A 121896-nucleotide genomic window follows, 5' to 3' on the forward strand; every position below is an offset into this window, starting at 1 on the left:
GTCCCCAGTGAAGCACACTCCTGAATTCACACTGTTGCCTGGTCCCTTTCCACATTATATCTGGGCTGGTCTTGTGATGTGCTTGGTTCAGTACAATGTGACAGAAATTCCAGTCCTGGGCATTAAAAGCCTTGCAGCAGCCACTTTCACTGTCTTGCTGTCCTGAGAACCCATGATGCCCAGGCTAGCCTCCTTGAGGATGAGAGGCCTTGTGGAGAAGGAGGATGAAAGAGCTTGAGGGGTGCGGCCAGTCCACAGCCATTCCAACCATTTCAGTTAAGGCGACAGAGGCGTGAGTGAAGCAATCACGGCCCTTCCAACCCCCGTCAACCTGCCAGTGGGCTGCGAATGCATCAGTGAGCCCAGGCCATGACACTGCACCACATGGGGAAGAGAAAATCTCTCCAACCCAGGTTGCAGAATTGCGAGCAAAAATGAATGGCTATTGTTGGTTTAAGACACTCAGTTTTACGTGTGGTTTATAGACAGTGATAGATGACACATTATAGTTATTATCCTATCAGGCCCCTCCATGTCTTCTCTTGTCCGAGTTAAGCTTTCCCAGATCTCTGGCTGGGCTCCATCCACCGCTCCTGGGATGGACACGCTGCTGGCTCCCAGTGCTCTGACCGAGCAGAGGCTGGGCCGCCTGCTCTCTGCTCTGGATCTTAGATAATCATCGCAGCCGGAGGGTGAGCCAGAGCTCCTGGCACTTGCAGTTCACTCTGTGAGCTCATTCTTAGCCTTTGCGGTCAACTCAAACCCCCAGGCTGTGAAACTACGCTCTCCTATCCTGACATCTTTTTAAGTACAAGGTTTATAGTCATCACCATTAAACTGTTTCACTTTCGACATTGTTACTTCAGCCTTTCAAAATCTGGACTCCAGTTTGATTTTAAATTTTGCCACGACTATAGCATTTCCTTCCATGCACACATTCACCCGCCACACCCAAACACACATATATCCAGACGCACGCAGAGAGAATACACACGAACACACGTGCACGTAACAAAAGACAGAAACTCATTTCAGTGTTCACAGCAGCTGCCAGGTCTTCCTAACAGTCACGACCCTTCACGGACAGCCTTCTGCCCTCTTCCCAGTCTCATCTCCTCGTCACTACCTGTTTCAGTAGCAGAATCCATGGCTCTAACTGTGATGTAACCAAGTAGGGATTATTTTTCTCAGGTGACAAGAAAGGCAGAGGTAGGGCCTCCAGGACTAGATCAGAGGCCCCTTGGTGTCATCGGAGATCAGGCTTCTTCTGTGCTCCTATTCTGCCATCTTCACGACATTCTCGTGGTCTCCAGATGGCTGTTCCATGCCTCAGTGTTGCATACGGGATCCAGGCAGGAATGAGACAGGAAGGGGGAGAGGCAAAAGGCAAAAGGCAAGGCACACAGAGCCTGTTCCCTTTTACCAAGAAAACAACAGCTCTCCTGGAGGCCCTACCCCGGGGGATTTCTAGTTACATTCATGGGCCGGAACTGGGTCACGTGGTCACCCCAGCTATGAGGGAATCTGGGAAGGCAAATATTTGTACCTGGGCACATGGTCACCCTGAAAAAAAGACCTGGGGTTCTGTCAATAAGAGAGAAAGGGAGAATGAATAATGAGTGGGGAAATAGCAGGCTTTGCACATTCTCCCACACATACTGTGAGTTGTCATCTTTGTGTGCCACACACAGGCCAAGTTTACTAAAAAAAGGTTATAGAAAATGAGGAGATGTGGTAGATTGCAAAAAATAGCCCCAAAATCCTCCCTTCCTGTGTAGATAACTCTTTTCAATGAGTCTAGCTGGTCTTGTGACTTGCTTTGGCCAGTAGGACGCGGCAAAGTGATGTTACGCGACTCCCTGGCTCACCCCTCGAGGTCTTTTAGCTTTTATTCTCACCCCCTTAGAACTCAGTGCTACAGATGAAGTCTCAGAGCTCCTAGGAGGAGGAGCCAGGTACAGAGAGAGGCCCAGCCAGCAGCCTGCACCGATCACCAGCCATGGGTGCGAGGTCGTCTTAGGTCAGACTGTCTAGCACCTCCCACCGCAACCCCCGCCAAGTATCTCGATGGCAGCTGCAAAAGAAACCCCAGGAGAAGCCCCTTGCTGAGCTCAGCCCCAACGGCTGACCCACCGAATCATGAGCAAATAAGCTGGTTGTTACTTAAGACACTAAGTTTTGGTGGGTAATGAAATAGATCATGCGTTTGTGGCATGCAGGTAGAACGGATATCGGTGGTGGTGTTGGATTCCTGGATGGATTCGGATCTGGTTTTCAAACTTTGTTCTTAGGAGCCCTGCATCGAGGGCAACGGGGCGGCTGATCTAACCACTCCCCATCCCCACCCTCACTTCATCCAGGGCGCCTTGCCTTTGTCTGTTTTGCAGATTTGGATTCTGTGTAATATTTTTTTTTTTTGCGGGAGGCGGGGTGTGGTGGCCACACAGCGTGGCACGTGGGATCTTAGTTCCCCAACCAGGGATCGAACCTCTGTCCCCGACAGTGGAAGCGCAGAGTCTTAACCACTGGACCGCCAAGGAAGTCCCAAGATTTTATTTGTTTAAGGAAGTTTGAATAAGCCCTCAATTGGATCATCTCTAAGTTTCCTTTAACTCGAAAATGTTAAAGAATGTTTAACAGGCAAAGAGTTTTATCTATTTTGAAGTTGTGCTCCCACCGCCTTTCTGTTCCTTCTTCTTTCATAGCATCTCATTTATCACCCATCACATTTCATCATGAGGACACTTGGTATTCCTTCGCTCACTTGCACCAAGTCCCCCCAGCCCCAGCACACAACCCTCTCTCTGCCCTTTGCAAGCATCCTTAACAGGGACAGGGTCTCATGTCTTAGCCTGAGAAACCAAAGCTAAACTAGGGGAGGTGGCAGGGTCTGTGTAAGTCTCAGAGAGACACACTAGATGTGGTCGAAAGTGAGAGCAGAGCACTCTGAATGACACTTGCCCATGAGAGCCAGGGTGAGAATTAGCTCTTTAATGGCCAACATTTTCTAGAGCCTTCCACGTGCCATGAGCCATGTTAGATGGTTGCTTATCTCATCAAAGCCTGACAACCTTGGAAGACAGGCCTTACCTCCCCAATTTACAGATGAAGAAACTGAGATTAAGAAAGGTTAGGTAACTTGTATGGGGTCTCTCAACTGAAAAGTGGAGTTATAAGAGCTCAGAGCATGTAAAGAGTGATTATGAAAGTTTTAAGCCTTTTTTGTGTTATTGACTTTGAGCTATTTCTGTTTATCTTTTATTGTTTAGTTAATTGAATCTATAATTCTTTTTTTTTTTTCAAAAGAGACCCTGAGTCAGAATATCCCTCTCAGGGTCCATTTCACAACTCAGACAATAGTAGAGAGCAGGAAGACAGGCAGGTGCTGTAACCAGGACTGCTCTAGATGCCCCTGAGGTGGTCATACGTTACCACTGTCTACCTGAACCACGCCTCCCCCCAGTAGATGTGGTACGGGGGGCTGTCAGTCATAGTACCCACCCTCCATACCCACCAAATATGAGCCACCAGCAGTCTCCCAGCCACCTGACAACAGCAATTGGCTCAGGGGACATGCTGGCCTTTCTTGCTGCCTATGTGGATCACGCTCTGTGTAACTCCAGGATTTGCTCCCCTTGAGTTGTGCAGTGAAAACGTGCACAGCCATAGCATGGGGTACAGCCATAGCGTGGGTGTACACACATAGCATGGGGTATAACCATAGCTTGAGGGTATAACAATAGCATGGGGGTACAAGTATGGACTCTGGAGCCAAACTGCCTTGTTTCAAATTCTGGTTCTACCAATTAATAGCTGTGTGGCCTTGGGAAAGCGCTTAACTTATCTGTACCTCAGTTTCTTCATTTGCATCGGAGGTATTAATGGAACCTAAATCATAGGCTTTTTTTTTTTTAAACAGGGATAAGTTACTGTTTGTGACCTGCTTAGAACAATGACCAGTTACTTAAGTGCTGGATTCAAAAGAAAACATCTTGCATCTTTAAAACACACAACCGGGGCTTCCCTGATGGCGCAGTGGTTGAGAATCCGCCTGCCAATGCAGGGGACACGGGTTCGAGCCCTGGTCTGGGAAGATCCCACATGCCGCGGAGCAACTGGGCCCGTGAGCCACAACTACTGAGCCTGCGCGTCTGGAGCCTGTGCTCCGCAACAAGAGAGGCCACGATAGTGAGAGGCCCGTGCATCGCGATGAAGAGTGGCCCCCGCTTGCCACAACTAGAGAAAGCCCTCGCACAGAAACGAAGACCCAACACAGCCATAAATAAATAAATAAATAAATAAATTTACAAAAAAAAAAAAAAAGAGACTAGGGTGGCAGATACTGGGGATAATATTCAAAAAAAAAACACACAACCCACGTGAGGCCAGCATTCTTTCCTGGGATTGATTTTCAGAAGTAGAGAAAAGAAGCTCTTTTTTCTACTGGGATTTCTAAATTGGGGCTTCTGGTGGCCATGATCCTCACCACGTGGCAAAGGATGTCTGCTGAAAGAGAATGAGGGCAACAGGCAAGGATACGGGGAGACCAGCAGCAAGGGGAGCAGGGGAGAGTCCTGCAGGCTGGAACAGCCGTTCCCGTGGCTCCTACAGTCCTTAGGTGCCTTAGGTCAGGGGCTCCAAATTCAAATGCCAGCAGGAGCCTGGCGGTCCAGCGTGGAAAAATCACTTTTAATGGCAAAGGGAACATTGAGAAATCTTCCTCGACTGTGAGAATAACAGCAGTGCAAGTTCAGGGTCAGTAGCCCCTGGCTGCATGTGAGGGACGTCTCGGGCGTGGAGGGGAGAGTGAAGAACTGTCAGGCCTGCGCTCTGTGTAACCAGCATAGACCATTTTGCCACAAGAGCCCAGTATAGAATATCCTTGATTTTTTTCTTTTCTCTAAAAGAAGCCATAAATCTGTGACTCTCCGAGTCCATAAACGTTGGATCAGTTTTGTTTTGTTTTGTTTTTTACAATATTGTGCAACACATCTGCAAGCGAACGTGTCCCCAGGGTTGCGAGTTATCACCATAGCAGTCCAGTTCCAGGGTCTCCCCATGGAATCTAAATAGAACCAATGTCCTGGGGCTCCAGGTCTGGGGTTCCACCTCTGGCAAAGCGTTCCCTGCTCCACCCACACGTCAAAGCTGGCTCTGTGTAAAGGGATTCCCATAGTCCTATGGATCAATCCATTCCTCACCACTGTCCTAACCTCCTCCCTTTGGCTTCTTGCCCCCAGGCTGTATTTTTTTCTGTATGGGGGCAGGGGGTGTGGTACTGATGGAGGAGGTCTGCCAGCCAAAGGTAAACCCACAGCAGTTGGATGCTCCAGTGTTACTTGGGTTTTCATAGCTCCTGGAGCTGGAACCTGGGTGCCCAGGGCCTATAGCAAGAACATTCAGGGCCAACCTGGCAAGTGACAGAGAGAAGCTTTTCTGGAAGTCTCTGAGGGCAGGTCCATGGCGGCAGCCATCCAAGACCTCTACTTCTGTCTAGCTGAATCATCAGCCCTGCTCCACTGAAACATCACCACTTAGAACAGGACAGGGTAACGGAAATGGCTGCTTTAATGTGGGAAAAGCAAGTAGGGATTTGGGGCTCTCCTTGGAAGACTCTTTTCCCGCACTCTTCTTCTGGAAATTAGGAGGAGAAGCCTCTTGTACGCTCTAGCTCTTGTTGGTGCAGACAAAAAGAGCCAAGAGGTAATTCTCAAGAAACACTCCAAGGGTTTTTAGAGACAGGGATTGTTTCTATGTGAAAATGAGAAGAGATCCTCAGACTCCTTTCAGAATAAAATTAGATGAGAGAGGAAGCAAAGGAGATGAGCAGTGAATGCCCCGCCACGCCATGTGGAGAATCTAGAGGGGCTTTCTTGGATGCAGCCTCCAGAGGCTTCCCTTGACGACCCAGCAGCTGCTCTGTCCAGGGCACACACATTTAACTTCATTCACCTGGTGACTCTGGGGGAGGTGTGGCTCGCTACCTGATAGGCCAGATATTCTTGACTGGTCTCACCAAGGCAGACCTCCTCTCATTTATCAGGCTAAAGAATTTCTGGGATTTGCAAATGCTGAGCCCAGAAGAGAGAGATTAAGGCAGCATTTGGAACCCTCTAAGGTTTTACCCTAATCTAGAATCAGCAAGGATATTAGCACCTGGGCAGCAGGCTGCTGCTCTGCTCCCTTCTCTCATCTTGATCTGTCTAAACCCCTCACACAGGGCGTGGCTTCAATAAATGCTTCACGAAGGCTGCTGAACCGAACTGGAGTAAGAGGCACAGGAAATGCATTCATTCATTCATCTGTTTGTTCATTAAGTGCTTCTGCACGCTGAGCCCTGTGCTGTTGGAGCGGTTTCAGGCCCCCGGTGGGAGTTCCGCGTGAAGGGCACACCTGGAGTGGTGCCATTCAGCACAGCACTGGATTTATGCCCCTCCTTTACTGGAGCAGGAACACTGAGCTCATGGCAAACTGGAAAACTGCAGATGGGCCCCAGGGATACAAACACTGTTGCTGCTGAGGACACAGCTTCACAGGGGATGCAGACACGAGTCAGGGAAGTTCAGCCCACCTCCTGCCATGATTTGGGGGCATGTCAGAGTCTAGGTGGAGCCAGCCAACAATCTAGATTCTTAATTCCTTGACATTCCAGCAAAGTTCCTGTAATTCCAGCAATATTCACCTGCTCTGTATCATGGTCACCTTTTCCCAGGGTCTCAGCCTGCTTTCTCCTTGAACTTCACCATCTCACCCCCTGAGTGTTGCCTTCTGCCCTGCCAGCTTTCCCTGCTTTTTGAGACTATACCAGTCCCTCTTCCTGGTCCTTTTGCTTCTGCTCTATAACTTCCCCACCCCCTCTAACTTCACCCGATAGTGGTGTGAGGAGAGTTAGACCATTGGAACTATGCTTTCCAGCATGTTCAATTCTTTGCACCCCATGTCTTACCCTTACCCCTACCAGGGAAATCTCACACCCAGTTTCCTGGTTTCCAACTTCAGCTGAGTCCTCAGATCCTTTAAAATAACTAGTGACACTTGGAAGGAGGGACCTAGGATGAGGGGTGAAGTGGTGGGAATGGATGAGCTCAGCCAGACACAGAAGAAGGGAGAAAGGGGTGCATGCTCGGTAATGTCAAAGGCTGCAGAAGGGCTGGCTAGAATGAGAACTGAGGAACTGAGGAAAGGTTACTGGGATTGACTGTTACGTGTCAGATGATCTTTGTAGGGCCTGTTTCTGCAGAGGGTGAATGCAGAAAGCAGACTGCTGGCAAGCTGAGGAGTGAATGGGAGAGGAGGAAGTAGACACAGGAAAAGGAACTTCTTTACAGGAATTTGGCTGGGAAGGGGAGGAGAGTTTTCAACAGCCTGAGTACAAGTGAGGTTCAGAGTATTAGAGGCAGATGAACCTGGAGTGAGCCCTAGTTTCATCACTTGGCAATTGCTTGAGCTTGGGAATGAATGTCGCTGAATTCCCTGAAGCCTCAGTTTCCTCATCTATAAATGGAAAGGATATCTCCTACTTCACTGGGTTGGTGTGAGGATTAACCAAGATAAGGCAGGTAAATCACCATGCACCTGGCACATAGTAGGTACCCGGATCACCGTCTTTCTCACATTTGCAGGCTCATGGGAAGCAGCCAGTGGAAAAGGAAAAATTAAAGATTCTGGCAGGGTATGTCCTAGTGGAGATGGGAGAGGATGAGGTCAACCTCCAAAATGGAGGAGGAACAGTTCTTCTGAGACAGGAGAGAATGAAAGGATGGAGGAAGATGCAGATCAAAAATTGATGTGAAGGGGCTGGAAGTGGTGATCTGAAGAAGCTGTAGCCTTTCTTCAGTTCTCCAGGCTCCCTTTCCACCTGACCAATCAACTGTTTGACGGTTTTCGAGTCCATAAATCAAGTCCATAAATAGACTGAACATCAATGGTTTCTCACATGGTGTGGTTTCACACAAATACCATCCTCCTGAGAGATCCTTCCAATATGTTTAAGTGTCTCTTAAAGTATGGACCCAGAACTGAGCCTAAGCATTTCAGATATGGCCCTGCCCTGTGACAGGGCTCCCGCCTCCCTCTCTAGACACTGTGACTCTGCCAACCCTGTCAACGGTTGTTCAGGCTTCCAGCTGCTAGATCAGACCTTGGTTTACACTGAGCTTGCAGTCAAACAAAATCTCTAGGCAGTTTCACATACAACACCATCGAGACGGAATTCCTTCTTCTTTCGTCATTTTTTTCCTTTTAACCACTAAGTACAACACTTTACTTTGATTCCCTTAAAATCTTATCTTCATTTTGACCCATTCTTCTAGTCTTTCAGATTCAGTTCCCCTGGCCCCAGAGGAGGAAGTTATATTTCAGACCTGTCAGGTGACTCAGCCGCATCTACACAAAGAGTCCTTGTTAGTTGCAGCCAAGCAGCTCTGATTTCCCTGGGGACAACCCGGGACTGTGCAAAGATAACTCTGGGTCTCCTGAATGCCCAGGAGGCTGTGCAGGGAGACAGGGGTTCACCTGAGCCAGGATGCGTAAGACTTCTTTGGAGAAGTGGGCCCCTCCCTGAGAACTTGAGACATAGCTTTCAGAAAAGGTTGTGAGTAACATCTACTTTCAAGTTCAAAACCACTCTTGGGAAATGAAACTAATTGTACAGAAAGGTCAGTACGAATACATACTCTTCCTGGTAGCAAATGGAGGCAAGATTTCCAGACAGCACCTACTGGTGCTCAGTAAATGCCGAATAAACAGAGAATGAATAAATGAGCCAATGAATGAATCAAATATAAATGTGGATGATTTTGAAGCCCCTGTTGATGTAGGCTATGGTTTGCCGGGCACACACACTCGCTGTGCAGTGGGGACGAACGTGGCCCCAGGGTAGGGATAGTACTGCCCAACGTAAAGACCGGGAGGACATGGTGCCCAGAGATCAAAGAGCTGTCTGGTGGCAGAGGAATGGGCTCTGGGAATCGCTGGTCTTTCCCCACGTCTTCTGGCATCTTGTTTTCCTCTCCCATGGGCATTTTATGCTGCCCTCTGTCCCCTCCCTTATCATGTCAGCTGGGAAGAGCTCGTGTAAAGATTAATGCGAAATGAAACAGCCATTTTTTTTGTTTGTTTGTTTTTTTAAGTTATACAATTTTTATTTATTTATTTATTTATTTATGGCTGTGTTGGGTCTTCGTTTCTGTGCGAGGGCTTTCTCTAGTTGCCGCAAGTGGGGGCCACTCTTCATCGCGGTGCGCGGACCTCTCATTATTGCGGCCTCTCTTTTTGCGGAGCACAGGCTCCAGACGCGCAGGCTCAGTAACTGTGGCTCACGGGCCTAGTTGCTCCGCGGCATGTGGGATCTTCCCAGACCAGGGCTCGAACCCGTGTCCCCTGTGGCTCCAAACACGACCACCAGTTTCTTGTCTGCCATGAGGCCGGGCGCCGGAAATGCAGTCCGGAGAGGTCTCCTAGCCGCTGAAACGGCCATTTTGAAAAGCCAGCTGTTTCACGCCTACATTCCCAAGAAAGGTTTGATGTCAAACCAGCTCTTGGGAAGCTCCACATGCTTCACAGCTATCACTGCTCTCATCAGCACAGAGTGCAAGGGATGGAGGGAGCTGGGAGGAAACACATGTAGTTGTTCTCAACTTGGAAAGGGGTAAACTGAGGCAGAGGCTCAGCTAGGGAGTGGGAGGTGACGGGGCAAACAGAAGACACCATTGCTGCTGTTTCCGAGTGTCTACCTGCAACTCCCCAAGCCCTGACCCACGTGAAGTACATTGAATCCTCACCATCTCTTCCAGGAGACAGAGGTGGGGATTTAGAAACCAGCTTCTTCAAAGACACTTACAATTACAAATGCAGGAAGCAGGACCCCAGCTTCTTTTGATTATTTTTTATTTTGTTTTTGGTAATTGACATGAAATAAACAGTCATGAAATAAAACACAATTCTTTTTTTTTTTAACATCTTTATTGGAGTATATTTGCGTTACAATGGTAGTGTTAGTTTCTGCTTTATAACAAAGTGAATCAGCTATACGTATACATATATCCCCATATCCCCTCCCTCTTGCGTCTCCCTCCCACCCTCCCTATCCCACCCCTCTAGGTGGTCACAAAGCACCGAGCTGATCTCCCTGAAAACGCAATTCTTATCTTCCCTATTAGACAGTAAACTCCTTGAGGGCAAGGATGGCATCTTTTTCATCTCTGTGACTCTCCATGGCTCTTAGAGCTGTCCCTTATACATAATAGATGTGTAATAAATATTTTAAAAAATAGTAATGATGACGATAATAAGTGCTTTTCTCACCCAGAAGTACTCAGGCCCATATTCTATTAATATTTACTGAGCCTCTACCAAGTGCCAACCAGCATTTTAAGCACTTTGCAAATGTTAAGCAGTGAATGAGGAGGTTGGGTTTCTTCCCTGAGATAGTTAGTTGCCTGGTTGTGAATGACCTGCCAGTGTGGCCATAGCTCTCCTAAGGTGCAGAAGGAGCTCTGGGATCCAACAGCCTTGCGTGGAATTCCACAGTTCACTTATTCATATCAAATGGTAGTGAAATACATCAAGAAATTCTTTCCACTTATTTTTTTTCACTAAGAAAGCTGCTATTGTGTAATCTCAGCTGAGATGGGGTCAAGTAGGGACACAGCTCCTTTGCCTGTTCTCTGGCTCCCTGGAAATTTCCTGAGATGTTTCTGTGGATCTAATACCATTATAAGTCCAGCTGTGCTTGAGAAACTGAGATGGGATTTGAGTCGTTATTCCCTAAGGACAGTGACCCCTGAATAGTCAAGACACATAATGATGGGGAAGGTTTCCCCAGGTGGTCCCAGGCCATTCCTTAGCATATGTAACAGGAGGCTGTTACACACACAACTGATGCAAATGGAATGAATTATTCTTTTTCCCAGCGGCCCTTGTTACCAAACTGAACTTGAGTCTGCTTGCCAAGCAGAAAAGCCAATTTACTGACACCAGGTTGTGGTGAAGGAAAGTACGTCATTTATTGCAGGCACCAAGCAAGGAGAAAGGGCAGCTCATGCTCAAAAGACCCTAACTCCCCAATGGCTTTCAGGGAAGGGTTTTTTAGGTAACGTCTGTGGGGAGGACTGCCGTGTACATGACTTTCTTCTGATTGGTTGGTGGTGAGGTAACAGGGTGGTGTTCCAGGAATCTCCATCATCAACCTTCTGGTTCCAACCAGTCTGGGGTTTCAGTGGTAGTTACCATCTTCCACCTGGGTGGGGGGTCTTAGTTTCTGTAAAACAACTCAAAGGTATGTGTCAGATTGTTATGTATGTCCCCTGAGGAGGAACTAGGACTCTGTTTTACTTTTCTTGCTTGACTACTTTTCCTTTGTTTCTGCATTCCCTCACTCCTTATGCCTGCTTTTTGGAGCCCAGGGAAGGCCTAGGAGACTATAAATCCTTTTTCTAAAAATAAGACATGGGGAACATGGAGGGGCTTTTGTACCTGGGAAGGCCCCACAGGGTCCTGCTCTCTTCCAATCCTCCCATTTTCTTTGATACTCCTCAACCCTGAGGGGAACAGGGGAGGTGTTGCAGGAAGGGGGACTCCTTCCAGAGCCTAAGAGTGGGCTCTTGTCTAACACTTGGAAATGAATTGTCCGAGGAGACACATGTACTGACAAAGCAAGAGATTTTACTGGAAATTGTTGCCCAGGCAGAGGGCAGCAGGGTAAGGGAACCCAGGAGAACTGCTCTGCCACGTGGCTCCCAGTCTCAGGTTTTATGGTAACAGGGTTAGTTTCCAGGTTGTCTCTGGCCAGTCATCTTGTTTGGCCCAAGTGTGACTCAGGGTCCTTCCTGGTGGTGTACGCATCTCTCAGCCAAGATGGATTCCAGCGAGAAGGACTCTGGGAGGTTGGTGGTCTCCTCCCTCTTTTGGCCCCTCCCGAATTCTCCCGGTTAGTTTTTGGCAGCTGCGCCATGCTCCTTACTGGGACCTGCTGTTGTGAGACAACTCAGGCAAGCAGGCCTGGTGAAGGCAGGTGGTTTCAGTCAACAGTTCCCTGACAGAGGGACAGGAAAGAAAATAAAGTTTTGGAGAGACAGGTTAATTAGAAACTCAGCAGGGGAACTTGGTTTTAGGGACACTCGGTTTCACCCTCATTGGCATCCCGAGAAGTGGAGCAGTTCCTGTAAGGGGTTTTGCTCTGTCCCATCATAGGGTAACCTGTACGGCAGAGACTCCTAGTGTCCCCCAGTATCCATTTTACCTTTCTTCCTCAGGAGTGGACCCCCCAGTATTTAGCAGGCACACAGAGTAAAGGGTGTCCTTCAGCCTCCCCTGTTGGGCACGTCTCTGGGCAATGATGTAAGTGAACGTGATGTGTTGGGGTGGGAGGGAAAGGGGGAGCAGGGGAAGGATAATGGGAGGAATAGGCCGAATGCTGAGGATGGTGAGAAGGCGCCATAAATAGATACTGGGTTCTTGACAACTTCCTGAAGCCGAAGTCCAGACTTCCTTTACACAAGAAAGAAATAGATTTGTCTGGTTTTAACCGTTCGGGGGGTGGAGGGTGGGGTCATTACAAACTGAATCTAAGTCTCACTGGCACTGGGTTAGGGCATGAGGCTGCTTGTCCCGCTGAAGGTTTGAAGACTTCTGGAATTCGAAAACTTACTCCAAGAATTATTTTCCAAGTCATAAGGGGGATCCAGATCTCCATTCCCCCCCTGGCCGCTGCCATCAGCTCAAAACAATCTCAGGAAGGATTCATATAAGGGATCCTTGGGGAGAAAACCTCACTAGGGTCCAAAAATTCTGCATGACCAGAGCAAGTCTCTCAGAGTCTCCTTTGCAAGAGTGTGTTGCGAAAAGCACAGTAGAGACAGATTACATGGTTATGAGGGAGGGAGGGGAAGGGTTTTAATAAGCAGTGAGTAAAAGGCAGCATTTTACAGACTCCCGCCTCTCCACCCGGGTTTCTGTTATTCCTTCCCCCTGCTTCTTTTTTCCTCTCCTTTACCTAAAGAAACACATCATCTCCAATTGCTAGAAATCAGTTTACACATCAGCCAGCCAGCAGTCAGGTCTCTTTAAACTGAGAGTGAAATAAATTCCAATTCAAAAGGACCTAAACACAAAGTAATTAATAATTTATCAGCTCATCTAACTAGAAAGTCCAGGGGCTCCACACGCAGCTGGATTCGGGGTTTTTTTTGGTTTTGTTATTATTTATTTATTTATGTGGCTGTGTTGGGTCTTCGTTTCTGTGCGAGGGCTTTCTCTAGTTGTGGCAAGGCGGGGCCACTCTTCATCGCGGTGCGCGGGCCTCTCACTATCGCGGCCTCTCGTTGCGGAGCACAGGCTCCAGTCGCGCAGGCTCAGTAGTTGTGGCTCACGGGCTTAGTTGCTCCGCAGCATGTGGGATCTTCCCAGACCAGGGCTCGAACCCGTGTCCCCTGCATTGGCAGGCAGATTCTCAACCACTGCGCCACCAGGGAAGCCCCTCAGGGGGTTAAACTGCGTCCTAAGGACTCTCTCAGCTTTGCTCTCCTCTACAAGGATTCCCCCACCCCAGGCGGTGGCAAGAAGGCCACCAGGAGCCATAGGGTCACCTAGTTCCAGCCTAGTCAGCCCTGCGGAAAGCCACATCCTCCTTTCCAATGGTTTCAGTAAAAATCCTGGGACTAACTCTATGACTGACTTGCGCCTGGGCCTATCGCCAAACGCACTGCTGATTGACGGGCCGGACCGCCTATGCTGTGCGGTCCCGCCTGTGTCACGTGTCAGTCCTGAGCCTGGCTGGGGTCAGCCTCCCAGTGAGGGGCGGAGGGGCAATGCTACAAGAAAAGAATCTCAACGCGGCCGAGGAGCCAAAGCGCAGTTTTTAAATCTGTTACATGCAGGGGCACCTCCTACCCAGGCGGCCGACCTGGCTTACTCATTTCGGTGCTCTTCATTAGGGAGAGACCCAGGACGGGAAACTGAGGAGGAGTGGGGTGGGGCGTGGAGCTTGTATGGGTAGGAATTTGGTTTTTTCCAAGCCAAAAGCTAGGAGGGTGGGTCAGCGGCCTTGGAACAAGGTATAAGCCTGTCTTCTGAATCCTAATTGCTTGTTTTGAATGACGGCCGATCTCCGTGGACCCAAGAGCGGGATGTAAAGAGCAGTTCGGTGGGGTGAGGATCCTGTGCTGATGTGTCCAGGGGGGACCCCAGCTCCCCGCAGAGCCGGCCCAGCAAGATGGGCAAGTAGGTCTCACCGCACTAGCTACGCAGGGAGCGCAGCTGTCAACATCACAACCACCGCCTCCCCCAACCCTGCCCGGGGACTGGAAGCTTCAGGGAAATACCTAGATCCCCCACGTCGAGGAAAGCGCTGTGGCCTCCACCGCCAGAAGTGCGCTGTCTGCTTCGGAAAGTCTCCCCTGCCCACATTTACGGATGTAAGGATCAGAAAGGCAACCGCTGCCCCCCATCCCTAACATCATTCTCTGTCACTGTCGCCTTCTGAAACAGGCATTCTCTTGGCTGGCCTAGCCGAGGAGCAAGCCGAGACTCAGACCTGCCCTTTAGGGGACGTGCACAGGGTTGCAGGGACTTTTCATCATTGTGACCACCCACCGCCCCCCAATAAAATGACCAAATCTGCCCTTAGGTCACCAGCACAGAAGCTGGTCCTCGTGGGAGAGTGGCAAATGGCCAGGGCGGCAGCACCACTGCCTCTGCAGACCTCTGTGCTCCAGAACACGGGCTGGTTCACTTACCCACATGCTCCTGCCCCAAGGCTGCCCCTCTCACCTGCCAGCTTGGGCCTGGCTGAGTGTGACCCGCAGGGAGAGCAGGGGCTGAGCCAAGCCTGCGAGGCCCATCCCTAGAAAAAGTCACCTCCTTTTCCCTTCTCCCTGCCATCTTAGGTGCTTGGACACCTGCACTTAGAAACTAGATCGGGAATTTAAGTTTTTCTGCAGTTTGGGGCTAAGAATTGAGGATCAGGTCTATGAGCTCACAGCACAACCTTTTCTTACAACATTTCCTAAAGTCAGTTAAAATTATGGTCATCTCTCAGAACAATTAAGACTGTGGACCCTCCCAGGTCCAACCTAGAGGAGAGAAGCTATGTTCTCATGGAATAAATTAGAAATAATCCTGATTTTTAAAAATCAAGACCAGAAGCCTCTCAACATTTAAACTTTACAGACTAATAGCATCTAAGCTGCAGGGTTAAGCATAACAAACAGCGCATGGTAACAAATATTAATGATATAACACAAAAGCATCAGAAGCAGCACTAGAAATTTGCTGAGGCCACCATTTAATTAATCCAAGTTGAATGTATGGCTTTGCTTACATGTGGTTCCAGGCCAGAGGCATGAAAGCCAGCATTTGTGGGAAAGCCAGGAGGAAAAGCGGCCAGTACAGACCATGTAGCAAAGGAGTAGCCTTCCTCACCCCAACCTTGACGCCCCAGCTTCCAGTGCCCCCACCTTGGGAGGCATGTAGCACCCTTCCTTCTCTTTACCACTGCACTGACCCCACTTATAACGCTGTACTTGCAAGATTGTGAGCTCCTTCAAAGCATGGATGTTGCCCTGTTCGTTTTAGAATCCATGTGTGCTTGTGGAGAGAATGAATGACTGAATGAATAACCCAGCACAAATAAATGGAGAGAGGCAGAGGGGAAGGGCAGCTCTAAGCAGGGAACCTTGCTCTTTCCTAGAAAATCCTTGATGAATCTGGAGAGAGTTGGCTGAACAAAAGATAATAAAGAGTCTGCATTATTATTTAACTTATTAAGTTATTCGAAAAGGTGAGAAAGTGAGTCATGTCTTAGATTGGAAGGAACAGAGATCCACTAAGTTCCCTTAAACATTATAGGGTTTATTTTAAGGCCACACGTAGGGCTTCCCTGGTGGCGCAGTGGTTAAGAATCCTCCTGCCAATGCAGGGGACACAGGTTCGAGCCCTGGCCTGGGAAGATCCCACGTGCCGTGGAGCAACTAAGCCAGCGAGCCACAACTACTGAGCCCGAGTGCCACAACTACGGAAGCCTGTGCGCCTAGAGCCCGTGCACCGCAATGAAGAGTAGGCCCCGCTCGCCACAACTCGAGAAAGCCTGCGTGCAGCAACAAAGACCCAATGAAGCCAAAAGTAAATAAAATAAATAAATTTAAGGCCACCCATAGATAAGGAAGTAAGGGCCATAGACCAAACGACAGGTCTAATGGTGACCCAGGACAAACCACACAGAACCTGCGTGGAGTCCAACAGAGCCCCAGATGTAGTTCAGGAACCAAGAGGTCTTTCAAGATCAAACACAGCCCTAAAAAACTGACACTCTGTCATCTTGCCAGCTGAGCGGCAGGCTCCATCCATCCTTGCCTTCATGCTTTGTCAGTGGGGCAACTCTGGGACTCCTTCTCTGCCCCTGTTCTACCTGTTGCTTATTTACATGATTACTGCTTCAGGACCTCAAACGCCTGCTTTGTCTCTGTCTCCTTTACTAGCAAGTGTTCCCTCTAAGTCTCCTTGTAAAGTTTGCCAAGACAGAGGATCTCATTGGTCACTGGGCTGAGCCTTCACTGGCTGGCCAACCAGAAGCGGGCGGCTGCTTGGACCAGGTGCAGGGCCCAGGGTGGCGGGTTCATGGGTATGACTCTGTGTGTGGGCAGAAGTTCTTTGCAGGGACTGTAGGTGTAGCAGGTGTCCTGAGGGCTGGAGCCTCCAGCCCCTGATCATAGACACGGTATGATTAAAGTGTGAGAGGAGAAGGGCAGAGACTACTTGGAGTAACGTGTCGAGTTTGTGTACTTTTGACAATTCTGGTGTGTTTCCGACAATCATAGAGATTTCTTTTACTCTGCAGAGTTGGTGAACACATATCCCTAGGTCCCCCTGATGCCATGTGTGTGCCCCACTTGGGTCAAAGAATCAACCCTGGGTGTTCAGTGTGCCTTTCAAGCGGATCGTGGATTGGTGGGGACTATAGCGGAAGAGGAACATGAGCCTTGACAGAGATGGTGAACATGTGCCCATGATTTCATTTATGTTAGTAGAGAATGTAGAGGGGTGACAAAGCTGGTTTTTAGAGGATATAGGAACAAAGATTTTGTGCACTCGGAGAACAAAAAGGAATGCTGAAGTAAGAATGGAAAGTTAGATACAAAACTGTTTGTTTAATGTCCTACAGGGGCAACGAAACTATAACCTTTGGGGTTATTTTTTCCTACCAGATAGAAATCATTTGCATCTCTACTAAAAAGTCATTTACATTTTAACAGTTGCTACATAGCCTCATCTAATTTTACAGTAGTATGCATGTCTGGACTCTAATTAATAGTAAATAGTCCAAGTTACCTTCCCCTGGAGAGCCAGATGACCCTCAGATGGGCTCATTAAAACATTGCTTTCATTGAATATGGAAGGTTCTTTTGCCCCTCCCCTTCCCCTCTGCAAGTTTTTTTTTTTTAAATTGGTGTCTAACATATAATTTATTTATTTATTTATTTATTTTTGGCTGTGTTGGGTCTTCGTTTCTGTGCGAGGGCTTTCTCTAGTTGTGGCAAGCGGGGACCACTCTTCATCGCGGTGCGCGGGCCTCTCACTATCGTGGCCTCTCTTGTCGCGGAGCACAGGCTCCAGACGCGCAGGCTCAGTAGTTGTGGCTCATGGGCCCAGTTGCTCCGCGGCATGTGGGATCTTCCCAGACCAGGGCTCGAACCCGTGTCCCCTGCATTGGCAGGCGGACTCTCAACCACTGCGCCACCAGGGAAGCCCCCCCTCTGCAAGTTTTAATCATTATTTTTAACAGGGAGAAACATCAACCACATTTTGCTTCAATGGGTATTAAAGAGGGGAAAATGATAGAGAATTGGGAGGCCAAATGCTCAAGGTGCGGGGCACCAGGGTTCTCTACCTGGCTGGGCAGCTCGCCAGCAGGGTGACCTTAAATTTGATTGCACTGGTTCTCGGTGTCCTCGTCTATAAAATGGGGCTTTTGGACCGTACACTTGGCAGGACTTTGCGCTAAAGGTCGTTTTTTAAATTAAAAAAAAAAGAAAGACACAAAAAACCCCCGATCCCGGCCCCCTCCCTTATCACCCACAGTAATTCTGAGAGAGAAAGAGGAAGGGGAGAACAGGCCCAGAAGCCATTTACTGGGAGAGGATCGTTGTGACTGCTCCAGAAAACACCAGCCAATCATGCATATTTACAGACGGATGAGGGGAGCAGAAATGGGGCTTGTCCTCAAGGAGCGAATTTACAGGCGTTGCTTCTTTCGTTGTGTGTAGCACAGGAGGAGGACGGCGATCACACTTCTCTATCACAAGTCAGATTGCTTGCGGGTCTCCTCTCCTGCTCGCTCCAGCGGCGGCAAAGCCTGCGCGGCTCCCGGGCGCCGCCGCCGCCCCGCGACTCCACCCCGCGGGGGCAGCGGGTGCCGGAAACGCCCCAGCGCGGCAGAGCTCCGCCGGCCGACCCCAGGGACGACCTGCCGCCTCGCGGGCACGGGGCCAGACTCTCCCTGGGGGACTATCAATGAGCCACCCTTGTTTTGTGAAACACACACTCTGCGGTTTCAGGCAACACCAGCCGGTTGCCACGGGCGTTTTCTGTTTTGACAGGAGCGGGGACAGACCGAATCCCCCGACTCTGAGTTGCAGATTGTGGACGTTGGTGTCTCCTTTACCCCGGAAGGATGGAGGGCTGCACCCGCCCTTCTCACATTCCTTTTCAAGTCACCTGACCTTGGCTAAGCGCCAGGTGTTTCCGCTCAGGCTTGAGGCACGGGGGCACCCTTTTCCCTGGCAGGTGAGGTGAGGCGAAAGGATTTTCAGGAAGGCGAGCCTCTTCCTCTTTATCCCCCAGGGATAAACCCCCTTGAACACCCTTTTTTCCTCTCCAGAGTAGATGGAACTGTGGAGCCCTGCACTCCGCTTGCTTCTGCCAGACTCACGAAAGGCCAAGAGTGAACTCTCTCCAGGAACGCCATGCAGGCATCCCAACAAGACGAAGCAAGGAACCAGGGGCCCAAGCAGATAGCCCGGAGGGCTTTGAACCTGCAGAGGGGGTTTGAAAGCTCAGGGCTGAGCACTTGTCCAACAGGGCTGTTCTTGGCTTAGTGAGGCTGGCGCTGCACGGCAGGAAGTGTAGCATCACACACACGCACACGCACACACACACGCGCACACACACACAAATGCATTAATGCTGAAGCACCTCCCTCTCTTTGTAACAACTCAAAATGCCACCGCCTGTGTCCAAATACTCCTTAGAGATTATGCATCATTAGGTTGAAAACCAGTTAAATCATTTCCTAAACTATATTCCAAAGGACATTAATTAGTTCCTTGAGATGTCAGTAGGAATGATATGAAAGGAGTCCATGGTCAATATCAGGATGAGTTTGGGAAATGGCGGGTTAAAAAAATAGGCAACAGAGTTTCTGAGAAAAGGACTTCTCAGAAACCTTAATATAAAAATAGGTGTTTTGAATGGTCAAGATGCCCCAATCTAATTGACAGTGGAATTCTTTCTCTGTGGGTCTCCCTTTGGGTGGACACACCTCGGACAACTCTTAGCCACCCCCAGGGACTTTTGTATCCTCTGCAGTGTGAAGCACAGAGCTGAGTGCTCAGAAGGCCCTTACGTTTTGACTGAATTGAACACCTTCAGAACTCTGGCAAACCAGAACGTGTGAAGCTACCAGGAAGGAGGCCAGAGTGTCTGGAAACCACTGCAAAGATGACCTCACAAAGAAACCAGCGTGGCGGGGCTCCCAGAGTGCTCAAGGGGGTGCGTCCTGCCTGAGAGAGAGAAGGTTGCCAGCGCCTTTGGCTGGCGTGGTTCAAGGAAGCTGAAATAGCCCCGGTGATTGGAAGAGAAGTACGTGTGCACGAAATTATTCAAATGCTGACAGGTGGGCTGGAGGTCTCCTCTCCTGCTGGCCTGGCAGCCTCTGCGTGGAAAGCCTTGCCTGGGAGGTGGGTCCCAGCCACTCTGGTGAGATGCTGGAAATACAAGCCCAGCAGATACAATGGCTGTGAGTCACAGTAAAGCACCAGCTGTCAAGTACTCAGGAGAGAAGCTGAAGCCAGGAGACTCACTGAGCTGTGAGTGCAAAAGACAAAGAGCTGAGTGTCAGTCCAAGGTCGGGGGGGCAAAACCCTGCCTCTTCCGTTCCAGGAGGATGCCACCCAAGCACGCCCATTCCTCCCAGGCCAGGGCCAGCGGGGATCTGCCTCCGCCCGTGAACAATTGGGTGAGCAGCCCAGCACCTGTCAGGGTCCCAGCACTTCAGCTGCAGCCTCCCAGGCTTGGAAATCTGGGTTCTGTTTCCCGAGGGTGCTCTGTGCTAGCAAACCTCTCCGAGCAGCTACAAGCTCTTGGCTCCTAAATGTTTCCAGTTTAACTGGCCTGGCCCGTGCCTGAGGCCTTGTATTCAAGATCCCAGCTCTAAAGAAAGAAAAGAAATGAAAAGGTAGGTGGCCTGCACTTCTCCAGGGCTGGTGGGCTCCAAGCCTCCTGACTCTCAGTGTGCTGGACCGCACAGAGCAGCTAGGGTGTTTTTTGGCCTGGGCGACTTTTTTTGCTCACAGGTCACAGTCAAGCTTCTTAAACTTGGATGACAGTAAAGCAATGACTAACTGGGTAATTAAAGCCACAAGTCAGGAGGCCTGAGCAGGCCCCTCCTCTGGAACCTCCTCCAGTGGCCTGTTCCACAGGCGATGCCCCTTGCTCTTCCCCACAGCAGAAACGTTTCTGTGAATGTAAAGCCCTCTGCGGTGACCTTCACCTCCTCTCAAGGTCACTTGTCCATTGCTCCATCCCCCCTCCCCACCCCACCATCCCTGTCCACTGCAAGGAAGGAGGAAATCTAACCACACTCCCCGCCCGCTGCCCCAACGGGAACATGACAGAAGGTTTCCAACTAAAACCAAAGTTACTCCACAGCGCTTCCTGCCAGGCTGACATGCTGGAGGGCATGGCGTGCTTCCCTCGGCTCTTTCTGTTCTACAGAACTTCTCTGCTTCAGGCACTCGAGAGCCTCCCCACTTCCTGGGGAGAGTGGATGAGAACCTCAACGCTGACAAGGCCGCAGCTGAGAAGAGCTGGCTTGCTTCAAAGGCCCTGTCTGCTCCGGGTCTGGAGCTCTTGGTGAAAGTCTCTCCCTGCTTCTGAAACAAAATGAATAGCTGCTGAAGTTTACGAGGTCCCCAGAGACATTTCTGTGTGCCTCCCTCTAACAGCGGGCCCCTGGGCCTGCACAGCAAAGCCCCTAAGCTCCCCTCGGCAGGGATGCTCTCTGTGGTTTACGCCTCTTTGATGCCTCTGCCCTCTTTCTGGCTGGCCCTCTGGCTGCCACTGCGTCCTCCCTCTTCTCCACCTGCCGTCTATCCCTCCTGCATCCCTGTCTTAAGCAGCAGCCCCTTTTCCACTGAGGAGACATGGGTGGAAGAGGAGTTACAGTTGGGGATGGGAGGGCTATATGATTTTTGTATGCTATTCCAGAATAGGTCTGTGGTTATTTTAATTTAAAAAAAATAATTTATGTTCCCTCCAAATCTTTGAGGATCTTTGATTGCAGGAAGTTGTGGACCATGCTAATCCCATGGCTCTGTGATGGTTACCCGCCTTGGCAGGCTGCTGCTTACGCTGGGATATAACAACCAGGACATGAGAAGCAAGAGTAATTTGGGTTATTACTTTTTAGCAAGAATCTCTTTCCACTGAAACTGTAAAACTCTAGAAGGCAGAGCCTCTCTCACATTGAACCTCATAGTCTTGAGATAATGCCTGGAAAACAGTAACTGTTCTCAGAAGATGTGTGTTTGTTAGGTTACTGTCATTCCTTAAAAAAAAAAAAAAGATTAAAGAAGTCACTCTCTGTTCTCAAGATGCTGCACGTGTAAGTGTGTAGGCCACATACATGTTGAGAAATTGCACATATATCGTCTTCATCTCGTATCGCCAAGAACTGATGTTACCAAACCTCTTGTCTCATCCACTGTCATCTGTGCTTAGCAGACTAAGACATAGCAAACCAGAAGAACTTTCGGGAAACCTGCAGACATTTGAGGGCATTTGAGACAAAGAAATCCAATGGAGTTCTAAACGTAAATGAGAAGCAGAAAGATGGTCCTGTTGTGAAGTGACCCCAAGCCTCAGACCTGCCCTGGATGTCACCAAGTGCCTCTGGCCTTCGGGGCCGTTGAAGATGCTCAGCTCGGCGTCTCTGCTGTGGCTGGACTTCCTGGCCAGCCAGGCCCGAGGGCGGCAGAGGAGGGAGTGCTGTGGGTGTGCTGGGTGAGGTGGGCGGAGCACAGTGACTGCAGGGGTGACTGCAGGGAGGAGACTTAGGACAGAGGAAACCACAGGACGGATGACCCCCTCTGCAGAAGCGACTTTCTGGCCCCCTCGTCCCCCAAACATGCTCTCCAACTAAAAAATATTAATTGTGCATAATTCTGAAGGCCCACACGTGTGTGTATGTCTATACCTGTGTGCATGTGCTACCATATTTCTTTGTTCCTGGGGAGAAACATAAGCTACAAGCCTCACATGCCTCTTCATTGTTGAGTTACTACTGCTTAAAAAGTCAGAGAAAAAAAGCTCAGTCCAACCGTCTATGAACAGACAAATTTAAGCAAGAATGGCTCGAGTTCCCGCCAGTTGCTGATGAGGCAGTTATTAAGTGTGATGACAACCACCAATTTAGTGAAGGGTCACTAGTTTGTTTGTTTGTTTATTTTTAAATATTGAAACCCTCTCAGGTATACTTGGATCCCTTACTTGAAATCATAGCAAATAGTAGCATTATGGTGACAGAAAGAATTCAACCACTTCCTGGCAAGTAATGAGTATTTCATTTTATTCTACTTTTCTAGAGTTAGTTTAGAAGTCACATCAAAGTAAACTTTTCGCTGATCATCCTTGAGTTTGCTGATCCCAAGAAGGGATTCAAGGGCAGGATCCCCTGGGATCCACTCTGAGCAATGGGGAGTCCCTGTCCCCCAGGCCATCTGCTGTCAACAAGCCAGGGGACTGGACCTGGAGGGCTGCGTTTTGGTCATAATGAGCCATCTGGCTGCCTGGCAGAAGGAGCCCATGGGAGTAGGTGTCTGAGATGTTACTGACATTACCACTGACCTTTGCCAAGGAGTGGGTTTGGTTTTATCCAGAATGGCTCAGCCTGGTGGTAAGAATACATCATCTTGGTCCAGGACACTTTCAGGGATTAGGCTCAAAATCCTCAGCCTCCAAACTGAATATCTTCTTATAATTACTTTTTTAATTGAAGTATAGTTGATTTATGGTATCGTGTTAGTTTCAGGTATACAACAAAGTGATTGAGTTTGTTTTTTTTGCAGATTATATTCCATTATAGGTTATTACAGGATATTGGGTATAATTCCCTGTGCTATATAGTAAACCCTTGTTGCTTATCTATTTTATGTATAGTAGTTTGTATCTGTTAATCCCATACTGCTAATTTGTCCCTCCCTCCCTCCTTCACTCTCCCCTTTGGTAAACCATAAGTTTGTTTTCTGTGCTTTAGTCTGTTTCTGTTTTGTACATAAATTCATTTGTTTTATTTTTTATATTCCACATGTAAATGATATCATATAGTATTTTTCTTGGTCTAACTTACTTCACTAAGAATGATATTCTCTAGGTCCATCCATGTTGCTGCAAATGGCAATATTTCATTCTTTTTTATGGCTACTTGAGTAATATTCCACTGTGTATATATACCACATCTTAAGCCAATCTTCTGTTGATGGGCACTTGAGTTGCTTCCATGTATTGGCTATTGTAAATAGCGCTGCTTTGCATGTCGGGGTGCATGTATCTTTTTGAATTAGAGTTTTTGTTTTTTCCAGGTATATACCCAGGAGTGAAATTGTTGGATCATGTGGTAGTTTCTTAAGGAACCATACTGTTTTCCACAGTGGCTGCACCAATTTACATTCCCACCAACAGTGTACGAGGGTTCCCTTTTCTCCACATCCTCTCCAGCATTTATTATTTGTAGGCTTTTTGGTGATGGCCACAAGTTGAATATTTTGTTGAGCGCTAGGGGCGTATGCTGCACCTGGGTTGTTCTGGGACTTCGTCCTGCCCATCCCTCTACCTATCAAGGAGGGGTGTCTCTACCTACATTGTTGCTCTTGCATGTGTCCTGACCAGCCACAATGGCAGGGCCAAAGCCTGGCTTCTGGAGGTTTCCTTTGTTTTTTAGATAAATGTGCAATTTAAGGATAAAGAGAGTTTGATATATAATGTAGCTTTAGAAGAAATCCTTTAGCTATTCCTTGCTCCCAACAAAATGCCACCCCCAAGATTTTCCCACGTAGAAATTCTGGAGCCACTACTCATCTACTGGGACGTGTGTCATGAATAAATTGTTTCTGCTAGAGTAACAAAGTGCATAAGTGATTAACCTTTTAAAAACTAAATGAAACGTCGAGGTTGTCCATATCGTAAGTTACTCCCATGTTACTTGGGTTTGGATGTTTTTCTAGGTGGGAGAGGAGATGGTGTTACAGTCTGTATAATGGGTGTCACACCCAAGGAAGTCCAGGGAGTGGGCTATGTTATTAGGGGTTGTTGGGAGCAGGGGCAGACAGAGGCGGAGGGCAGGTGAGCACTGCCGATCCCTGGCCCTGGAGCAGGGTGTTACACAGCAGTAAAGAAAGGGGATTTCGAGGGTCTTAGAAAGCCAGAGAACTTCCTTCCCCTCCAACCAAGGAAATCACCAAGGAGATGGATTTAGCTCTTAAGACTTAATAGCCTCCTTTGGGGGTTCTGCTTTTTTGGGAATAGAATATTGGAGCACAGCCAGACCAGTCCTCTGAGCCAGGTTTTCTACTCAGAGTCTCGGACTGTGGCTAGAAGTTGTGATTTGCTTGGTCTGAGGAATTTTGTAAATTCAAGGTGTCGTCGTGTTAAAATTGGGAGAATTCGGGTAACATGGAGACTTCTGACTTCTCTAAAGAAGCAGAAGTGTTGGCAACATTAGGCTGTCATTGGTGCATGGCAACAGCAGGCGAGAGCAGGTGCTGGCCGACCCCGTTAGCTGAGGCACACCCGCTCCCCCCTACACACGTACCCGTGCATCCCCCCTCCTGCTTGGGTGCCCTGCAGGCAGGGAGGGTCCTGCCATGGACCACCGCACCCCTGTTCTCCCTGCCACTCAGAAGCAGTCTAGACACACACTTCTGGATCAAAGTCGGCCCCCAGAGCCACGATGTATTCCTGCCCCTGCCCTCACACAAACACAAAAGGCGCCTCCCCATTTACTAAAGCCAAAGAATGTCAGGATTAACCCACGATTGAAACTTGTGAAAGAAGAGCTCAAGGCAGCTTTAGCCTTAGCATTCCACAGCTCCTCATTAGAACAGGGACTTTTTGTGACTCTGGGACAGCTGGAGACACATGACTGCTTTCAAAATCTCACATGAAGGGTGCCGGCCTCAAGGACGCAAGGCAGGCTTGTGGGGTTCCTGACGTGCTCCTCGGACTTGGGGCAGGCATGTTGGGTGTTCCACACCACAGCACAATGGCGAGAAGGACCGGGCCATCAGGAGAAAGGTGGTGGACAGTCACAGTCTGGGCCAAGGTCCCGGGGGCCCCAGGCGAGGCCAATTCACTGACTCCGAAGCAGAACCAGCTAAGAAACAGGCACGGCCCCGGGGCCCTCTCCCACATGCCACGCAAGCCGCACGCTCTGCGGGCTGTCTGCTCCCCCGGGTACACGCCGACTCGATCACGGGGCTTCACGGGGAGGGCCGCCGTCTCCTCTGGGCTGAGTTGTGTGGAACTGCGCAGAGTATGCTTAAGGGGGCTTTGGAGTCAGAAAACACAGGAGCCCCGCGAGGCATCTTGGATAGCATCTGCTCCAGGGTTCCCAACGGTGACTGATCTTCAGAATCACCTAGAACACAAACCCCAGATTCTGAGGCTCCAGATCCCACCTCCGCAGCCTACCCTCCAAAACACACACAGTGATTCTGCGGACCAGTCAGGTTTGGGAAACCACTGGTATCGTCCAAACCCTTCACTTCTGTTTCTGAAGTACAATCCTGGGTTAAGTAACTTTTCTAAGGTCACACAGCTGGTTTGGCAGGATTGGGCTTAGAGTACGGGTCTCTTGAATATAATCCAGGGCTTTTTCTACAACACACCACCTCCTGGAGGTACCCATGAAGGGAACGCCAGACGACCCCAGAGGGTTTGGGTAAGGAAAAGGCTAAGAAGCATAGTCTTTGTGCATGTGAAGTAACCCCAGATAGTTTCCCAAATATTGGCTCCCACTGTGGTTTATGACTCAGATGCCACAGTCTCATGTCATCTGGGTAGGAGATTCTGCTTCTGGCTCTATAATTACCACAGTTTCACTTGTCCTTTGAGAGGTCAGGGAAAGAACTGTGCATGTGTGTATAGACTTCTCTGTGCCTCAGTTTACCTCTATAGAAAATGGAGAGAATGGCGGCACCCTTACGTCTGCCTCGTTGGAGCTCTGCAGACCTATTGCATGACCACACAAAGGCACCCTGTGATCCCCTAGGCAGAGAAAGAAGCCTTCCGTACCCACACAGAGCTAGTCTTAAAGTCAAGGACACTCTTGCCACATTTTAAATAGTTCTATGTCAGAATACCACTGTGACTCCTCTAGCTACCCGGCATGCCCTCCAGGAAGGGCTGCTCGTCTTCTCCTGGTCTCTGGAGGGCTGGTGAAATATTTCCTGTGGGTGATCTTGGGAGGATCCCCAGTTTTGAAGGACTAAACAAGATTAAAAAAATTAGATACTGCTACTAGTAGTAAATAGCTGGCATTGAGTTGTTATTAAGTGCCAGGCACTCTGCCAAACACTTGACATGCATTTAATCCTCACTACAGCCCTATAAGTGAAGTGTCATGAGTATTCCCGTTTTACAGACGTGGAAAATGAGGCTCAGAAAAGTTAACTTGCCCAAGATCACGTAGCTGCTAAGTGACGGAGCCGTGATTCAAACCCACATACTCCAGTCTCCAGGGGCAAAGCTCTGATAAAGGGGCTGGATGACAGGTCACTGTCATCATGAGGTTAACCCTCCACGTGACACTGCCTTGTACTTGCTAGTGGGATGTCACGCCCTGATGCAGCTCAAGCCAAGGGCAGCTTGGGCGCTGCAGCTGTGACTGTCTGCTGGGATGTTCACAGCTCCGTCAGTTCAGGGACTGCCTGACCCAGCCTGACCAAATTAGAGCAGCTAATGGGCGTGACATAATTTGACATGTACATTGTTAGCTGAACCCCTTGGGAGATGATTTTAAATAGAGACAATACCATGCTGTGAACTATTTTGGGTTACGGAGCCCTTATTCTCTAACTCTTGCAGGAAAAAAGAATTGTGTCGTGATAAACTGAAAACCCCCAAGAAGCTGTTCCAGGGTCAGGAGAGCAGCAGCCTAGCTGGATTGGCAGAGATTCTTCCTGGGAGTTTCAGGGATTTCACCCTCATTTCCTAGCACTTTATCCCCCAAACATTCCCAAAACCCTAGTTAAGAACCGCTAACTCTATCCATCCTCCTCCCAGAGACTCCCTAACCAGGAGGATTCAGAACCCCAGTCAAAATCCAGCACTGGTAAGACTGCAAAACAGGCACAGCATGAAGCCCGCATATGCACCCCGCATCCTGCTTTTACCTCTCTCAGGCGCACAGAACTAGCAATCTACCCAGGGCCGTGCTGAGGGACCACGCAAGTCCACTCTCTCTGGGCGTCACCCAATGCCCAACTCCTAGTTACAGCCAGTCTTCCCCATCCTATTTCCCATGCCCTCATACTTGCTTCCTGACCTTCCTAAAGAGTCTGCCTCCCTGTGTGCTTGTGCCACGATCCTCATGGCTTAATATGTGCTCATCCTCTCAGGCAAGGCCTACTGACTCTATGACACGTAACCAGCACCCAAGAAATGTTTAGTGTTGAATTAATGAATGAAAGTAAGAATAACAGTTTCTCTGGTAATCCCATGCCTTACTCCCAACCATTAAGTCCAATACTGGCTTTCAGGCTAATAAAAATGAATTTGGAAGCAAAAGACCTTTGCCTTTTAAAAAACTGAAGCCCTTGAAATAACACTACTTGAGAAGGATAACCAGGAGAGATATAGAGCACATGGTGGCCTTCCCATATGCATTTCTTTTTTCCCCTTCCTAGCAGGGCCCCATACTTCCCAGCCATGCATTTGGGAGGGATTAACCTAATTGCAGTTCTCTGGGTGGACCTCGGACTGTTCAAGCCATCCAGTCGGTTCCATTGTCCTAGCTACCCTAGCCACAGTGATTGGCTTGGGGATGGCCACCTGGTCCAGATATAAGGAGATTTTGCTTTTGTGATCATTAGGTGGGACAGTCTAAGAATAAAACCATGGCAGACTAAGAAGAAATGGAAAGACACTGGGTCCTCATTGGCTTGTCCATCTACTACATCTGGCCTTACCTAAGCCCACCCAACCTCTGGTCTTCTCAATTACATAAGCAAACAAAGCCTCTTTTTGTTTAAGCCAAATGAATACATAATACAATAATATATAACCCCTTGATTCCTTTTATGATTGAGCTCAGAGACTATTTTGTCAAGTTATATCACCTTTATTTTACAGCTAATTTAACTTAAAAAAATAAACATACCGAAAAACAAACAAATAAAATCCCTAATTCTTCACTTTCTGCTCAAAGCCTTCCAAAGATTCCCTAGGCTTGTGATGTCCCAAGTGAAGGAGGAAATAACAGTGGTTTCAATCAGATAGAAGCTTATTTCTCTCTCATACAAAATAAGGCTGGATTCTGGCTGGTATGGGAGCTACAGTGTCATCAAAGTTCCAGGTTTCCTCTATCTTTTTGTTCTGCCATACTTAGCATATGGCTTCCATCTTGAATTCACTTCATGGTCCAATGTGGCAGCTAGAGCTCCAGCCATCACATTGATCGTCCTGTTCCAGGAAGGAGAAGGGAAAAAAAAAAAAGATTACGTCAGTAGTCTAGCCCCTCTTAAGACGTCTTCACAGAAGATCAACCCAACAACTTCTGCTTGTATTTCAATGGCCAACCCAGCTGCAAATGTGGCTGACAAATGTAACCTTCCAGCTGGGCACATTGTCATCCAGTTTAAAATCTTGGTTGTGTTATGAAGGGAAAAGGGGAGAGTAGATACTGGGTAGGCAACTAGCAGTTTCTGCCCCACCCCACTTAACAACCAAGCCTGGCTTCGGTGTTCAGTTCTTTTTTTTTGAATTTTATTTTATTTTATTTTTAATACAGCGGGTTCTTACTAGTTATCTGTTTTATACATATTAGTGTATATATGTCAATCCCAATCTCCCAGTTCATCCCACCACCACCACCTCCGGTGTTCAGTTCTGTCGGTCGGTACCTGCTCCTCCAAAGAGACCCCCTGGTTCAAGCTGCAATTACTCTCTCTGCAGACCCTTAACATCCCAAGTTGGTCCCCCCTCCACCCTGCCCTCCACCTGCCAAGGATCTTCTGACCAGCATCTTCTGATTTATCCAGTTGAGAAGCACTTTTTGAGCCAATAAATAAATAAATGAGAACACTTTAGTCTTTCATTAGAATCTTGGCTTCAGTTTAACTCATAGCACACTTGACCTTCTTCTCTGTCATGCTCTATCTAGTCAGACCCCATTCGTACTTACCCTTCTTCATTCACCAGTCTCCCTTGAACTATGTTCTTTCCAACACAGGTCTGCTCTTCAATATCAGTTTCTAACTTCTTTCTGACATTAACGTTCTCGGTCCCATGGGTAGGAGCCTAGGGCAGCAAGGACTATGGTCAAAAATAGCAGCTGAGTGGGGGCTGGTTTGCAAATCTTCATGGATGACAGGGTGTGATTTTGTCTGGGGACAGGTGACTGAGGCCAGGGCAATGACTTCTTTTTCACTTCTCCCAAGGCCTTCTGACCCGTTCTTGTACATTTCACATCCCACGGACAGCATTGCAGGCCTCAGTTAGCAACGAACAGCACACACAAGGCAAATCAAACAATAATAATGAAGTGAATTATTGCCTTGCTAGAGGCAACACATCTGCTCCTCCGTACATCACCTGCACAAAAGCAGAGAAAAATAAGAAAAAATAAATCAATGTCTGATAATGCTAAAAAAATGTGTTACCTTGAGTCCTCATATAAAATTAAATTTTCCCATTTTGATTTTAATTATAAACTGAAAGCTATTGTAACTCAAAAATGTACATTCTCATGTCTTTTCAAATAGCAACATCATTAGGCAGATGTGAACAATTATCCCCAACTGGATTTTTTTTAAGTTAAATTCTACAGAGGAACAGATAGGTTACGCTTTAAATCCTTGGTTTAAAACTAAACCTATGAGACACAATATTGTAGGTTTAGCCAAAAGGGCTTGACTTTGGATTTAGAAAGTTTAATTGATCCAGTCATCCCTTTTATTAAAGCTATCCATGTATTTTTAAACCAAAGAATTGTAATAATGCATATTTTAGGGCCAGAAGCATTCATCATCTTGACGACCAAGTGATAAACGGTGAAAAGATTTGAGATCTAAGATACTCTGTTACTATATTGAACGGTCAGGTAAAGAAATTCCAAGGGAAGGTGTTGGCATATGTCCCCTCTGCTTTTTAATTTCCAATGACAGCCAGTGACATCACCATTCCAAATATTTCCCATTTGGATTAAACAGAACTTGATTCTCCAGGGAAAACTGGCAGCATAAACTAAAAAGAAATGCATCTTGCTGAAAAGCCAGTCTGTACTCAGGTGTCATACCACCATCAGCGTGACAGGATCTCCACGGAAAAACAATGCTGGGAGTGACTTCACTCCCCTAGAAGCGCGGTCACCAGTACCCAAGGATGTCAGGGGAACTGGTTGGATCTCAGAGGACTGTCCTTTTGGTGCAGGAGAGGACATACTGAGGAAGGCAGATGCTGAAATGGATAGGGCTTATCTCACAAAGGTCATTTGAAGGAAAATTTACCAAGGAATGACATTCTCCTCTATCTTGGAGTAGAAGACCAGCCAGATACCGGCAGCCCTACAGCCTGGGCTTCTTTCCAGGGCTGCAGCTCCCCTACAGGTGGTTGAGCAATGTCACCCTGGCAGCACCGAAACCCCGGACAGGCCTCTGAGACTGGGGAGTCTGACCAATAGCTCACTGATGAGAAACTGCACTGTCCTTGGAGACATTGCCTTGCCTAGACTTTAAGAACCTCCCTTGTTTTTTCCCCTCCAGTATACCACAGCCAGATTTCCTCTCCCCTTCCTGCTGTAGTATTTTGCTCCGAGGACCTTGAGCCACAAAGCTGGGGTGGGGGGGCGGGTGTGCATATCATTTTACACAAGAGGCATAGGTCCTGTACAACTAGCTGTGTGACGTTGGGCAAGTCACTTAACTTCTCTGTGCTTCAGTTGCCACAACAGTGAAGTGGGGATTATGACTGCGTTCACATGAAATGGCTGTTAACCAGCATTCAGCGAAATCCTACTGGAAAGTGCTGAGGAACAGTGCCTGGCTCATAGAGCTCCACAAAGGCTGGCTGTCACTGCAACTGACAGGGGAGAAGTTTCTCCCTGGGTTTCCACTCCAACACACGTTTGCCTCTCCCAACATGGGACAAAGATGATAAGAGAGTGAAATGTCTCACGTGGCCTAGGAATCCTTTCATTCCGTCAGTGGTTCCTGAGATATCAAAAGATATCTATGTGTGTGTATGTAGATTCTTTTAATTTCCTAAAGACTATGCTGATTTGGTTACTTTTTTATCTAATGGTGAAAGGCTATGTATTCAACTGTTAGTGCAGGCTTCAGGAACATGTGGATAAAATGTAACCAGCGTTATCTTGGTTCAAATTCCTTTTTTGTGACCAACTGTTGTCTCAATGAACCTTCGCAGGGTTTTTGTTGGTTTTTTTCTTAGTTACAGCAGAGAATAAAATAAACACATCCAGACCTTCTCACACAGATGTAGGCTGATGCCAGATTAGGTCTGTGGAGGCCTCATTTTGGCTCCCCTGGTCACCATGCCGAACAGATTTCATGCACGTTGAAGACAGTCCATTAGTTCTTGGCAAGGAGAATGAAGTTTTCAAAGCTGCTTTCTCTAACAAGCTCCACTCCCCACCCCCGCTTCTCATACACAAAACCCTGCTGAAGGGGAGAGGCTCTCCCCCGTTTGTGGAGAAGAGAGGTCAACCCCATCTGAGATCACCCCGCCAGAGCCTTGACAGTCATCATCTGCAGGACGGCCCTGGACGGTTCTCCATCATTAGATTCCCAGGGTACCACCCAGAGTAAAAGCTCTCCTTCCCGCTCAGGAAAGAAGCATTTTTATTTCACAATCATACAATGAGAGATTTGAAAAGTAGTTTGCAAACTTCTCTGCCTCTAGGGAAGGCGTGTCCATTCACGACCGAAATTTTCTCTCAGTGCATTAGGCGTTGCATTGACTGAGCTTCTGAGCTCTCACAGTGCAGCCGAAAAGGAAACAAAGAAGTTTTGCCTCATTTGTTACAATGGAAATGTAAGCCATGATGATATGGGTTGAGCTAGGGTTCTCAATGGAATCTTTAGACTGGTTCCTGGGAGGAAAAGCCAGTAGGTTTCTGTTATAGTACCAACTGCCACTGGGCGTGGGTTCCTTGACCTAAATGTGCTGTGAGCAAGGCTTCCCTTCCCATAAGGGAGTGAGCACTGTAGTGAAAGGTGCTGAGGTGCTGAGGATCAATATTCACCAGCAACCAGCATCGCGGAGTGTGGTTACCATGGTAACACTGTCAGCCCCAAATGACTGTCATGAGGTGAAAAAATTCTCTTAAAATAAATGAAACCAGAAAAGGTATATTTATCAACCTCTTACCAAACACCTATCTGTGTGCAAAGTAGAACCTGTTCCTTAAGCTACAGATACTAGAAGATTCGGAGAAATTTCATGACATAAACATTTTCTTAAAAGAATTGTTATTCTCACCCCCTAAAAATGGTCGGTAAAAATAACGAATACAGATTTTTTGTTTAAACAGGGAGAGTTCTAAGGAGTGATTGGCCTATACACTTAGATATTATGCAGTTATGACATTAAAATTCTGCACTAAACTACCAATAGTTTGTTTGAAATTCGCAGAATGGTACTTGACTGGGAGTTTTCTTCTAAGTTGTACAAATTATTTCCGGCAGGACCAATAAATGAAGTGTCATAAAATGTTTCCCATATACAATGGGAAAAAGATATTGGTCACACAACTAAAAACACGCGGGCACGGTTTTTGCCCTGCTCTTGCGAAGCTCCATCTGCGCTTGCCTTTCCTTATGAACAGAACCACCATTTTATTTAGAGCAGCAGTGTGTCCAGCCAGAAGACCCAGTTTCACAGCCTCCCTAGTAGTCAGAGGTGGCCAGGTGATACGGTTCTGGGCAGTAACGATAGGCAGAAGTCTCTGGGGCGGATATTGTTGGGAGACAGTTCTCTGTGGTCTCTCTCATTTCTGTATACCTTGCAAGCAGGGACACTTACTGATAGCAACAGAGTATCTTCCCAAGGATGCTTGCATAGCATACAGCCTTGGAAGATAGAGATGCCGTCTCTCCAGAGCGAAGGGGAGGCTTGCTTAGAACCTTGGAAGACAGGGATGGTGTTTCACTCCAGAGCAAAGGGCAGGCCTGCCTACTGCCAATTGTGTAAGATTTGGGGTCCCTGGGTTCAAGGTTCCTCTCCCGTGAGGCAACCCACTGAGTGCACCGGCATTCCTGTGGGCCTATCTGTATCACCCCTATGGGACTTGAGGGTGAGGAGAACTACCGCAAATCGTGCTGCTTGCTGTGTACTGAGTAATAGTGCTGGCTGCCTCTGACCTAGGAGTCTCGTGACTTCTGCCAGCAACCATGAAACCATGGCAGGCTAACTTCTTAGCTTGCAAACAGGATGAAACCTCAGGCCCTTCATTTTTCTTGGTTGGATAAAAAAGAAAAGTAGGAGAAAGCTCTTGCCCCATGGCCCTTCTCCTTTCTTCCTGCCCTGAGGTACAGCAACCATTTGGGAACCACGTGGTGACAGCATGAGGACACAGGTCTGCATGCTAAGGATGGCAGGGCAGAAAGATGATGAACCTGGGTCCTGATAGAGAATTACTGTGCCAGCCCTGGGTTGCATAACTTCAGGCTTGTTATATGAGATGAATGAGCCTCTACTTATCGAAGTCAATGTTGTTTTTCTCCAAGCAAATGCATCCCTACGAGTTTGTATCAAACATAGTAATTACATAATAGTAATTGTGTCAGACATATGCAACTTAGGGCATGTATGTTGCTACCTTCCTTACTTCTTGATCTGGATTCTACCTTTCTGTATATTAAAATTATTACATGTATCTTTTATAAGCTAACTCAAATCCTTTTGGGAAAATCAGGTAAAAGTCAATTCAGTAAGTACAACTTAGTCCTGGGCCACATTTATCCCTTAATTATGAGCTATCCCTTAAGTTATTTGTCAAGAAGGCAGTAAAAACAATAGGACTATCTCTTTCTGGAAACATCTACCACATGCCATGAGGTCTGTTTAGTCACCAGTATGTATCCAGCACCCAGCAAAATGGCTGGCTCATAGCAGGCCCTCAAATTCGTATTAACCAAGTATTCATGAAAGGTCTCTCTTTAGCAGATGTGTTGGTTATGCCCCCCCAAAATCAAGATTTAACACAGAGTATTTCAATACATTAGGTCTGTCGTTTGACTATAATAAGCGTTTTAAGAAAAGACCACAGGTCAACTTCAAAGAAACAGCTTCTTATCTTTGTTCCTTATGACTATAAAATGCTGCATAACTTAACAATGGAATCCAGAGAATCTGTTCAACCTTGAAAACTGGTGCAATAGGATACCAGAAGTAATAACAATCATCATCAGAGATTAACACATCTTTGAATGTCATGTACACAAATTATTTTTAGAACATTAGACAAAATTTGAAACTTGTGTCAGGGGACTTCCCTGGTGGTGCAGTGGTTAAGAATCCGCCTGCCAATGCAGGGGACACGGGTTCGAGCCCTGGTCCGGGAAGATCCCCCATGCTGCGGAGCAACTAAGCCCCTGCGCCACAACTACTGAGCCTGCGCTCTAGAGCTCGCGAGCCACAACTACTGAGCCTGCGTGCCTTAGAGCCTGTGCTCCGCAACAAGAGAAGCCACCGCTATGAGAAGCCTGCACACCGCAACGAAGAGTAGCCTCCGCTCGCTGCAACTAAAGAAAGTCCATGCGCAGCAACGAAGACCCAATGCAGCCAAAAATAAATAAAATTTTAAAACAACTTACCAGAAAAGAAGAAAGAAACTTGTGTCAGGAAGAAAAATCAAGCAGTGCATAAGATGAGACTATAGGAGGGCAATTTAGAACTTACACCAAAAATAGAATAAACCAAAAGATACTGTGCACGATAAGATGAGTTACAAATATCCTAAGTATTATTTTCAGTATATGTTATGATTCTTAGTTTCGGTTCCAAACCTAAATTATATGAAATTATATATAATATGTGTCCTCGGTATGATTTCTGTTTAAATATCTCTCCAAACCAAATGAAATACCATTTCACACCCATTAGGATGGCTATTATTTTTGAAAAAAACGGAAATCAGCAAGTGCTGGCAGGATGTGGAAAAAATGGAACCCTTGTGTGTGCTGGTGCGACTGTAAAACGGTGAGGCTGCTATGGAGAACAGTTTGTGGTTCCTCAGAAATTAAACACAGAATTACCATATGATTCAGCAATTCCATTCCTAAAGAACTGAAAATAGGGACTGAACCAGATATTGCACACAAGCGCTCATAGCAGCATTATTTACAAGGGCCAAAGGTGGAACAACCCAACTGTCCCCCAGCCTATGAAGGGATAAACAAAATGTAGTAAATGTATACAATGAAATGTTATTCAGCCATAAAGATGAAGAAAATTCTGATACATGCTACAACATGAGAGAATCTTGAACATATTATGCTAAGTGAAAAAGGACAAGTACTGTATTATTTTTGTCCCAAACGACAAATATTGTATTATTCCCTTTATATGAGGTCCCTGGAATAGGCAAATTTATAGAGACGGAAAGTAAAATGATGGTTACCAAGGACTGGGGAAGTGGGGATGGGATGTTGTTGCTTATTGGGTACAGAGTTTCTGTTCGGGTTGATGAAAAAGTTCTGGAAATAGTGGTGACGGCGGCACAACATTGTGAAGGTACTTAATGCCACTGAATCGTACACTTAAACACAGTTAAAATGGTAATTTTTATGTTGTGTGTATTTTACCACAAGGAAAAGAAAAATCTATGAAACAAATTAAACCAAAAAGATGGGTTTTGTTTGTTTTAGGAAGAGCAAATAGAACAGTTTTTTTCTTTTTAACACTATTTTTATTTATTTATTTTATTCATTTATGGCTGTGTTGGGTCTTCGTTTCTGTGCGAGGGCTTCCTCTAGTTGTAGCAAGTGGGGGCCACTCCTCATCGCGGTGCGCGGGCCTCTCACTATCGTGGCCTCTCTTGTTGCGGAGCACAGGCTCCAGACGCTCAGGCTCAGTAATCGTGGCTCACGGGCCTAGTTGCTCCGCGGCATGTGGGATCTTCCCAGACCAGGGCTCGAACCCGCGTCCCCTGCATTGGCAGGCAGATTCTCAACCACTGCGCCACCAGGGAAGCCCCCAGAACAGATTTTTAAATTCCGTGTGAGTTTCGTCTTTGCTTTCTTTACGCCCTGCCTGCCTGTGCTAAGAAGCAGAGTGACGAAGATGCCCCCAAGACATTGCCGTGGCCTCTCAGGCTGTGGGTTTGAGTGATCATGTGCCTCAGAAGGTCTTATGTCGTTTGGAACGCTATCTAGTTCGGCAATTTTACTTCAGTGCTTCAACGCTCAGGAGTGCATATCATTGCAGCTCCCCTCCACTGACCCCTCAGGTGTATGTTGAGCCAGAATTTGTTTGTGAAAATATTATTTTAGGATTCCTTCCATTCCTATCATCTGCTTAGTTTCCTTCCTGCATATTTCATAATGTAGCATAGAGATTTCTGATTCAGCAGTTAAAACAGTCTGTGCATTAGTTATCACTTCCTTGGTGACCCACTTTATACACAATTACTCATTCTAGAATTGAAAGTCCAGATTTAAAAAAAAAAAAATTCCTGCGACTAAAGTACATATCTGTGGGAATAAAAAGGAGGGGGAAAGATATTGACTGAATATCTACCAGTATCATTCAAAGCACCCCAAAGTGGGCTTCCCAACTCAGCCCGGAGAGTTCCTGTCCCACTTACTCTCCTGCAAAAGCTCTCAAATTACAACCTCTTCAGTTATTCCACACCCACAGTCCCACTTTTTCTACCTCCCCTACTTTCATTTCCTTCCGAAAAAATACATCTCTATGCCAAATCCACCAAACCTTGGTACACAATTAAAATTCAATACATAAGAGCTAATGTTATTCTTATCGTTCTAGTTTTTTCTTTAGGATAAATTCCTAGAAGTGGGATTACTGGAACAGGAGTGTACGTGTTACTAAATGGGACATATAGAAACGATGTGTACAACTTTCCAGTTTTATAAAAGTGTCTAAATTTGACTGCTAGAGATAAGGATGTTTATTCATATCTGTAACACTAGGTGCTTGGGAGGATATATACCAAGATATTAGCAGTGGTCATCTCTGGGTATTCTCTGTGTTCTTGCTGCATTGATAAATGGCAGCCACTCTCTTCCTTCTCCTTGTCATCTCCTTCTTCTCTCTCCTTCCCATCACACACACACACACACACACACACACACACACACACACACACACACACACACACACACACACACACACACACACACACACACACACACACACACACACACACACACACACACACACACACACACACACACACACACACACACCAGCAGCAGCAGCAGCAGCAGCAGCAGCTTGTTTTAACGCCTGGAAGTTAACACTTTTTCTCCCAGGAGACTCCTATTAAAATGCAAATATATTACCTGGGAAAAGCACCAGCAGCACACCCTTCCCCCAGGTGACTGATCCTGGCCCGGAAGGAGGACAGAAGGAAGGACTGGGGCAGGGCTACCATCCCCCAAGGACAAGCCCACAATAAGAGTGATGGCAGTGGGGGTCCCAAGAGCTAGAAGGCACAGCAAAAAAGATCAGATGCTCAAGGAAAGGAAACCAAAAACCAAAGCCATGAGCAGGTTTCTAGAGGAGTGCTTGAGAGGGAACGGCTGCCTGCTCTCTGAGATGGCGGATGTTCAGTCTGGGGGCAGAGGAATGAACCAATGGACCTTTTGATACCTCCTGCACAGTTCTATGAAAAGCCAATTACTGGGTGAAAAGAAAGATCATGAGACTAGAGATTGCTTACTTGCACACACCTGTGCTTCTTGGCATATATTTTAGAGCAGAAGGTTATCGTTTATACAAGTGAGTTCCAAAGGGCTGGTAAGTAAATCACTCTGAAAGCAATTCTGAGATCTCCGAGTAGATTGATGCTACGAGAGTTGGCATGAAACTGACTCATTAAAATGTTTTCTGTATGAAAACTTTCCTTTTTTGATTATCTTATTTCATAGCTGTATTACTTTTGACCATAGGGTTGCTTCTTTTTTATTTTATTTTTTATTTTTTTAATGAGAGCCTCTGGGAACTACAGTGTTGTCTTTTTTTTTTTACTTTTTATTTATTATTTATGGTTGTGTTGGGTCTTCGTTTCTGTGCGAGGGCTTTCTCTAGTTGTGGCAAGCGAGGGCCACTCTTCATCGCGGTGCGCGGGCCTCTCATTATCGCGGCCTCTCTTGTTGCGGAGCACAGGCTCCAGACGCGCGGGCTCAGTAGTTGTGGCTCACGGGCCTAGTTGCTCCGCGGCATGTGGGATCTTCCCAGACCTGGGCTCGAACCCGTGTCCCCTGCATTGGTAGGCAGATTCTCAACCACTGCGCCACCAGGGAAGCCCGGGTTGCTTTTAGAAAAGCAAAACCCTCTACATTCCCTCCAATATACTTTCATACCGCAATTGAAATCTATGTTTTTGGAGAAATGCTTTGCGAGACTGATATTTCTGAAATGCAACTTTGTTTCTTTGACTTTTCCAAAATTCTCTTAATTCCAATTTAAGACAGAAACACCTTTTTTCCTACAGCTCAGAGCCACCCCTGCCCCAATCAGAATCTAAACTTCAAATCGAAATTCAAATTGTAAGAAACAGAGATTTCCAGTTCTAAAAGACAGGGGCTGGGTAGAAAAGAGGATGCTTAGGTTGTCAATGGGGACAAACAAAGGCTGACACTGTCTTGCGTTGATCATAACAGAAACTAAAGGGAGAGGGGAGACTGAAGGGAAGGGGCCGACTAGTCTGTAGCCCGTCTTATATACTCTTCCTCCACCAGGCCCCTACTTCCGAGGAGGCTCCGGGATCGGCTCTTTCTGGGCTCTGTCCTTGAAGGAGACGGGTCCAGGGGGTGGCTGGGCCTTCTGCTGCCTGGGTGAGAATCTCAATCCAGATCTGGTTGTGGAAGGAGCCTTTCTCTCTGGCCCTTTTAATAATTCTGGAGGGAAAGGAAAGCGATCCCCCAGGCAGGCAAACGTGAACAGCAAGTAGAGAATGGGATGCGCCGGGGAAGGAAGGGTGGGGCCGCCCAGGGGGAGGCCAAAGAGGGGGACCCGCCAGAGTATCTGGTGGGCGTGGGGTGGTTCTTTCTGCTTACCAGAGGGGATGGTGAGGGCGTGTCTGCGGAGCTGGGAACCGCTGGAGCTTCCCTTTCTCTGGCTGCGGGGCTGCTTCGCTCATCTGTCCTGGATCCTCTTTGCTACTCTCCTACTAGCCCCCCATCAGGGTAGCTCACCTACCTCTCCAGCTCCAATCTGCCTTAGTGCTGGGGTCTCCCAGATCTCTCCCCTGGGGCCCAGACTCATGCGTCCACCCTCCACCAGGACATCCCACAGGCATCTCAAACCCGACCTGTCCTGAGCGAACTCTTCACCTTTCCATCTAAAGATGCCCTCCACCTGGATCCTCTTATCTCAGCCGGTGGGGGTGGGGTCTCTGCTCGCTCACACCAGAAACCTTGCCCACCCAGCCACCCTCCCCCATCTTGTCAATTACCAAGCCCTCATTGCCAGCTTGACTCCTAAGCCACCCTAACTACCACCTGAGGCTACAGGCCACCTTCCACCTTCCAGGGGATGGGAGCAGCAGCCTCCTCCTTGGCCTCCTTGTCTCAACTCTTGTCCTCCTCAAATCCGGCCTGGATGATTTTTCAAACAAGCAAATCTGATTCCATTTCAAGCCTCTTTCTACGTTCCCCACTCCCATGCAATATGTTCACAACCTAAACTTGGCATTGGCGGCTCACAATTCTGTTCAGAATGGCAGCTTTTTTAAAAGTTACATTACGAACTATTTAAAACCCACAAAGAGGCATAAAGAATAGAACAACACCCATATCCACCCCCTAACTTTAGAGATACAGCCTTATCTCTAAAACAGCCAAAGCTCCCCACGGACCCCTCCTCTACTTCCTTTCCTGCAGAGGTAACTGCCATTATTCCTATGATGTCTTTGTAATTTTCCTTAACATGGCTTCTTTATTTCATTATAACTTGTCATTCTTCCTTATGAGCCTCTCTTGCTGGTTAGATTTCAGTGAAGCCCAGAAAATGCTATGAAGAGACTGTTTAAAAAGTTGTCCCTGGGGCTTCCTTGGTGGCGCAGTGGTTGAGAATCCGCCTGCCAGTGCAGGGAACACGGGTTCGATTCCTGGTCCGGGAAGATCCCACATGCCGCGCAGCAACTAAGCTCCTGCTGCCACAACTACTGAGCCTGTGCTCTAGAGCCCGTGAGCCACAACTACTGAGACCACATGCTGCAACTACTGAAGCCCACGCGCCTAGAGCCCGTGCTCTGCAGCAAGAGAAGCCACCGCAATGAGAAGCCCGCGCACTGCAATGAAGAGTAGCCCCCGCTTGCCGCAATTAGAGAAAGCCCGCGCGCAGCAACACAGACCCAACACAGCCAAAATAAATAAATAAAATAAACAAATTTAAAAAAAAAAAAAAAAAGTTGTCCCTTCGGGCACATTCTCAGGCTCTCAGGTCATCTCTCCTTCTCCTTGCTGCTCTCCGATGCGATGCCTGAGTAATTCACTGGGTGGGAGGGGTGTTGTCTTTTGTGACCCTATGGGTGGGGATTGGGAGGGTAGAAGGCAACGTGCTCAAATCCATACCACGTCCTCCAGATCCTCACTGATTCCCGCTGTGGGGTGGCTGGACTCAGCCTGTTCAGCTTCCCCTGCAACCCTGACTCCAGGGGTGCTATGCCATCCTCCCCTCCAGCCCATGGCCTGCGAGGTCCAGGCTTTGCTGTGGGCTCCCCCTGCCCTTCACCACTGCAGACCCCAGAGTAGGCTCTCTGATTCTCAACTCGACCATCTCGCATAAGATATGGGAACTGAAGGGGGTTTCAAGAAGCCAAGCTCCATCCCTTCCTCTGCCTAATCACACTACTCTGTCTGTTTCACTCTGATAAGTTGGGGCAGTTTGAGAGGTGTTTTCCTTTCTGATCCCAAATATGAAGCAGGGCAAACCCCCCAGGTCTGGTGTTCACATCAACCTCCCTGAGAAGCAGACAAGGTTGTTCCACATCTGTACCCTTCTAACCTCTGTGGTAGGTAGTCTCCAAAGAGGACCACTATTAATTCATCTCTCCCTGTATGTGCAAACTGCTCCTCCCATCAAGAAGTACAAGCTATTTCCTCTCCCTGACTCAGGGCTGGTCTTGTGACTTGCTTTGATCAACAGAGTGCAGTGGAAGTAATGTTCTGGTACTTCTGAACCCAGACCCTAAATGCGCTGGAAGCTTCCTCTTCCTCGCAATTGGAAGCCATCTGCCACGTACCCTGAGATCATCATGCTGTGAGGAAGACCTGGCTAGCCACATGAAGAGGCCAGGGAGGGAGAGAGGGAGAGAGAGGCCCAGCCAGCCCTAGCTCTTCCATTTACTCCAGCCAGGCACCAAACTTGGAAGTTGAGAAGTTTTCTTGGATAGTCCAACCCCAACAGATACTCCATGAACAGAAGAACCACACAGCTGAACTCAGCTCAGACTGAAGAATTATGAGAAATGATGAAATGTAGTTTTAAGCCACTAAGTTTTGGGGGTGGCTTATTATGCAGCAATAGCAAAATGAAACACCCCTCCAGCTGCATTTCTCACCACTGCCTGCCTCATACTTTGAACTCCAACAACTCAAAGCAGCTTGTGGCTCCCTGCGTATGCTACGCTGCGTCTCACTTCCATACCTTTTATTCAAGCTGTAATCTCTTTTCCCACCTCTATCCTTTGCCTGGCTAACTCCTGTTCCACATCTGACTCTCTCTCTCTCTCTTTTTTTTTTTTTTTGTAGGTGTCCATGATACCCTAGGCAAATCACATCATTACACTAATGGCATTATACTATAATTATTTATGTATCTGCCTCCCAAACTAGGCTTGAATTCTTTAAGGCTGGGTACTATGTCTCATTCAGCTTTAAGACACCACTTTATATGGAAATGTGAGCAAGTCCCTTAAACTTCTTTAGCTCAGTTTCCCCTGTCAGTTGGGGATAGAATTCAGTTGTCTGTAGCAGAAACCCAACCTCATTGGGTTAACCAAATAATGGTTAATTTTTTCACACAACAAGTCTGAAAGTAGGTCTTCTGGGGCAGAGAGAGTGGCTTTACAATGTCAGAATATCCCAGTTTCCTTCTATAGTCCTCCTTCACCACCCTTAGGATATGGCTGTCCTCCTTATGGTTGCCTCAAGGTCACAACATGGCTGCTCCACCACCAGCCTCATACCCACGTTCCAAGCAGGGAGAAGGAAGGAACAAGGAGAAAGGGGCAATGTCCATATAAGGACAGCAACACTTTCCCAGAGATCCCCGGAAGACTTCTACTCAAGTCTCACTAGCCAGAAGCAATCACGTGGCCATCCACAGCTGCAGGAGTGACATGATAAAATGTTTGCAAAATGATAAATGTCTGTAGTAATTGCCCATGGATCATAAACTTTGAAGTAGAAGCAGTAACTGCTTGGGGTTACCTTTCTGTAAGGAACAAGGAGAGGATGGATGTTGGGTAGCAACTGGTAGTTTCTGTCTCATTCCCCACTTATAGAACAGGATTAGGACCTACCTCATAGAGTTGATGAAATTGAGAGAGAATGTAGGCAAAATACCGTTCTTCGTACCAAGGACATAGGAAGCACTCAATAGAAGCAAGTATCTTTCTGCATTTCCAGATGTCCTGAAGGGGCAGAGATTTAGTTGGCTCAAGGCAATTGTCCCACTCTGTCTGCAATGCTGCTATGGTGAATTTGCTTCTGATGATTAACAAATCTTTTCTCAATAGTCTATTCAACTGTTAATAAATCCAAACAGGATTATCATTATGACTCTTCACTTACAACGTGTGACCCAGAAAAAACAAAGCTTTTTGTTTGGAGAGACACGAAAGGCAAATGAGCTGTTTTCATTGCTTTGTGGCTACAGTGCTGCATATTTCATTTCTGATTCATGGAAAAATATCTAGCACACAGGAGTCAGTCAGATTGGTGAGCAGTCTCAGACCAGGGGGGTTAAGAATAAAGTCTCCAAATTCTTAGTCACTGGGACCTGGAAATGTTAGCAACAGGAAGATTTCTTTTTGCTAGGAAACTGCTCTGTGAATCTGCAACTCCCCTTGCTCCACTGGGGTTTTTTGTTTGTTTGTTTAAGCAGTCTATCTAAAATTTTCTGTATTGGTTAGGACATTTTTGTTTGCAAGAGAAAAGCACAAAATGGCTTATTAAAAAGTGAATTTATTGCCTTGAGTGACTAAAAAGTCCAAAGTAGAGTTTCAGGCACAGCTGGCTCCAGGTGCTCAGGAATCTCTCCATTTCTCAGGTTCTCCCTCTGTGGTAACAAAACAGGCCCCTTGCAGCTCCTAAATACCAACCCACCAGCTCAGCAACCCGAGCAGAAAGAGGATGGCTTTTCCTCAGTGGTTCCTGAAAAAGCTCCAGGACTGGACCAACTTGGGTCACATGCTCACCCCTGAACCAATGACTGTGCTAAGGGAATGTGGTTCTCTTATTGGCTAGTCTGGGTCACATACCAAGAGCCAGGAGGTGGGGTCAGCCCCATTCAAACCACTTAGGTTGAGAACGGGAGAGAGATGGTCCTCCAGAGGATAGTTGGGGTGCTACTGCCAGCAGAACAGTGTGCCCAGACCGGGCCTCACAAAATCTTCTGGAGTTCTGAACAGATTCAGCTTCATTTAGATATTATTGAACGTTAATACCATAATAATACCAGTGACACTCTTTGCCATCTGTCAAAATCCTCATTTTTCAGGCTCATTTCAAATGTCACCACAAACAAATCTCCTTAATGAGATTAATTTTCCATCAGCACTTTATTTTCCTCTCACGGCATGTATCATTTCTTGCCATGGATTACGGTGAGTTACACAGCCATTTGTCTCCACTCTAGAGCTGAGCAAGGCATACCTCTCATTCACCACCGACAGCCTGAGGATAAGGGCTTCAGTCTGGCTGTGACCAGGCCTTGGAACGAAGAGAATGCAGCATGGTGAGGAGAGGAGAGACCACATGGCCCCCTCCAGGAAGAAAACACATCCAGGGGGCAAAATTGGATTTTAGAAGTCAGGCTGGCTTTTCTTTCTTAAGTTGTATTGGAACCATCTTTTTTTTTTAAATATACATGTGTGGTGAAACCTGGAGTGAAACTGAAAACAGATTCAAACCCTGAGATGGCAGCAGTCTTGGAAATATATCATGTCCTGAATGAATTAGAGCGGCAGAGAGTTGTGAGATGCTTTCCTCCCTTCAGTAAACAAAAATGCAAATATCCCAGATGCCTTTTACACCCTCCCCAGGGCTAGCAGCTTATTAATCAGTTCAGAACCTTTCCACGCTGCTCCAATTTTTTACAAGCTGTCTGTTTCCTCTCCTGTCGTTGGTGGCTTAATTCCAGGGACACTCACCTTGGGAGAGAAGGCACCGACATACCAAGATCCTTCCAGAGTCACCCTTGCTTGCAGGCACCTGCAGATTTCCCTTGGACGTTTCCTGTTCAACTCAACAGGTTTTAATTATGTGAACAAATATTTGCTCACTATTAAACCATGTTTACCCTCATAAAAGGCAAACTCCAAAGGACCGGGATTAGGCAAGCCCAGAAGGAGCTGAACATTTATGTAAACGTGCTCATGTTTCCTACCACCTCGCCTTTCCTTCCTGCTCCATCCTTCTGGTAGTTCGGCACGTTGGTCTCATTTGAAGCAAATGATCACAAGTTCTCTTTTTTCAATTTCCACCTACTCCTCGTGTAAGCAGGACTACGTTCTCCTCCTACAGGCACCTCATCTTTCTGTGCAGAAATATCCTCTGTTGGTTCCTTAATAAAGACTAACTCTTTGTGACCCTAATGGTGCTACAAAGGTGCTTCCCTTTCTGTGGCTTCTGGGTCATATTTCTGAACGAAAGGAAGACTGCCTCAGAAAATCTGAGATGTATTGTTTCTCAGTTCTTGTCAAGCATGTCTCATAGTTTGTTCCACTGCCAATTTCTTCCTCATAATTCTGACGTGTTGATCCTGAAACACATTCATTTCCCATAACCGAAAGAGCCCGAGTGGCAGGGGTGAGGGAGGGGACTTTACAATTCAAGAGAGAGAAAAATGGAAGCTAGTTATATGAGACTTCATTTATTACAACAGTGAACACAAGAGTTTCCAATGTATTGTTTTGGGTGGTTGTTAGAGTCCAATGTTCTTATTTAGAGCTGAGAGATTATGTCAAGGTCCTTTCTCCCCTCCCCCCGATACATGCACACCAGGCTGCTCACATGCGGGGTTGGGGGGGACCATCTCAGGAAAGGAAGCAAGAATCAAGTCACACATCTATCAACCAATGGAAAGTGAGCCATTTTATCCACGAAGTAGCTGAAGCAAGAGCGTGTAAGCACCCTTTCATCTACAACAGAGCCTGTGCTTGGATCATGAGAAGTCTGACCCACACCAGAAACTCTCAGTACAGTAGATATTTAACAAGGCAAAACACATGCCCTTCCTCTTCTCTAAATTAGTTCTGTGATGCTGGTGGAATGAAAGTCTTCAGCTTTCAATACACATCACTCTGATATAAATAACCACCTCTGAGGGCCTCACACTTGACTTCCTCAGAGCTCAGGTCTTCACTTCCCCCAATGGGTGGTCAAATACACCTGTTCCTCCAAAAAATAGCACACTGACTTCTTCTAAGTAAATTATCCTCAGATATTTCCAAGGCAAGGTCCTCTACCTAGGGGATCAGTTGCACGCACATGCAACATGCTCCATCGCATTTCTCCAAAGACACTAACCTACAAATCCAGATAGGCGATTCTGGAAATCAAAGAAAACCTGCCATACACTGTGATCTTTAATCACTGCCTGTGTGTAGGTATAAATAGTTCAGCTGAAAACATACTTGTTCAGACAAGCCTGTGCACACTGCACATGCGCACACGCATGCACGCATAATGCCATGTGTCACAAACAGTAGAAAATTCCATGCTTTCAGGATAGGCACCAGCCAAATCCTTACACTGTGAAGCTGAGAATGCAAGTGGCAAAATGAATGATTTCAGGCCACTTTTGATTATATTTTTGGAGCTTGGCCAGCAGAGCAGATTCCAAGCAAACCAGCTCAGGTGGTTCACCGTGGAATGTGCAGTTCACCAGCCTGAAACCAAGCTCTTTGTCAAGCTAGGGGGATGTTTCTTCTCCTCATCCCAGCTCAAGCTCCAGCTCTATAACATGTTAACTAAATCCCAAGTAATCAGCCTTCCCAAACATGTGTAAGGAAAAAGGTTTCAAAGAGGAGTGGCAAACAGAACAAAACCGGCTTACATCATGAGCAGCTGGAAGGTCTGCGAACAACCAGACAAGCCCATGCTGAGCACCACTAGTTAACAGACACGACAAGGAGCCGATGCGCCGTGTCAGGCCAAGGGGGAGAACAGACTGAGCTCAAACACACTTCTCCCCTATGTGACCCTACACCCATCATCCAGCTGGTCAAGAAAATAGTTTCCCTTAAGCGGGCAGCCTTGCTTGAGGAAGTCATGTCGAAAAACAAAAGCTGACCCTGGGGATGTGTGATAAAGTTCAAACTGGACCCCTTTCTGTACTGAGGATGGACTCAGAGCACATAACCTATTTGGGGGCGTCTACTCAGATTGAGAGGAGCTGGGGCTTTAGGAGGGAAGAAGCAGCTGTGGTTTTCCTGGCCCGAGAACCCAGATTCAGTGTGCATCAGGCTAGCTTGAAGATTCCAGAGTGGAGTCTTCCTCCTTATTAGCTACAAAAGTCCATGAGAACCACACTTTTAAGTTACATAAATGCACAGTAAATGAATAACTAGTTATTGACCATTTATATGCATGGCATTTTGGGTGGCAACCACTGATACAGAACATTTGTCCCATTTAAGATCTAACTGAGGTGTAAATTAGGGGAAGCTATTCCAAAGTAAAAAAAAAAAAATTTTTTTAATTTTTGACAGTTTCTTAGCTCTTTGATGTTATCACCTGTCTTGAAATTCAAAAAAAATAAATAAATATTTAAAAATCTAGGCAGCAAATGGTATAATTTTATTCATGCCCTAAGTGTTGGATAATAAATTAGCCTCTGTCTCTCACCCTCATAAATTCCAGACTGATTAAAAAGCCTAATGTGAAAATCAAAATGAGTATTAAAAGGAAACATGAGAGAATATTTTACAATCTTGAGATAGGGAAGGACTTTCTAAGCAAGATATAAAACTCAGAAACCATAAAGAAAAAGATTTATAGCATTGACTGAATAAAAATGTTAAACTTTGTGAACTAAAAGTCAATATAAATAAAGACCAGGAAAAAATATTTACAATAGCTGTAACAAAGAATTAACATCCAGAATAAACAGAACACATACAAACCACCTAATAATTAACATACAAGGAACAGTCATAGGAAATTCACAATTAGCGAGTTTGATAATACTACTCATGACCCCAAAATTTCATTCCTAGATATATACACAACAGAAATGTATGCACATGTATTTTTTTTTTTTTAATTTTATTTATTTATTTATTTATTTATGGCTGTGTTGGGTCTTCGTTTCTGTGCGAGGGCTTTCTCCAGTTGCGGCAAGCGGGGGCCACTCTTCATCGCAGTGCGCGGGCCTCTCACTATCGCGGCCTCTCTTTTTGCGGAGCACAGGTTCCAGACGCGCGGGCTCAGTAATTGTGGCTCACGGGCCTAGTCCCTCCGCGGCATGTGGGATCTTCCCAGACCAGGGCTCGAACCCGTGTCCCCTGCATTGGCAGGCAGACTCTCAACCACTGCGCCACCAGGGAAGCCCCTGCACATGTATTCTAAAAGACATGCACAAGAATGTTCATAGCATCAATATTTGCTAATAGCTGAAAGGTAGAAAGAACCCAAATGTCCATCAATCAATAAATTGTGGTATATTCACATAGTGGAATATAATAAGCAATGTAAATTAATATATTACAGCTACGAGCAAGTACATGAATGACTCATAATGTTGAATGAAGGAAGCTAGACATAAGAATGCATGTTGTATGATTCCATTTTATGAAGTTCAAAAACAAGCACAACTAATCTATAGGAGGTATATTACAGGATAGTGATTTCTTTGGGGGAGGTGGGAAAAGGTCTGATAATATTCAATTTCTCGACCTGGGTGGTGGTTACAAGAAGAGCTCAGGCTGTGTTAATTCTTTCAGTAGTACACTTATGACTTGTGTACTTTTATACTACAAGAAAATGCTCCCCCAAATCCAAATGGTCAACAGGCATATGAAAAGATGCACAATAAAACTGGTAAATCAGATAAATGCAATTTTAAATGACACGAATTCTTCTGCATGTAATGTTAGCGATTTTTTTTTTTTTAAATTGATAATGTTCAGTGTTGATGGGTATTTTGGTGTCTTTGTAAATCAGAACAGAATTTTCGGGGAGAAGCTTTTGTATTATTTACCCCAAATTCAAATGTGCATGCCTTTTGGTCCAGAAATTCTACTTCTAGGAATATATCCTTCACAATATTTATGCATAAGCACACAGATTTGGGTCCAAGTATGTTTGCTGTAATATTGTTTGTGATGCTGAAAAATGGCAAACACCTATGTACCCACAATCAGGAAAGAATGCAGCTGTTAAAGAAAATGAGGGAAGCCTCTATGTACTAACACAGAAAGAACTCCAGGGTACATTGTTAAGTTAAAAAAAAAAAAAAAAAAAAAGTAAGCCACAGGACAGAACATATTATATGATCTTGTTTATGTATAAATGACCTGAATGTAAACTTTTAAAACAAACAAAATTTAAAACAAGAAAACAAAACTGAAATCTGACGTGGCTCATTTATCTAAATATCTTACAAATCCTATCACAAAAGAAACTTAACTTCTCTCTGGAGATAGAATGCACCGTATAAGAATTCCCTGGAACCGTCTGTCTGTTTCCTGGGACAGATCCTGAGAAGCCTGCACCACGACAGCGAAGAACTGTTTCTTGTTCCACAGACTCCCGGCGGAGCCTCAGTGTCTCAGAAATGCCAGCTCCCACACAGGCCTCAGCAACAGCACATGGACTCTCTCCAGCCCTTTGTGCTTCCCAAGCACTTCTCAATAATTAACTGATCTGCCTAAAGGGCGGGGTGGGTGTGGCTCCCACAGACTCTGCATTCCCGTCAGACGCAGTCCTCTGGAACGCAAAGGCATCCCTTAGCAACGGCTGTTCCTCGGCCCCTGCCCTTCCTCAGCCCCCAAACTCAGGGAGGCGAGGCAGGGGCGGGGGGGCCTTCAAGGGCAAGTGGGGGGGCCAGAAGGCAACCCTTCTCCGGGAAGAGTTATACTATTCTCTACCCTCCCGGCCCCATGTCCACCTATGGAGGAAGAACATTGCAACACGCAGCAGGAGAAATAACATCTTAGTACTGTCAGTTTCAACTCTGCCATTTTTTGCTCAAGGAGCCTACGAACAACAGAAAAATGTATAGATCCTTTCAATTTCTTATTGTACAAATAAATAGCAGGAGCAGTCTCTGTTACCATATTTTCAAACGGCTAGCATCTGGAGCGAAGTTTTCCAGCCTCTGGAATTTAACAAACCATTAAAATTTCACAGTTTGGGGGGGAACACAACAAAGAATTGCTCATTTTTATTTTACCCAAGTACAGATATTTTAAAAAACAACCTGACTCTTGCCACCATAAATGAGTGGGCACCTCAATACCAAAACAATGTGATCATGACAATCTCAGATTTTAAAAGCAGCATTTTAAGTTTAATACATTTAGATCCATGAAAAACACGTATTCCTCATAGACTGGTGAACATTTCCTCACAGAATGGCATCAGTCCCCTTGGAAAGAGTTGACAGAGATTAAATCCTAAATTCCCAACCTGTCTATGCCTGAGAAAGACAAGAAGGCATTTAAAAGAAAATACAGATTCCAGCTTCCCACCCCATATTTACCACATCAGCCTCTCAGTTCTTCAAGAATGGGGCCCTGGTATGTGTATTTTCTTAAAAAAGGGTTTTTTTAAGCTATGATAAAATATTCATAATATAAAATTTACCACTTAAACCATTTTTATATGTACAATTTAGTGGCACTAATACACTCACAGCGTTGTGCCATCATCACTACTATCCATTCCCGAAACATTTTTATCATCCCAAACAGAAACTCTGCAAGGGTTTAAAAATAACTCTCCATTTCTCCCTCCCCCTGCCCCGCCCAGCTCTTGGTAATCTCTATTCTACTTTCCAGGTACCGCATATAAATTGAATCATATGATATTTGTCCTTTTGTTATTTTACTTAGCATAATGTTTTCAAGGTTCATTTACGTTATAACATGTATTAGAATTTCATTCCTCTTTATGGCTAAACAATATCCATTGTATGTATAAAGGACATTTTCTTTATCCATTCATCTCTTGGTAAAACAGTTGGGTTGTTTGTACTTTTCGGCTACTGTGAATAATGTTGCTACAAACATTGGCATACAAGTTTCTGGTTCAGTGCCTGCTTTCAGTTATTTTCGGTATATACCAAGGAGTGGAATTGCTGGGTCACATGTAATGCTATGTTTAACTTTTTGAAGAACCATTAAACTGGTTTCCACAACAGCACACCTTTTTACATTCCCGTCAGCAATGCACGAGAGTTCCAATTTTTCTACAATTATGTCAACACTTGTTATTTTGTTTGTTTTTTCATTTTGAGTTTTTGTTTGTTTTTTGTTGTTTTATTTTGTTTTGGGTAATAGCCATCCTAAGGGGTGTGGAGTGATATCTCTTTGTGGTTTTGACTTGCATTTTCCTCATGACTAATGATCTTCATGTATCTTTTCATGTGCTTATTGGCCACATGTATATCTTCTTTGGAGAAATGTCTGTTCAAGTCCTTTGCCCATTTTTTTTTTTTAATTTTTTAAAAATTTTATCTATTTATTTATTTTTGGCTGTGTTGGGTCTTCGTTTCTGTGCGAGGGCTTTCTCTAGTTGCGGCAAGTGGGGGCCACTCTTCATCGCAGTGCGCGGGCCTCTCACCATTGTGGCCTCTCCTGTTGTGGAGCACAGGCTCCAGACGCGCAGGCTCAGTAATTGTGGCTCATGGGCCCAGTTGCTCTGCGGCATGTGGGATCTTCCCAGACCAGGGCTCGAACCCATGTCCCCTGCATCAGCAGGCAGATTCTCAACCACTGCGCCACCAGGGAAGCCCCCATTTTATTTTTTTATTTTTTATTTTTTAATTTTTTATTTCTTAAAATACAGACACCATTTAATGCACCCATTTTAAAATTAGGTTTTGTTTTATTTTTTTGCTGCTGAGTTATAAGAGTTTTTAATATACTCTGAATATTAACTAACTCCTTATCAGACTTGCAAATATTTTTCCCATGCTGTGGGTTGTCTTTTTACTCTCTTCAGAGTGTCCTTCGATGCAATAAAGTTTTTAATTTTGTTGAAGTCCAGTCTGTCTATTTTTTCTTTTCTTGCCTGTGCTTTTGGTGTCATATCCAAGAAATCATAACCAAGTCCAATGTTATGAAGATTTTCTCCTGTGTTTTCTTCTAAGAGTTTTATAGTTTAGCTCTTAAGTTTAGGTCTTTGTTCCTAAACAAAATGGATTTTTGTATATAGTATAAGGAAAGTGTCCAATTTCTTTCTTTTGCATGTGGATATCTAGTTTTCCCAGTACCATTTGTTGAAAAAATTGTCCTTTCCCTATCGCATGGTCTTGGCACCCTTGTCAAAAATCATTTGATCACATATACAAGGGTTTGTTTCTAGGATCTCTATTCTATCCCACTGGTCTATATATCCATCCTTATGCCAATACCACACTGCTTTGATTACTGTAGCTTTGTAGTAAGTTTCAAAATCAGAAAGCGTGAGACCTCCAACTCTGTTCTTCTTTTGAAACGTTGTTTTGACTATTCCAGGTCCTTTGAGATTCCATATGAATTTTAAAATAGATTTTTCTATTCTGAAAAAAAAAACTGCTGTTGGGATTTTGAAAGAGATTGCATTGAATGTGTAGAGCAATTTGGGTAGTATTTTCCTCTTAACAATATAAAGTCTTCCAGTACGTGAACTCAGGATATCTTTCCATTTATTTAAGTGTTCTTTAATTTCTTTCAGCAATGTTTTGTAATTTTCAATGTTCAAGTATTTAGCCTCCTTGATTAAAAATGTATTCCTGTGTACTATATTCTTTTTGACACCCTGATAAATGGAATGATTTTCTTAATTTCCCTTTCAGATTTTTCATTGCTAGTGTATAGAAATGTAACTGATTTTTTGTGTTATTTTATACCCTGCAACTGCTACATTTTGTTAATTAACTCTAGCTGTTTTGTGTGTGTGTGTGTGTGTGTGTGTGTAATCCTTAGGATTTTTTACATAAAAGATTCTGTCATCTGTGAACAGAGATAATTTTACTCTTTTCTTTCCAATTTGGATGCCTTTTTCCCTATTGCCCAATTTCTCTGGCTAGAACTTCCAATATTATGTTGAAGGAAGCGGACACCCTTCTTTTTTTCCTAATCTTAAGAGAAAACCTCTCAGTCTTTCACCATTGATTATGATATTAGCTGAGGATTTTTCATATATGGCCTTTATAATGTTGAGGAAGTTTCCTTCTGTTTCTAGTTTTGTCATTGAGTGTTGAATTTGTCAAATGGTTTTCTGCACCAATTGAAATGATTCTGTGGGGTTTTTTCTTTATTGTATTAATGTGGTGTATTATAGTGATTGATTTTTTTAAATTAATTAATTTATTTTGAAAATTTGAATTTTATTTATTTTTTATACAGTAGGTTCTTATTAGTTATGTTTTATACATATTAGTGTATATATGTCAATCCCAATCTCCCAATTCATCCCACCACCAACACACCCCCACCCCCCACCCCACCCCCACCCCCACCCCAGCCACTTCCCCTCTTGGTGTCCATACGTTTGTTCTTATAGTGATTGATTTTTTTTTTAAATTTACTTATTTTATTTTATTTATTTTTGGCTATGTTGGGTCTTCGTTGCTGTGCGTGGGCTTTCTCTAGTTGCGGGGAGCAGGGGCTACTCTTCGTTGCAGTGCGCAGTCTCCTCATTGCGTTGTCTTCTCTTGTTGCAGAGCACAGGCTCTAGGCATGTGGGCTTCAGTAGTTGTGGCTCGCGGACTCAGAAGTTGTGGCTCGCAGGCTCTAGAGAACAGGCTCAGTAGTTGTGGCGCATGGGCTTAGTTGCTCCATGGCATGTGGGATTTTCCCAGACCAGGGCTCAAACCCATGACCCCTGCATTGGCAGATGGATTCTTAACCACTGCGCCACCAGGGAAGTCCCTAGTGATTGATTTTTAAGTACTGAACTATCCTTGCATTCCATGAGTAAATTCTATTTGGTCATGGTATATAATCCTTTTAATATGAAGCTGAATTTGATTTGTTAGTATTTTTTTTTAAATCTGTATTCTTAATGGGTCCTGGTCTATAGTTTTCTTTCCTTGTTGTGTCTTTTCCTGGCTTTGGTATCAGGGTAATGCTGGCCTCATAGAATGAGTTAAGAAGTGTTCCCTTCTGTTCAATTTTTGGGAAGATTTTGAGAAAGAGTAATGTTAATTCTTTAAATTTTTGGTAGAATTCTCCAATAAAACTATCTAGTCCTGGAATGTGTGTTTCTTTTTTTTTAAATTTTATTGAAGTATAGTTGATTTACAATGTTGTGTTAATTTCTGCTGAACAGCAAAGTGATTCAGTTATACACACATACATTCTTTTTCATATTCTTTTCCATTATGGTTTATCACAGGACATTGAATATAGTTCCCTGTGCTATACAGTAGGACTTTGTTGTTTTGGAATGTGTATTTCTAAACCAACTTCTCCCTCTTCCCTGCTCCCATGCTTCTGATATACAGTTGGGTTTGGGACTAACTACCCCAAATACCTGATTTGAACGCTCTTGGATATAACTCTTGATAAACTAGTCACATTATATTTTTTAAAAGAGAGAAAAAGCTTTGGGTAAGAAATGTACTCAAGCTACTCAGCTCCGGAAGTGCCCACAGGAGGGAAAGAGAAGGACACAGGGGTGAGTGAGCCTCTGAGAACAAGGAGAGCATTGACAGCCTCAGGAGGAACCAGGTGCCTGGTGTACAGCTTCCACCCTTCACCTGAGTGCAGCTGTCTCCACCCAGATAGCTTCTCCCCACAGCTGTACCTGGCCTGTAACCACTAGAGTTCTGGGCAACTACTTAGACTGAGAGATGGTGAAGGGAGGAGGTATTATGTACAAAATGCGACTCACAGGAGTCAGACCACCAGGGGTCAGGTCCCTCTCTGAGCTCTAATGGGCCAAGAGGATGGTGCTGCAGCAGGAAGAGGAAGCTTCCTGGCACAAATTGATTAACGTGAGGTTATTCTCACTAAATGTTTTCTTAATCTTGTGCACAAAGATTATGGACAATGGAAAAGTGTCATAAAACTTGTAATCAGACAGAAAAGCTATTTTCTGCAGGTCCCTTTGCCTTTTAACCTCAATCTCTCTTCTCCCCACCCCCATCTTTCCTCAGGCACCAGGCTAAATTTCCAGTAAAATCTTGCTTGGCCACTTGTGTAGAAAGAGGAGTTAATATTTGAATACTCAACGGACTGGTTCTCCTTGGGAGCAAGTAGCCAAATAAATATCCAAGCGAGAACAAGGGAAGGAACAAAATGGCACCAAGCCCAAATGAGAAGTGCCTCAGTCACCCTGCATCACCCTGGATGCGCCCAGAGAACAACATCCTCTCTCCAGGTGAGTCATGGCCTCCACACCCAGCAGGGTGTAGACACACTGCACTGAAATAAAATAGTAAGACTAAGTCAAGCAGATAAAACACTCCCTTGCTATCAATTTGATAAAATGCTCAACCCTGCTTCAAGAATGGAAGACAGAAGGAGGGTTTTCAACAATACCAGGTTTTATATAATCCCACTAAAACTAGGGATCTGCAGTAAGGCTTGAAAATGTGTAGTCCCACAGATATTTCCATCTATAAACACAAAAGTGCATGGAAGCTCTGAAAAAAGTTTTTGTCTTGTTTTAAGGGGAGGGGAACTTCTATAGTACTCTAGACCTTGAATAGATGATAAAAGACAATTTGGAAGATCTGAGTTTCCTCTTCGAAATCCAAGATGTAAATGCACACTTAAACTATTCCTATTTCTACTTTTTTTCCCCCTTACACCTCATACCCTTGAAATAGAGAAGAGAAAGTGATAATAGCATCCCAGCTATGCAGAACTGGCTCAAGAGACCAAAGGCCTAAAAGAGATTGTAACGTTAGCAAGAAAGCCTGTGATTAAAAGTCACTTAAGACCTAATGCTCAAATATTCTAAGCTACTATTACATCAGAAACATTATTTCTCAAGATGGAAGGACTAGTGAAAAACATTATGGGCCTGCAAAGGTGTAAACTTACCCACAAGGCTGAAGTAGCCTAAGCTCTGATCTTGATGAGCATAGAAGTTCCTCTGCCCTTTTTTATAGGTAGAAAACATCCCAAATAAACTTGCATCAGGTCATTTTATCACTATCATGATGATTATTGTCAATAAACACTTATTAGGCATCCAGTTGCCAGCACTAACCTGACCAGACCAATTTCAACTTCCTTGAATCATTACTTGGTGAACATATTCAAGGGCATTTCTTCATCACTGTTCTGGACTTACACTCTTTGCAATTTCTATATAGATATGTGCTGCTTTTGACACAAGCTTTCGTTGTAAGTAGGCACTAAAATACAGGCTTATAATTAGCTCTCTAGGGAGGCAAAAGTGTGTGGTAGAGCAGAGCTCAGCAGGAGAGAAGTCAAGGCAGGTATTGAAGAAACACGGCACGGAAGACGCGTAATACAAAGGTTATTTGAAGTGTGGGCAATACCACTAAAGTAGGGGAAGAAAACAGAGTCCTATCACTGCAGACTTTTCTAGTTATTATTTCCACACATATTAGCATGTGGTTCTGAAAGTGTACTTGTGCTTTATCCAACCCCATCCAATCTTGGAAACCTACAGTGGGATGGAAAGTAAGACACATAATCCTGGACAGACCACAGCTCCATGTGGGCAGCATTGTGTCTAATCAAGCCCATGTCTCCAGTCCTGGGGCCAACACCTTTCCCCATGATGGGCTCTTAGTTCCTGTTTCTTTTTTTTTTTTCTTTTTCTTTCCTTTCCTTCTTTCCTTCCTCCCTTCCTTCCTTCTTTCCTCCCTCCCTCCCTCTCCCTCTCCCTCCCTTCCTCCCTCCCTCTTCCTTCTTGAAGTGTGTATTTTATTCATCCCTTGGCATCTTGAAATTGCCATCTCTCCCCACTACCCCACCATTGATTTCAAGGTGACAAAGGAACTGGTGATATGTCAGAACTGTTTTACCTGTTAAATACATCACAAACCATAGCTGCCAAATCATCTATTGAAGAAAATGTAGGTCACATCATTCACTGTCTGGTGATCACTCTTCTCCAGGTAGATGGTTTGCTGCCGTCATCACGACAGGAAGCAGTCCTGTGCAGGTGCTAAGTCGTCCCCCCCAGACTCTCCCCTGGGAACGCTCTTTCAGCCCATGAGGCATTTTGACGGGTGTCTCTCCTCCGTGCTCAGTGCCGTTACCAGGCGTCAGATACTTGAACATCAACCCCCAGTTCTTTCGAACCATGGCAGTACCAACCCAGTGCCCATGATGATGGGATCCCCTCTGGTTACGGCTCATGAGATCATTTCTTTAAGAACTGCTCTTTGGAGACGTCTGCCTTAAACGATGGGGTTCCCAAATGTGCAGTTCTCCTCAATAGCAAGGTTGTAATCGGTATCCTTCCCATCTTTGTAGGTGATGGTCACTATCATCCAGCCTCGCTCGCCCCATGGTTCGCCCCATGAATCCTGGACAAGTCAATGCTCCATCCCATCGCTGACACCCCACCCGGCCACGGAAATGATGTGGTTTATGTAGGCCTTGTCATGGTATTCAGCATAGATGCCTCCAGTGTAGTTAGACATCTTTTCTGTCGCCATCGTACCGCCCCTGATGGGACCGTTTGTGTAGATTTCCGCCATCACCTTTTCCCTCCCGGAGACGGAGCCGTAGTCGCCAACTTTCCAAAGGATGTAGTTCTGGATGACACGGCGCTCTTTGAATTCGGTGCATGTTCCGCACTGGTTAAACTTGTCACACTCTTGGTCCTTGGTCTGGTCGTTGCTGCGGGTCTCGTCGGGGATGCGGCGCGGGCGGGCGTGCTCCCACCCCTGCAGGTGGTCGCCCGCCTCCCAGGAGCCGGCGTTGCCGCCGTCGATGACGTGCTGCGCTGAAGGCTGCACCCCCTTGTGCTTGTTGGGGCTCCGGTCGGCCGGGGCGCTGGTGCCGCCGCCCTGGGGGATGTGCTGGCTCCTGGTGACCCTGGCGTAGTTGACCCCATCCGCGTTGCGCCAGTCCCAGCTCTTGGGCAGATCAGAAGGGGACAGGTGCTCATGAGGCCGGGGGTATGTCTTGCGCCCCAACTGGGTGAGCTGGTTCCCGCGCAGGGGCCGGCAGCCCGGCGGAAGTGGAAGCCGGCCTGCGCCGCTCCACCAGCAGCAAGAGCTGCAAGAGCAGCGACGGCGGCCTGAACGACGCCATGGCTCCCGCGCCGGTGCGATCGGACCCCCAGTTCTTGTTTCTTGAATCTCATCCTTCCAGACCTCCCCAGTTGTTACTTTCTTAGCCATTTGACATCTAAATCTAAGACTAGAAGTGAACTCTAAACCCTCATGTCTCTAAATTTCAAGCGCGCTGCCGTGGTACATAGAACCAGCCTCGATGCAGGAGTAGAAAGGATGCTTGTCGACTTCTGCTGTGCCTGGTCTAAGCTGGGCTTAACCTCAGATAGAGTTCTGGCTGCCTTATTTCCAAAAGGTTCCTGCCTTTCCTGAGAACTCAGAGAGGTAACATCCACACCAGGACTTAGGCACTGGGCCCTACCACCGTCCACCCTTTGTAACTGGTTTTCTCATTTTGTACCAACTCTTCTTGCTGCTCTCCTTCATGTATTTGGAAACTGTCTCTCGCCAGTTTCACTCAGATGACCTACTAAACTGTTTTCTCTGCTCAGGTTATTAAAATAGAAGTTACAGTGGACTTGAGTCTTGGTTAAGCTTTAAGTTTGTTGCCATCCGTTACAGTCTACGCTGGTCTAAGTGATGAACACGGATGTGCCCCTGGAGTAGCTAAAGGCTATGCCGAGAAAATAATATGCTCTCCAGGAGCATATCTTCTTCCCCTAAAATGCATGAGGTTGTGTGTGCACCAAAGATAGAGCAAGGTTTTCAGGGCACGGATCTGATGGGGAGGATGACATTCAGTAAAACTGCCTTTAGCACAAACTCACAATTCCATCCAGTTCTCCTCACACCTTGTGTCCTCGTAAAATTAGGCAAATATTAATAGCTGCAGAATTTTGGTAATTACACAGTGTTTCATACTGCATCATATAACAGTATGATTTCCGAGTTAGCCTGAGTACACTATTGTATTCCCTGCAGAACCCCACAGCATAAGGGAGCATCCGTATGATTCCCAAATGTCAAGCAAGTGACAATTTGCCTGGCTCTGCTCTGGAAAGGCTCTTTTGTAAGATCAGTAAATAAACTAGAAAGTATAGAATTCTATATTTACTATAGTAAAGTATAGAATATACTATACCTTAGTATAGTATACTGTAGAATTTTGGTAACTGTAGAATACGCAAAGATAAAATTCAAAAGCTGCTAAAACGTGCTCAGAGGATGTTAAAGTACAGAAAAACAAGTCAACGGCTTTTGTATAATGAAGAAATCGCTGCGTTCATTATTGATTCCGTCTTCCAAAAAAAAGCCACATTTCTAAGTTCAGTGGCAGGAGAGAAAATACTCATCTCTTCCTGTCATTCCCAGAAGTAGTGCTGGAGAAAATATAACCACCCAGGCATGTCATTACTACACTGAGAAGGGTACACCCACAGGTGAAGCGGATCCCCAGCCGGGTGTAAGAGGTAATGAGCAGAGCTCTAGTTTGTAGGGAAGCATAAATCACAGAACTGTTGTAATTCAGAAACTGCTACATTGTAACCAAAGAGCTGATAATTATGTCAATGAACATTCTACCTTCTCTTTACTATACTCATCTGTTTGCTTACAAAACTAAAACTTACGTTCTTCCCAAAGGCCATATATTTCTGAAAAATGCAGAAAGTTTCACTAAAAAGAAAATACTAGTTTGAAGAAAGCATTTTATTTTCATAATGTTTTTGTTAACATGTGTTCATTCATTATCTTTATATGAAATGGGTTATTCAGTTAATTATTTTTATAAAATTAAAATACAGTATATAAGAGGGAAATTGCAGTAAAGAAAGCAAAACTACAAATTGTGGTAAAAGTAGCTGGTGGTGATGGTAAATTTTAGCCCTCTTTCAGCCAACCTTTATCAGGCACCCTATGTGCCAAACAAACACCATGCCAGATGCTTTAGGAATCCAGGAAGGCAGTATGACAAATGGTCTATGCCCTCAAGGCATTTTTAGTTTAATTGGAAAGAGCAGTGGTATGTAGATATAGATACAAAAATCAACAATTCTAGGACATGAGATGTGCAATGGTTAAAAGTACAGACCTGGAACCAGATCGCCTCAGTTTGAATCCCAGCTCTACCACTCAAGGCCAGGATTAGAGTGAGACACTTACCTTGGGCACAAAATTTACAAGGGTGCCAAAAACTTGGTGATCAAGATAAATAATATTTTAATGCAATATTTTAAAAAATCAAAATTAATACAAAAAACTCATGATGCACAAAATAGCAAAAGTTTAAATACAGACAGGCTCCAACAATCCTGTGTCAAGTCATACTAGAGCCCAAAGCAAAAGAAAAAAATGTGTGTCCCTACATAGATGTTTCATTGTATTTTTTAACTGTTATTTTTTTTTCTGGGACATTGATGTGGTTGAGGAAATGTTGAAAATGAAAAAGTAGGTGTATTAAAAATCACATTCAGTTTCAATATTTTATTTTTACTCAAAATAGAATTTATTCTAATTTTACTTTCCTGGCTTTCAAGGAAGCAAACTCATCACTTACTAGCTTTGTAAACCTGAGTGAGTTTCTTAACCTCTCTGTGTCTTAGTTTCGTCCTCTGTAAAAATGGTAGGGCAAACAGTGCCACCTCGCAGGGTTGTTGTGAAGGTTAAAAGAGTTATTACGTTTTAAGCACTTAGAACAGCACCCTGTCCAAATTCTCTCCAAGGTACACCTTTGTTATCACTGTATCTTTATTATATAGACAATGAAAGTTTTAGAATATCAGAGATAAGAGATCAGCTCTAGCTGAGATGATTGGTCACTCATTATCTGATATATCACCGCACAGGAACATATGCTCCATGGGGGCTTGCTCAACACCTTATACTTGGGTCTACGATAGGTCAAGCCCACGACAGGCACTTGATACATATTGTTTCATTGGACGGATGACAATCAGAAAGTTCTTCACAAAGAAGATGGAATTTGAGTTGGTTGACCTTCATTAAATGATAGGAATAAAATTGCAGATGATGAGGGAAGGTATGATGATATTAAGTGTGCTGAGTTTGAGTTACTCGCAATATATGCAATTGGAAATATCCACCAGTCATATGGAAATGTGAGGTTAGCACCTGGAAGAAAGAACCAAAGTGTAAATTGGGGCATGATTCACATGGTTGTGATAGGAGCATCACATAAGTAGATGCCCTCTCTAGAGGAGCAGGTGTGTACAGAGCATAGCAAAGAGCAAAGGGCCAAGATGTGGAGACAATGACTGGATGAGTCTGACAAGGAGCTGGGGAAGACATCTTAGCATTCAGGATGACTCTCAAGAAGTAGGAGCCTCCAAATCGTATAACATCTCCCTGACTCCTAAGACATCTCTGAAATAAGTGAAAATGATCTGGATTAGATCCTTAAAGGTGCTCGCTAAAAATTATTTTGTGTCTTCCAAAAGCTGATGAAAGTTCAAATGAAACATTTAGCAGTTAATAGTGTAGGGAATTCCCTGGCCGTCCACTGGTTAGGACTCTGTGCTCTCACTGCTGGGGGCCCGGGTTCAATCCCTGGTTGGGGAACTAAAATTGAGGCCCCCCCCCAAAAAAAAAGCAGTTAATAGAGTATTATTAACATCATATATTTACTTCTAACTACATTCCAGAAAACATATTTACAAGCCATTTATTAGCTCATGGGGGATAACCTGGCATGATATACATTGCTGGTCACCCGACTAAACCTATCCCTTCCTCTCTTGAGAAAACCCAAATTTGGTCCCCATGGCCAGGTGCCACGGAAAGGGCACCATGCGTCAAGCCCTGAGGCGGTGTTCTCGATTCAATTGTAGCCAATGAGACATGAGAAAAAATCTGCTGGGTGGGGGCATAGTTCTGGGAGAAATTCTCTTGCTAATAAGGAGTGACAGGCAAGAAGTAACCATTCCTTCCCTCTGACTCTGGAAATCCTGCTGGGATTCGGTGCTTAGAAGTGCTTCAGCTGTCTTGGGACCATAAAGGAGGAGCCGATGCCTAGAGGATGGCAGAGAGGAAAGTTGGATAGAACCTAGGTCTCCCATGATGTCACCGAGCCACTGGATTAACCAATTCTAGAACCAACCCATCTCTGGCCTTTTAAATGAAACAATAAATACCCCTATTGTTTAAGCCCATTTGCATCAGAGTTTCTGTGACTCAAAGTCAATCATGGTTATGGGTTTAAGAAGACCTGACCTTCCCTCATCTAGTGATTCATCAATTTTACCAGAATCCAGCTTTCATATGTGTGGAATGAATTAGACCTGTAAATTCCCCAAATGTGGATCCTTTGCTTCTTGGAATCAGCATCTATAATGAATAAAAAATTTTAGCATATGCTTGTTTTAAATGTATCAGTAAATTACTAGGCTCACACACCAGCAGAGATACCTCACCTAAGCTGCCTTGCCACCCAAGATTGGAGACTATAATAATTAAGTGGACTCTATTCAGAGAAGCAGCTGGAACAAGGGGCTCAGTAAGATGCTTGATTGTGGATTACATGCTCTTTCATTTGTTACACAAATATTTGTTTCCAGCTGGAGTAGAAGTCCCATATTAATTAGAGCTAGAATTGCTGACTTGATTTACAGAATGTAGACAAGAAACACTCCTCATTCCTTACTCTAAAAAGTTAGAGGGGTAAAGGAGGGAGTGACATTATTCATACCAGAATAGCTTAGAGATGAGGTTGCATCACTTATGAAACTTTAAGGAATCACAGAAGATAGTGACACCAAATACAAAGCCAATTAACCCTTCTATTTGGCAGCTGATAGCATTTCAGCACTTCCGTTTTCTTTCTCCCCTCATTAATTTTAAATGCTATTGACAAGACTTTTCTTTAACCTGTTAATTTGTTTTTATTCCCCTCCCACCCCATGCAATGACTCCTCTCTCCCTTCTACCATTTGAGCAAAGAACAGGTTTCTGTGCTTCCTTGTCTCAAAGGATGCTTGCGGCAGAGCATAAAGCACAAATTGCCTGCAATATATTTTCCTTCTTGACTTTTGTTTTCAAAAGCTTAAGCCATTGATTAATTTGTGGGGTGCGTGTATGGTAGGGGAGTTGGGGGGACCTGTAAGGGAAACATGAAGAAAGTGGAATGTTCGTCAAACTAAAAGATTCCAGGAGACAGGAGACAAGGACAGAGGTCTATGGGCTCCTCACGCATCAGGGCCCAGAGCCATCTCCATAATAGTGCCCTAAGGAGGTGACCAAATGTTCAAAGGCTCAGCTTTATAATGCACCTAAAGAGATAGAACTCTAGGCAATAGCCTTGCCAAAGGTCCCCAGGCTTCAAGTGCCACAGGGGAAAAAAACAGAGCCAGTAGGTTTGAAGGGACTGTACTTACCAGGGCAATGGGTGTCTCAGAGGACACCAATACAGTCCAGGGACTGAAGACCAGAGGGCCTTCCCCTATATCTTGGCACTATGAGACCTGGGGCTTCCAAACAACCCTTGGGGGTGAGGGGGTGAGGGGGGCAGTCAGGTACGCCTGTGGATACATTTCCTTTTTGCTATGTAGGAGAAGGTGAGGTTGAAATTAAGTTGATTTAAATACATGAAAAAACTCAGTATCCCTTGCCACCTAGGTCTGTGGCCTGGGAGTCACACCTGCAAACATTGACTATTTAGGGCCCTTACTCAGTGAAATTCCTCTCTACATTAAGCTAGTTGTGTCCACTTTGGTAACATGCCAGAAACCCTTGACTCTAGACTTGTCTTAAAATCTCTAAGTACAGCGGCTCCCCTGTGGAGGGGCACAGCACACGTGGTGCCAGACCATTCTAGACAGAGACCAACTATCAGCACCAAAAACACGTCTTTGCATTTGAGGAGCGGAACATCAGATGGCCCAATCTAATGCTTGATGGCAAGCAACAGAAGACAGCTGTGCTCACTTTTTCTCAGCTGGAGTGTACTGGGAGGATATTGATGAGTTCACAGGATGAATGGGAGGGCTGGAGGCCAAGGCTCAGGAAATGGGCTGGACACCAAGAGAGGATGGGCAGTAGGGACCACAGCCAAGGTCATGCCACAGGACTGTCTGCCCCTGCTAGTACTCCACTGCTGCCCGCAGCACGACATCATCGCCACAAGTGGTTTCTGAACGATCTTTGAATCTTTGCTTCACTCCCTTGATATTCAAAGTCCCAGAGAGGAGGGTCTGACTGGCCGAGACTGGTTCCTTCCCCGAATGTCTGGGGTAGGGAGGGGGACTCACCCTTGATACAGGGCAGAGCACTGCACCTTGACACACAATGTGGCGTTGCCTCCAGATGGAAAGGGGGACGCTGAGCAGAAAAGAAACTAGCCCAAGGGCCACTACATTCCCAGCCACTTAGGGAGGACAAAAGGGTGTGAAAGTTTTGAAAGCTCCAGCTTTAAATGAACTACCTTGGAAATATATTTGCCTTATTTCCTGGAATCAAGCCCTGTAAAAGCTCTACGCAGGCTCGTAATTTCACTCCCGGATCAACTTGCAACCCATGACCCTGATTGCTGTCCTGTACTTGGCCCTGGATCGCTTCTCCTGTTGATTTTAGATTACTATAGCAATTCCCCGGCTCAGGGACAGAGAGACCTGCCAAGCACCCACATTCAGAACAACATGTTCACTTTATCGCTCCCCTCTTACCTCTACCCTGATGCACAGGAGTCCTGTTGGCTACCTGGTAAAGTTACGAGGGAAGATAAGCTTAAGGACAATAGAATTAGAAAGTATTTTCATCTCCCTACTTAGAGGCAGAACTAAATTCTCAGAAAAATAGGAATATGGCCTGATTTTTAAGCTCTTCAGAGGCAGGAAAACACTATCCTCGATACATCCAACAGTAAATAAGACACAAACTGTGTTTGAAGATTCAGGAGAAAACAGAAAACACTTGATAAAAACGGGAAGGAAGGGAGGGGAGGGATAAATTAGGAGGTTGGGATTAACATATACACACTACTATATATAAAATAGATAACCAGCAAGGACCCACTGTATAGCACAAGGAACTATACTCAATATTTTGTAACAATCTATAAGGGAAGAGAGTCTGAAGAAGAATATATATTTATAACTGAATTGCTGTGCTGTACACCTGAAACTAATACGATATTGTAAATCAACTCTACTTCAATTTAAAAAACAAAACAAAACAAAAAAACGGGAAGGAAAATGCACACGCACAAGAGGAAGAGTCTGTCCAAGGGGTCACGTCAACGGCTGGGGACATAACGTCCCCACATCTATGATTGCTCCTGGCTGCTTCGCCAGCTTTGGACTGGCGGAAGTAGTGAGTAGACAAAGCCTCTGTTAGAGGTCGAGATCTCTCACATCTGTCAGTGCTGGAGGGCAAAAGCCTCAGGATCTGTGTCTGACCAAAGAATCTCCTTTTTTCAACCTTTTTTCAAGAGGTTCATTATGATGTGAGAGGGGAACACACTCTCTGGAAAGGGAAAAACTAAGTGAGGTCTAAGAGCACTGTTCAAAACTACAGCTATGCTACACACCTACAGTGAGCGCTACAAAGTCTTAGAAAGTATTTATAAGCCGTGAATACCAATGCTTAACGGATGCTAATTCATTAATTTTCTTTTAAAAAGAAAAGCTGGGAAATTGCAAGTGAAGGCAAAATCTTTCCAATGCTTCCTGTTCCAATTTTCCTTAACTTTTTCACTCGGTTCACTCCGTATGTGAGGGTCTTGTCAGCTAGGCGGAAGGGAGGGCTAAGTCACCCCAGGCTGTGCTTCCCTCCACCTTCCCCAACCTGTGTGTAACTGAGTGTGCCTGTTCGCAGGGCCTTGAGAGCCACAGCACCAGTGGCCTCAGAGTTGCCCACTGGCCAACAGTGAACAGGTTCTAGCCAGCCCTCCCTCAGGTTTGGACAGCTGCTTTGTACCCAGCCCTGAGGTGGGGTGGGAAGCCCAGACAAGACGAGGCAAGCTTTTGCCGAGTTCTGTGGATGCATGGGGGCAGGGCTTACTCCACTTTAGGCTCCCAAGTGGGAAACCCAGGGCAAAGGTAGAGTCCTGAAGGAAAATAGAGCAAATTTGAAAATTCTAAGGGCTCCACTGAGACACAGAAGCCTGTATGTCCTCTCCGCTCCCTTTCCTCATGGCTGATCATTCTGCTAAAGGAGATTCTGCCTCATGCGACAGCAAGTATGTTAAAATGGAGGAGGAAAGTGAAACGACGTGCGGCTGATTTTTCATCCCAGGTGAAACCAAAGTACATAGCAATTATAAATATTATATAAAATATAAATAAAATATCTAATATTGAAGTTCCTCACAGCATTTTCTTAAATATGATTGACAAGGGCTGAAGGTCATGGAATGAGGTTTTTGTGTGACTCACATTTATTTCTTTCCATTTCTTAGCTGTCACACTCATCCCACAATAAAAGGCTTTCTAGCCTATTATTACTTCAGGAACACTAATATTTCTCAGGGGACCTCCCTACCCCAAGGAGTTTTTACTCCATCTCCAAAGAAGATAGAACAATCTCAAAGAGTGAGTCAATTTATGGGGTTAGTTAAGACATAAATTACTCAGCCATCAATCAGGTCTACGTAGGTTTGCTGTATTAGACCAAGGTGCACATCTGAGGGCAAGCCTACAGCTGGTCAGAAATTCCCAGGGTGAGTTTTACAAGCAGCACTGGGACCCTCATGCTTCCATGGCTTTTGTTATAAGTTGTTGTCTCTTGATCATGATGTTACGAGGTTCAGAAGGAAGTGAAAAATGACTTTGATTCCAAAATGGAAATGTAATATATGAGTTCAACAAGATCTAGGTAGCCTACATATTTTAATTTATAAAGATGCTCCCAAACTTTACCAGCGTTCCCTTCCTGCTCAGCAGATCACCCAGCCTCCTGCTTCATAAAGAAGGGAAAGGGCATCAGGACTGATATCTCCCTCCATTTCTCTCCTTTCTACTTCCTAACTTGCATTTTCACTCACCTCCTTCCTTCTAGCTGAAGGAATGTGTACCCCCCTCCAAGACCCACATGGTGCTTCTGAGAGTATCCCCACCACCTGGAAACCTCAAACCATCAACAGACCCCATCCTCTTCCTTCTTCATTTTCTCCCTTGCCAGTAATTCCTCCTCTCCCTCTTCTCCCTGAGAAACGTGGTCAACGCTCTCCATCCTAAAACACCTCTCAGTACTACTTCTCACCTCCTCTCTGCCAATCTCCTTGAATCCACTGTCTTCCTGTCTCTTCACCTGCCACTCATACCACACTGATTGCCCTTAATACTAGCTTTTATCCCACTTACACTTTCTCCTTTGGATGTTTACATCTATTCTCATGGAGTCACATATTACTTAAAAACTGATACTTCCAAAGATCTACCTTTAGCCTTGAACTCTTGTCTGAGTTCCAAACCATTTCTAACTGCATACCGGTCATATCCACCTGGGTGTACCAGAGGCACCTAAATAAATAAGTCTAAATCCAAACTCATCCACTGTCTCATCTCTTCTCAAACCCACACCCCCAGAAAATGCCTGAATTTTATCTACCTGAGTTATTTTCAAATAACAGAAATTCTAGTACTTCCCTGATGGTCCAGTGGCTAAGATGCTGCGCCCCCCCATGCAGGGGGCCCAGGTTCGATCCCTGGTCAGGGAACTAGATCCCACATGCCGCAACGAAGATCCCGCATGAGGCAACGAAGATCCCACGTGCCACAACTAAGACCCGGCACTGCCAAATAAATAAATAAATATTTTTTTTAAAAAAGAAAGAAATTCTATAAACAAGAAAAGACTACATATGTTAAATAATCCCAAAGATATAGAGGAATACGGGGGAAATCTGTGACACCCATAAAAACAAACAAGCAAAACACTAAAGAATAACCTAAAAGATTATTGAATAAAGAAACCCCCAGATTGACATATATACACTAATTTGTATAAAATAGATAACTAATAATAACCTACTATATAAAAAAATAAAATATATATATACTACCATAGTAAAAAAAAATTTAATAGCAATTCATATGAGCATTATTGTGGTATTACTTGCATTTCCGTATCTGATTCTTTCTGGAGGATTTTGAAGGTTAACTTGAGAGTTTAAACTTTATTGATAGATTTCCTTTATGCTATAAAGGCAGTACTTTGTGTGTTTATGCTTTGATGCAATCTGGAATAAAATGAAGTAATTTTAAGCTCCCAAAAATAAAAAATAAAATACATGAATTACAAAAAAAAAAAAAAAAGAAACCCCCAAAGGAGTATGGACAAATATATTAAAATAGTGAATTAATATGGTATCTTAGAGACAACTGGTGAAGATGAGACATCTAATAATTAAGAAGTCATTAACTGATGGTACTTGCTTGGATTTAATTTGCTTAGGCCTACCATTTCCAATTGAAAAGATCAAAGGACATCATTACCTGGAATATGGTATTACTGTTGTCAAAGTGGATTTGCCTGCTGAGTCTGCCCAACACAGCAGGAGCATGTTCTTCTAGAAGAAAAGTAAATGTGATTTGTAGCTTTCCATGCTCACTTATGGTAAGAGCAGACACCATAGTAAGCAAGCCCTAGAAGTACTAGGGGGAAAAGCCAGCAGGAGAAGATGGGTGTCAAAAATCTTCACTTACTCCATGTGCAAACAAAGTTACACACGTCACAAATGACAGTCACTTTCTACAAGTGACTTCAAGATATAAGAGAATTTGGGTTTCCCTGGTGGCACAGTGGTTGAGAATCTGCCTGCTAATGCAGGGGACACGGGTTCGAGCCCTGGTCTGGGAAGATCCCACATGCCACGGAGCAACTGGGCCTGTGAGCCACAACTACTGAGCCTGCGCGTCTGGAGCCTGTGCTCCGCAACAAGAGAGGCCGCGATAGTGAAGAGGCCCGTGCACCGCGATGAAGAGTGGTCCCCACTTGCCGCAACTAGAGGAAGCCCTCGCACAGAAACAAAGACCCAACACAGCCAAAAATAAATATTAAATAAATAAATAAAATATTTTTTTAAAAACCTAGTATTTAAAAAAAAAAAAAAAAAGATATAAGAGAACTGGATTCTAATCAATATTCACCAGTCCCCAGCTCTAACGTGTATATTATTCAGTGACCTTTGGCAAATGATTTAAATTTTCTGAGATGATTTCCAGACCTAAAAAAGGACTGTCACACAGTTGCAAATCACTCGACAAAATCAAGCTCAAGCTCAAGCAAGATAGTTAAGTGTTTGAAATTCACAGTCCTGCCAACTGGCTTGTAGAATGTTCAAATATAACTTTCCAGTTGCCAAAAAATGGAATCATGTTAGCTTACATTTCTAGGAAATGTCAGATGAGGCAATTTGGAAAATCCACCTGCTGTGCCTAAGCCTGAATCTAAAACAATAAATGGTCCATTTTTCTCTGGAAGTTGAATTCTACTGAATTAATCTTGTTACAAGATGAAAGCCTGAAAGTAAATATGATGAATCACTCCTCCTACCACGCCTGTGTGTGGTACTAGCACGGCTCCCCGCTTTCTCCCCAACACGGCTCTAGTCAGGAGCCAAGCATCTGAAGCAAAGTGTGATCAACAGACGCTCGTTTCCATAATTGGCACTTTTCCAGTAGCCAACCCCAAATTTAATTAGCCTCTTATCTGAAGCAGAAAAGGATTTCTAAAGCATTCTAGTAACCTGTGCTCGTTCTTTCCTCTGGTCCATGCCCCAGCCCCATGTGCCTCCTCACCCAGAAACCTTTGAAGCATGCATATCAAGAACAGGATGTGTGCTAATTCTTAATGTAAATAAACAGCTCTCAAAAATGTCCTTGAGATTGTTCTACTAGAGAGAATAATATTCCATTGAACTGAAGACCACGTATGGTACATGGGACGGACAGTAGAAATGAGACTGCACATGTAACTCAGTGCTAGCAGATCAGCATTTTACCTGGGTTAACTCACAACTTGTCTACTCTAACCTACCCAGCTCTGGACTCCCTCCAACTTGCGGTTGTATCCCACATGGTCCCAGCGGCTGCGCTTATTTAATATCGCCTGAGCAATAACCTCAACCCACTCTTCCCTCTGTTGATCTCGTATTCAGCGAATTCTGTCATAGCTCCAAATCTCTTGGAACAAAGAAACTGTCTACACTTAGTCCTCTTGACAACTATCTGCTATATGATGGGGTTTCCAGGAACCCATGTGACTTCACAGTCACCTCAGGGGGTCTCGTTGGCTCAGGGGGCTGGTGTCAAGCTGAAGCAGAAGGTATGGATGCCCATGGGGTACTGGCAGATGGTGAGGGGAGGTTAGGCCGAGCACTACCAGCTGGGGCCATGTTCCTCTCGCCTGCCCAGCACCTTTGCCCTGTTTCCTGGGAGCAAAGCTCCTCTTGGTGGTGGTGAACCCATCCATGTGGTTCAGTCAGCTGACCTCCCCCCCACCTCCACCCAGAGCACCCAATTTCTCCAAGGCCACAGTGACTGGGATAAAGTTGGACCTGTGACCCAGGTCGAGCCAAACCTCTTGAAATCTGGGTTCTCAGATAAGGCTTTCTCCCTGCACTGAGCTAAAAGAATGTGAGTCTTGCTTACCACTGGAGAGAATCTATCGACCAGGTGAAGGCGGGGGCCTTCCCATACCACACCGTCTGAGCCTTGCATCCAGCCCTGCCTGGAGCCTGGCTTTCACTTCCGTGAGCTAATCAAGTCCCATGTTTGCTTAAGCTACATAGGATGGGGTTCTTTCCCTGAAAGCCTCCCAACTAATAAACACTTAATCTCATCCCCTCCCCAGTTTCTGCCTAACTTATTTAGATGATTATCTTCCTTCCTTTTGTGGCCTTTGCCTAAAATTCTCCATATCTTCCCCTCCAGCCCTTTAAACTCAGGTCAGAATCTAACTATTAAAGGGATACTTCCTATATTAACACATACCCGCCAAAGCCTTCGAGCCTTTGATGTACGCCCACGTGAAAACGTTCCATCCCATAGTCATATCCTAAGTGCTATTCCGTAAGACCCATTCTTGCTCTATCATTGTTCTTTAACCAAGAGGTTTCAATTGGTGGAAAAAAGAGAAGATTCTCATTTTAAAGCGTCCTAGCTTTTGAAAATGAAACCCCATGGTGAAATACAGTGAGGATCCAAGCTGTGTGCTTGTGTTTTTCTAATAAGCGCTAGCATTTGAAAGCTTATTGTATGCCAGGCAGTGCGCTGAGCACCTTACATGAATTTTTCATCAACCCTTACAAAAACCTTATGTGCTGGGTACTTTTTCTCTCCTATTTTAAAGAAGGGGTATTAAGGCTTCAAGAGGTTAAATAATCTGCTCAAGGTCACCCAGCTGGTAGGCTGAAGTCTTTGCCAATGACTGAATCCACAGACCCTTCTTACCATCCCTAACCCACACACCAGGGAGCAGACATTTGCCCTCTTGGAACGCCCCAATGAGGCTTCCACTGGAGTTTCTCTGCACAAGTAACTCAGTACTAGCAGGTCAGCATTTTAACCGAGTTAACGTAAAGCTCTTCTACTGTGACCTATCCACCACTGGACCTCCTCCAACCCACAGCCAGATCCCAGGGGATCCTAGTGGCTAGGATCATTTAATATTGCCCGAGCAGCATTAAATTATTCATTTTATCAATAGTATTAATATCCATTTTTAGACTTAAATGAAATACGCTTGGTTATTTTGCTTCCTGGTCCACGGCAATTCCAAAGGAATGAAAACCTAGAAGTAACTGTGAGGTGGAGGCCAAGCCCAGAAAACAGTGAGAGCTGACTGGGAGAGTTAGAAGGAGCCTGAAAAGCTATTAAAGAAGGAGCCACGGGAACTGTAGATGTGCCCAGCGCCCACCCTTCCCACTGCTCTTCATTGCCTGATTCACAGCCAGCCCTCAGAGCAAGGAGCCCACCTTCTATGGACCCTGAAGGGCACCAACATCACATGAAGTGGGTCCTCCAGTGCACTGGGGGCATTGTACAGTCCTGCAGCGTTGGCAAACATGTGAATCTACTAAAAAGCTTATGTGGGGATTAAGTAGATATTCTTTTTTATGAATATGCAGTCATCAAACTGTCCTTAAAAATATCTCAGTTCATCTTGGCTCTTCCCTAGGTGGTGGTTTTGAAGCCAGGAATCACATCTAATATATGTAACTTCATAATGTGTCATATAGCGCTTAAGGCCCAAATGTCTTTATTACATAGATAATGAGTTCGGTTTCTTTCTGTGATGAGCCAGTTGTACATCCTTATTTTAAACACTATCCAATTTGTAAATGTTTTATTTTAGATATCATTCCAGAGAAATCCTTCCCTGAAACTTAAATGTTTAACTTAGACAAGGGCACCTCAAAAAAAAAAAAGAAGGGCACCTCAAAAAAAGAAAGAAGGGCACCTCAGTCCCTTCATCAGCACCCATATATTTTTATTTGCCCACAGATCCAACGAGACTAGAACAAGAATAAGAAGAGTAGGGAAAGCATTTTAGAAACTGGGACAGGTAGTGAGAAAAAGTGGAGGAGGGAGAAAATCTGTATCAAATGTAAGCATAAATGCTTATCTCAGGAAAGAAGGAAATCTCCCCCCACACACCCCTTACTTCCATCTCTACTCTACAGATATTTAAAAAAAAAACATGATATTTTTGTATCAAACTTTGTAGAACTCTGGTAGCCAGCCTCCAAGGTGACATCAATGACTCTTGCCTGGTGGTATTCACACTCTTTTGTAGTGTGTAGTGTGTGTGTGTGTGTGTGTGTGTGTGTGTGTGTATTGAGGAGGTGGGTGGGCGATGCATATGTGCTTGTATATCCATGATTGGAGGGGAAAGATCAGCGTTTAAAACTTTAAAAGTATATTCATGAAAGAAAATTAAAACATAGGTAGATGAAAATTACTTGAAGTCCAGGCCCCATACAACAGGAATTCACATGGTTGTTTACTTCCCTCACCTCTTTTTGCCTACCCAGGCTTGCTTGTTTGTACAGCACCAGGAGTTCTTGACAATGACAAAGGATGAATCAATGTTCAAGCCTAGCCTTGACAATCCTAGCAAAGGATTTGCTTGACTACATTTGTTTCTCTTAAGATTCATTCTCAAAGGTACAGAAATGAGTTATAAAAAAGTGTGTATAAATATGTATAAAGGGCACTTTAGTAAAATACTTTACAAGCACTTTCAGCACTTCCTGTGCACACCACACCAGAGCAGCTGTTTCCGGGAACCCTAAAGAAGATAGTTTCCACCCTTAGCGTCTAAATCTGACTTTATATTGCTACTCAGCTAACATCAAAACTCATTTGTTTCATTGTGAGCAAGTGGCCATATTGTTTTGATCTTTTGATAAAATAGATGATTTTCTAAAAATTTAGATCCTCCATTATTCTATAATGCATAGAGACCTTGAATAGAATCTCTATGTATATAAAATTTTGTCTTATTTCTAGTTTTCACCTCACTGCTGGAGACAGGAAATATCAAGCTGGCTTAAACAGAATCAGGTCAGATGCTTCTGTCTTCAGTTAATAGTGAGAAAAACCCTAATAGTTTAGGGCCTGCTTTGTACCTAGCATTTTACATAGATTATCTTTAATCCTTACAACAGACTTAGAAGGTGATATTAACCCCATTTTACAGATAGGAAAAATGTGGTTCAGAGGGGTTAAGTAACTTGCCTAAAATCACCCAGCTTGTAAGTCCTGGAGCCTGGATTGGAAGATCACTCTTTACCTCCAAAGCCTTTGTTCTTTTCATAGCACCACCTGGCCTATTAAACAGGCCTTTTATTTTCCATCTGATCTCAAGGCCTCCTGTTACCTGCAGCAAAATAGCTTTACAGGTCTTGGTCCTCCCTCAAGAAAACTGAAAACATCTCACGAGGAGTAGTGAGTTGAGGTCTGTGGGCAGGGTGCGGGCCTTAGAGGGGACGCACAGACACAGCCAGCACACCTCACTCAGCCTTTTCCACACAGACAGAAGTGGAAGCCAAACACCTTGCCTAGAATGTTTAATTATTAAAAACTCATAAGTTCTTCCCAAAAAAGAAGGGAAAAGGTTTACTCACAAGAGTTAAAATAGTCGTAGAACTGATCAGATACAGTAGCTTCATCTTATTACTTAATCTCTTTCATTTTTTCTGGGTGCTTATTTCCTGGGCCAACAATTTTTTTTTTGCTTACAGAGTCACCAGTTGATTTGTTCCTTTTAGAAACTCTCCATTCCTTGGTTTTCAGGAACTTACCCTTCCTTCTCTGTAGTTGGAATGAGGAGTTTAAACGTTCCCACTCTGAAATAGTGTCGTTAACTATTCAGATTCCTGATAGCTACAGAGCATCCATGTGCCAGACACACTGTTCTTGGAAATTTGAGGTGCTTTCTCTCTTGAACGCAACTTTCTGTCTGGCAGATGTTGAGGTAAGGGCTCAAGTTTGGTGTCCCTCCTTCAAATACAACTTCTCTAGTCATTGACTTGTTTCAACAGTGGTTTCTGAGCACCTACTAAGCACCAGGCTAGTAATTCTCAGTGTAATTAGTTAGTCAGTAACTGCTACTCTGCTAGTCTGGCTGCAGGTCCAGGAGTACATGAATAAAATAACTAACGCTCATCATGATATCTAACACTCATACAGGGCTCAAGAAGGACCAGGCACAGTTCTAAGGGCTTTATGTATGTTAAACCATTTGATTCAACACCAACCCTCATTTTACAGTTAAAGAAACTGAGGCACAGAGAGGTTAAGATACTTGCCTGAGCTCACAACAGCTTGTAGAACCAAGATCTGAACCCAAGCAACTGGGTTCCAAGTCCACATTCTTCAACACTGTGCTACATTGATTCTCATATGATTAGGTTAATGGTAGCCCAGGAATGTTGTTATTTAAAAAGCAGACAAATGTTTTCCCCAAATGCCAACCCCAGCAAAAATCATTTATGTAACTATATTTTACCTCTCATAGTCATGAGCAAAGAAATGGTTAAAGTGAGCTGCTTCATGGGTTCTGTAATTCTGAGCAGTTCTGTATGTTGAGTGCATCCATTACTTAGCAGAATGTGACTGCTGACTCTGCCGTTCAGAAGAATCACACTGAAGCTGAAGTGGTAATAATTCAAAATTGACAAGCTTGGAGAGACTTGAAAAGCCAGGCATGTTATTAGCATTTAATGGCATCAAGTATTTAATAGACCATAGTAGAAAGTATTCCAAGAATGAATCTCAATAAATCAGCAGATTCCAGGAATATTTGGGGGCTAAGAATTTTTAAAGTATTTTACATATAGAAGAGGTGGTTATTCCTATAAATGAATCCCCTAAGTTGACAAAATAGGTGTGTTTTTTTTTTTTTGACAGAATAGTTTTAGGTTTCTTAAAATGTTTATTGTTAGAATGGTTCAACTAGAGCAAAAATAATTTAAACCTTAAAAAATTGTTCAGCACTACATTGTTCTAAAGATACAACACAGACTTGTTAAATACTGAGAAAAATAAAAATTAACTTTCTAATTATCATATAAAGATGTGTGACACTGATTGTTATATAAAAGTAAAAAATAATGACAATTGCATATCAGCTCAATATAATCCTTATGAAAGATTTTTAAGTCTCGATGTAAGTAAATTCTATTAGTTCCTACCTATGAGTCAGTGTTGGTAGAACTGGCATGCTAGGCTGAGACTAGGATACTAGAAGACTATTTTACTGAAACAAGTACTAAAAATAATGTACATTCTTTTCTTGTTCAATTCAGTATGTCAGTGACCCCTAAAAAATGAGGGAGACCCAAGTCATTTCCAGTTGGAAGATGTTACATAAAATTGGCATTTCCATCATGTCTCAAAAACCACCCAACAAAAAACAAAGGAAAGGAGAAACTGAAATAAAAATCTCATCTTAAAAAAAAAACCTGTTTTCAATTTAACCACAAAATAGGTGGAAGGGGTACAAAAGCAGTGGAGTTTGAGCAAAGACATGAAAGGAAGCTGAGAGAGGGCACCCAAGGCTACATATCTCAGAAAGAGCCTAATAGTGCAACCAATGAGATGCACATACTGAGGTGAAAAATCAATAGCTCCGTTTGTACAACAATGGAAGTAAGGTGGTGTTATGGGTTGAATTGTGTCTCTCCAAAAGATGCGTTGAATTCCTAACCTCTGGTACCTATGAATGTGACCTTATTTGGAAATAGAGTTTGCAGACATAATCAAGGTAAAATGAGGTCATACTAGATTAGGGTGCGCCCTAATGCAATGACTGGTGTCTTTATAAGACAGAAGTTTGGACACAGAGACACAGAGAGGAGAAAGCCATGTGAAGATGAAGACAGAGATTGGAGTGATGCATTTACCAGCCGAGAAACACCAGGGTTGCTGGCAGCCACGAGGAGCTAGTATGGAGGCATGGGACGGATTCTCCCTCAGAGCCTCTGGAAGGAGCCAACCCTGCCAACACCTTGATTTCGAACTTCTAGCCTCCAGAACTGTGACACAATACATTTATGTTGTTTTAAGCCACCTGATCTGTGGTACTTTGTTATGGGAACTCTAGCTGTCTAATACAGATGGGTAGGCTGGTAGCATGAGTTTCCCTGGACCTAGTTGTTGTGTTTTTTTTTAACTATTATTTTTATTTATTTATTTATTTATTGGCTGCACGCTGTGGCATGTGGGATCTTAGTTCCCTGACCAGGGATTGAACCCGTGTCCCCTGCAGTGGAAGCACAGAGTCCCAACCACTGGACCATCAGGGAAGTCCCAACCTAGTTTGGTTTTGAGTAGCAGAGAAGGTAGAACTAAACTAGAATCCCACAAACAAGCCATATTCACAGGAAGTCATATGTTCATAAGGAGAGAAAAGAGACTACACTATGAACAGCTCTGCACTGCCTATCTTCACTGGCTGGGGAGGAGAAAAGGCTAAAATATCTCACATGCAAAACCCTGGGTCAAAAGAAAAATTCTCCATGATATAGAAGGTGTCCTTGGCCTCTTCACAAATACATAAATATTTATATATTTATGTATTTGTGAATAAATAAATAAATTTATTTATTTCCTATAAATAAATATTTAATGTAGGAAAAATTCTCCTCACTCAAAGACAAGGAATGAAAAAGGAACCAACAAAGATATAAGGGAAAAAATGAAAAATGAACAGAAAAACAAATGCTGATGAATAGTCACCATGAAAATGGTACCTCAGAGCAGATGAAAATTCTGAACACATATTTTGCCTTAAATTTTTAAAAAATGTAATAGAGCAGTTGTTTTCAGAAAGCAAGCATGAAATAAAGAAACAACACTCAGAGAAGTGGGGGTTGTGATGACTGAAGGAGCTGAAACGTAAGCTGACAGAGCTCAGGAAAGAAGTGAATGAAAAAGAAAAAATAAAACCATGGTAGAAATGTATGCAAAACCGGAAGCAGGGTAAGGGTAAAAAGATACAGTATGGAACATAGCGGTCAGAATTGTGAAAAAGGTACAAATTGAAATGTAAACAAAGACCAAAATGTTCAGAGAGAACTTTATAAATATCAGAGCAGGAGTAGGCATTCAATATTCACAAAATAAAAGGACCTGAGGACAACAACATGAATAATGGAAGAGAACAGACAGTTAAAGATATATTTCAAGAAAACTTTCCTGTAAGAAAAGAAGACGAATTCACAAATTGAAATCACATAGCATATCCCACAAAATTCTTGACTCAGAATGTTTACCAAACTTTGAAATTTAAAGTTTTTAAAGTAAATATTATTTGATCAGCCAAGGGGGTTGGGGGTTAAAGGGAGGAATCAAGACATTTATAAGGGAGAAAAATCAAATTAGCCCCAGATTTCTCTGTGACAACGTTCAATATTAGAGAGTGTAGCGATACCTGGAAATTTCTCCCAGAAAGAAAGTATATATTCCAAACTGTCATTCACTTCTAAAGGCAGTAAGCAGTTTTGAATATGCAGACACTCAGGAAATACTGTTTCCAAGAGCTCTTTCTGAAGGAACTATCAGAGGACAAATTTCAGTCAACCAAGACATAAACGGAAAAACTGCAGCAAAGAACCACCTGTGAGCCCTAAATCTATTTAGTTGTGGGACTAGAACTAAAACAAAAGTGGGAATTATGGTTATAGAACCAAATGTAAATGCTAAAAACTCTGCCAAAGGGGAAACAATGTGAATAAAAAAGTTGAGAGGGAAATGGAAAAAGGTAGGAGGTAAAGAATATTAATTTCTCCATTTTTTCTAGCTGGGGGCCACAAGATTTCTTTAAACTGAGAAATCAGTTAATGAGAATATAGGAATAATTGTTACCCCAAAAAATGATATAATCTTTTTATAATAATATAATATAGATAGTAGATAATTTAACTAAAATTAGGTGGAAGAAGAAAGGGAAGGGAGATAAAGAGGATGTACAGTATAATAATCTCATCAGTGTTCACAGTAGAGAATTAACAGATATTGGCTAAAGAAATAGAAGATTAAGGAGAGTATTAATCATCCTTAATAGAAAACTCTTGAATCAAAGCAGAAATAAAAATTGACATTTCAGAATACCTGAAATACAGCAATAATAAAAACACTACTAATCAGATCTTAGAGGTACAACTAAAACTGTGGTCCCAAGGAATCTCATAGTCTTTGATAACAGCTATGCCTAAATAAAAAGGAAAGAAAAGACAAAAACTTTAAACTCCGATAACTCAATATGTTAGGTTTATTTATTTTTGTTTGTTTCTTTTCTAAGAAAAACAGAATTAAGCAATAAAGATAAAAGTAGAGATTAGTGAATTAAAAACCAGAGAAAACGTAGAAATAAATCTCAAGAACTGTTGCTTTAAAAACAAACAAAAAGGGCTTCCCTTGTGGCGCAGTGGTTAAGAATCCTCCTGCCAATGCAGGAGACATGGGTTCGAGCCCTGGTCTGGGAAGATCCCACATGCCACAGAGCAGCTAAGCCCCTGCGCCACAACTACTGAGCCTGCGCTCTAGAGCCCACGAGCCACAACTACTGAAGCCTGCGTGCAACAACTACTGAAGCCCGCACACCTAGAGCTTGTGCTCCGCAACAAGAGAAGCCACGGCAATGAGAAGGCCGCGCACCACCATGAAGAGTAGCCCCCGCTCGCCACAACTAGAGAAAAGCCTGTGCGCAGCAACGAAGACCCAACGCAGCCAAAAATAAAATAAATAAATGAATGAATAAATAAGTAGATAATTTTATTTAAAACAAACAAACAAACAAACAAAAAAAGGCAAATAAAATCTTGTCTAACAGATCAAGGGGAAAAGAGAAATCTTGAATACACAAAATAAATGAAACATAAGGGAAAATAGTCACAGATACAGAAGAAATTAAAACACTCATGAAAGTTGACTTTGCTCAATCTTTCAAATAAATTTGAAAATCTTGATGATGTGAATACTTACCTAAGAAAGTGTAATTTAACTAACTTCCCAAGAAGAGACAGAAAACCTAAACAGACCAACTGTAGAAAAGAAATAGAGAAAGTGGTCAAACAGCTCTCCCACTCAAAAAGCACATGTTACAATCAACAGGGAAGCTTTTGAAAAATTTAGACGCCCAGGCTGTGCCCCAGACCAATTAAATCTATATCTCTGGGCGACAGCAGTAATTTTTAAGCTCCCCAAGTGATTCCAATATTTAGCCAAAGCTGAGAACCACAACATTAAATTATTAAAGATATTGAAATACTATTTAAACTGCTCCCTTGCTTAGAAAAATAAAGAAAATTATTATTAATAATTTACAAAGTAAATTCTTACTTTGTAATACTACTATTACTATTATTATTTTGTGTATTAATTTATAATAATTAATATATTAACTGCAATTAATAATTTATAATATTATTAATAGTGTTACTTTGTAATAATATCAATTAAGATAACACTGATGCCAAAATATGACAAAGATAGCACAAAAAAAACCCAACGACAGACCAATGTTATTGATGATTATCAATGCCAAAAAGCCTAAATTGAGTGTCCGCAAACAGAATCCAGTACCGCATTAAAATGATAATACACCAAGTGGGTTTCCTTCTAGGAATGCAGGTTTGGTTTAATATTAGAAAACCTATTAATATAACTCACCATATTAATAGCTTTAGGGAGAAAAATCATATGTATGATCATCTCAATAGATGCTATAAAAGGATTTGATAAAAATGCAGTATCACCTCTTGATTAAAAACTCTCCCTAGAATAGGAATAGATGAATACTTCCTTAATGTGACAAAAATGATTTCTCTCCTGGGACTTGCCTGGTGGCGCAGTGGTTGAGAGTCCGCCTGTCAATGCAGGTGACACGGGTTCGATCCCTGGTCCGGGAGGATCCCACATGCCACGGAGCAGCTAAGCCCGTGCGCCACAACTACTGAGCCTGCGCTCTGCAGCCCGCGAGCAACAACTACTGAAGCCCGCGCACCTAGAGCCCGTGCTCCGCAACAAGAGAAGCCACTGCAATGAGAAGCCCGAGCGCCGAAACAAAGGGTAGCCCCGCTCGCCACAACTAGAGAAAGCCTGCACGCGGCAGCGGAGACCCAACACAGCCAAAAATAGATATTTAAAATAAATTAATCAAAAAAAAATGATCTCTCTCCCAATCTCAAAGCTGCACAGTGGGAACGTGCTGGCTCGTCTCCCCACTCAGGGTCTTTACACTAGCTGAGTCCTCCTTAAACACTTTGCTCCCAGATCTCCCCAAGGCTGATTCCTCCTCCATGTTTGGGTCTTAGTTCAAATGGTACCTCCTCTGAAGGCCTCCCATGACAATTCAGTGGAAGCATTTCACTCTTCCAAAATATCCATTTGTTCATTTCTTTATTCACTGTCTTCCCTCATTAGATTAAACTCCAGACGAGCAGGATTTGGCCTGTTATGGCACCACCACGTTGCCTGCGCCTGGATCAGTGCCTGGCTTGTAGTGGGCACTCAGTGAAGGGGGGCAGGGGGAGGAGAAATCCTTCTGGAATACTGAACACAAAGCACAGGCTAGTGGTGGCCAACACAAAAGCCTTTTTATGAAAAATAAAATACTGTGGCTTGTGAGGGATTTTTAAACACTTAAAATCGGACAGTGCGATATCTGCAGCTTAAAGCACTTCTTTATTATGCATTACATCTCCATCACTCAAGAGTTTCTTTATTTGGCAAAGTCCACCTGCTTTGAAGCACATGATTTTCATCAGCTACATTTCTTCTCCTTGGAAGTAGCCATAAGAGGAATTTAAATCTGATTTAGAAAAGAGCCTGCCACCTTCATCAGGTGGTTTCTCTTCGCCATCCTCCATTTCCTCCCAGTCAATGGGCACCTCAGCCATCCCAACTGACTGATCTTTCTGTTTGCCCACCTTGGCTGTCATTATGTGCTAAATCAACACAAAACCTCGGATTCAGAACGAACTAGAATGGTCCTAGCTTAATTTGGCCTTTTCTGGGATAAAGATGCCCCGCAACCCACACTCCTGGTCTATTAGGCTATTGAATTCCAAACTAGTTAAGTGAAAAGAGGACAAACTTGATGGTGAAATGTGTGTTGGCGCAAGTATTATTGATGTACCAGGTCTTCTGCTAACATAACAGGAATTTTTCTCAATCTTTTTAAAAAGTCAATAAGGCTGAGTTTATTTCAAGATCATAAGAGAGGTGGAAAATCCTGAATCCTGGGTAGGGCACACATCTGGCTCCATACCTGACATCCCTGGGAATATCCATCGTGAACAAGGCAAAATGTGTCAAAATATATCACCATTTACCTAGTTTTTTAAGTGAGTTATATCTACGTTGAGGGCCACTCATTGATTTCCTGAGAAATCAATTAAATGAGACATAATATGAATTTTGAAAAGTATGACACATTCCCCCTGAGAGGAAATGATTGAACATTTATGTGAGATATTAATAGGAAAGGATACATCCAGCCAGAGCAAATTAAAGAAAGTCTAAGGGCATTCCACCCCCACCCCCAAAAAAATCTTATCATGAAAATTTTAAGCAAACAGCAAAGTTGAAAGAATTTTGTGATGAACACCTATGTACCTGCTGCCTTGATTCAACCATTTCTATTTTATTATACTTGCTTTATCATCTTATCCATCCCTCTAGCATCATTGATCCATTTTATTTTTTGATGCTTTTTCTTTTCTTTTGGCCGCTATGCACGGCTTGTGGGATCCTAGTTCCCCAACCAGGGATTGAACCCAGGCCACTGCAGTGCCGAGTCCTGACCACTAGACCACCAGGGAACTCCCATTAATGCATTTTTAAAAATTATAGACAACAGTACACTTCCCCCTAAATACTTCCTCCCTATTATTAACTAGAATTCAGTATTTGTTTATAGTTTTTATGTAAAATTTATATACAACGAATACACACTTTAATGTTTGCTGAGTTTCAACAAATGCACATATTTACTGAGTTTTAACAAGTGCATACACCTGTGTAACCCAACCTCTATTGAAATATAGAACATTAATATTACCCCCAAAATTTCCCTCATGCCCCATCCCAGTTAATCCACACTTCCATGCCCTTAGAAGCTATAAATATTCTGACTTTTTCCACCATAGATTAGTTTTGCTTGTTCTAGAATTTCACATAAATGGAATCATAAAGTATGTACTCTTTTGTGTATGGTTTCTTTTTCTCAGCATAATGTTTTTGAGATTCACCCATGTTGTTTCATATATCAGTGATTTATTTTATATTGCTGAGTTGCATTCTGCTAATACCACAGTGTATTATTCCATTCTCATATTAATGGATATATAGGCTATTTCCATTATAGATAAAGCTGCTCTGAACATTTTATTAATATGTTTTCATTTTTCTGGGACCCAAGTAGCTATGTTTAGTTTTATAAGAAACTGCCAGACCTTTTCCAAAAAGGCTGTACATTTTACATTCCCACCCACAATATCTGAGCATTCCAGTTGCTCCACATGACCACCACCATTTGGTATTGTCAATCATTTTAGTTTTAGCCTTTTGGAGGGTGTGTAAGCAATTTTATTTTTTAATTAAAATATTCTTCCTATTCCAAAAAATATTTGCAGGTGACTAAAATCCATTTAAGATGAAAAAGCAAACACAAAAATCAGAGTGAAGAAAGAACAAGCATCCATAGGTATGATGAGTCCAGGAAGTATTAGTACCAAGAAATAAATGCATGAAGTAAGTGCTTTGTAATTATTGAAGGTGGTTCACTTCATCAGACTCTGAGCATCTCAGTGGCCAAAACAAAGAGGAAAACATGACCAGTTACAGGATTTATGCTGTCCTTATGGTAAAAACTTATTAGCTGTTCAGGACAAGGAGTTTATCCTGATACTGGGCATAAGAAATCTCTCCTGCAGGTTCTCACATAGAAGACCCTGAGTGATTCTGTAGTACATACTCTCAACTGTGTGTTCTATGATAAATATACATTGTGTATCAAATTGTCCTTTTAAATATAACATCCCTCAATGCAATCCAAAGGCATATAAGAGGTTATGACTCCAGAACAACCCCAAGAAATGAAGTGCAGCAGAGACTCTGAGCATTACCTCTCATACTAGAACTGAGATCATGCAAATCACCTTTTCTATTTTTTTTCCTCTGCCTCATAGTCTCTGTCTTATCTGAATTGATCCCTTCAATTCAAAGAATTGATGCATATTAAATTAATTTCAAATTATTCATATTTATTTATTGAAACATTATACTCTTATCTTTTCCCAAAAAATTATGTGTAATATTTCCTTTGCTTATGCATTTTCACAGATGATCCTACGACCTCTCCAACTAGATTATAAATTCCCAAGGGCAATGGCCATTTTGATATTGCAGTCAACAGTAAATGTTGACTAAGATATTACCGGTAGAGAAGAAAATATGACATAAATATAAGCATTATGCAGTTATTCATATGCAGTGTAACATTCGCATTAAAATAGAAAATGTTTTTTATGATGCTAGGATAATACTAAAACACATGTAGAATACCATAAATCTGATATAGTAGAAACCTAAACATAAAACGGTTTAGAAGTCAGCATTATTTTGTATATCCAATTATCTTTTTAGTTCTTTCCAAGTTAGGCCTTTAATCACTTTGCTCTCAAAAATTCTGAGAGGGAAGTGTTATTATTTGAAAAATTCTTTCTTAATTGATTATAAGTATGCATAATACTTAAGGCACTCCTTCAGTATTAAATATTATCACCACCTTACTATGATGACAAAAACTACTGGTGGCAAACACTGCATGCTGGCTGACCAGCCAACATTTCCAACACCCTTCTCCCTTGCCTGCCTCTACTGAAGAAGGTATAAAAGTTAAAAATTCAATTTCCTAGTTGTCTTGGCAGCTTGATATGGTCACATGACACAGTTTGACCAATAGGACACAGGTGAAAGTGTGCTGTATTTTTGTTTTAATTGAAGTATAGTTGATTTACAATATCGTGTTAGTTTCAGGTGTACAAAATAGTGATTCAGTAATTTTTGCAGATTATATTCCATTATAGGTTATTACAAGATACAATTGTAATTGTATACAATTATGCAATTGTAATAGATACAATTATACAAGGTATAATTCCCTGTGCTATGCAGTATATCCTTTTTGTTTCTCTATTTTATATATAATAGTTTGTATCTATTAATCCCATACCCCTAATGTGTCCCTCCCCCATTTCCTCTCCCCTTTGGTAATCACAAGTTTGTTTTCTATGTCTGTGACTCTGTGTCTGTTTTGTATATACATTCATTTACATCATTTTTTAGATTCCACATATAAGTGAATAGTATTTGTCTTTCTCTGACTTATTTCACTAAGCATGGTATACTCTAGGTCCATCCACATTGCTGCAAATGGCATTATTTCATTCTTTTTCATGGCTGAGTAATATTCCATTATATATATATATCACATTTTCTTAATCCAGTCGTCTGTTGGTGAGCACTTGGGTTGCTTCTATGTCTTGGCTATTGTAAATAGTGCTCCTTTGATCATTGGGATTCATGTATCTTTTCAAATTAGTGTTTTTGTTTTTTCTGGATATATGCCCAGGAGTAGAATTGTTGGACCATATGGTAGTTCTATTTTTAGTTTTTTAAGGAACCTCTATACTGTTTTCCATAATGGCTGTGCCAGTTTACATTCCCATCAAAAACGTGCCCTTTTCTCCTCACCCTCTTTGACATTTGTTATTTGTAGACTTTTTGATGGTAGACGTCCTGACAGCTGTGAGGTGATATCTCATTGCGGTTTCTTTCTTTCTTTGTTTCTTTCTTTCTTCCTCCCTCTCTCTCTCTCTCTCTCTCTCTCTCTCTCTCTCTCTCTCTCTCAGCTGTGTTGGGTCTTCATTGCTGCACACAGGCTTTCTCCAGTTGCGGCTAGTGAGGGCTACTCTTCATTGTGGTGCGTGGGCTTCTTGTTGCAGTGGCTTCTCTTGTTGTGGAGCACGGGCTCCAGGCACGTGGGCTTCAGTAGTTGTGGCACGTGGGCTCAGTAGCTGTGGCTCGCGGGCTCTAGAGCGCAGGCTCAGTAGCTGTGGCGCATGGGATTAGTTACTCCACGGCATGTGGGATCTTCCTGGACCAGGGCTCGAACCCGTGTACCCTGCATTGGCAGGTGGATTCTTAACTACTGTACCACCAGGGAAGTCCCTCATTGTGGTTTCAATTTGCATTTCTCTAAAAATTAGTGATGTTGAGCATCTTTTCATGTTCCTGTTTGCCATCTGTACGTCATCTTTGGAAAAATGTCTATTCAAGTCTTCTGCCCATTTTTTGATTGCATTATTTATTTTTTTGATATTGGGTTGTATGTACTCTTTGTATATTTTGAATGTTAACCCCTTGTTGGTCACATCATTTGCAAATATACGAACTCATTCCTTAGGTTGTCTTTTCATTTTGTTGATGGTTTCCTTTTCTGGGCAAAAGTTTTAAGTTTAATTAGGTCCCATTTGTTTATTTTTGCTCTTATTTCTTTTGCCTTAGGAGACTGACCCAAGAAAATATTGCTATGATTTATGTCAGAGTGTTCCATCTATGTTCTCTTCTAGGAGTTTTATGGTTTCAGGTCTTAAATTTAGGTCTATAAGCCATTTTGAGTTTATTTTCGTATATGGTGTGAGGGAATGCAGTGTGCTGAACTTCCTATTTCTCCTCCCCCACTTTCCATTCTAGTACCTAAAAGTAACACTTGGCAGTACCAGAGCCACATTTTAACCATAGGACAAAGGTTCATAACTAGGGATGGGAGACTGGCAAGATGAAAAAGAGCTTGGATCCATGATAACATACCTGAATCTCCATATTACCTATGGATTTCCTACTGTGGTGGCCAGGTTGATCCCCAGTGACCCTCAACTCCTGGTATTCATACCTTTGAGTAGTACCTTCCCACAATGAATCAGGGCTGGCCTGTGTGATCAATAGAATAGAGCAGAAGTGATACTGTTTGACTTCTGATGCTGGATCATAAAAGGCCTCACAGCTTCTGCTTTGCTCTCTTGGATTGCTCAGTCTGGGAAAAGCTAGCAGCCAACCTTCGAAAACATTTAAGGAGCTTTGTGCAGAAGCCCATGTGGAGAGAAAACGAGGATTCCTGCCAACAGCCATCACCAATTTACCAATCATGAAAGTGAGCCGCCTTGGAAGTATATCCTCCAGCACCAGTCAAGCCATCAGATGACTACAACCATGAGAGCTGACGGTTATCTCATCAAAGACCTTAAGACAGAATTACCTAGCCAAGCTAGTCCTGAATTCTTGAACTATAGAAATCATGAGCAAGAATAAATTATTATTGTTGAATTGTGGTTTTCTCAGGGTATATGCCCAGTAGTGGGATTGCTGGGACATATGATAGTTCTAGTTTTAGTTTTTTAAGGAACCTCCATACTGTTCTCCATAGTGGCTGTATCAATTTACACTCCCACCAACAGTGCAAGAGGGTTCCCTTTTCTCCACACCCTCTCCAGCATTTATTGTTTGTAGATTTTTTGGTGATGTGAGGTGATATCTCATTGTAGTTTTGATTTGCCTTTCTCTAATGATTAGTGATGTTGAGCATCCTTTCATATGTTTGTTGGCAATCTGTATATCTTCTTTGGAGAAATGTCTATTTAGGTCTTCTGTCCATTTTTTTTCTTTAAATTTATTTATTTTATTTATTTATTTATTTTGGCTGCACTGGGTCTTTGGTGCTGCACCCGGGTTTTTCTCTAGTTGAGGTGAACGGGGGCTACTCTTTGCTGCGGTGCACTGGCTTCTCATTGCAGTGGCTTCTCTTGTTGAGAAGCACAGGCTCTAGGTGTGCGGGATCTAGAACGCAGGCTCAGTAGTTGTGGCGCACGGACTTAGTTGTTCCGTGGCATGTGGGATCTTCCCAGACTAGGGTTCAGACCCATGTCCCCTGCATTGGCAGGCAGATTCTTTTTTTTTCCTTTCATATTTTCTATTTGTTTATTTATTTTTGGTTACGTTGGGTCTTCGTTATTGCGCACAGACTTTCTCTAGTTGTGGAGAGCACGGCTACTCTTTGTTGAGGGGCATGGGTTTCTCATTGTGGTGGCTTCTCTTGTTGTGGAGCATGGGCTCTAGCTACGCGGGCTTCAGTAGTTGTGGCATGCAGGCTCTAGAACGCAGGCTCATTAGTTTTGGCACACGGACTTAGTTGTTCCGCAGCATGTGGGATCTTCCCAGACCAGGGATCGAACCCGTGTCCCCTGCATTGGCAGGTGGATTCTTAACCACTGCGCCTCCAGGGAAGCCCTTCTGCCCATTTTTGGATTGGGTTGTTTGTTTTTTTGATATTGAGCTGCATGAACTGCTTGTATATTTTGGAGATTAATCCTTTGTCCGTTGCTTTGTTTGCAAATACTTTCTCCCATTCTGAGGGTTGTCTTTTCATCTTGTTTATGGTTTCCTTTGCTGTGCAAAAGGTTTTAAGTTTCATTAGGTCCCATTTGTTTATTTCTGTTTTTATTTCCATTTCTCTAGGAGGTGGGTCAAAAAAGACCTTGCAATAGCCAGGACATGGAAGCAACCTAAGTGTCCATCAAAAGATGAATGGATAAAGGAGATGTGGCACATATATACAATGGAATATTACTCAGCCATAAAAAGAAATGAAATTGAGTTATTTGTAGTGAGGAGGATGGACCTAGAGTCTGTCATACAGAGTAAAGTAAGTCAGAAAGAGAAAAACAAATACCATATGCTAACACATATATATGGAATCTAAAAAAAAAAAAATGGTTCTGAAGAGCCTAGGGGCAGGAAGGAATAAAGATGCAGACATAGAGAACAGACTTGAGGACACAGCGAGGGGGAAGTGTAAGCTGAGACGAAGTGAGAGAGTGTCATTGACATATGTACACTACCAAATGTAAAATAGATAGCTAGTGAAAAGCAGCTGCATAGCATAGCACAGGGAGATCAGCTCCGTGCTTTGTGACCACCTAGAGGGGTGGGATAGGGAGGGTGGGAGGGAGACGCAAGGGGGAGGGGATATGGAGATATATGTATACGTATAGCTGATTCACTTGGTTATACAGCAGCAACTAACACAACAATGTAAAGCAATTATACTCCAATAAAGATGTTAAACATATATATATATATTATTGTTTAATCCATGAAGTTTTAGGGATGATTTGTTATGCAGCATTAAGTAACAAATATACCACAATTCTTGTTATGTAAGATGAGTTTAAGCCAATATTACTTGGGTAACTTTTTATTTATAGCCGAACAATTCTAAGTGATAAACTACTCCTGGAAATTTAGGGCGGGGGGGAAACAACTATAAAAGTTTTTTGTATGCTAATCCATCCTATAAACTGTATTCAAAGCAATATCAAACATCCTATAAACTGTATTCAAAGCAGTATCACTTTAAGGAACAGAATGGAAAAAAATGTTCCTCATCTCAAGAAACCTAAACTCTAGCCCCAGCTCTATCATTTGCCTATGACATTGGGCAAATCAATTGGAGATCCTTTTCTTCATTTGAATGATGAGGAAAATGGACTAGATGATTTCCATAGCTCCCTTTAACTCCTAAATTCTGACTCTGAGCTATAAGAGTTCTTTGGTGCTGTTTTTCAGGGCTCTTGATAACCTTTAAAGAGAAAATTTTGCCTGTCAAGTTAGTGTAATAATAATCAATTCTGGGGAAAATGCAAGGTTATTGGCACTAACATACTATTTTTGGGAAAATAAATTGGTTTAATCCTCTTAGAAAGCAATTTGGTGTTATGTCAGTGGTCTTTTTTTTTTTTTAAGTCAGTATTCTAACAGAAAAAAATGACATTGTAATCTTAAAAGTAGAATACATAGTACCCTTACAAATTATGTTTAAGAGTTTATAACATGGGGAAATATATTTTCATACTAAGAAAAAATTGAAAAACACTAGAAATATCTATTTTAGTCATTTTCTTTGGGTGGTGAAACTAGAGATTATTTTCCTCTCCGCCTCCCATTGTTTTTGTATTTTACAAATTTTTCATCCATGGCTCACTTTCATAATTTTAAAGCCTTAATGAGAGACTAGAGAAGGTCAAATTCAAAGAGGAAAATTTGAAAGAATGAAAAGAAATTAAGAAAAAAATTCAAGAGGGTGACTTTGGGTACATTAAATAAGCCAGGATCTACTGTGAGTAGTTGGCAGGTGATCAAGAGCAGATGTTGGCAGTAAGACAGGCTAGTGAAAGAAGAAGCAGTTTGATGAGGCTATGACTTGGAAAATTGGATTAGGAAATAATCGAACACATATGGCACAAACCCAAGAGGAATAGAGGAATAGGAATATGGCAAATCTCAGGAGTCAAGGCCATAGGAAGTGAAAAATGAAACACAGAACAGAATATATGGACATAGTGATCACCTAAATAACAGGTGGAATAGGACAACTAAGTAAACATTCAATGTAGGTGTTGCTGTAGTATGCATATTTAAGTGAATCAAGAGACCACAAAATCACACACAAAAAAGCAAGGATTTTTTTTTTTTACATATAGTGGCGTGTAAGCACTAGGTAACAAACAATTGGGCATTAATATTTGGAGCATAGTTGTTGTTAGTTTTGCCTCTAGATTGTTATATAATAATGTCACTTCTGTGGTTGGTGAGCATAAGAAGAGATTGAACACCATGTTTGGTACTCGCTTTCATTTTCTGGGAGCTGAGATTAGCCAGGAGACCAACAGTGAGCATGGACAATAACATCCCCAGAAAGTGTGTCTGATTTCAAAACATGAGGGAGGGGCTGTGTCAACTTGGTGAAGGCCTAGGAAGGAACTTATCTCTGGGATTTTTAGATTCAGACATTTTCGCTCTGTATGTCTCCTCACCAAATTAAAATTAATTCATACTTCAGTACAAAAACCCATAGGTTGAGTGTCTGTAAGAAAAGAGAACAGTATTTACAAGAGTTGTTTTGAAACTACAAATCAAAGCAACAGAGAAAAGTTCTGCTTCAGCTCTCTGGACTGGATGTAACCTGGAGACAAAGCTAAGCCAAAACAAACATCGTTCGCTTAACACGCCAGCATACTTCCTTACACCAGTGCAGTGCTCTATAACATGGTAAATGCATGGTTCTTGCCTAATCTCACTGACGGATCCTCCGTTTGTTGTTTTCTTCCCCATCCTCTAAGTATGGGCATTCTCTTTGGATTGGTCCTTGGTGTCCCATCCTAAACTTTCTCCTGGGGACAACTTATCCACATCCATGGCAATGCACCGAACACGTATTGAGCACCAACTATACTATACACCAGGACATACCAAGAACACATTGTCTATGAACCAGCGAAAAACACTTGAGTAACAACAATATAATGTAAGTGTTCCACTAAAGGTTAATGCGAATCATGGGAGCAGAAAGAAGGGCGTGACTGACATCTGAGAAGTTTTCACAGAAGGAGATATTGTTAAAGAATGACCAAAATGTTCAAAGGTGGATATGAGAATTTCAAGCTAAGGAGACAATGAGGGGAAAGACACAGCATAGCATGTTTGGAAAAGGACAAGAAGTTTGGTGTGAAGAACTTAGGGGAGCTCAAGGAGGTAGAAGGAAGTGAGGCTGGAGATAAAGTGAGTGCTATGGAGAGTTCTTCTAAGCCCTGGTAACAAGTTTCTACTTACTACCAGTAAGTTAATTTTATTCATTATGTATTGAAAGCCATTAAAAGGGGTTAAGCAAGAAAGAGACAAGGTCATATTTGTATTTTAAATTTTATTTATTTATTTATTTATGGCTGTGTTGGGTCTTCGTTTCTGTGCGAGGGGCTTCTCTAGTTGCGGCAAGCGGGGGCCACTCTTCCTCGCGGTGCTCGGGCCTCTCACTATCGCGGCCTCTCTTGTTGCGGAGCACAGGCTCCAGACGCGCAGGCTCAGCAATTGTGGCTCACGGGCCCAGCCGCTCCGCGGCATGTGGGATCTTCCCAGACCAGGGCTTGAACCCGTGTCCCCTGCATTGGCAGGCAGATTCTCAACCACTGCGCCACCAGGGAAGCCCCATATTTGTATTCTTTAAAAATCCCTTTGGTAGCAATCTGGATGTTCCTTTGCTAAGACCCAAGCAGGTAAAAAGCATTTCAATAATCCAGGTGAGGAATGATGAAAGCCTAAACTAACAGAATGGCAGTGGGAGATGGAGAGGAACGGTGGATTCAAGAGTACTGATCAGCTCTATAAGAAAGAATGTAGGGGGTAAAGAGAGGAATCAATCAAAGGCAAGTTTTTAGCATAATCAGCTGGTTGGATATGATATCACTAAATGAAACAAAGAATATGAGGCAAGTATGAGAGAGACGAGGCAAAGGAAACGAAGAAAAAAACGTATCTATTTTGACATGGTGAGTTGGAAGAGTCCACTGGGATATCTGAGGGCAGATACCCTGTGAACAGTTGAATATAAGAATGTGGAGCTTAGAAATAAATATGGGGGTTAAAGCCATCAGCAAGTGACAGCTTCAGCAATGAAAAGAAATGAAATCATCCAGGAAATATAGGATGGAAAGTATCTACTTTTATCTAGATATTCACATTTTTTCTCCGACACTCTACTCTTAGAAAATCTATGTTCTCTATCGTCATTTATTACCAGACTTTTCCATTTGGACATCACAACCATGGCCACCAACATGCATGAATCTAATGGTATTGTCTGTCAAAAATGGTTAAATATTGGAATTAGATATGTTTCAACCTTAGTAATTGGCATTTCACAACTGTAATATCACAGCAGTTTCCTGGCTTCCTTACCTTCCAGCTCACTTCCTTATAATTCATATTGCCAAATATTTCTCATCCCTTTCTTCATATATTATTCCTCTGCTCAAAACCCTTTAGAGGTGCCCCATTCATGACTACAGCCAAGCTAAGCCCCACACTCAATTTCCATCACTTCTCAACATTATTCTCCACCTTACAGGGCTAGGCTCCTCAGTGTCCTGGGAACCAACCCCCAGTGTTCATTCCATCCTTGGTTCATGCTGTACCCCTAATCTGTAATTTCCTCTTCTCAGTTTATCCAAATCCCGTTGAACATTTCAAGCAGTATTTCTCAACTTTTTGACCATTTCCCTTTGATAAAGCTAACTCAGAACCCATTCTCAACCTGTTTCATCCTTGTCTTCTGCCACTAGAGAGGCTGGAAAAGTTCAGTGCCTGTTTTCTGAGCCTCCTTTGGAACTAGGAGAGACCACGTGACACGGTTCTGGCCAACAGTACTGCTCCCTTCTCCTTCTTGCCTTAAAAATGGGCACAGGTTCCCAGAACTGCAGCAACCATCACGGGATCATAAACAAACAATTCAGTCCGTTTAGTATCACAGCCTGGTAAAACACAGATTGTGAGGTCCTTGATTCCATCCCTAGGCCACACCAGGACAGGATTGCCTACCTCCAGACTTAAACTATATGAGAAAATAAGCCCTTAACTGTTTAGGCTACAGTTGCCTGTCTTTGTTTGTTTGTTGTTTTTTGCTGCAGAAAAAAATTCCAAATTGATATACATGGCATGCTCCCACTATTTATTTTCAAACAATAAGGTACCCTTAATAGCTAATAAATTCATGTGAGTCTTTTTATGCACAAAAATTAACATTTACTTGATAGTTCCAACATGAATCTAATAAACAGTCAGCTAAGATATGTAGACACACATATCTTCCACCAATTACAGCTTTTTGCAGAAGCTATTCTCTCTGAAGTTCACGGAGTCTAGGAGAGCCAACAATTAAAACACATTAGTTAAAGGGAGAGTTTCAGTTCTTCAATAGCAATGTGTTTAAGTTATTCTGTAAGTATTTAGTTCTCCTTTACTGCAACTAAAAAGAGAGTTCTAAGTTATTGAATTTTTATATATTAACATTTTGCTTTCCCTCTAAAAAGAGATGGGCGACCCCTCACAGTAGAGTACTGAAGTATTCTCTGTCCTGATTTGGACAGATGACCATTCCATGCATGGTAGGCATCCTCTAAGGAGGCCCTCAATGTTCCCCACCTCCTGGTATTTACAACCCTGTTTAATCTGCTCCCCTACAGTGTGGGCTGGATTTAGTAGCCAGGTCATATGGTAACTCTATGTTTACCATTTTGAGGAACTGCCAAACTGTCTTACCAAAGTGGCTGCAGCATTTTACATTCCAGATAAACTACTTCTTATCTATAGAGCAAAATGCAAATTATTTAACTTGCGTTTCCCATCATTTATAAAACGGGATGATTCCAAAAGTAAAGACTAACATTTATTAAGTACTTACATGCACTTGTACGGTTCTAGGTAATTTCTAAGATTTTACTAATTTAATCCCCTGTGGTATGATTGTCAGATAAAATAAAGGCCACTCCAAAAAATTTAAATTTCAGATAAAAAAATAAATTTTTTTAGTATGATTATGTCCTATGCAATTCTGCCCAAGGTCACATAGTAGTATGCGCTATTACTTGCCAGGGTGGGAATCCAGGCAGTCTGACTCTGGAATGACTGCTGTTAATTTCCAGTAACTTCAAGCAGTTCTTGCAAGGCAAATTAAGTACATTTAAAAACGTGGTACCCACAATAGTAAATTTCCAATAAATGTTAGTTCCCTTCCAGGTTTCTTCCTTCCCTCACTACCCCCAACACTTTGGGTGCCCATAGCACTTGGCTTATACCTCTTTCATAGCAATATTCTATGGAGAGGTTGTCATTGTTGAATGGTCATAATTCCTGAATTGAGACTTTACGGAAAGTTATTTAAATATCAATTTACTATACCAGGTTATGGTAAGAATACCAACATCCTCAGGGAAAGCTTTAAGAAATAAACAATTACTTTATAAATGCATAACAGAAAAGTGAAAGTCCCTGTTCTCTCTAAATTGGCACTTGACTTCTAATTTTGTTCTTTAAAAGTAAGTCTTTAATTAATAATCAAGAACATCAAACTTGATTGGAATACTAAGAACATTAATTATATTCCTATATTATGAATGCCAATTGTTTAAGTATATTAACAGCAATTCTGTATTTCTCAAATACATTAGTCTTTAGGGTTCACCCCAAAAGATTTGAAGAGATGTTTAAAAAGTAGATCTTTAGCTTTCTGAGGTAATGAATGTGCCTAGAATCAATCATTAAACACAAAAAAGTCATACTTTTTTTTTTCTTCTACATCTCAGTGCTGTACAGAACAGCCACATCCATATGACTAAGTGGTCCACACTTGTTCACTCTCTGGAATTTTTTCTATTATGTTTGTAACTCAGTATACATTCATTCTTAGAAAATTTAATATGGTGCAGAAGAGGAAACACCGTTACATACCCATTATTATCCTGAGATAACAGAGAAAATGTCTGCATATAAAGCTGGTTTTAATGTCATAGCAGTCACTTTGGTCACTGTGTTTCCTGGCCCAACTACTCTTTTTTTCCAGCTGAAAATTATGTTGGCTGAGAGCCATGCCACAGAAGCTCCACCCTGAAGAGTGACTCAGATAATTGGACAAAAAAGCATTTAAACCTCTTCAGGATATTTTCAGACTTCCCTCTCGACATTTCTTCCTCTTAGGCAAAGAATTGGGGGCTACGCATTTTGCATAGTTGAGGGGAAAAAACTACCACCATTCATAAATCAATAATGCCTATTCTCAATCATCATCTTTAAAAAGGTACAACAAACAGTTGGCTCCTCAGCACCTTGAGAAAGTCTTTGCTCACTGACTATTTTTTTGCGTACAGCATAATTTTTTAAACATTTTATTATGGATAATTTCAAACATACCAATGATGGACACCCATGTACCCTTCACTCAGCTTCAACAATTACCAACTGATGGTCAATATGGTTTCACCTATAAACCCACTCCTCACTCCCAGGTTATTTTATTTTATTTTATTTTATTTTTAAAATTTATTTATTTATTTATTTTTGGCTGCGTTGGGTTTTCGTTGTTGCGTGCGGGCTTTCTCTAGTTGCGGCGATTGGGGGCTACTCTGTTGCGGTGCGCGGGCTTCTCATTCTGGTGGCTTCTCTGGTTGCAGAGCTCTAGGCACGTGGGCTCAGTAGTTGTGGCTCCGTGGCACGTGGGATCTTCCCAGACCAGGGCTCAAACCCGTATCCCCTGCATTGGCAGGCGGATTCTTAACCACTGCGCCACCAGGGAAGTCCCCCAAGTTATTTTAATACAAATCCTAGTCACATAATTTCATCTTTAAGTATTTCGATGATGCTAGCATAAATTTTGAATTTTATTTCTGTTTTAATTTTTTAATTATTAAATTAGAGGGAAAAGGGAAAATAGAGCTAACATCTATTGAGTGCTTACCATGCCAGATGTTATGCTAGTGACTTTCTCCTAAATTACCGCTTTTAATGATAAAATCCTGCTGGGGGAACATTGCCAGTCCCATGTTTAGAAAAGGAAACAGACAAAGAGATAAATTTTCCAGTGTCACTTAGCTACTGAGTAGCAGGGCTGGGATGCAAACCTGGGTCTGTCTGACTCAGAACCCTACGCTCTTTCCCCAAATCTACCCTGTCCTAAAAATGCCTGTGAAAAGGTAGGAATTGTCTTATATAACCTATTTGAGGAGAGGAGCATCTCTTCCACCTTCAGTCCTCCCTCCATGCTATGAATGGTATTCACAACATATACACAGGATGTTTCCAGAGCCTAATTCCACTAGTATTTCTAACACTGTAATCCAGAATCCAAAAGTCACACAGTTTCCTAAGTCACTATTTTGATGATCTGGAAAGCAACATGCACTCTGAGGTGTACCAGCAGGCAACATACTTTAGGTTTTATTAGGATGGGATGTGCATCCCATCCTAATAAAAACAAACAAAAACAAACAAAAAGAAAACCACCACAGCCTAGAAATTGCCAAAAGTGTGGAAAAAGAAACATTAACATGTCTAAGCATATGGAAACAATAACTATACTAATAACCATACATACCATACAGGAAGATTAGTTACCCAGGATGCAATTTAGAAAATTTGCTGTGCTAGTCTAAAATCTACACTCCAAAAAGAAGTAATTAAAATTTTTTTAATTTAAAAAAATAAAATAAAGACTATACTCCATTCAATGAAATTTCTAACAAATAATAAGAGTACCTGTTAACATTTATTTAAAATATTTTCTCCAATATGTCTCTATTTAAGTAAAAAAAAAGAATAAAAATTTAATTTTTTAAAAAAAATTTATTTAGTTAGTTATTTTATTTTTGGCTGTTTTGGGTCTTCGTTTCTGTGCGAGGGCTTTCTCTAGTTGCGGCAAGCGGGGACCACTCTTCATCGCGGCGCGCGGGCCTCTCACTATCGCGCCCTCTCTTGTTGTGGAGCACAGGCTCCAGACGCGCAGGCTCAGTAGTTGTGGCGCACGGGCCCAGTTGCTCCGCGGCATGTGGGATCTTCCCAGACCAGGGCTCGAACCCGTGTCCCCTGCATTGGCAGGCAGATTCTCAACCACTGCGCCACCAGGGAAGCCCTTAATTTTTGTTCTATAACTCAAGTTTGTCTCAATGACAAAAAATAAGACTTAAGATTCCTCAAGTAAGTTTCTAAATACTAGGTTCCTGTATGAAATGCCTTCATTCATTACCTTAAATCAATATTATCTATGAATTGGAGAGAATAAAAAATACAATTCAATCTTATAAAAAGAATTCAAATCATAAAGATAAGCAATCAAACACAAAAGGGTGAGAAATTTTCATATACCAGTACTAGTGTTTACTTTGCGATACCTACCTATCTTTACCCCCAAACTTGATAATTACAGCTCAGATTTTTTAAATTTCAAAAATAAGCCATAATGCAATGTGTTCATTTCAGCTGTAGGCTCAAGCTTCCTAGGAAATAATTCATGGCTTATGAAAAAACTCAAGTGTATCAAATAGAAATACTATGTGTCAATAGCTACCAGCTTCCCAGGTTTGTCCTGTTAAGTCTATAAATGAGTCATCAGTTATTAACCTCAAAAATCTTGTTTTAAAAGTTGATTAAGAATCACTATTGGTTACCTAGAGCTAAATAGAAATACAAAGATACTGACATAATGCCCTACTACCAGATCACTACATATTTTCTTAGTTTGAAGTATATAACTACTACTTTTAATATCCCTAAATATGTGTTGAAAAAAATGAATGAATCCCAAATACTAATATTAAAAGAGTTCTTGTTTTTAAAAAAGCTTGTATTTTAAATTTACTTATAGCAAGGAAGAAGATTTTTTAAAATAATTCAAAGTTAAGTTCTCAAAGTCAAAGCCTCAGAAAAAGGAAAGTTATGGTTCATAGCCACTGACTCATTTCCTTAGATGATTCAACCTCCTGGCTTTAACACTGCCTTGCCTTCCCCTCCCCTTTTCAATTTTAACGCAGTACAGGGTGGAAATAAACCTCTGACTCTATAGAGCTAGCTTTCTTGTGCTATCACATCATAATCTTTGAAATAAACTAAGTCTTTCTACAAGCTTTTATACACATTTGATATTGAACTCCTATTACATAATTCAATCAACAGTGACTCAAACTCAAACATGCTATGTGGATCTTTCCAAAAGTTTTTGAAAAAATTCAGAGGTGTTTTTTCCACCTCTTAGAAATGTCACTGGCAGAAAAATGATTTCATTAAAATGCGTATCTTTCTGCTACCCCGCACAACCCTTTGAAAATAAGCTTGTGCTTCATTTTGTTTTTCCATGTATTCTTTAAATATTTATATACCTCAAATGTTGAGTTCCTTATGAATATGTTCATGAGCTTACCTAACGCAAAGTCCAGACCCACAAAGACAAATGAAGAGAATTAAACATGAATGCACCAAAGGCACGTCTACACACGCCCAAAACAGAATACATCCGGCTCATCCTCTCCAAGTAAGGGCAAGATGGTATCTGGCCAGCTACAACAGAGCTCAGAAACCATGTGTACTGATGCTGCTGTTGAAAAAGAACAGCTTGCAAACCATCCCCTAATCGAGGGCATATAGAGATATAGTTCAAACTAAGTTGATGTCACCTTATCTAACGCAAGATAGAGAAGAATGCCTCTTCCTCCTCACCATCTGTGCCCCACCCCCTACCCCAAAGCCTTCCTTGTCAACCAGGCCCTCAGGTGCTAGTGGATATATAAAGAAAAATGTTTGGGAGTTATTTAAAATTGCCAACTCTTTCATTCATTGGAGAGAAGCACCTTCCTCATACACTTCAAACAAGTCCCTGTCCCTCCAAAATATTGCTTTGTCCCCAGAAGCACCCACAATCACCTGATAAATTGGCTTAATGACAGACAGTTCCCCTGGATCACTGCCACCATGTCTTACTGGGTTCCATGTTAAAAAAAAAAAAAAAATTTATTGCAGTTTGTTAGAACCTTCCCTTCCTAAAGGCTGTTGCTTTGAGGTCAGTAAGACTTGCGTATGAATTATTGGCTCTCCCATTTAATAGCTGTGGTATCATGGACAAATTACTTAAATTTTGTCCATTAAGTTTCTTACCTGTAAAATGAGAGATAATACCACCTATTTTGCTAGTCTGTTGTGGGGGTAACATTTAAAGCCTGCAGCACACTGGCAGACACACAATAATTATTCAATAACATATGCTATTATTTAATACTATACACCATTTTGTCATCTTGTAGAATTTCCCCCTCTAACTCCTAAATCACTGTGGAAGAAATATCCTGAACTGTTGCTGACAGAAAGTATTGTGTCGGTTTGCAAATCTTAAGAGAAGTTTCATAGTATATTGGTAACTCTGGGATTAGGTTAATCATGATGCCTGCATTTTAGAAATTCTTTTAAATTTCAGTCCATGGCTATATGATTGATAAATACAAATAAATTTTGTGTCTAGTCTCAGCCATATCACTAATTGCTGTGATTTACTGGACAGGTCATAGCCACCATGGCTTACTTTCCACATTTGTGAGATAGGGGTGCCACCATCACATCTTTAATTATAGTGGGACTAGAATTACTTGGGCATGGTCACTGTAGGCATTTCCAAGAAGAGAGGTCTAACTAAGCAACAACAACAACAAAAAAAGTAGCTTAAAGGAATTAAGATGAACATTTTTCAAATGGATTCTTTTTTTCAGTTTTCCTTTCCCTCTAGGAAATGGGTGGTAGGGAGCACACGTTCTTCATTCCCCACTGCACCCTCAATAATCAATACCTACTTATCTGAATAATGTTTTGAAAATTAAATGACCCTCTTGTATTAAAGTGTTATCATCCCTTCATCTCCAGTTTTTTGGACCACTTCTATCAACAGCTTCTCTACTACATCCTGTCTTTTTTGTTACAAACTAGTTTCTGACCACTTCTCTCAAACTTATCTAAGGAAGATCTCAATGACTTTCTAATGTCAATTCCAAAGAACTTACTGTGTACTTCAGCTTTCTTGATCTCCCTGGAGGATATGACATCACTGATATTCTGTTCCTTGTCTTCTCAGTCTTCTCTGTTAACACCCTCTTCTTCTACGCACCCCTTAAACATTGGTGTTCCCCAAGGAGGTGTTCCATCCTCTGCCCTTTATTCTTCTCACTCCCAGGAAATCTCACTAGCATCTATGGTTTCAAAAGCCATTTACAAGCTAACTTCTAAACCTCTATCTGTAGACTAGATGTCCTATCTGGATATAGACTGGATACCGCCATGTAAATGTTCATGCCATAAGTGTCTAAAACTTGCTGTCAAAATTGGGTATGTCATCTCCTTCCTCCCCTTAAACTTGCTCTTTTCCCTCTATATTTCTATAGTTATAACCTTCATTAGCAGTCAGTCATGCAGACATTCCCCCTTGTTCCCTCTCATTCGGTTGGCCCAAATTTGTTTATTCTGTCTCTAAAATAGTGTTTCCCAAACCATAGTCCTTGGAACCCTTATTGGTTTGTTTGTTTGTTTAAATATTAGGGTTTGGTGATCAAATGAGTTTGGGAAATGCTGGGTTAAGGCAGGACTTCTAAGAATCTTCAGTATACTGCTAAAGTGCCTTGTGAATCCCAAATGCAGATACAATATGAAGCGTTTCCCAAATAGCTTGGCAGCCTTTTGTCCAAGGATTATCTTCTGTGATCAGTGTGCCACGGAACATACTTCGCAAAATATCATTCAAGTATTTCTCAAATGTATCCTCTCCTCTCCACCACCATACCCATTGCTTCAACTAGGGAATTCTATCTCATCTTGTCTGTACAGTGGGTTTCCTGCCTAGGATCTTTATACTCATCCTTTACACAGTATTTGGTGAGCTCCCTAAAGTGTAAATCTCATGCAATTTCATGCTTAAAAATCCCACAAGGTTTCCTAGTACCCAAATTATAGGATCCAAAGTCCTTAAAAAACCAAAGGCACTTCATGATCCAGCCCCTCATCATCTTTCTATCTTCATCTCACACCAGTCCACCCTAAACTCCAGGCATAATAAACCGTAAATTCCTGGTGGTGCTATGATAACACTTTCTGGCTTTTGCACATAACTGTTCTGCCTCAAATGTCAACCACCTCTTGTTTATCTGAATAATTCCTACTCATCCTTTAAAACTGACCTCAGATGGTCCTCTTCTTCTGAAGCCTTCCATTCCCCAGACAGAGGAAGGTGCCTCACTGGTGTGCAGTCAATGCACCGTCTATTATAGCACATCTTTGTAATTATCTGTGTACATGTCTCTATTTTTCAACTAGACTGTGACCTTCTTGAAGATTAAGGACATTTATTTATTCCTGCTCTGGGGCCTAGTGCCGTGTCTGGAACCTAGTAGATGAATGCTTGGTGAATAAATGAATCAACAATATACATTATCTTTTAACTGTTTCAATATTATTTCTTTCTGAAAACTCATTTAAATGTATAAAGTATGGGTTTTATTCTTGGAACTAGTATGGGACCTAGAAAGATGTTGGCAAACTTCTGTAAAGGACCAGATAGTAAACGTTTTAGGCTTTGTGGGCCATATGGTCTCTGTCCTAACTACTCAACCTGCTGTCACTGTGCAAAAGCAGCCATAGACTGCACACAAATAAATGACCATGATTACGTTCCAATAAAACTTCATTTACAAAAACAGGCAGTGGGCCAGATTTGGCTCATAGATCATAGTTTGCCAATCTCTGGCCTAAAAAGTTCATCGTATCTCAATGATCTTAACTGGTATCCTCTAATGCAGTTACTGAAATTGTAGGCATGGTATCAGGAAGAAATGACCATCCTCTAAAAACAAACTGTCCAATATGATAGCCACTAACCACATGAAGTTATTGAGCACTGGAATGTGCCTAGTCCTAATTGAGATGTGCTTTAAGTATATAATTTTGTATACACTTGGATTTTGAAGATTTTGTGTGAAACAAAGAATGTGAACTATCTCATTAATAATTATTTTATACCGCTGACATTGAAATAATATATTTGATACATTGGGTTAAAAAAATATTATTAAAACTGATTTCACCTGTTTATTTTTACTTTTTAAAATGTGACTACGTTTTAAATTACATATTAAATATTTTAAATTACATATGTGCTTTGCAATATATATATATTGGACAGCACTGCTCTAAGAGAGAATAGTTACAAAAGAGAGTATTAACAGATTCAATCTCTTTTCAAGATTGCAAATGAGATACCTTACCCAATTATCCAAGTGTTTCTATTCAAAGCTGCTATATATCCTGGTTTCTTTCTATCAGTGGTGCTACCATTATCTTTTACATAAAAATTAAGGATCACAATCTTGAATTCTTTCTCCCTTCACATTAATGTATGTCCACCAATTTTATTTTATCTCACTGTTTCTCATTTTTTTCTTTTAAAATATTTTTTTCTGGGACTTCCCTGGTAGCGCAGTGGTTAAGAATCCGCCTGCCAATGCAGGGGACATGGGTTCTATCCCTGGTCCGGGAAGATCCCACATGCCGTGGAGCAACTAAGCCAGTGCGCCACAACTACTGAGCCTATGCTCTAGAGCCTGCGAGCCACAACTACTAAGCCCATGCGCTGGAACTACTGAGCCCACGTGCTGCAACTACTAAAGCCCCCGCTCCTAGAGCCCGTGGTCCGCAACAAGAGAAGCCACCACAATGAGAAGCCCGTGCACCACAACAAAAAGTAGCCCCCACTCGCCGCAACTAGAGAAAGTGTAGCAATGAAGACCCAAAGCAGAAAAAAAAAAAAAAATTTTTTTTCTTTTATTTTTTTGTTTCTCATTTTCTTTAATGCTATACTTGGTCTTTGTTCTCTCAACTGAATTAACAGTCTCTTGAAAGGCCTTCTTTCTTCCAGCCTCTATCCATGATCCTGATACATGATTCTGTACAAAGCTACTAGATTAATATTCCTAAACACTATGACTACCTCCCACTATACAAATATTTTTAAAATTCAGTGGCTTCCATGATACAGAAAATAATATCCAAACTACTTGGTCTAGTTCTTGAGGCATTCTAAAAATTCCATTTTTAATTTCCATTTTGAAACTTACCTCCTCTCCTACCACTCCAGTCAGACATAGGATGGCAGATAAAATATAGGTCACCCAGTTGAATTGGAATTTCAGACAAACAACAATTTTAGTCTACTGTTTGGGATATACCTGTCCTGAAAAATTAATGTTTACATGAAATTGAAATTTAACTGGGGGCTCTGTATTTTTATTTGCTAAATCTGGCAACCCTAGTCAGACAAGTCTATTCTCTATCTCCCAAATACTATATGTAGATTACTACCCTTGCTCACACATTTTAAATGAGATAATGCATGCATGCACTTAAAACAGTGCCTAGCACGCAATGAGCATGCAGTTAAGTAGTAATACTGTTATTCCTCTGACTTTGTAGGTTCATCCAATTCAATTCCCACTGGCCTTCTCCAGCCCACTCCAGTCTAATATATCTCTCTTCTAAGTCTAGTATTTGATAGACTTGATTACTTACTTTGAACATTTCATATGTATGTCTTACCTAGCCTTAAATTTCACCTCGTATAGAAATTACTGAGAAATAAAATAGGATTGTTAAATAAGGCATTTTGCATTTTACCAAAATTATCAACTTTTATCCTTAAGTCCCAGCTTAAATTACGAAATACATGATTAAAACACTCTCGCTAACCCTGGACTCTAGGCTCTTGCTGTCACTTACAAAAAAGTGAGCTGTAATGAGATCTAAAAAGCAAAAAATTCACTTATTAAACAATAACTGAAATGTCTGTAGTTATGAATTTATCAGGTAGAGACAATATAAATTGTGCACTCTGAATTTTCTAAAACTTTCTTAAATCAAAAGGAGTCTATATATAACCATACAAATAATCAGCTCAGTGAAAACTTTTCCTATTTTTCACGATGATCTGTAAAATTCACAATCTATCAGGTAGTCACATGTCATTTTTACAGAAAAAAAAAATTTTCTCAAGTGAAGTCTAATACAATATCATGTTCTCTACTATACAGAAAGACTCAAATTATACAGGGACTCAAAATCTGTTGATGATCAAATAAGAAAATTTGGGATATTACTCAGAGTAAGCCTTTTGTAAACAAACCACACAAAATTTTAAGTACATTATTAACCAATGGTTCACAGTCCCAGTATAGTACAGACTACCTGAGTCCAAAGTCTGGCTCTGCTACTTATTAACATACACCTCTCTAAGTCTCAGTTTTCTCAACTATCAAACGGGAGCCCTTTCTTCCAAGGTGTTGTGAGGATTAAGAAAATATGCATGAAATACTTAGAACAATGCCTGGCACATGGCAAACATTCAAAAAATGCTAATTCTTATTATTCTTAGAATGTTTCCCAATTTGATCTCTTCAGGCTCACCTAGCTTCAACCTAGGACTTGTTCACAAAACTAACTTCTAGAAATAAAAAGATATGGAGAGAAAGCACTTTGGTTTGCCATATTAGAATAAACTTCAAAGGTCCAGATCCTTGCTTCTATAACACCTTTAACAAATTTGGTTTTTGCCCTCTCATGCTATAACCTCAGGCCAGTCTATTCAGATGTAATTGGAAACAGAATAATCAGTTTCACATAAATCTTTCTATGAACAAGAATTATTTTTATTTTTTAAAGCTCACTTGTAAATGTCCTCCATAAAACTTACTTCCATAACTCCTAATTTGTTTTAGGTTCTCTTTTAAGATAGTTATGGATTCCCAAATCCTACTATGTAAGTAGTATAGGACAACTCTCTATGCAAGAAGTAATTCATGTGTGAAGTAAATTATTTTTCCTAGTTTATATTGGTTAGAGGAATAATACAAGAAGAAACCAAATATCACACATCATATTAGTTTCCAATTCAATAAAACACTTCATCTTACAAAGTTTCATAATAAAAAGTACTGGACTCAGGCCTTGATTACAGTAGTACCAACTGTATAAAAGCCACAGTTCAGTGATGGTACCTGAAACTATTCCAAACTAATCTAGGTTCTCTGGAGGAAAGGGCACGTTGAACAGAAAAGCATGTTTTAACTTATATCCAAAGACCAGTAAAACCACCATAAAAATAAAGGAAACACTTTTAATGAAATTATTCACAAAATTTTTAAGAATGTTAAAACTGATACTGAAAAACTACTGATTTCACATATTTAAACTTATCTAGGGGGAAAAAAATCCAGGTTAGACTATTCAAATATAAGTCTCAAAGCTCACTAACTGTTCAAACGTGGTAAGACTGTGGCAGGCATTCCCTGGAGGTCCAGTGGTTAGGCCTCCGCGCTTTCACTGCCAAGGGCGTGGGTTCAATCCCTGGTTGGAGGACTAAGATCCCGCAAGCTGCCTGGTGTGGCCAAAATAAATAAATAAAAATTGGGCTTTAGATCTGGAGTCAAGAAACATTTTCAATCAACAGCCAGATAAGTAAATATTTCAGGCTTTTCAGGATAAATACTGTCTCTGTCACATATTCACAGTTGTTTTCTTGAGCAGTCTTTTAAAATCCTTTAAAATGTAAAAAACCATTCTTAACTTAGTCCCTATAAAAACAAGTATAGGGACTTCCCTGGCGGTCCAGTGGTTAAGACTTCACCTTCCAATGCAGGGGGTGCAGGTTTGATCCCTGGTTGGGGAGCTAAGATCCCACATGCCTCAGGGCCAAAATACCAAAACATAAAACAGAAGCAATATTGTAACAAATTCAATAGACTTTAAAAAAACAAAAACAAAAAACAAGTGTAGCCAGATTTGCCCTTGGCCACAGTTTCCCCACCCCAGCTTTACACTATACATATTATCTTTTTGTTACTATATCAATTTCACTGATATTAACTTTTCTTCCCTCAAATATGTGCTCAAATGTTACCTTCTCAATGAGGACTTCTCTGAATACATGTCTATCAGTCTCCCTATATATATAACATACTATGTAATACATAGTATATCACCTAACATGTTTTTATTTCTCACTCCCACCCCCCAACACCAATATAAGTTCCATGAAGGCAGATTTTTTTTTCACTGATATATCTCCTGTCCCTAGAACAGTGCCAGGCACATCAGTAGGCTCTCAATAAATAAACCTACCCTCACACTTATGAAACAAATACCATGGAGGAAATACAGTTGATCCTTGAACAACTCGGAGGTTAGGAGCGCTGACCCTCTGCAAAATCGAAAATTCAAATCCTCACATAACTTTGTAGTTGTACAGCATCCACTAATTCAACCAACCCCAGGCTGTGTAATACTGTAGTGTTTACTACTGGAAAAAAAAAAATCCATGTATAAGTGGACCCACTTATATCCACATAGTTCAAACCCATGTTATTCAAGGGTCAACTGTATATCTAAATGAAGACAAGTGGAAAGGTATTCAAGAAGATTGACAAATACCTTTTTTTTTGTTTCAAGTAGTCATAAAACATTTTAAATAAAGGGGGGAAAAGTTCAAACCTATTTTCTTCCTGTCCCACAAAGTAAGTTATTTCTAGACTAATTCCCTGGAAGTTTACCATTACTTTGGCTTATTTAATAATAAATTTCAACTGTTAGTCCTAAACCCCTCTACAGACCTGTTCTGCCTCTTTGACCTCACCTGTATATATTTATTCCCTGACCGTTCAACTCACTAATCTAGTCTGGCAACTTTCAAGTTTAGCAAAGCGGGGAGGGAAAAGTTACTTTGCCTCTTCTATCTCTCTATCTCCCAACATTCCCGTTTTATAAATTTTGTAATATTGTAATTGCAAATCTTTCCTACTTTGTCTTTTACCATTCAATATAAACAAAGCAAAAGGCTAGATTCTATTGAATACTATACTCCAAATACATTAGGCTCAGTGATTAGACAAGTTATTTTTAATTGCTATATGTGGTTTAACAATTTTTACCTATAAGGAAAGATTTGCCTTATCATAATCCATATATATACTTGGCAAGGTATAGAGGAAATAACTTTGGGAATTTAGTAAGCTCCACCACCATTCAGATTATGGCTACTATATTTCTAAATTGTATTAAAACATAACTCACTAAAGTGTAAAATATCTTCTACTGCTATCTCTGGTAAATTGATACTTGATAGCCATTAATAACATTAATGTGGGAGTTAAATCATACTAGAGATCACACTAAGATATTCTAAAATCAAACTACAAAAATTGCTAATACAAGAAGGAGGCCTACAAGGAAGGAAATGTGTTTAAAAACCCCTTTATCCAACAAGTTATTCTTCATCTACTATTTTATTTTCTAAATGGCTACAATTCTGCCATTCTTATCAGACAAGCAACCTTGGTTTCTGAAAGACAAACTTTCTAAAATCCAAAAGTCAATTGTCAAGGGTTAAGACTACTCCGTAGGCCAATTCTTTAGAGACACAGTTCTGTCCTAAAAACTCTAAGGTTGTGATTTCTGAAAAAACAGTAGCATAATAAAAACTGCTATAGAACCTTCATTTTTAAAAAATTTCCAACTGCTTTTGTGTCCTAAGTTATAAAATCAGATTAAGTTTGGTGGAACTAAATCAGGGCAAAACCTCCTATATAGCCAGGATTATAAGAACCAAACAGATTCTCTTTTTTCTTCATATAAAAGCAAGGTGACTCCCAAACTAAGTTACTTTATACCATATATCCCTGGAGAATAACATGGCCCAACACACCACACGTCCCACTTAATCTAGTTCAAACGAGTAACGTAACGTGAGAAACTGCACTGTGTAATTCCTTTATTTTCTGCATATTAGTGCTTTACCAACACTACAACCATAAAGAACACAATTCCAAGTACTGTACTTTTTCGTTTGGGGAGATCACAGTCTACAGACTCATTTACTTATATTAGACAAGATTAACCTCATTGAAAACTTACTTCAGTTTATAAATTCACATAAAATACAGAAATTGATGCAATTAAACAAAAACTTCAGGATCTTATTTCTTAACTTCTTAGATTGTAACTTTTTTTGCAGGCTATAATTACCTGCCCCATGATCATCAATGGTTATGATTCAATTTAACTACATCAATTATCAACCTTTTATATCCTTAAAGAAAATGTAAGTGAAAATTACAGTTTCTTAGCAAAAGGTTTAAGGTTTTCCAAATTTCAAATATTTGCTTTCCCTCCTCCCCCCACCTTCAGTTAAGACATTTCAAATAAACTAAAAATAACCACATCTCACCTGCAACATTCCATAGCAATCACTTGATGTATAAAATTTTAACTATGCCCCCAGTTATTTTAAGACAAACAAAAAATGGCTGCCTACCAATCTGTCTGTCACAAGTTAGAAATACTACATTTAAGAATTAACATGAGGGTTTCAAGTTTCCTCCAGTTTAGGCATTTATACCTTTGTGCTTGTCGCTTAAGGATGTTACTATAACATTGATATTTATATAACCCATGTTTATGTACCTTAATATGTAATCGTTTAAAACACTAGTAATTAAATTTATGATGGAGCTATGGGAATTTTAAAAGCAACTAAAATGTTCTTAGATGTGTGTCAGCTTCATTTCTAGAGATACTTCTACTAAAGTGAAACTGAGAACTTTATACTTTAGTTGCGTTTGAATTCAAAAATCCCTCTGCACCATTAGGAGCCTACAACATAGCACCTTTTCTCATCTGCTTTAAGTAAAATGTTTGTCAAGAGTTTTACTTTGAAGAGTTAACTTTCTATAGCCTTATACTTCTCATACATCTTTGGTAAAAGCTCCATTATACAATATGGCCAAAGCATGAAGGACCAATACTGTCCAATCATATACCATGATATCCCGTTCAATTTTAGTTTTCAGACACCCTCATAAACAAAACCCACTCCACCTTTTCCTGTATACTGCCTTTGCAGTCTACATTTCTGAATTCCCTAAGTTTAATTCCTTGAGGATCTCTAAAATGAATCCTTAAGGCTATATAAGAACCAGATGCTGCAACACAGTTCTCTATCAAGCATTAACATTTGGTTCAAAGTATTATCATAGTGGTCTCAATAATCTAGTTACTGGTCCTAACCAGCTAAGCAAGTAATCTTGTTAGGATCTGGATATCACCAGTGAGCACACTGCTTACCCTTGAAGGAAAATAAGTTTACATTCATTGTCATCTGTAGGTTCTTCCTCTGCATCCTACTTCCCCTTTTGTCATTCCTCAAGTCTACACATCATTCATTCACCACATTTCTTTCCTCAAAGGAGATAGTGTATTATTGAACCAACAGGATATCTGACTATTAGCATGAGTTAATCAAACAGAATACCTTTTTCATAAAACATCTTTTCCAGTGTTCTAATTAATGGAGATATGGATCACTCATCTATTAAAAAAAAAAACTTATATCTTCAGCTTAATCAATTGCTGTAATGTGGAAACACGAATTTTTTTTTCCAACTAGGTAAAAGGTGCATGTAATTTGAACTGTTAAATGCTTTATAAATGAATAAAGTAAACATTCTAGTAATTTAAAAACTACTGGTCTTAGACACTTGAAACATGGTAAAAGTATATATTCCAGTTTTGCCCAAAAGTCACTTAAAATATCTACAAATATTTCATCTGTGTGTGGCATACACCATTATTGCTCCATTTTCTGGAAAAGTTTATTTTTAAAGTTAAAAAAGAGGGAAAACACAGCAAAGTTGCTAACTTCGCAGTGAAAAAAAAAAATCTGTGTCCTTGACAGGTTACATTTTCATAGTTTTATGCAGTGTAAGTTAGCTATGTAACGGGGAACTTGAGTTTTATCCTTACTCATGCATGATGTACGTTTCAGAACTTAAGAGCTGAAATTTCAAAGAACTTCTTACATTACCTGTTTAACACAGTGATGTGCAACTGGAACATATTACAATGATATTACTCATTATTTGCCACTGTGGGCTGTTTACTATACTGGTCTTAGATATAAAAGGTCACATTTGAATTTACTAAGTTAAAGTCAGAACTCATAAGGGAGGGGAAAAAGGCCTTAAATATAAAAGACAAACGGCAGTTTGATTAAGCAATAATTTTCAGTTTACTAGATGAAACAGACTTGCAACACAGTCTGCATGAATGCAAAATAAGCCATCTACAGCAAGCGATAAGGAAACTGGGCAAAAAGAAAAAAAGCATACATTGGAAAAGAAGATTCTCTCGAAATAAAAAAATCAAACCATTATTATAAAGGAATTTACCAAGAACCGCTATATTTCCCCCATCCCATTTGCTGGAAGTCAACAAGAGCATCTAGCACTTTGTGTTCATGTCAAAAAAGTCAGATCAGAGCATCCTAACGCAAAGCAAAGGAAAAAAAAGAGAAGAAACAAAAAAGAAAAGCCCTAACCCCCTCCCCCAAACCGCAGAACTGTAACTCCAGAGTTCAAATTCAAAGAAGAGAAAGTGGCAATTGAAAGAGGTGATGGTGGCGATAATCCTATGAATGGGTTTTTGATTTCTCTCCTTCCGGGGGATGGGCGGAGAAGGCTCATTAGGATTTGTAGTTAGAGGTTAACCATGTGAGCCCCTCATAGAGTCCGTCCCCCGAGGTGGCACAGGAGGGCTGCACATACCAGTTCCTGTCCCGAATCCGGGTCAGGCCCAGTTTCTCCTGGATCTCGTGGGGTTTCATGGCATCGGGCAGGTCCTGCTTGTTGGCGAAGATGAGGATTATGGCGTCCCTCATCTCCCGGTCATTGATAATGCGGTGCAGCTCCTGGCGGGCCTCGTCGATGCGGTCGCGGTCGGCGCAGTCCACTACGAAGATCAGACCCTGGGTCCCGGTGTAGTAATGCCGCCAGAGCGGCCGGATCTTGTCCTGGCCGCCCACATCCCACACGTTGAACTTGACGTTTTTGTAAGTCACGGTCTCCACGTTGAAACCCACGGTGGGGATGGTGGTCACCGACTGGCCCAGCTTCAACTTGTACAGGATGGTTGTCTTGCCGGCTGCGTCCAGGCCCAACATGAGGATCCGCATTTCCTTGTTCCCGAAGATCTTAGATAGCACCTTCCCCATCGCGTCGGAGGAGCCGGGGCCGGGGGCATTCAGGTGTCCCGGGTCCCCTCCGCCAACAACGCCGCCGCCGCCGCCGCGAAACCGAAACGGAGCCTCCCAGTCGCGAGGGCGCCCGTGCGGCCTGCGTGGGAGTCGCCTCCTCGGGGTAAAGGCCCGGACCCGTCGCTCACTCGGGCATCACCCACCGCACAACTTGATTCCTCCAGTCGCCGCGGCCGCCGGGGCGCTGAGTCTGCGCCGGGAGAGCCGCCGCCCTGCTGAGGCGCGGCCCGGCCCGGAACTGCCCTTCCCCCCGCAGGCGCCGCGCGAGCACCGCCGCGGTTCCCGCTCCTCCGCCTTCTCCTCGCTCCGCCGCGGGAGACTGCGGCCCTTCGGCCCGGCTCCCGGTCCGCGAGCACCACGCTCACCACCGACCCAGGCCACCCGAGAGGCAGCACGGCTCCGGCGCCCCGTCAGGTCATTGATCCTCGCGGGAACTCGGTGCGCTGCCTGCAGACACAGAGAGAGGGAAAAGGGAGTTACTGCTAGAGCCCCAGAGAAGAGCGGAGACCGAGGGGGCCCGCCTTGCCAGCTCAGCCCAGGAGGTTACCTCCAGCCGCCGCCCCGCGCGCGGGCTCCCTCCGGCCTCCACCGCCTCCTCCCAGCTCTGCTGCCGCCGCCGCCGCCGCCGGAAAAGGCGCCGAGGAAACCGCCTCACTTCCCCTCCCGACCACGCAGGCGCAGCAGAAGCCGCCCGTTCGGCCAAGAGCGACCTCTGTAAAGAGAGCGGCCCGCGCGCTAAGCGTCGGGGCGCCACGCGCGGGGGGGCGGGGCTACGGCGGCTCAGAGGGCTCGCAGGTGCGGCTAGCCCCCACCCCCGCGAATCTCGGACTCTCACGCGCGGCCACCTGTCGCTGCTCTAGCGTCTCGTCCACTCTCTGCATTCCTCTTCCGCACTCTCTCCTCCTCCGCCCCCATTCAAACCAGAGGAGCTGATCCACTGCGGAGCTCCACGGTGTGGGGCCCGCGGACCGCCCGTTCCCCTGACGAACGCCTCCCCTGTGCTGCTTCCAGGCCTGTTCTCGGATCCCGGTGCCCGCCAGATGCTCCGCGAGTTCCCTCCAGCCCGCCCCAGCCTTCGTGTGCCCTCAGTCTCCCAGGGAAGCCCTAGCCGCTGTTTTTACCTTTCCCCCAGCCTTCTTTGGCTTCCTTTATCCCTCGTGCTCTGTGCGTTTCCTGAAAGACACGTGGGAGGCTAGTGGTTCGCGTGGAATCTGCCAGTCAGTGCGGCGCTTTTACTGGGCTTGGGTTTGCTCTGAAGCTCGTCTTTTGGACATTGGAGCCCTATCTTACACATCTCGTCAGGACCAGTCCACGTTTCTTAAAAATTACAGTATTGGGCTTCCCTGGTGGCGCAGTGGTTGAGGATCTGCCTGCCAGTGCAGGGGACACGGGTTCGAGCCCTGGTCTGGGAGGATCCCACGTGCCGCGGAGCGACTGGGCCCGTGAGCCACAACTACTGAGCCTGCGCGTCTGGAGCCTGTGCTCCGCAACGGGAGAGGCCACGATAGTGAGAGGCCCGCGCACCGCGATGAAGAGTGGCCCCCGCTTGCCGCAACTGGAGAAAGCCCTCGCGCAGAGGCGAAGACCCAACACAGCCCCCCCAAAAAAAAAAAAAAAATTACAGTATTACCAAAAGTTCCCGTGCCTTGCCGCTTTTTCAACTTTTTAGAAGGTGGTCATTTTTAATATTTAAATATCATCTCCTTTTAGTATGATTAGTAGTAGCTTCTCACCCAGCCACTCATTCTTAACTTTAAGGAGCCTCGACGATATAATTTTAGCGTAGGATTTGGAATCAGAAAGACTACTTCTGTCGCCTGGATTTGGACATTTAACCTTACTGAGTTACCTCCTGTGTAAACTGAGTGTAACACTGACCTTTTGTCCGCAAACCCCATTTGAGGGTTAAATAATGTTTCTAGAAAACTTCAACCTTTTTGTATCGAATCGTTAGTGGTAAAGTTAGACTTAAAGTTCAAAAAAGGTAAAAGCTTGAAATGTAAATAAACCAAAGGGAGGAAAAACAGGAAAATAGTGTGTGTGTTTTTTTTTTTAAGAAGATGCTGTAGTAACATAAGGTAACATACTTTTTATGTCACAATTTAAGAAAGTTTGATAATGGTAGATTGGTTAAATGATAAGCTTACAAACTTCAGCCTGAAGTAAATTTACTTAAGTTATTAGTATTCTGGCAATGATTTAATTTACTTACCATCTGCCTTAATATGTAAGCCCTGTCTTAAAACTGAAAGAAGGATTTGGAGTCAGAAGATTGGGGTTCAGAGTGTTACCCCTCCGTTTTATAGCTGTGAATCCTTTCCTTTCAGTCTTTGTAAACTTCATTTTTTTATCTGTTGAACGAGATGAAGAATATCATCTCGAATGAAAATAGTCACTGTTTATTGATTGTTATCATAAACACTGTACTAAATTACTTTAAATATTTTACTTTAATCTGCACAGCAACCATGTGAGGTAGCTTTGAGTATTAGTGGAAACTGAGGGTCAAAGAGGTTGAATAATTTTTTGAAAGTCACAGAGTTGAGATTAAATGGTGAATCTACAGCTCATCCTCTTAACCCCCAAATTATGCTCTCTCCCTGAGTACTTCACACAGTTGTTCGGAAGCTCGATTATGGTACCGTTGACTCTTGAACAACACGGGTTTGAACTGCACAGATCCACTTGTACTTGGCTTTTTTTCAATAAATATGTACTACGTTGTTACACAGTCCGGGTTGGTTGAATCCACGGATGTGGAACCTGGCATGTGGGGGACCAACTAAGAAGTTATCCTCAGAATTTGGACTACACTGAGGTGAGCCCCCCAACTCCCCTATTGTTCAAGGGTCCCTGTATTTCTTAAAATGCTTTATAACTATAAATAAAGTGCTATAGGGCTTCCCTGGTGGCGCAGTGGTTGAGAATCTGCCTGCCAATGCAGGGGACACGGGTTCGAGCCCTGGTTTGGGAAGATCCCACGTGCCGCGGGGCAACTAGGCCCGTGAGCCACAATTACTGAGCCTGCGCGTCTGGAGCCTGTGCTCCGCAACAAGAGAGGCCGCGACAGTGAGAGGCCCTTGCACCGCGAGGAAGAGTGGCCCCCACTTGCCGCAACTAGAGAAAGCCTTCACACAGAAATGAAGACCCAACACAGCCATAAATTAAATAAATAAATAAATAAACCCAAAAGTTTAAAAAAAAAATCACATATTAAAAAAAAAGATTATATTAATAAATAAATAAATAAAGTGCTATAGTAATTATTATTATATTTGAGGAAGGAATTTTTTTATATGTGGCAGTGAGTACTGTATTTTGCTTCATTCCAACATAATAGTTTTCTCAGAGCAGATTCCAATTTTTCCAACTAGATGGAAGATTGATCTGCTGGACTTGGATTTATTTTCCAGTGAAAGGTGTGATATAATTAAAAATGGAAGCAACTTGAAGCACTAGCATCTACCTGGCACTGACACTGTGCTAGGGCTAAAAAAGTTCATTTTTGAAAGCCAACTTCCATTCATCTTCTACCAGAATACATGGAGGCAGAGACTTTGCCTTGTCCACATAATGTCCTCAGTGACAGCATGCAGGTATCAGGAATTCAGTCGTTATTTGAATGAATGATTACCTTTTATACCACAGATGAGACAAAACAAAAAAGGAAAGGCACATACTATTTTATCTGCAGTTTGCAGTAATAGGTTAATCAAGATTTTCATACAGTGGCATATCTTATAGTGGCTCTTCATACAATAAATTATACAATAGATTATTTTTAAGTAATGATCATAAAACAAATAATAATGGCCAGAATATAAATACAGTGAAAAATTTTAACTTTGTATGTATACAAAATTTTTTAAACAGTGCATTTCAATAAAACCAAACTATCTGCAAAAAGTAACAATTTAGGGGACTACTAAATCATACCACTGATGAAATATTTTGTTTTCTTGACACTTTCTTGAAACAATTAACAATTCAAAAAGTAAATTTCAATTCTAAAAATATTAGTCATTCAGTGAAATTTTACAAATAAACTAAAATTTACATTTATGAAACAAAGTATTAGATTTCTCAGTTTGCATTCTGTTTCACTGTTTTAAATTATAGACACAGATGAAACTCCAAAGACTAACTGCTGTAGAAAAATGGATCTCTGCTTTTTAACTCAAAGCCTGCAAATAAAGAGATTTCTCCAGCTTGCTTTCAAACCAGGCTTCTCTTTTAGAAAACACCATTTCATAATTTCTAATCTGTTCAACAGCCACATATGTTTATTATAATCCTGACTAAAACACCATCTTTTAAGAATAATATTTACTTTCATAAAATGACTTAGCTTTCCACTTTAAGAATAAATAAATGTCTTCCTTAACAATAGCACCCCATGCTATTTACCCCTATTTCTGAATTCCTATAGCTTTTAAAAAATCACTCACTCTGTATGACTCTGTCATATATTTCTTTCTATCCCATGCAGGGCCAGGGAAATTCTGACCACACAGTGAGGGTGGGAACCAAAATGATAGTTCACTCCCTCTTCCTCTCCCTGTGTCACTGAGGAACCACTTTCTAGTTCTTCCTCTTTAACCATAAAAAAAACTGATATCCCAATCAAAACCTTGATAATTACTTTAGCTATGCCTGAGTATGAAGACTTCATCTCATTTTCAGCAATATTAAAAGTGGAAAAGATAGAACTAAAAGAAAAGTTTGAATTACAGTTGATATTTTAGCAAATTGTTTAATAGTTATGGCTTCAGACCATAAAAATAAACACTGGGGCAACATAGTCTAGTGGCACAAGTGAATAGAAAAAGCTAAATTACATCCTTAACTTACTCCCAATACTTCTTTACTTAGGTTTAACTTGGGTAATTTGTTCATCCTCATTGATCATCAATTTCTCTGTTCCTGCAATAGAGAAATCTCTCTTAATTGATTAGGGCAGTATATGTTATTCTCCTTTTCAGTTGAAGGAGCCGAGGCACTTAGAGAGTAAGCAACTTTTTTAAGATCTATAAATGGTACAGAGGAGATTTGAATTAACACTTTTTTGATCCAAGTCTGGTGTTGTTTTCGCTATTGTGTGAACTCTGGAAGCTGGACTAGATCAATGGTTTTCAGCTCTGGCTGCACATTAAAATCATCTGGGGCATTTTTAGACTATAAATTCTTGAGCCCACCCCGGGTTAATTAAGTCAAAATATCTGTGATAGAGGTTCTACCCACCAGTATTTTTTTAAGGCTCCCTGAGTGATTCTAATGTGTAGCTAAGATTGAGAAGCACTGAACTAATCGCTAACTTCCCTTCACATCAAAAATTCTATGAATTCTGAACTTTACTTATTTTCTTATTCCTCATCCCCAAGATGTATACCCATACACACAAATTTTTGCATAGTGTAGTGCAAAAACTTTAATCACAATAATCCATTATAAGTTACCAAGGCATTAGACCTGTCAGACAGAGGCATAACTATTTCTAAATTCTTGCAAAGAAAAGTGTTCTGAAAATATACTATAATTATAGCTAAATTTATTGAATTATTAATAGAGCCCTATCAACTAGCCAACACCATTAAATGAAGAGAAAGTAAGACAGGACACTTGGCAACCATAGGATGATCAAAGCCATAAGCTCTAGACTAAAACTTGTCTGTGGATAATTCCCATTTGGCTGCCCAGTATTCAAACACCTCTCCTATTTGACTGAATCACAATTTAGGTAGAAGGAAAGATGAAGGGGGCCAAATAGATATTCCTTTTCCTATTTCCCTGGTAGCTAGGGTTTGGGTAAGTGAACTGGGCTCAACCAATTAACTAATCAATGTCCTAGTCGAGGCTTTGAATTTTGAGAGATTCAAAATTCCACAGTTGCTGGGACAAGTGTCCAGAGTGACTGAGTCCAGCAGCTTGGTGGCAGATATCCAATGGCAGAAGTGCCAATGGCAACAAGTGTCACAGTGAAAGCACCAGCAGGACATGTCTAAAGCCATCAATTCTATGACATAGTCCTAGCAGTGTCTTTTCTACCCTATCTCTACAGCCTTCCTGACAATTCTGTGGGCCCTCTTGATACATTTCCAATAAAATTATTTTCTGCTCAAGTTAATCAGGGTCGGTTTTTCTTGACTGTGAATAAGAACCCTGAATAATACACATTTTAATTTAAAGAATTCAAAATAAAATCTTTTACCAACATTGTACGAATTGAACATCTGATTGTGTTAGTAATTTTCCCATTAGATGGTCATTTGAAAATAGTCATACATGTAAAATTATAGAATCATCATTATTTCTAATCTGTTAAAATTATGTTCCTTCTCATGGAAGTTTATGAATGTGTTGTTTTCAAATCGACCATTTGAATCACTAAAATTGTTGGAGTGAGAAACATTTCATATCCTGGAACTATTCATAACATCCCCTTTTGAGAAGCATATAATCTCAGAAATTTAATTTTCAATATCAGAAGAGTGTTTTTAAGCTAAAGCAGGATACTTTGGCCTAAACTGACAGATAGTTAGTTTACAATATTGATTCTCTGAAAAAGACTTTTATTTAGAACAGAGAGGCTAAATCGTTCAGACTGCTTAATTGACTGAATACTCCAAACCTTGTAATTAAGTAATAAAACAACAGTGCGTGTGGTGTGTGCAGTAACAGTTGTTGGGCCCTGTGCTATCAGTTATGCAGCTATGTTGTTATTGTACAATAACATACTGTATAGCAGTGTATTGGTGCACAGCGTGCCCTTGAGGAAGACATTCAGGGGACGCCAAAGATCTGAGGGCTAAAATCCTTGTCCTGTCTTTATAGTCATTCCAGCTTTAAATTTCCTAATTTATAGGTTTTGTCTTTTGCTTTGTCTTGTTTTGTTTCTGGTTTTGTTTTCCCTTATTGTTAGAGATACAGGAAGAAAACGGCATATAAGCAAAACAGTGACCCCTAATTGGTGAATGCGTCACAATGGTACTAAACAAGTAGATTTACTAATTTAAGGCATCATGCAGTTTTAGCTCTGTGTATTACTCCTTGCCTCTAGCATGGGATTTTGCATTTGATCTGCCTTAGTTTCTGACTTGCTGGTTGGAGATTCAGCTTCTCAAGGAGATGCTCCACATGATTAGGTTGGTGGTAAAAGAAAAGTGGACTTTCCATGTTACCGAATCCAGAGAAAAGAATCAGTATTTCAAATCTCAAGAAACAGTTGGTTAGTCAGTAAATTTACAACTGTTTATAGATTAGAAACCAAATAATTAAATGGTTTTAAATGCCACATAGTGCTGTTTCAAAGAGAATAAATGAATGAATGAAAAAGTGAGTAGGAAAGAAGAAGAAAGGAAGGAAGATAGAAAGAAAAAAGGAAGGGAGATAGGGAGGAAGGAAGGAAAAAAGAAAAGGATTGTATTGAAAAGCAGAGCTTGGCAATGTTGTAAACTGATACCCTAACCTAATCCAAAACCCAGTTTTGGGTTGAAAGGAAGAATTCCTTAGAAAAGCATAACCAGGTAGATTTATATGAGATATCCTCCTCCAAAACCTTTTCTTTTTTTAATATTGCTTTATGTGCACCAAGAATAAACAGTGGAACAGTTTTTGCTATTCAGTACCTTTGGACCATCAGTATATTCTTGTCTGTAGTTGCTCCTACTCTAATATACAGTTCTGAACACAATGACCAAGATTTATGAGTGTGGAAATGGTTGTAAAATCCTAGGTAAATGTTACACTATAACCAGTTTAACAATGGCTTAGCTGGGCAAAATTTATGAGTTTGTTTCCATTTCAAGCAAGAAAGATTTATATTCCAAAAGGCTTAGAAAGACACCTCCTGGATTATATGTCCACAAATAATAGTTAAATAACGTTAAGTCTGCTGAGCTAAAGACTGGCTTCAGGGGTAACATGACAATTTAATAAACCAGGGTCAATGGTGCTGTGACTCTCTCTGGTGAACTAGGGCGACATTTCCTATGCTGTCTTCACCATGGGAAAACCTGCTACCCTGTGTGCTGACTTCCCAAATTGACTAGATTGTTGCTGGAAAAGGAAAGTTCTAGAGCCTTTGAAGCAGTTTCTGATGTTCGACTTTATTTCCAAATGTAAAAATGGGTCTTTCTGCTGCTTATTATATCTTTCAAACGTTATAATAAACGTAAGTCATGAATTCAACTTACATTCACAGTAGTAATGTTGGTTATATAAGGTTAACCTGGGACTTTATAACAATTTCCATATAGATACATTGTTAACCACATGTCAAAGATTCTAGGAATAGAACAAGATACCCAGTTTATTGGTCACTTTTAGGCTGTCTTTGGAAATGGCCATCCCCATCCACAAGAGCACGGGAGTAGACTCCTGTCAGTCCTACTGGTTTTTCCATGTGACCCTTCCACGCATACATCTCTGGCCATACCAGCTGGACCACAGATAGACTCATTATCCTAATTTGCTAATCAGATTCTTATTCCTAAGAATTTAAAATCAGATCGGAAGGAAGACCATATCAGTATGTCTCTTCCCAGTGGGTCCATATCCTCCTAACTAGGGACTGTGTCACAGCCATATTCTGCTTTTGAGTACTGCGTGGCAGACAGAGTTAGTCTTTGGGGAGAAAGAAAAAGCAGATGTTCAGAGAGAAGTAGAGACAAAACAGATTATTCCTCGGGCTCCACTGCACCGTTCCAGGCCCTTCCTGGAGTCTGTCTCCATACCAACCCTTGAGTTTCATGAAGTACCTGTATCTTTATATAAAATTACCTTTCTTTTTGCTAAAGCAAGCTCCAGTAGGCTTCTGTTACTTACAAATACAAGTTATAGCTTTACAAAACATATCAATGTAGTGTGTAAGCAAAACAAAATTTTAACAATCAAATAACATAAATATATCAAAGTCACAGACTTTAATGCTTCATGGAGAATTATATCTGATATAATAATACCTAATATAAAATAATTATATACTACCATCACTATTACATAATAAAACCAACATTAGAATTAGAGTAGGTAGGAGTGGACTATTGATAAATCTAATTAATTTATGAAAAGCTCTAAACTGTTCTGTGACCTGGTCTTTTGACCTATTCCTGAATTCCTTTATAGAGATCTTAGAATAATTTAATGCATTCCCTTATGCTATAGCAATAATTCTCTTAATGTGGGAGGAAAAGAGACATCACAGAATTGCTGGAGAACTTTTCAATCAATATCATTTGCCCTGAATAGAAGGTAATCATAAAAATTAATAAAATCTGGGGGAGTTCCCTGGTGGTCCAGTGGTTAGGACTTGGTGCTTTCACTGCTGTGGCCCAGGTTCAATCCCTGGTCGGGGAACTAAGATCCCACAAGCCATGTGGTACAGCCAAAAAAAAAAACCAAAAAAATTTAATACAGTCTGCTTCCAGGAAGACGGAGTAGACATACTTTTTCCAATTCCTCCTTCTAAGTACAACTAAAAATCCTGGACATTACATATAAAACAAGCATAAGAAGACTCTGAAAATGGAGAGAAGAAGGCAGACTGACTAGAGACCTAGAGGCCCAAGGAATGACATGGTGGTGAGTTCTCTGGGTTTTCTTTTTGCCATATCTATCCCAGATTTAGAGCTTAAGAAGCTGGAAACCTGGAAATGCCAAAAAGCCTCAAGGAAAGCTTGCTCTCCTTAAAAAAAGGATTAGGAAAGGGGCAACCTAGCAAGACAGAAAACCTTTAGAAAATAGCCACTTTACTCCAGCTAAAACCCAAAGAAAAATACTGTAGCCCCACCTTCACCCATGGTAGCCAGGGCCAGGTGAGCAGCCTAGACTTTCAACCTTGCCAGGCTCTTAACGAGGTGTCCCAATCTCCTGCCTCCCCACTAGGCAGAGTAGGGAACGGGGCCTTTCATCCCCATCAGGAGGTGATGAGCCCCACCCAAGCCCTTGTTGTCATTGGAGACCACATGGGAAGCCTGGACTTCCGCCTCCACTAGGCAGTAAGGAGGTATGCCTTCTCCTTTCTGCTGGGGTGGTATCAGAGGGGGCCTACTGGAGAGTCAGGATCTTCACCATATGGAGGCCAGCACCCTCTTCCACCATTACTAGCTTCATCCCCAACGCTGCTCACCCCTCGTGGTGTGGTATCAGTGAAAACCATGTGGGAAGCAGTAATGAGGCACTTCTACCCCTTCCAGCAGGGAGGTATCACTGGAGGCTTAGTGGGAAGCCAGTAATCCCCACCACACACCCAGCAGTAACAAGGAGCCATCCCCCTAGGCTGTCAACAGAGGCCTAATGAGGAACCTGGACTTCTGTTCCCACCTGGCAGTAATGAGGTGGTGCTCCACTTTCCTGTTGGAGAGGTGCTAGAAGAAGCCAGCTAAAACAGAAGGGTAAATAAGATCCAAAGTCTTATAATGCTCAAAATATTCAGATCTCAACCAAAAATTACAGATTATTCTCCAAAAAATCATCAAATTCTCAAACGAAGATCTCAGACTGAATGAAAAAAGGGAATCAATAAATGCCAACACCACTATGACAAAGATATTAGAATTATCTGACAAAGATTTTACAGCAGCCATCATAAAAATGCTTCGA

General features: G+C 42.6%; 1 protein-coding gene and 1 pseudogene across 3 annotated transcripts; both read right to left on the reverse strand.

The window, feature by feature from the left end:
* Window positions 1-26741: 26741 nt before the first annotated feature.
* On the reverse strand, window positions 26742-109576 carry LOC309656085 (cathepsin Z pseudogene; annotated as a pseudogene). Of its 2 annotated transcripts, XR_014268829.1 has the most exons (5): window positions 109519-109576; window positions 49552-61368; window positions 45071-45155; window positions 29672-30081; window positions 26742-28950 (listed from the first exon to the last, which is right to left on the reverse strand). The product of XR_014268829.1 is annotated as a cathepsin Z pseudogene (transcript). The 2 variants fall into 2 exon arrangements; XR_014268830.1 differs by lacking the exons at window positions 45071-45155; window positions 49552-61368; window positions 109519-109576 and adding an exon at window positions 43220-43329.
* Window positions 109577-110250: 674 nt separating this feature from the next.
* Window positions 110251-111997, reverse strand: ARF6 (ARF GTPase 6). The gene is made up of 2 exons (XM_082452295.1): window positions 111845-111997; window positions 110251-111744 (listed from the first exon to the last, which is right to left on the reverse strand). Exon 2 carries the CDS (start codon window positions 111253-111255, stop codon window positions 110728-110730), a length of 528 nt encoding a protein of 175 aa, XP_082308421.1. The 5' UTR covers window positions 111256-111744; window positions 111845-111997; the 3' UTR covers window positions 110251-110727.
* Between the last annotated feature and the right edge of the window lie 9899 nt (window positions 111998-121896).

The sequence above is a fragment of the Balaenoptera physalus genome, assembly GCF_965194825.1.
Source record: "Balaenoptera physalus genome assembly, chromosome: 2".
In the NCBI taxonomy this organism is placed as follows: domain Eukaryota; kingdom Metazoa; phylum Chordata; class Mammalia; order Artiodactyla; family Balaenopteridae; genus Balaenoptera; species Balaenoptera physalus.

Excerpts from the sequence above, each read along its gene's own strand:
- ARF6 (XM_082452295.1), bottom strand. The coding sequence starts at position 111,255 with ATGGGGAAGGTGCTATCTAAGATCTTCGGGAACAAGGAAATGCGGATC.